Source organism: Puntigrus tetrazona, chromosome 15, assembly GCF_018831695.1.
Source record: "Puntigrus tetrazona isolate hp1 chromosome 15, ASM1883169v1, whole genome shotgun sequence".
NCBI lineage: Eukaryota > Metazoa > Chordata > Actinopteri > Cypriniformes > Cyprinidae > Puntigrus > Puntigrus tetrazona.
Genome location: NC_056713.1, coordinates 3,828,735 through 3,972,913, shown reverse-complemented (window position 1 = coordinate 3,972,913; position 144,179 = coordinate 3,828,735). Strand labels below are relative to the sequence as shown.

Below are 144,179 nucleotides of genomic sequence, written 5' to 3'. Positions count from 1 at the left end.
TTTAATAAGTCAAAATAGGATCAAAGACATCTGGAAGCAAATTTTTAATATCTTAGAGGGAATAGGGTCTGACATACACATTGCTGATTTAGATGATTTAACAAATTTGTGCAATTCTTCCTCTCCTATAATAGAGAATGATTTATTTTTTTCCTCTGGAGATTTAGTTCACTATCCAATGTAATGCTGTAGCTGACTGCTGCATAGCTACAATTTTATCTCTGATAGTATCAATCTTGGAAGTAAAGTAGTTAATGAAATTGTCAGATTGGTTTTCTTTCATCTTTAAGCGTAAGGAATGTTATAGCCCAAGATGGTCTAGGGAAGACCGCAACAGAAAATAAGCGGTTGGAGGTGGGACAGACAGTGTTATCAAACAGATTATGATAAAAATAAATAAAAAAATAAAAAAACCCCAACAACAACCACAAACAGAGAGGAAAGGCTACAATTACACACACAGCTACAATCAAGTAGTAACAAGGAAGGTTGTTTTTAAATTTACATCTAATCAAAATAGCAACAAAGAAAGAAACAACAAAACAAAAAGGGTCTTAACTTCAGAAGTGGTCAAGGCCAAAAAAAAAAAAAAAAAAACTAACTTTTAATCCATCTAAAACTGCAAAGAAAAAAAAAGACAGCAGGTTAAATTAACTTAGAAAAGTGTAATACAAACAAAAATGGCACCCACCTTTCTACTTAACCCAAAACAAGCAAAAGAGAATCACTCAAAAGAACACTGACTTTACAAGGTCTCAAACAGAGAAGTGTTCAGTGTGACAGCACAGGATTTCTACTTCAATAATCTCAACACATTTGAGAGACATGTACACCAAACACACTGGCAACAAGGGTTCACGTCCTCAAGCCGCCACACGTCCTCAAGTCGCCGCCACACGTCCTCAAGTCGCCGCCACACGTCCTCAAGCCGCCGCCACACGTCCTCAAGTCGCCGCCACACGTCCTCAAGTCGCCGCCACACGTCCTCAAGTCGCCGCCACACGTCCTCAAGTCGCCGCCACACGTCCTCAAGCCGCCGCCACACGTCCTCAAGCCGCCGCCACACGTCCTCAAGCCGCCGCCACACGTCCTCAAGCCGCCGCCACACGTCCTCAAGCCGCCGCCACACGTCCTCAAGCCGCCACCACCCACTAGTTTGAGGATAGCTGTAGATTAAGTACTCTCTCTCTTTTCCCATTACCCAATCGCAACAGAGCTCTAATTATCAGCTTCAGGTGGGGACACTGGTTCTGTGAGAGAGAGAGAGAGAGAGAGAGAGAGACACACACACACACACACACAGGGAGGCAGAGAGAAAAAACTGGAAATACAACAGAACCTTACAGCTGTGGACGTAACAAGGAGCAACTGTATCTAAAGTGCTAGAAAAAAAGAGAGTGCATAGTTTCTGTTATATCATGAAGGTTTTGTGCTGTTGTCACGTCTCTGGACTCTTTGTTTTTGTTTTTGTCTCGTGCTCTGTGTGCCCTGCCTTTAGTTCGTGTTAATTGTATTATCGTCTTCAGCTGTGTGTGATTTAATTTAGCAATTTACCCGGTGTACTTAAGTCCTGTGTTTTCAGTTCTGTTTGTCCGATCGTCAATGTCCATACCTGATATTTGTCCTACCTGCCTTTTGTATCTTTATTTTGCCATTTTGGAATTAAATCCGCTTAAGTTTATTTCGTGTGTCCTTTGCTTCGTCTCGCGAAAGCGCGAACGTGACAGCTGTATTGCATGTGCTAAGGAATTGAGAAGTCAGGGAGATTACTTAGAAAGCATTCTTTTGTGGTGGAAGTGGTGGATCTACCATACTTGTAATAAGGTGCAGAGTTTACAGTTTTAGCTATACAGAGTTCACACAAGACTAGATAGTGATTTCAACCAAATTAACATCTATTCCATGTGATAGTATTAGATCTAGAGTATGATTTCGACAATGAGTAGGTCCTGACACGTGTTGTCTAACGCCAATGGAGTTCAGAATGTCAATTAAGACTTTATCTGCAGACAGTACTAACTCAGTTAGAAAATCAGCAAATTCTTTAATGAAATCTATACTGTGCCCTGGTGACCCGTATACAGTAGCTAGTATGAACATGATGGGATTTATCACTAGCACATGATTCTATAGATAATGTTATGTTCAGCACCAAAACTTCAAATAAGTTATACTTAAAGCTTGCCCTCTAAGAAGTACTGAGGATATTGTTATAAATTGTAGCAACACCTCGCCCTTTACCTTTTAGACGTGGCTCATTTTTATAGTAGTAATTTTGGGGGGTGGACTCATTAAGTAATTTAATCATCTGATTTTAGCCAGGTTTCTGTCAGACAGAGCAAATCTAGGTTCTGATCTTTGATCAAATCATTTATATAAAGTGCTTTTGTAGAAAGGGATCTAATATTCAGCAAGCCAAGTTTTATCATTTGTTTTTTGTTTTATAAATAGTTTTTATTTGTTGTTGCGTTGAATTTGTTAGTTTTAATTGTTAGTTTAATTTGTTTAAGTTTTAATTAATTGAGGGAACAGACACAATCTCTATAGTGTGATATCTAGGTGAAAGAGTCTCTATATGCTGAGAATTAACTGCCTCCTGTGACGGGATGTGGCTAGCAGATGGCTCGTGACCTGTATCCAGTCTTGTAATGTCCTGTCCTGCCTTGTCTATGTAGGCTCCAAGCATAGCTGGTATTTTTTGTTTTACTCCTTTTTGCTCGCTCTTGCCCTATGATGGAGATCATAACTCATGTCGGGCCTTCCTGTCCCAATGCTCCTTGGTCTTAGCACTCCAGCCCCGCCGCTATGCCACGGAGGAGTTTCAGGTGGCATTTGTGATCACCCTCCAGTAAAGGGAGGGCTTGTGATTGGGCAACTGCTGTGTGGGATGCTCGTGCCCTTTCTGTGCCACATTCCAGGAGTTCCGAGCAGAAATAATTAAGTTGTTTGACCGATCTGCTCAGGGTGAGGCAGCCTCCCGGCTGATGCGGCTGAGGCAGGACGGTTGCTCAGTTACAGATTATTCCATCCAATTTAGAACACTGGTGGCCACCTGTGACTGGAGTGAGGCTGCTTTGCGAGCTAGGTATCGGGAGGGGCTGGCCGATGAGATTGTTACCCATGAACTGTCTCATAATCTTGACTCCCTAGTGGAACTGGCACCACCGCACCTCCTACAGCCAACCCAGAACCCAATCTGACTTCCATGCCAAGTCAGTTTCATTCTTGGGGCATATTACTTCAGTGGAGGGGATTATAGCTGATCTTGCCAAGGTCAGGGCTTTAGCCGAGTGGCCAAACCCTGACTCTCGGAAGGCACTGCAGCGGTTCTTGGGGTTCGCCAACTGCTATAGGTGATTGATCCTTTAGCCTGGTATTGTTGAGGTAGATGCCTTAGAGGTTGGGGGTAGGCACGGTTCTATCCCAACGGTCCCCTAGAGATGAGAAGGTGTACCCCTGTGCGTTTTTCTCTCACCGTCTGAACCCTGCAGAGTGAAATTATGACATAGGTAACAGGGAGCTGCTGGCAGTCAGCTCTGGAGGAGTGGCGCCAGTGGTTGAAAGGAGCTGCGCAGCCCTTCTTTCTTGGTTTGGACAGATCATAAGAACCTGCAATATCCATTCAGCCAAGAGGTTAAATCCTCGCCAGGCCCACTGGGCACTCTTCTTTGGGCGCTTTAACTTCTTCCTCTCCCATTGTAATAACAATGATTGACTGATTGATTGATGTCCCTGATTCACCGAACCAGTGTTAATAAAACGCTACAAATGGATCTTTGTTCCTCAGTCATCGTTACAATCATTATCTTCATACCTCTTTTTGTTAGCAAGTTGGCTTCTTTCCTCTTATATTAAATCAACCCAATGAGATGCATCACAATTGTTGACAGAGGGATGAAAATAACACAATTATCAGATGATACTACATTCTTTATTCAGAATGACTATCGAATATCTGTTGTGGCATTTAATCTAGAATTTTTAAGAGCATCTGGGCTATACATAAATTTGGCTAAATGTAGAAATGTATTGAAACTATTACAGTATTCCCTTAAAAAAAGGTTCAATATTTCAGAATATTGATAACCAAAGACCAGAAAAGTTTTTTTTTTTATCCTATTACTTGAAGGTTAAATCATTGGCATATAATCAATCAATCATTTTTATTTATAAAGCGCTTTTAACAACACAGTTTGCATCAAAACACTGTATAGTATAAGGTAGAAGAATACAATGACAGGGATGTATAATGACGAGAGTGACCAATTTGTCATTAAATGCAGAGACGGTATCTGTAATCAATTCAACGATAATCACTAGAAGTTAAGTGTCCCCAACAAAGCAAGCCAGAGGCGACAGCGGCAAGGTAACAAAACCCCATCAATACAGAAATGAGAAAAAAACCTTTAAACGCAGCTGTGTCAGATAGTAAATGACTTAGTGTGTGTTTGTGTGTGTGTGCATCAGGATCTGGTGATCTGTCCAGGGGGCGCATCTAGGTGTTCTGGTCTCTGATAAACATAATCTCTGGGTTCTGATCCACCATCTAATCTGTGAAAACAGATTGAGAAAGAGACAGGACTAATATTAGCGCATATGCCATTCTTTTTACAATGTCACAAGTACATTGTATTTTAGGAGTAGTGTTCCCGGTTCCAGCAAATCTAAGTAATGCAGCCTAAAAATCCTTTGTTGGTGTGTTATGTGTAGGCCAAGTTAAAAGGATGTGTCTTTAATCTAGATTTAAACTGGCAGAGTGTGTCTGCTTCCCGAACAGAGTTAGGGAGATTGTTCCTGAGTTTAGGTGCTAAATAGGAAAATGATCTGCCACCCGCAGTTGATTTTGATATTCTAGGTATTATAGGAAAAATAATCAGATCTTGCAATTTTTAATGCTTTTCTGTATGACAGGATACTCTCCCGCCAGGCAATACGAAATACTTCTAATTTAGTTTTTCTCCACCTGCACTCCATTTTCCAGGCTGCTCTCTTTAGGGTGAGTGTGTTGTCATTATACCATGGAGTCAGATTGTTTTCTTTCATCTTTAAGTGCAAAGGAGCAACTGTATCTAAAGTGCTAGAAAAAAGAGAGTGCATAGTTTCTGTTATATCATCAAGTTTTGTGTCGTATTGGATGTGCTAAGGAATTGGGATAAGTCAGGAAGATTACTTAGAAAGCTTTCTTTTGTGGTGGAAGTCTCCACACAAGACTAGATAGTGATCTAAAATGTCATCACTTTGCTGCAGAACTTCAACCACTTTAACATCCATTCCATGTGACAGTGTTGTCTAACCCCAACGGAGTTCAGAATGTCTAAGAAAGCTGATCCTAATGCATCTTTTTCATTATCAATCAAATCAAATCAATCAAATCAAATCACGCTTATTTGTCACATACACAGACATACGTAGTACGACGTGTAGCGAGATGCTTTGGCCATCATCCCATCCACATACAGATACAAGATGGGGGTAGATATGACGGGATGACAGAAATAAAGAAGTACAGCATTACATGAGGAGAGGTGAGGCAAGAAAAAAAGCCAACCCAGACTGTGCTCCTAAGGGACCACAGTGTGGTAACGGGAAAAAAACACCTCAGCAATAGAAGCACATAGTTTAGACAATTTGACAACATGTAGGACAAGGTAAGTCTGGGTTTGTTGGGGTTCTCCACTGGCGAGCAGCCATCCTTCTCTGGCAGCCGTCGATGCAGCGCTTGATCGAGACCCGTCTGCCAGGCAGGCGGAAAGGTGGGGGTGAGGAGTGCGAGAGCGTCTTCACTGCCGTGATCTGCCGGGGGAGTTGTTTTTCCAGCAGTGGCCTTGGCCGAGGCCAGTGCATGGTAGAGGGAGTCGAAACCAGATAAGAATGGAAGTTGTTTAGGCTTGGTGCGAGTAGTCGTAAGAAATTTACCCGAACTACTCTATTGTCCATTCTGGTCCCCAAATTGATCCATTTTCCAATGCAAAGCCTCGAGCTTCCCCATGATGTTATCCAAAGTGCGGAGTCCCGACAGCTCTGCCCACCGCATCAATATTCCCAGGCAGCTTTGTGGGGCTGTGGACAGCTGCCCTCGTTCTCTCATTTTGTCGATATACCAGGGCTATGCCCAATCCGATCAGCAATAGCCCAGTAATCAAAGCTCCGAAAAGAAAGATATCTTCAATATCCTCCACGGAAAGAGGCGTCAAGCACACGAGACGCCACTTCTCTCCATCTAATACCCGGCCGCCATTGTCCCGGCAGGACAATTGGGTTTCCCCAAACCCACGCTTCTCTTCGAGAAGATGGTGTCAATTGCGTTGAGAGACCAGTTGATCAAATCCATGTTTTTAGCTGGAGAGCAGAGCAGAGAGAGTCTCTCAAGTGGAGAAAAGTTGACGCAAGACGAGACTAAGAAGCACATGCAGGCAAGGTCATGGGTAGGGAGAGGGGAGGAAAACACGTCCTCCTCCGAGGACGGGCAAAGAAGAAGTATCAACATGGATATTAAAATCACCAACAATTAAGACTTTATCTGCGGCCAGTACTAACTCAGCAAATTCTTTAATGAAATCTGTGCTGTGCCCTGGTGGCCTATATACAGTAGCCAGAGGATTTATCACTGTGCTTTTGTGGAAAGTGATCTAATATTCAGCGAGCCAAGTTTTATCATTTGCTTATTTGAATTATATGTAGTTTTAATTTGTTGGACAATAATTAAATTATTGCTTTTAATTTGGTTTGGACGTTCTCTGCATATTCTAATTTGGGGAACAGACACCGTCTCTATAGTGTGATATCTAGGTGAAAGAGTCTCTATGTGTTGAGAATTAACTGCCTTCTGTGACGTGAGGCAGCTAGCAGACGGTCGGTTTAGCCAGTCTGTCTGCTTCCTGACCTGGGCACTAGTTGGTCATGTTGGAGCTCTAATACTATATGCCATATTTCTAGATAGAAGAGCGGCACCACCCCAGGAGGGATCTCTTTTCAACAGGTCAGGTCTGCCCCAGAAACTCATCCAATTGTCTATAAAGCCTATGTTGTTTTGCGGGCACCACTTAGACATCCAGCCATTGAGATCTAGCAGTCTGCTTTAAATCTCTTTACCTCGGTAAGCAGGGAGGGGACCAGAGCATATTACATTGTTCGACATCGTGCTTGCAAATTCACACACCTCTTTAATACTATTTTTAGTGATCTCCGACTGGCGAAGTCGAACATCATTAGCACTGACGTGAATAACAATCTTACGGAATTTATGTTTAGCATTAGCCAGCACTTTTAAATTTGACAACATGAATGTCAATAAGAGACTAGCTGAATGTCAGCCCTTTTTTTTATCATGGTCTTTATCATCCACAAGCACAATTTTTCACCTCATAGACACTATATGTGGAACAATAAGAATATTTTATAAACACAGATCACTTTTTCTGAAGCGTCTGAGAATGGCACCATATTGGTGGATCAGCTATTTAATTTAAATGGTTTTATTTTTACTTTTTGGCACATTTTAACATTCCTGTAACACCAGGGGAATACTGCAAAGTTTTTGGGGCTATTTCTCTTGAAGTTTGTATTTTACTTAAAGAGACAGTAATTAACATCCAACAGTTGTCCCTGCCTAATATAAGTTCTTGTATAGCTCCGTAAGAACATTGTTATTTTAGCTGAGGGGTCATGCTTGATGAAACCGTGAGAAGCTAATGCTTAGTTAATGATGACTACTAGATTTTGATGTCAACAGAAATCCCATGCTATTTGCTGTGATTGACCAAAGTTGGGGTCTGTCCATTTAACTGCAGGACACTATAAAGAATCCATGCTTGATAAGTCAGATCATAATTACTGAAAAACACCTGCACAAAATGCAATTTTTATGCACAAATTCAAAAGAATTAATGTAGATTCATCCAAAGTGGACAGTAAAAAAAAAGGAAAAAGAAAACATAATCGTGTAATAAATCATTAATAAAGTCATTATGATGTACCCTTTTCAATTAATGTCTTAATGTGTAGTTTATCCATGAAGTCATGAAAGACTTTGAACTCATGTTAGTTCCTGACAATTCATGAGATAATTCTGCATGAAGTAAGGCATAATTCATTCATTCATTTATAGTAACGAATGTACCCTTACCGTAAAGTGTTACTGCAGGTATCTTATATGGGTCACTTTTAAAATATGTAAATAGATCGTCAAACAAATCAAATGTAAAACATTTGTCTTTACCACAGTGTAAGGTAGACTCCAGAGACTGAGTAGAATCCATTCGCAGGCATTTATTTGAGGAAGAGACAAAAGACATAAACTGTAACACAAGTGTTAGGTCAATACCGGGCAGGCAATCCAATCAGCGAACAGGTTTGGGGTAGTAGTACAGCAGAGTCAAACGTAAGGCAGAAAGTCAGCAACAGGTAAACAGTCCAATCAGGCAAACAATACAGAAAGGCAGAATCCAGGGAATGTGAGTCGAAACAAAACAGGTCATACACAGGAATATCAGAACGGTAGTAGTATAAACGCTTGGTAAGGCAGTCAGACTGGCAATACCAATATCAGAGAAGAACCTGGGGGAGGAGCTGAGCAAGTACTCAGGCGAGGGCTCCCTCTGCTGGTTGTAAGAACTTCTCTTCTTCAGTGTATGCGTCCCCCTGTGTCCGTTCATCAGCAGTACAGAACAAATTCAGGCGCCTGGATGCAACAGTCGGAACAAACCACACGAGTGAAATCAAATCTGGTTTATTCAGAATGCAGCTTAACACAGAGAGAAAAACATCAGCTTATATAGCCCTTATGGGGCGTTGACCTCTATTGCATAGCTGGACATGCCCACTACGGAGAGGAAAAAAGACAACTCCATATATGGGGTGAAGATTCACAAAATTAGCAGACTAGAGACAAAGCAAGTCTATATAAGGAATGAAAGACTACAGAGTTAGTAGAGTAACCTGAAACTACACCTGCAGGGCGAAAAGGGACTAGAACAATTGTCATACCTTGCTCACACACACACAGTAATAGAGAATTAATTCTCTCAGTCCCCTCTTTTAGGCTGAAGAGCCTAATTTCTGGCCATTGGAGTATAACGAGGACCTGTCATACTGTCAATTGTGGCATACACACGATCCATCAAACATCTCATAATGCATGGTCCAAAAACACAACCGATTATTAAAATTGGTACAAGCATAGTAAAGAAAGGAGTCATCCAGCCAAACAGGTGATAAAATACCCCACCCCCAGTCCTGTATCTTTTGTTCATCATCATACAAGTCTTCTGCAACCTTTTTCATTTCCTTCACAGCATGGCCCACAGCACCAGCAGGTTCGTCCTCAGCTGGGACGTACGTACAACACTGGTCACCAACCAGAGCGCAGTGCTAGCAACATGTCCAGGGCTAGTCGATTCTGTGTGGTCATCAGACGCAGAGCACCCAGCTCCCTCCGCGCTCTGTCTAATCCAATTGTGGTGTCATTAACAAATTTAGCCAGACGGTAGTGCAGAACTTCGGTCTGATGCCACAGATCACTGACACCATATGTGGGCACCAAAGAGGTCCAGAACCGGTGCCATTTAGTTGAGAGTTGATGTTCCTCAGGGACGTCATCAGCTACAGATCTCTTCAACTTGTGGTACTGTTTCTTATGCTGTGAGGTATGCTGGAATATCTGAACAGGGTAAGATAACTCTGAAACATTGGCCTTATCCCAAGATGTTCCTTCAGGAAGGGAACCTGTGTTGATGTCATTGAGCCGCTCCACCCATCACAGTTAACGGCAGGCTTCCAGCTATTAAGCAATCTACATACAGTTGTTATATTGTTTTGAGGCATGACAGGCATGGACACTGATTTGCTGACATACATAACATGACTCATTGGTGTGATGTCTAGCTGTCCAATTGGCATATTGCCAGAACAAATTATCAGTAGGTAAAACACAGTTCACACATTGTAATGATACAAAAATCATGAATACTAACAGAAGCTGCATTCTGATCAAATAATAATTAAATAATATAATCAAAGGATATGTGCAGTCAGTTTCTATGTCAGCAACAGCGCTGCGTGTTCAGCTCCTCTGTTGTGCAATAGCAACCAATCTACGTAAGAAGTCGTCAGGTCGTCAGTCCAGTAATGCGCACCGTCCAGCCCCTCCCGTCCCGTGACAGTAGTGATCAATGATCCTACAAGAGTGGCCCCTTGTTCAGGTGTTGATGGCTAATAACAATCTGGTCAGAAAACTATTAGACATTCATACTGCTGATTGATGCATTTTCAGCCTGGTTGCATGGATCCACTGTGGAAAAGAATCAGTTAGTACGGCAGTTCGAGTTACAGCAACAATTTTGGTAGGAGCACTATATTTTGTTTTGTCCAATGGGTCTCCCATTTTTAAGAATTGTTTCACTAATACTGTGTCACCCACTTGAAAAGGGTGTGTCATGTCAATTGGCATAGGTGCTGAACTCAAATGCATTTTGCTCCAATTCTTGTGGAGAGCTTCAATTAGTAACTGCACATATTCACTCATATGGACATCACATCCCCCATCTCCCAAAACACACCCTCCCTTTCTCCAAGGCGCGGGGAAAGGGCGTCCCATCACCATCTCATATGGTGATAGACCTTTGAGGCCCTTATGGGGTGACATTCTCATTTCTGCCAGGACAACGGGTAGCAGTGAGGTCCAGTCTTGGTGACCGACCGTTTGCATTGCTTTTCGTAATTTATCTTTGATAGTACGATTTGCCCTTTCGACTATACCAGATGATTGAGGATGATATGGAATGTGGTGTCTCCACGTGATTTGCAATTCTTTCATTAGGTTCATTAGTACTTTAGACACAAAGGCAGGGCCCTTATCAGAGTCTATGGCGAGTGGTATACCATATCTAGGAATTATTTCTTTGAGTAGATATCGTACCACAGTGGGGGCGTCTTCCTTTGGGCATGGAAACGCCTCCACCCATCTGGAAAATTTGTCCACAAACACGAATAGGTATTTGTATGGGCCCCTCTTAGGTAGATGTGTGAAATCTACTTGCCATTGTTGCAATGGGCCCTCTGGCAGAGGGAGCTGTTGATGCGACGCCAAAGGTTTAGAACAATTATTCATAGCACAAACCATGCATCTGTCTAAAGTGGAATTAACATATGTGGCTAAATGTTGGATGCACAAAAAATTGGTCATTTCATCCAATACCCCTCTTCGGCCGCGGTGTGTGACACCATGAAACTCTCTTACCAAGAACGGGGCACAGGAGGCTGGCACACACACGGCCGGAAGAGTCAACCAAAATACCGTCGTCATTCTTTGACGCTCCCTCAGAGATCCAAAACGCCACATCCGCTTCTGTAGCGGCCGCCTGTATAGCACAAATATCTATGTCAGGTAACATATTACTAGTCATAACAGATGTCGAAACAGCAGAGACAGACAACCATGATGGCATCAATCCAGATGCTGCAGCAGTTTTGGCTGCATGGTCAGCTAAAGTGTTACCTCTAGCCTCAAGGGTATCAAGGACAGAATGGCCCTTAGTTTTGATGATGGACAATAAACTAGGAAGACGACAGGCCTGTATTAAGTCTTTGTATGGTACACAGGACACGAGGCCAACATCATCCTTGTGTAAGGCCCATAGCGAGTCAGGGAGAGCTGTAAGGGAAAGGCAGTCAGGGCCGCTGCTGTGAACACAAGAAACATTATGAGGAACTATAAGGCCTTGGACGGCAACCAAGGGCGCTGAGGGAGAGGAAGTAGTTTCAACCACAAGCTGTGACCCTGCAAAGGATAGAGACAAACACAGTTTGGACATCAAGTCTCTACCAAGCAAATTAAAAGGAGAGTCAGCCATTAACACAAAACGATGCTTAAATTTACAATTTGGATCATCCACACAAAAGACAACAAAGGGAGGAGTCATAGGACTCCTGAAGGGCACCCCATCGATTCCCACAGAGCTAACAGATGATGATGATATAGGCCCATTATACATAGACCCCAAAGAAGACAACGTAGCCCCAGTATCCAACAGAAAGGGGTACGTTTGCCCATTCACATGTAACTCAATGAGTGGCAAGTCACGCCCTGTGGGGGAAGCAAAACAAAGAGATAAAAGTGCGAAATTTACAACTTCAGTGGGGTCATAACTCTGTGGGCTGCCCTATTCTTGAGGACGGTAGACAGGCTGCTGCGTGTAGCCCCTAGGTTGATAAGGAGCCTGAGGCTGTTGCTGCTGACTGCTAGGCTGTGCATACATCTGTGCATACATCTGTGGGGACCCTCTCGGGGGCTGGGGTTGCCTCGCCCTTGCCTGCTCATCGGCCCTGTGCTTGTTACATTCTCTAGCCCAATGCCCAGGCTTGTTACAATAATTACACCTTCCTGGCTTTCTGCCCTTCTTAAATCCTCCTTGTGTACCTGGTGCATAGCCACCAGCTACAGACACACATACAACGTTGCGTTTTCCTACCTCAGGGAACATACCATCACTCTCTAAAGTTCTAATTTTGACCCCCGCATCTTTAACCTTCAGGTTATGTCTGTCACACAGATGGTACTTCAGAACATCCTTGTGGGTTGGAAGGCAGTTGGACATAAAGGTAGATATGAACATCGGGTTGGGTTCATTACTGTCCAGCTCCAGTCCGCCCACAACCTTCCACACGTCAGAAAAACGGGTGAAAAAGCATGCAACAGTCTCATCCTTGCCCTGTTTACAGTTAGTGACTTGTGACAGATCACGGTTGGAAGATTTCAAATCCAAAAGATACCTTTTTAATTGTACACTCAGTTGGCTCATCATTTCTTCCGGATCGTCACGCCATGCAAATTCAATAACTGTCCTTTTCCTGCTGGTCTTTCCTTCCCCGATTCCTTCTGTTAAATCCTCGCGCTTAACTACGTCAAATTTCGGTGCGAGAACAGGTACTGCCTTAATTACAGCGTTCTCATCGTAGGCTGCGCCTAATTTGCTATGCAGAATGAATCTATAATCAGCCCCAACTAATTGGCAGTGGCGCGAGCATCTGATTAACATAAGGCGGCGGTTTCTCGTCACACGGTTTAGACATTGTCAATGGTTTGTCTTTATCATTTTTCTTTGGTTTTGGTACAGTTTTTAAAACTGCTTTTGGAACATACGCATTCGTCTTTTCCCTCCAAACCATTTTATACCACACATCATATCCTCCTCTCATATAATTGTAATCCCAATCAGGGTCGCCCTCACCTCCATATACTAAATTGTAAACTGTTTTCAGATGACTTGGGCCGAAAGTGCCCTCACGCGGATAATCTCGCCACTGGGTACCCGCTGTCCATCCCGCCAAATTATCAAGATATGGAACCGTGCAGTATCCCCAACCACAACGTTCCATCCATGCTTTGGGTGTTTCAGAGGGTTCAGGTTTAGGATATGTTTGTCCCATTCTGACCACTGATGACTCGGACACGAACTATAACTAGTCAATCTAGTCTGAATTTAATCAAACACGATACAATTGACTTACGCGGATACATCTACTCAGGTAGTGAAACTATACTTTCTCTTACCTGGTCAGATGTATCCCGGACGAGCCCCCAGAACTGTAAGAACTTCTCTTCTTCAGTGTATGCGTCCCCCTGTGTCCGTTCATCAGCAGTACAGAACAAATTCAGGCGCCTGGAAGCAACAGTCGGAACAAACCACACGAGTGAAATCAAATCTGGTTTATTCAGAATGCAGCTTAACACAGAGAGAAAAACATCAGCTTATATAGCCCTTATGGGGCGTTGACCTCTATTGCATAGCTGGACATGCCTCAACTGCCCACTACAGAGAGGACAAAAGACAACTCCATATATGGGGTGAAGATTCACAAAATTAGCAGACTAGAGACAAAGCAAGTCTATATAAGGAATGAAAGACTACAGAGTTAATAGAGTAACCTGAAACTACACCTGCAGGGCGAAAAGGGACTAGAACAATTGTCATACCTTGCTCACACACACACAGTAATAGAGAATTAATTCTCTCACTGGTCAGGCGTTACACACAGCTCCACTCCTGATCCATTCAGATCCAGAGCAACCTTTCATCAATGTGGCGAAGGTCATTTTTAGAACTGTTATTAGAGCTTGCATGACATGGATGGCTTTGGGGCTCCAAAAACTCCAAAACCTGACTTTGCCAGTAGGAGATCACTAAAAATAATATTAAAGAGGTGTGTGAATTTGTAAGTATGATGTCAGACAATGTAATATGCTCTGGACCCCTCCCTGCTTACCGGGGTGATGAGATTTACAGCAGACTGCTGGGTCTCAATGGCTGGATGTCTAAGTGGTGCCTGCAGAACAACATAGGTTTTATAGACAATTGGATGAGTTTCTGGGGCAGACTTGACCTGTTGAAAAGAGATGGTCTTCATCCCTCCTGGGGTGGTGCCGCTCTGCTTTCTAGAAATATGGCATATAGTCTTAGAGCTCCAACTTGACTAACTAGTGCCCAAGTCAGGAAGCAGACAGACTGGCTAAACCGACTGTCTGCTAGGTGCCTCACGTCACAGGAGGCAGATAATTCTCAACACATAGAGACTCTTTCACCTAGATATCACACTATAGAGACTGTGTCTGTTCCTCGAATTATAATACGCAGAGAACGATAATTTAATTAATGTTCAACAAATAAAAACTACTTATAATACAAAGAAGCAAATGATAAAACTTGGCTTAGATCCCTTTCCACAAAAACACATTTATATAAATGATTTGATCAAAGATCAAAACCTAGATTTGCTCTGTTTGACAGAAACCTGGCTAAAACCAGATGAATTCATTACTTTAAATGAGCCATGTTTAAAAGGTAAAGGGGGAGGTGTTGCTATAATTTATAATAATATTCTTGGTACTTCTCAGAGGGCAGGCTTTAAGTATAACTCATTTGAAGTTTTGGTGCTGCATATATCTATAGAATCATGTGCTAATGATAAATCCCCTGTCATGTTTGTATTGGCTACTGTATACAGGCCACCAGGGTGCAGCACAGATTTCATTAAAGAATTAGATTTTCTAACTGGGCTAGTAATGGCTGCAGATAAAGTCTTAATTGCTGGCGATTTTAATATCCATGTTGATCATGAAAATGACATGTTACGATTAGCTTTCTTAGACATTCTGAACTCTGTTGCGGTTAGCCAACAAGTGTCTGGACCTACTCATTGTCAAAATTATACTCTAGATCTAATACTCCATCCATCCATCCATTTACTACCGCTTATCTGGGGCAGGGTCACGGGGGCAACAGTCTAAGCAGGGACGCCCAGACTTCCCTCTCCCCAGACACTTCCTTCAGCTCTTCCGGGGGAACACCGAGGCGCTCCCAGGCCAGCCGAGAGACATAGTCCCTCCAGCGTGTCCTAGGTCTTACCCGGGGTCTCCACCCGATAGGACACAGATGCCCGAGCCACCTCAGCTGGCCTCTCTCGATGTGGAGGAGCACCGGGTCTACTCCGAGCTCCTCCTGAGTGACTGAACTCCTCACCCTATCTCTAAGGGAGCGCCCAGCCATGATACAGAGGAAACTCATTTCGGCCGCTTGTATCTGGGATCTCATCCTTTCGGTCATGACCAAAGCTCATGACCATAGGTGAGAGTAGGAATGAAGATCGACCGGTAAATCGTGAGCTTTGCCTTGCGGCTCAGCTCCTTCTTCACCATGACAGAGCAGTGACCGCTTTACTGCAGAAGCTGCACCGATCCATCTGTCGATCTCTCATTCCATCCTCCCCTCACTCGTGAACAAGACACCAAGATACTTAAACTCCTCCACCTGAGACAGGAACTGCTTCACACTCAGCTGCAAACCGCCCCAGCGCACACTGTAGGTCTTGGCTAGATGCAGCCAACAGGACAACATCATCCGCAAAAAGCAGAGACGCTATCCTGTGGTTACCAAACCGGACCCCCTCTGGCCCCCGGCTGCACCTAGAAATCCTGTCCATAAAAATAATGAACAGGACCGGTGACAAAGGGCAGCCCTGTCGGAGTCCAACATGCACTGGGAACAAGTCTGACTTAATGTCGGCAATGCAAACCAAGCTCCTGCTCTAGTCATACAGGGACCTGACAGCCCTTAACAATAGGCCCCTTACCTCGTATTCCCAGAGCACCCCCCACAGGACACCACGAGGAACCCGGTCGAATGCCTTCTCCAAATCCACAAAACACATGTGAACTGGTTGGGCGAACTCCCAGGAACCCTCCAGTATCCTGAAGAGGGTATAGAGCTGGTCCAGTGTTCCACGTCCAGGACGAAACCCGCATTGTTCCTCTTGAAGCTGAGGTTCCACTATCGGACGGATTCTCCTCTCCAGTACCCTGGCATAGACTTTACCAGGGAGGCTGAGGAGTGTGATTCCCCCTATAGTTGGAGCACACCCTCCAGTCCTCCTTCTTAAAAAGAGGAACCACCACCCCGGTCTGCCAGTCCAGAGGCACTGTCCCCCACGTCCACACGATGCTGCAGAGGCATGTCAGCCAAGACAGCCCCACGACATCCAGAGACATGAGGTACTCCGGGCGGATCTCGTCCACCCCCAGTGCCTTGCCACCGAGGCACTTCTCAACAACCTCAGTGACCTCAGCTAGGGTGATGGTCGAGTCCCATCCCGCGTTGGAGAGATTGAGGAGATCCTCAAAGTATTCCTTCCACCGCCCGACAATATCCCTAGTCGAGGTTAGCAGATTCCCACCAGCACTGTATACAGTGTTGGCAGGTGTCGGACGGTTTGCCAGAACCTCTTTGAGGCCATCCGATAGTCCTTTTCCATGGTCTCCCTGAATTCCTCCCAGACCCGAGTTTTTGCCTGCATAACCACCCGGGCAGCAGTCTGCTTGGCCCACCGGTACCTGTCAGCTGCCTCAGGAGTCCCACGAGCCAAACAGGACCAATAGGAATCCTTCTTTAGCTTGACGGCATCCATTATTTCGGGTGTCCACCACCGTGTTCGGGGGTTGCCACCACAACATGCACCGGAGACTTTACGGCCACAGCCACATCGACCAAAGAGGTAGAGAACATAGTCCACTCGGACTCAATGTCTCCAGCCTCCCTCGGGATCCGGTCAAAGTTCTGCCGGAGGCGGGAGTTAAGGATCTCCCTAACAGGGGTCTCTGCCAAACGTTCCCAACAGACCCTCACGGTACGTTTGGGCCTGCCAAGTCTGTCTGGCGGTGGTGATCAGTTGACAGCTCCGACCCTCTCTTCACCCGAGTGTCCAAGACATGTGGCCGGAAATCAGATGATACAACCACAAAGTCAATCATCAACCTCCGCCCTAGGGTGTCCTGATGCCACGTGTACTGGTGGACACCCTTATGCTTGAACATGGTGTTCGTTATGGACACCACTCTGGTTTAGATTGGGGGGGGGGCGTTCCTCCCAATCACGCCCCTCCAGGTGTCACTAGCATCACCAACGTGAGCGTTGAAGTCCCCCAGCAAGACGATAGAGTCCCCAGTTGGAACACTTTCCAGCACCTCTCCCAAAGTCTCCAAGAAGGCCTGGTACTCTACGCTGCCATTCGGCCCGTAGGCACAAATGACAGTCAGAGTCCTCTCCCCAACCCAGAGTTGCAGGGAGGCAACCCTCTCATCCACCGGGGTAAACTCCAACACATGGCGGTTGGGTTGCTGAGGTCCCCGCCTTCGACTGCCGCCCAAACCACAATGCACCGGCCCCTTACAGTCCCCCCTGCAGGTGGTGAGCCCGACCGGGTCCCGTGGGGCAAAACCCGGCCACCAGGCTCTCACATGCTGGCCCCAGCCCAAGGCCTGGCTCCATGGCGGGGCCCCGGCTGCATCGTACCGGGCGACGTTGTGACTCTGTTATTAAAACTTTTGTCCATAAGGGGTGGGGTGGACTGCTCTTTGTCTGGCTTGTCACCTAGGACCTGTTTGCCATGGGAGACCCTACCAGGAGCATATAGCTCCAGACAATCTAGCTCCTAGGGTCATTCAGGCACTCAAACCCCTCCACCACGTTAAGGTGGCGATCCTAGGAGGGGATCTAATACTGTCACATGGAATTGATGTTAATATTGTTGAAATGTGATAATATTTCAGATCACTATCTAGTCTTGTGTGAACTCTATGTAGCTAAACCAGTAAACTCTGCACCTTATTACAAGTATGGTTGAACCATCACTTCCACCACAAAAGAATGCTTTCTAAGTACTCTTCCTGACTTATCTTAATTCCTAAGCACATCCAATGTGACGCAAAAACTTGATGCTATAAAAGAAACTATGCACTCTCTTTTTTCTAGCACTTTAGATACAGTTGATCCTTTACACTTTAGAAAGATGAAAAGAAAACAATCTGACTCCATGGTATAATGAAAACAATCGCAGACTGAGGTGGAGGCGGAGAGCCGAAGAGCCAGGGTGACACTGAGGCGCTGGAGGTCCTAGGCGACACCGCAGGCTTCGGCGACTGATGCGGAGACAGGGGACGAGAAGGACGCGGCGGAATCAGAGCAACAGAGGACTGAGGTGGAGCCGGGGGAAGGTAGGAGCCTGACAGAGCCGGAGGGATGGAGGGACGAGGCGAAGCTGGAGGAGTGGAATCCTGAGGCAACGGATGGTCGACAAACGACCAAGGCGGAGCCGGAGAGACGATGGAGCCTTGTGGAGCTGGTGGACTGACGGAGCACGGTGGAGAGGAGGGAGCTAGGAGCCTAAGGGAAGCCGACGGGTCTACAAGCCGAGGTGGAGTCTGGGACTCGGAGGCTGGACGATGAAGCGAGGGATCCTCCACCCACAGTGGCGATGGAGACTGGCAGACCCGTGGCGAGCTCTAGGTGGAGGGCAGAGGATGAGTGCAGGGGCTGCTGGGATCCATTGACGACGTGTAGCAGGGGTGGGAGGGTGGGATAACTTGAGGCTTTGCACAAGGCACGGGCACTGGAGGCTTAGCACGAGGCGCGGGCACTGGAGGCGGTGCACGAGGCGCGGGCACTGGAGGCGGCGCACGAGGGCAGGCGGCCATTTTGGGAAGCGGCTCTGGGCAGGCGGCCATCCCTCGTGAAACAACTCAATCAATAAACAGTCAGGTAAGTCAGAGAGGAAAGCCATGTCCAGAAATTCTTGAGTATAATCCTCAATTGATCGGGTGCCTTGCTTGAGGGCCAATAAAGATCTAGCGAGGGTCCTACCTGGCCATGGATCAGGTGAAAAGCCGCTGGATCCTTGTTGAGACTATTTCACTCAAACGGCTCTTTACCAGGAAGGATCAACTCAAGGCGAAATAAAACACAAGACAAGTTTCTGGATTTTTAGCTTGCAAGGATTGCGCTGTCGGTTGCAAGCGGGAGCGAAGCAGGTTTCTCCTTAACCTCCCTTTTGCCTCCCTTTGCCTCCAGACGGATCTCAGTCCGCCTGAGGCCGGGGGCCGGGCAGGCCTTTCCCTCCCTTTGCCTCCCTTTGCCTCCTTGCCTCCTTCTCCCTGCTTTTGCCTCCGAAGCTCAGATCGCAAGTCACTTTATTTATAGAGGAAAGGACAGAGCAAGATAAGTAAAAGCAACTGGCAAAACAAAGACTTCAGACATGTTCGTCACATAAGTTATGACTAGTCACATATCTTTTTGTGCGTCAGAATCTTCATTCCCTCAGATTCCCCTGGCGCCCATACCAGTCTAAGATACTATATAGAGGCCATGTCATGTCATGGCCTAGAACAAGACGTGTTGAAAAGCTGCATACCAGATGGAAGCTGAAACTGAAGAGTCAAAGTTGCATAATGTCAATACATAACTCTAACAATCCTGGTGTGAGGTTGCATTCTGTAAAACTGTGTTTTTCCATCTTAAAAACATATCTAAATTACGACCTATGCTTTCAATATTAATTCATGCATTTATGTCCTCTAGGTTAGATTATTGTAATGCTTTATTGGGTGGTTGTTCTGCATGCCTGATAAACAAACTTCAGCTTCAATACTTGAGTGATCTTTTATCACATTTATCACATCCTGAATGTCCGCTGCATTCTCAAAGCTTTGGCCATTTGATAATACCTAGAATACCAAATTCGGCTGCGGGCGGCAGATCCTTTTCCTATCTAGCACCTAAAATCTGGAACAATATCTCTAACTCTGTTCAGGAAGCAGACACACTCTGTCAGTTTAAATCTAGATTAAAGACACATCTTTTTAACCTATCTTACTCATAACACACTAATACACTTTTATCGTTCAAATCCATTAAGGGATTTTTAGGCTGCCATTTGATCAGCTGGAACCGGGAACACTACTCTTGTGACTATGTATTTGTGACATCGTAAAAAAATGCCATCTACGCTAATATTAGTCTTGTTTCTTTCTTATTCTGTTTCACAGTTTGTATCCAGACTAGATGGTGGATAAGCACCCAGAGATTATGTTCATCAGAGACCAGAACACCTAGATGCGCATCGTAGACAGATCACCAGATCCTGATGCACACACACACACAAACTAAGTCATTTACACTATCTGACACAGCTGCATTTAAAATTTAACTTTAAAATTTAACATTAACATTTAAATTTAAAGTGCTGGGCATCTGATCAGAGGAGAACTGGCCCCAGCTGAGCCTGGTTTCTCCCAAGGTTTTTTTTTTCTCCATTCTGTATGGATGGGGTTTTGGTTCCTTGCCGCTGTCGCCTCTGCCTTGCTTAGTTGGGGACACTTAACTTTTAGCGATTATAGTCGAATTGATTACAGAGACTAATAGCAAAATTTATAATAATTTAATAACAAGTTGTTCAATCTATACATCCCTATCATTGTATTCTTCTACTACATACTGTTCAGTGCTTTGATACAACATGTGTTGTTATAAGCGCTATATAAATAAAAATGATTGATTGATTGATTGATTGATTGAAACAGGAGAAGTCCGGAACAGGAGGAGATCTGTAGGATCCAGAGCACTGCCATGATGATGGTCCATGGTGGAGCTGACAGAGGGAGGAGCCATGGTGGAGGAATGGTTATCGACCCCATGGGGCCGATCAACGGCTGCGGAGCAGGCGAGGTAGGAGACTGGGACGGAGAGACGAAGAGCCAGGGTGACACAAAGGATTGGAGGGCCTAAGTGATGCAGATGGCACCGGCAACCGTTGCTGAGACAGGGATTCAGAAGGCTGCAGTGGAGCCAGAGCAACAGAGGAGCGAGATGGAGCCGGGGGATGGAGGAACCTGACAGAGGTGGAAGGATGGAAGGACGAGGCAAAGCCAGAGGAGTGGAATTCGGAGATGAGAGATGGAGTCTGGGACTCAGAGGTTGGGTGCCCGAGGTGAGGGATCCTCCAGCCATGACATTGATGGCAATAGGCAGACCCGTGGCGAATCCCACCACCAGATGGTGTGCTGAGGTTGAGCATTGGAGGGGGCACAAAGAGAGGGTACAACTTAGGCTACAGCGTAGGGCGTGCAGCTATGTGTAAGCTACAGTGTAAGTTTGATTCTTTTCAATAAAGATGTAAACAGAGAGGAGATGTAACTAGTTTTTGATGAAATGGTGAAAGCAAAACCTAGGAATTGTTGCGATATCAGATGTTAGATATCTTGACATGTAGCACCAAATATATAGTGATAGATAGCGTCACACAGGGCACCACAGTGTAATAGCTTTGGGCTTAAATATTAATATTTAGTTTGATCACACTAATTTACAGGGTAATAGCCAAGTAACTGCACCTTGACAATAAATAACAATCATGGAAAATTGTTGAATAAATATAAATAACCAGTTTATTCACTTTGTCTAATTGGCTTGTTCATGTTCAATAAAAAAAACATTATTTTTTACATATTCAGCTAACATAAAAACGACAGCTTGATTTCTTCTTTAAAGGCTCTCCCTCAAATATTTGCAAAGGGCGCTGATTGATTAGCAGAGTGTGTTATAATTGGCTAAACAGCCTCTAGTGTGCTTTTAAATGTGCCGCCCCTCAGCTCAGATGCATGTGCTCCAGTTATATTGTAAACAATTTCTTGTGCGGCCTACTTCCACTCTACACAAGAAATGTCACCAAAGACATAGTAAACATGGAGGCGCTGCTGGTCAACTAAAAGCTGGAATGTTTATTTCTACCTGCTGTTCTTCGTGGAGTTTGTGGGATGTGTCTTTTTGTCACTGCTGGATTCGGCCTGTTGTCCCCAGCTCCCTTAACTTATGTTTGCTTCCACTGATTCGCCAGGACGGAGTATACCCTCAGTTTCAGTGCCCGTTACAAATGGGATCTCAAACAGAGAGCAATCCACTGCATTTCAAGATGACATTACTCAACGTGTGGTCTCTGGTAAATAGGAACTAAAGAGGAGGACTTAAGTCCTGTTTCTGAACTTGATTCTCAAAAATGCTAATTTTTTAACTTCCTTGGGTCGTGGAGGTGGTTTGTTGTTTTATAAAAAAAATTCCACTGCCATTTTATTCCATCTGGTCTGATTCCAACTTATCCCAAGTCTTCAAAGAGAGTATCAAACAGACTTGAAAAACTTGAAAAATAGATTTTGTGCTGTTATTTATCCATCCCCTGAGTTCAATAATGCTTTTTTGAGTGAATCTGTAGATTTCTGGGTAATTAAGTAACTATGTACGAACACATTATATTGCTTGGTGATTTTAAAATTTGCATCTGTTGACTTTGTGATGTTATGGACTATGTTTTAGTTTTTCTCAATAGGTTCAAAGTCCAATGCACATTCATGGCCATACAGATGTGTGATCATAAATCTTGGACTTTCACACTTGCCCTTACTTGTCAATCAAGTATTTGCTATTTTCCAATACATCTTGTGCAAATCTGCAGACGAGCAGAATACAAATGGCATAAGGTGTCTTACAAAATTTTAAGAGAGTCCCTTTCTATTTTTTAGAAAGTCTGCAAAATTTAAATTCTTGTCTGAGACTATTTCTAAAAACCATCATCTTGTTTTTTATTAATATGTGTTTGAGCACTGGCACAGTCCCTGACTGCCTAAAACATACTTCCATAAATCCTCTTTTGGAGAAACCAAATCTTGATGTCTCTGACTTCAGTAATTTTAGATCAATCTCTAATATTTAAAATACTAGAAAATGTTGTATTCAACCAACTACACTTTTTTCTTCACTCTAATTCATTATTAGAGGCCTCAGAAAAATACACAGTACTGAATCAGCTTTGCTGAAAGTTTATAATGACATTATGTTGGCTATGGATACAGATTCTGGTCCAGCTGCATCTCTGGTCCTCTTAGATCTCAGCTCAGTATTTGAAGTGGTTGATCATTCTATCCTTATCTCCTGACTGGAAAATCTTTTCTGCTTTCAAGGTACTGTTTTGAACTGGTTCAAGTCTTTTTTTAACCTATAGGATGTTGTCTGTCCGTATTGGAAAACACACTTCTTCAACTGCATGTCTCTCGTTTTGCAGGGATCAATTCTGGCTCCAACATTGTTCTCTTTATACTTGCTGCCATATGGTTCCATTTTTGCTCATGACATGTCACAACTATACCTCTCTTTCAAACATTGTTGGAAACTTTTTTTAGCTTCTTTTAAGAAGAGATCAGGAGATTCTTGGTAAAGCAGGAGTTCCTTTTTTATTTTGTTGGTGTAATCATCTGCAAGACGTCTGTAAGAAATCTGTTCAAACTATTAGTTATATTGGAACCTATATTTAACCTTTTATACATTTGCAATACCACAACATAATGACTCCAGCTCCATAGGGGTTATATTAGCTTGTCTTCATGAATTGAAAATTTGGCTCACACACAATTTATTACCCTTAAATGAGAATAAAACCAAAGTTTTACTGTTTGGTCCAAGTGATAATTTTGGTAATCTGGACCTCTGTGTTTTAAAGCATAGTGGACACTGAGCCTTTTAATAGCAGGTCCTAAACTTTGGAATAGCCTTCCAGTGTCAATGGTCTCATCACTTTCCTTTTTCAAATCAAAATTTAATCCATTATTTTAGGGCTTTTTGTTTATTTTTGGAGAGTTTTTAATTTGTACTTTTATATGAATTATCTTAATTTGTACAGTGGTGTGCTTTATAAAATGTGCTTTATAAATAAATAATGAATGAATGAAAGTGTACAATGTATGTGTGTAATGAATGAGGGGTTTGAGGCATGCGGATCCATTCGCAGGCTTTTATTTGATCAAAGCAGGCAGACGTCAAAACACAGCAAACAGGAGTATATGAGGCAAACCAACAGCAGAATCCAAAAAAAAAACAGGCAAAGGTCGGGTCAGGCAGCAAACAATCAAAGAGTCAAAGACAGGCCAAAAGTATCTATAACAAGGGAAACACAAGGCTAGGCTAACTAGAAACAAACAAACAAACAAACAAACAATGCAACCAGCAGGTGAGGGGCCTGATAGGAGGTGGAACAGTGGGCCAGGTCAATGTGGGGATACAGGGGCTTGCTGCAGAGAAGAGAGCTTCCAGGGCAGAGCAGAGAGCCTCCACGGCGGATCAGGCGAGTCAGATGAGTCGGACGCCCACCAGGGCGGATCAGGTGAGTCAGATGAGTCGGAAACCCACCAGGGCGGATCAGGCGAGTCGGACACCCACCAGGGCGGATCAGGCGAGTCAGGCGAGTCGGACACCCACCGGGCGGATCAGACGAGTCAGACAAGTCAGACGCCCACCAGGGCGGATCAGACAAGTCAGACGCCCACCAGGGCGAATCAGGCGAGTCAGACGCCCACCAGGGCGAAACAGGCGAGTCAGACACCCACCAGGGCGGATCAGGCGAGTCAGACGAGTCAGACACCCACCAGGGCGGATCAGGCGAGTCAGACGAGTCAGACACCCACCAGGGCGGATCAGGCGAGTCAGATGAGTCAGACACCCACCAGGGCGGATCAGGTGAGTCAGACGCCCACCAGGGCAGATCAGGCGAGTCAGACGCTGTTGTGGATTCCACGGATTAAAGAAAAACTCTGAGCATTAGGTTTTGTCTATAGTCCAAACTGAACCACTCTATAGACAGCACTCCCCCTCACCACTATTCTGGGGCTTTTATATGGTCGTCACACCAACACGTCACAGTAATATATGGTGGGCTCCTGAAATACCCTTGCTAAATGAGGATCACAGGTGTAAGACCACAGATGTAAAATGCCAAAAACAGATTTAAATAGTGGGGTTTTTAGCTTAGGTCTGACTGCAGTTATAATGGTAAACTAAATTGTATAAGATTTCTTTATATTTTGATTAACAAAAACTTCAGATTCAGACGAGTCGGATGCCCACCAGGGCGGATCAGGTGAGTCAGACGCCCACCAGGCGAGTCAGACGTCCACCAAGGCGGATCAGGCGAATCAGACGCCCACCAAGGCGGATCAGGCGAGTCAGACGCCCACCAAGGTGGATCAGGCGAGTCAGACGCCCACCAAGGCGAGTCAGGCGAGTCGGACGCCCACCGCCGGACTTTACAGTCTGAAAAATATGGTAGGCTATAGCAAATTATTTTAGACTCCATCACTTTAAGATCCACTGGTCTACACAGAAGAAAGCCATGTCTAGGATCTACCCAGGTATGAGTTGAATTATTTATTAGTCTGCTTGTTTGATGAGAACAAGAGGAAAAGCCAAAAAACATGTTATGAATCTGTACACTTGCAGCAGTGGAGGACTTGTCTACTATTTTGGGTCAACCTGAATATCTATATTTACAGTATGATTATTTGGAGTTACTCCACCCCTAAATAATTTTTTTTTATTAATCACTTTACCCCCATGTCATTCTAAACCTGTAAAAGCTTTGTTCATCTTTGTGATGCAATTTAAGATATTTTGGATTAGTTCAAAAGGGAAATTTATATAAATGATTATTGATTAATGATTATTAGTAACTGTAGCACAATTAAATGTCCATCAGCTAATCTATTCATCCAGGGAATATTCAGGGTAAGTTCATGTCCATTATAGAAAATAATATTTTTGTGGTATTAATATGTAGTATCAAGGATCAAAAAATAAAGGGAAATTCATTTGCAAGGCAGAATCAGAATCTCATGTAATTTGTGCAAAAGAGTTTTATTAACTAAACACTAACACAAACAAGTCTAACAAACATACAATCACTCATACATGGTAAAAGGTCAAATGGTTGATTGAATCGATGAAGGCATCAAAAAATCCAGAGAATGAAGCTATGAAATAAGACAGTTAACCACCTAAGTAAAACCAAAGTGCCATTTTACCAGGAGTCTAACTCAGTTAGACCAATGTTTCATTTAATACAATACTTGCATTGCCGGAAGCGGTCTCTGATGAAAGTCTTGATGGTTTCAAGATTTTGGACTTGCAATCACGTTCTGGGTTAGAAAAGGAATGAATTTCAAAGATGTCATGACTCTGATGATTGAATTCTTCCCAGGTGAAAGGTGAAAAGAACTGAGAATCTGATGATCTTTGCTTGAATAAAGGTCAAGGGTAGATTAGTCATGGTTGCAGAGGAAGTCACATTCTCATCTTCTAATAGAACTCTTTGAACTCTGTGGAACTCTTTGAACTTCTTGGGGGTCAAAGAGCCACTGATGACTTTCTGGAGGGAAAGTTTACGACGCTGTCTTAAACAATGTAATTTGTATATGAAACTGGTTGATATACAAACTAGTAGATCCTTAGAACACTAATATGCTGCATAGGTGTCAACATATACTATACACTCTGAGTTAAAGGCTCTAAAGACAAATTTATTGAGACCAAACATGGAATACCTAATTCAATATTAATTAGTGATCTATCATAAACATTCAGAAGATTATGAAATACATCATCCAAAGTGATACAACCATAATGTTATGAAGCTAAAATAATAACTTTAATGAACAATTTAGCATAATAACTTCACGGTAGAACTCCATGGGAGCTGTATACATATGTTTCCTCAAGATTGAAAGTCATAATGAATCCTCGTCAAGCAACACATCCTCTAATAGTTAGGTTGGATACATTTGAGTAGGCCTGTTTTGTTATAAATTCGATAGCTGTAATGCTGTAAAGGTAAATTTGATTTTGGGAAAATGTTGTGTTAATGTTGGTACACAACAGTATATGATAGCAGTAAAAGGTATTATACCAACTTATACTAGCATAATGTTTAATAACTTAAAAATATGCATTTTTTTTTTTTTATTTCCTGAAAAATAATGATTTTGGAAGTGAGTGGATTCTGCCCGACAGTGACTATGCAGTTTTGTGTCAGCAGCAAGCAAGGATAAACTCTGCAGGACACAGGCTCTCCAAGATTAAGTTTGATAACCCCCGGATCATACACTTTTGACTACAGAACTGTCTGAGGTGTTCCTGCATGGCGTTGACCAACAGAAGTCTTTGTTACCAGCACCCAACAGTCTTTAATGTGTGAAAATCATTATTACATAAAAGTTATTATTCATTAAGTCATTATTTTAAGAAAGTTTCTCAATATAACAAGATACTAAGTCATAATTATGAGAAAGTTCCTCATTATTAGGACTTACAGAATCCCTGTGGCAGAAAAGGGCTAAGTGATAAATAAGTGACTGACCAAACCAATATTTTTAAATTTTCAAATCCTGATATTAATATATATATATAAAGAGCATATTTATAATCATGAATATTAAATTAACAATCAAAGCAGTCAGTAAAATTAGATTCCCAGCAAGAATCTATCTATCTATCTAGGGTGCGACAAAAGCAAAAGAGGGGTGCTTTTGAAAACTTTTTTCTCTGCAGGGTAAGGTTAATTATAGCCTAACTTAATGCTAGTGTGTAAGTAATAAAATATACATGAAATATCAATTACATAATAATTTTTCAGATAAAGGTCATGATCACATGATCACAATTTAATAAAAAAATGTAAAGTTATTCCCCAGTGATTCAAACCATGAATAAATTAAGTGAGCACAGAACAATGAAAGGTCCACATATTGGCCCAAGGAAGGCGTCCAATGGTGGATGAATGTTTCCTGCGTGTTTGGTCTCTTTAGCGCTGTTTTTCAATTTTAGGTTAAATTCAAATCTGAATAAAATCCATTTTATTAAGACCTCAAATTTAGATTAAAATGCAAATTGTTTTTTTTTGTCTGTTTCTAATTAGTATTCTGATATTTTGTTATTCTAGGTAACAAAGCTAGCAAGGATACAACGTAATCTACTAAAGTCAATAATTACACAGTGAAACAGAATAAGATCAAATCAGTCAGGTAAATATGTATAATGTCAATTACATAGCCAATTTAATCATATCAAATCATATTAATACAAAACATCAAGTTCTCAAAGACTAATCTAAAAGTAAAATATGCATACCTGACCTAAGGAAATACATAGTACGGAATGTAGAGACACACATCACATATCTATCCATCCATCCAAGATTTTATATTTATTAAAGATTTGACGTACACAGAAATGTAGAGACTACATAGAATATTTGTACTTTTAAAATTCATGTCATAGTGCAGAAGAAATAAAATGAACTGCAAAAGTGATTAAAATAGTTAAATGAGAAGCATTTTCTGATCTTCAGAGTGGAGCTGTGATTTCAAGCACATTGTGCACAGAAAATGACCCCTCTTCATGCTTCACACACTCAGACATGCTTATAATTTTTAATTATTATAATTACATTGTTGTGGACATCTGCTTATTTCCTGTTCCATGTTTTTTTGATAGATGTCAATGTACTCTGCTACTCATAGATAAACAGAGTAATTTCATCTACAATTTATGTCAGATTTATTCAATTTGTTGTCAGAATTTCACCCTGTGCTCATGTGTCAGTATATTTTATTACAAGCCTCTGCCATCTCAAACAGCCTATGATATTCACTTGTGCGATGCGCAATGTCATAAGCAGTCTCTCCAGCACTGTTTTTTAGTCCTGCCTGTAGTGTGCGCTGTGACAGCAATAACTCAATTGTCTGCCCAGCTGCAGTATTTCCAGCAGCCAGTTGTAAGGGTGTGAGTCGCCCCGCTGTCAAGGCATTGACATCTGCCCCCCAATTCAAAAGACATGAAGCTACAGTGGCATGACCCCAGCGACAGGCACTATGTAGTGGCATCCAACCATCAGTAGTTCTTGCATGAAGATTTGCTCCAGCATTCAAAAGAGCAGAAACAATGACATAATGTCCACTGTAAGCAGCTCGGTGTAGAGGAGTGTAACCATCACTATCATGACAGTTAGCAAGTGTTGGGTCCAACGCAAGGAGATGTTCTACTGTGGTTAACTGTAAAAGAGAGAGAGAAACAAAAAGGTTATAAAAACAAAGCAAAAAAGAAATAAACATTATATTTAAGTACTAAGTAAATGTTTAAGGCATACTGAACATCAATTGCCTACAAATAATGATTACAGTTTGCTGATTGAAAGTTTTAACTGTATTTGTAAACTTCAAATTAGAGTGAGCTTGGTAACCCCTTGTAAATATTTAGCAACCCCTAGTAGGGGTCATGTATCTTTTTCAGCATTTGTGAGGCTGTCATTAGTGCAGATAGTAGTTCCCTGATAGCAAACATAGTGAACAGCACATTCTGGGGCCCGGTTTATGGCGTGCCCCTCTCTGACAACAATAGTGGACAAAGGTTTGTTATGATTGGATCTTGGTGAACTAACAGCGAACTGTCCAATGCCATTAGATAGAGATGCCAGGACCACAGCTATATACATTTTAGAGAGAAGACCCTTAGTACATGTTGGAACTTCTATTCTTGTTTTGTACTTTAATTGACATTATTGTGTTGTTTTGAAGAATTTCTGTGTGGGTAAAGAGTTTGGCGCCTCGCCCACAAAAAACAGGAAGCTGTTCGCAGCTTCTACCTGGCTGAGCTTGTGCCCATGCAGATTCCATCTAACTGACATTTAATCAGGATCAAACACACAGAAACAAATGTTCCTTATTGTAATCTTTCTATGGGTGTTTCTCTTTTTGTATGTATAAATAAAGATGTGTGAGGGGCTGCGTTTCAGAAGCAAACTGAAGGGAGCTGGAAACAGTTTACTTCCCTTGCAACTGAAGCGATGTCACTTGCAAGTTAAACATTCGGAAAAAATTCTCGTGTCTATTATTGAGTCTTGAATTATTTAGTTGTTTTTAGGGTGGTAAAGAACCTTAAAGGGGCATCCAGACCCAACAGTACAAATTCCAGGAAGGACTGGACTTCTCATCTGTCTTCTGCCCTGACTTTGAAGGTTAAGGTCTGTGACTGCCATAAAAAAATCAGCAGCAGCAGTAGGTCAAACAAAGATAGAGATCACAAAGTTAAATCCAAATCCAATTTATAGATATGTTTTCAAACTTAAACTAATGCAAACTACAACACACATTGTATACTTTTTCAGAGAAATAAGTACTCTCAGTAACAGTGACACGCAGTGCAACATATTCCACAAATTTAGCTCGTAATGGACAAATGAATGCCTACATGACAGTTTAATAATTTTCTATCATGTTTTTTATCATGTATTCTGGCTGTGGATTGGTTAGTAAGAAATGCACTGGACTAGTTTGGACTATGCAAATAAGATCCACAGGAGAAAAAAGGTGGGTCACCCTGTGTCCTCCGCTCTGATGGAATCAGCCAATCACAGCATAGAATTGGAGAAATGGAAGGGATAAAAGGTACCCTCTCCAATAGACACTCCCCATTATGGAAGAGACAAAACAAGCTACACAGGTTCTGACAGGCAAAGACATACCAAGTGCTGAGTCTTCAGCTTTGAGGCAGCAATAGATATGACCACGTTCTTAGCCTCTACCCTGCAAGGAAAGAGATAATCTATGTTCAGACTTCATCTTTGTCCAGCGAGACAACAACACGTCCTGGGACGTCCTGAGTCTCCATCCTAAGGAGACAAACTAGATCAACTAAGTTTTGAGTCTCTAGCCCAAAGAGGCAGAAGACACATAGACTTCTGCAACAAGGTTAATCTCTGGTGGGAGATCTCTTCACTCCAAGGTACGTTTGCTTGTGTGAACTTCTGCACTTTCTCCAGGGCTACATCTGCATGTTCCAGATTTTACGACCACCTTTGGTGCTCCAGATCAGCATGATTCGTTGAAACAGATTCCTGCTCCACAGTATTCTGAACTATGTACACTGTTCTATGTTTGAGCTCATTTAAGATCCATATAGTGCATATTTACATAAAAAAATAATTAAAAGGCAGCAGAGCTTTGTAAACAGCTCAGAGTAATCTGGCAGGGTTGAAAACCAGCAAACAGGGCAGAACAGAAAGCAAGCAAGGGTTGAGTGATCGACAAACAGTATCCAAATAGGGAAAGACAGAGCAAAAATCTGAAGTATGTAAATGTATTCCCTTTATTAAGCCTTCTTATTTGAACAGTACTTTCTTTGACTTCTTGTCATTTCTGATAAGAGAAATTTAGGAGACACATATGGTTTCCCTGGAACAGAGCTTCATGAACAGGCTTGTTGCCTACGCAACACAAATGACTACCCTAATGAAGCTCAAAGGAGGTGTTGTGGGCACCAAGCTGATGCTGTACATGACATACTGAATCAGGTGTGTTTGTTAAAAATTGTGCTTAGTCACTTTTTTCAGGAATGTAGTCCGTCTCTATAGTCTGTTATTCACTTGTATTTATATAGTACTTTACACAGCACAGATGAAGTCTTAAATGATGGTAGATGCCAATTATTGGTTCTTATTTAGCTGCAAAACATCGTCAGCAGTCAAACTTCGGGCCTGGACCGAGACTTGATCAGTCTGACTAGCCTGACTGACTTACCTTGAAGTAAACCTAAAGATAAGAAAGCAACTTTAAATGTTGGCACCAATCAAAAGCAACCACAAGGCAGACACCACCTTTTGAGAATGTTTGATTTTGGTCTCCGCTCAAATCACTGCTCTTTGCATGTGTAGGCCATTGTATCATCACTTGGGAGTTTTTTTTATGGATATTGGTTATGTATTAATAATAACAATCTGTTAACAGAACCAAGACATTAAGATGAGACATGAAGCTCTTATCCAGAGCCTTATACTGTAAAACGTTTTTTTCAATGTAATTTTAAAATTGTATTACAGTAATGTACACCAGTGGTTCCTCACCTATGCTCCTGGAGGGCCTGTTTCCTGCTAAGGTTATATCTTACATTAATCAAATACACCTGATGCAGGTGATCAAGGTCTATTAGAAACTTCAAGGCAAGTTTGTTGGAGCTGGTTGGGGGTAAACTCTGCAGGACACAGGTTCCTCACCCCTGATATACAGGTTAACTTTAAAGTAGGGGTGTCCAAATTCTGTTCTGGAAGGCCACTTTCATGCAGAGTTTAGCTCGAACTGGCCTCAACTCACCCGCCTAAAAGTTTGTAGTCCATCTAGTAAAATATTAATGAGCAGAATCAGATGTGTTTGATTAGGGTTGGAGCCAAACTCTGTAGGAGTGTTGACCTTTACGATCATGATGGCGCCGTGAATGGCAGCCTCAGTGCTTAGCTCTCAAGTGCAAGTATTATATTGGATCACTGTTACACAGTAATAAAGGATGCGTATCACTCCATCCAACGAGCTGCCTTGGGACTTTCTGATTACTGTTTAGTCCATCTCATACCGACCTACAGGCAAAACTCTGAATTTTAACACAGAACCAAAAACTCTGAATTTTAACACAGAACCAGAGAAGATGTGCCAGTGTACCTTCAGCAACTTTACACTTATCACAGATAGGAGAGACGGAAGGATAGAATTTGCTGAGCTTTGTTTTAGAATAGTAAAGTCTGTGTAAAACCTTGTATTGAATAAGTTGATGCCTCGAATTTATAGAACATGAAAAAACAAATAAAAGACTTTTATCCCAGTCAAACTCTGTACAGTCGTGGCCAAAAGTTTTGAGAATTACATAAATATTGGAAATTGGAAAAGTTGCTGCTTAAGTTTTTGTAATAGCAATTTGCATATACTCCAGAAGAGTGATCAGATCAATTGCATAGTCCTTCTTTGGCATGAAAATTAACTTAAACCTGAAAAAAACTTTCCACTGCATTTCATTGCTGTCATTTAAACGACCTGCTGAGATCATTTCAGTAATCGTCTTGTTAACTCAGGTGAGAACGTTGACAAGCACAAGGCTGGAGATCATTATGTCAGGCTGATTGGGTTAGAATGACAGACTTGACATGTTAAAAGGAGGGTGATGCTTGAAATCATTGTTCTTCCATTGTTAATCATGGTGACCTGCAAAGAAACGCGTGCAGCCATCATTGCATTGCATAAAAATAGCTTCACAGGCAAGGATATTGTGGCTACTAAGATTGTACCTAAATCAACAATTTATAGGATCATCAAGAACTTCAAGGAAAGAGGTTCAATTCTTGTTAAGAAGGGTTCAGGGCGTCCAAGAAAGTCCAGCAAGCGCCAGGATTGTCGCCTAAAGAGGATTCAGCTGCAGGATCGGAGTGCCACCAGTGCAGAGCTTGCTCAGGAATGGCAGCAGGCAGGTGTGAGTGCATCTGCATGCACAATGAGGCAAAGACCTTTGGAAGATAACCATCAGTCCTGTGTCATGCCAACAGTAAAGCATCCTGAGACCATTCATGTGTGGGGTTGCTTCTCATCCAAGGGAGTGGGCTCACTCACAATTTTGCCCAAAAACACAGCCATGAATGGTACCAAAACACCGTCCAACAGCAACTTCTTTCAACAATCCAACAACAGTTTGGTGAAGAACAATGCATTTTCCAGCACGATGGAGCACCGTGCCATAAGGCAAAAGTGATAACTAAGTGGCTCGGGGACCAAAACATTGAAATTTTGGGTCCATGGCCTGGAAACTCTCCAGATCTTAATCCCATTGAGAACTTGTGGTCAATCCTCAAGAGGCGGGTGGACAAACAAAAACTCACTAATTATGACAAACTCCAAGAAGTGATTATGAAAGAATGGGTAGCTATCAGTCAGGATTTGGCCCAGAAGTTGATTGAGAGCATGCCCAGTCGAGGTCCTGAAAAAGAAGGGCCAACACTGCAAATACTGACTCTTTGCAAAATGTCATGTAATTGTCCATAAAAGCCTTTGAAACGTATAAAGTGCTTGTAATTATATTTCAGCACATCACAGCAACAACTGAAACAAAGATCTAAAAGCAGTTTAGCAGCAAACTTTGTGAAAACTAATATTTGTGTCATTCTCAAAACTTTTGGCCATGACTGTACTCTGAATTCCAAGGTCTTTTTCCCAAGCTGCTTTCAAACGAAAGGAGAAAAAATTAATTACATCTTTAAAAGCATTAACAAATAAAGAGGTTTAACCCTTTAGCATCTGGGTAATTTGAAAATAAAATCAAAAATTTTGTTTTCTAAAGACAAAACTACAAAAGCTGAAAAATTTAAACGAACTTAATTCCGGACCATCTCCTAACTTAAATTCTATAATAGTAGTTACAAAATATTTCCATTCCACTTAAACAAAAGCCCTTTCAGCATCTAATGCAATAATTGCCAATTTAGAAAGACATTTTTGCTTGGAATAGATTATATTTGAGTGATTTCTTGATTGTTAACAGGTGTGGCAGTAATCAGGCCTGGATGTAGCTAGAGAAACTACAGTTATGTTTTAACCTGGAGGGCAAACGCTTTTTTACACAGGGCCATGTGGGTTTGGATTTTGTTTTCCATTCATACTAAAAACCGTCATTTAAAAACTGCATGTTTTGTTTACTTGTGTTATCTTTGATTAATGTTTAAATTGATTTGATGAACTTAAACATAAAAGTGCTGCAAACATGCAAAAAAAAATCAGGAAGGAGACCAACACAACTGTATGTGTCAGTGAAAAAAAGTAAAGAGTACTTTACTTGGGTTATGTCAAAAAACCGGACAATGTCTACAGTGAAACATTGCAGTGGACGATGACGTTGTGGGAGTGAGGGAATGTTGTTTCTGTGTCTTCTGAGTCTTCTTTGTACATGTGCTTGACCTTTAAATAACGACTACTAGTTGATCAGAAAAATCCTTAGTCAAGGAAAGTCCTACTATATTCAAAACTTGATATTTAAAACATTTTAAAACATGTTATTAAATGTAAAATCTCATAACATTGTTTTTATTAAATGTATTAATACCACTGAGTCTTGTTAAAAACTAATATTCCAAATTTGTGCTCATCTATGCCATGCAAACATTGCTTGTTGACGTCAATATCATTTTACTGGTAACATATTCTTTCTGATTTAATCTTATTATTTTAAATAAATGTATTGTTTTATTAAGATGTTTTAGCACAAAATATGTCACATATTCAATAATGCTAAAATTGCATTACAAAGCTTAGGAAAAAACTTCTAAAAAAAACTTTTTTTTAACGTGCAAGCACTAATGCTCTTGAAAAATGTAAACATAAGAGTCCTTAAGAATGTAAAGTTACCTTTTAAAAACTAATTGCAAACATTTTTGCAAAGTGTAAACTATTAAATATAATTTAAAAATCCTGCAGTACCTTAGTACAAAATAAAATGTGCTAAACAGGTCAATTAGAGACAATAATCATTTTCATTCTCATTAAATCATTCTTTAATTTATATAATTAGTCATTTTGTTATTATTATTAAACACAAAGCATTACTAAAAAGAGATTAAAATACAATTTTTATTTACTAAAACTAGACTAAATCATTAGTAGTTGTCAACTAAAACTAGACAAAAAATGGTCATGGATAATTCTGACTAAAATAACACTAAAATGCTCAGACTTTTAGTTGGATAAAACTTGACTAGACTAAAAAAAAAAAAAAAGTATGAACGTGACTATAAAAACTAAAATGACAGCTTCATAGTACTAAAATTAAAACAGGCTGCCAATAACAACAGTACTGGCAGGCAAGAACAGCCAGGAGCGTATATGAAATGAATGGCGCCAGTATGAGTTTTAAAAAGAGTTCACTGCATCCATTAACAGATCCATAAAATGCCCCAGGGGTGCTTTTAATGTGTATCAATAAGGAACAGATCGATTATCTGACTTGCAGTATCATGATATCTACAAATACCTCATCAACTTTCAATCCTAACATTACTCCAGAGATTCTTTAAAAGCTTACAAAACCTCAAGTGGTACAGATGGACGGGATCAATTTTTTTGATGAAATCAGGAGCCTGTTGGCTAAAACCATATATAGACTGTAAAATGTCACTTAAAATTTTACAACATGGGTAAGTCTGTGTTATTAGCTAACAGCTGCATCACTGCAAGTACAGTATAAAAAACATAATGAAAAAATATTTTCTTGGATGTTGGAAAAATAATCATGTTGCATGCATCAAAACACTGATGGAATAGCGTAATGTTTGAGTAAGGTCTAAATAGTCCTAAGGTTTAAATTTAAATTATTGTTCTACAACAAATATCAAGGCTACGGTAGCTTTAGCGATCTCCTGATTGCCTGCCAAAATGCAGGAGTTTAGATTGCATGACGTCATCTACACAATAAAGTTTACTGAAAATAAGTTCACAAAATGTTATCACAGACTAAAGGGGGACAATTAAATAATAATAATTACATTCAACAGATCATCTAAAATTGCCATATGGCTAAAATTACTAAAATGTTTGCAATTGAGTGAAATGTTTTGAATATAACAGGTTCTTTTGTGGTCAAAATAGGATGGCTCCAACTCCTAGGTCAGCCGTGTCCACTTCCACTGCAAAGTGTTTTGATGGATTCGGGTTTCTGAGGATGGGTGCTGTAGTGAACAAATGCTTAAGATGGTTGAAGGCCTGTTGAGCTTTAGACATCCAGTGTAATACTCGCTGTCCTCCCTTCAGTAAAGAAGTCAGAGGGGCAGAGTGAAGGCTGTAATTTCTGATGAAGCGGTGGTAGAAGTTTGCAAAGCCGAGGAAACGTTGTTCATCCACTTTGGCTAGCTTTATCTAAACTCCCTCCGCAGAGATCACATACCTGAGGAAGGAGACGGTGGACTGGTGGAACTGCGTTGTAGGACTTGACGGACATGAGTTTGGTGTTCTGCCATCTTACGGGAATAAATCAGAATGTTGTGAAATGTAAATTACAGTAAAATGTTGGAGGTAGTCACAGAAGATATCATTCATAAAATTTTTAAATATGGACTGACAATTTGCAAGTCCATGGAGCATCATCTGATATTCATGGTGGCCAGCAGGGGTGATGAAGGTGGTCTTCCACTCGTCTCCCTCCCGAATACAGATCAGGTTATACGTTTCACGGAGTTCCTCTAGGGCCGCCGTTATGAGTGGAAGTGGATAGACAAACTTAACAGTTCAGCACCGGATAATCTATATAGGGCTGGAGACTGCCATTCTTCTTGGAAACAAAGAAGAAACTAGATGTGGCTGGTGATGTGGAAGGTCTGATGAACCCCTGATAGAGAGCTTCACTGATGTACTCCTCCATCATAGAGGGATAGCAGATAGACTTTTCTGTGCGGTGGATTGGGCCGATGAGGTCCCAATCCCAGGGCCAATGAGGTGGTACCTGGGTGGCTCGCTCCTTACTGAACACATCGAAGAAGCATTGATAAACGGCGGGGGTGTTAATGGAGGTGTGTGTGGCTGGGCTCTCAATGGTGGTGGAGTGGATGTGGAGTGAGTGGATCGGAGACTTTGGGCTCAGTGATGGGAGGTTGTAGCTGTGGCTCTTACATTCCACACTCCATTCCAGGATTTCCCCTGTGCTCTAATTGATGAGTGGATGGTGTTTCATGAGGCACAGTCTGCCCAGGATAACATCAACTGTAGCTTGGGGAAGTACTAGGAGGGTAAGTTTTCCTGATGATTGTGATGGGAGATGAGTTTTAATTCTTGGGTTCTCCGGGATATCTTGCCAACATCCAATGGTGAGCCCTGGATGGTGGTGATCTGGTAACAGGTTTTGTTGACGACTATACGGTATTTGATGTAGTGAGAAGAGATGAAGTTGCCTGCCCCTGCAGAGTCCACAAGCACATGTATGGGGAGATTACGGGAATCAACAACTAGACTGGCTTTGATATGTGGTATATGAGACAGTGAAGGAGTAAGCGATACTGTTCTCACCATTGGGCGAGGCGGACGGACTGGGCTAATGCTCATGAGATGAGCAGGCTTTTGCTTACAAATTACGAACCTTTACGATACGCTGGTAGGAGGGCGATCTGATTCCATCCACTGGTTGCTGCTAAGGCTCGGAAACGTAAGGTAGATTCGTGAATGTCAGAGGAACCTTGACGTAAGTTTATAATATCACTGTGGACAGAGAGGGAGGTGAGAGCTACTCCGAATATTTCTTTGAAGTGGTTGATAAACATGTTGAGAGATGACAATGCAGGGCTTTTAGCATTCCAGAGCACCTCCACCCATTGAAGTGCTCGTCTGGTGAGGAGGACAATAATGAAGGCGACCTTGGAGATTTCGTTGGGGAAGTTATGTGCGTTAGCTTCTAGGAACAGGGAACTTTGAAGGACAAAGCCGACTGCTCAGGTCACCGGAGTAACACATGGGGCGTGAGAGGGACTGTACACAAAATTCTTGAATCCATGAAAAAAGCAGCAAATACTTAAGTATCAGGTATGGTTTACATGTTTCACCCACCTTAACATGTCTCATTCCATAAAATAAAATAATTGCAACTTAATCTCTGTAAAAGGGCCTAATCTGTGGGGTGATGGACACGTAAGTTGGTAAAAGGTTAGTGTTGTTGTCCTTTTTTCACTGACGATAGCGCGACTGATTCTGCAGACTGGGTTGTATGACAGCGATTCTTAATTCCAGTCTTCACGTACACCTGCTCTGCACATTTTGTATGGTTCTCTTTTAGCGTCAAACATTTGTTCTATTCGAACATAAGTGTCATGTGAATTGGACATCAGGATATTCCATCATAATTCCAGTTCAAAGTGAACATATACATTCCATTCAAAGGGCAGTGAAGCATGTGAAACGTTAATTGAAAATTTATTCATTTATAGATGTGTGTGAAGACGTTGCTTAGCGCAAATCAGTGAATAAATGTTCTGAAGTGAGATAAACTTTAACTGATTTCCCCTGCTCAGGGAGTAGGAAGCAATGAACAATGTAAAAGGACCATGTCAATTGGAATACAATTCATGCACGGAGCTCACTTCTAACAATCAGATTTTTGGCATCAGCTGTGTTAATTATAAGAGACATGCATAAATGCATAAATTATGCAGAGTGGGGGTGTGCGAGGACTTGAATTAAGAATGGCTGGTCTAAGGGGCCATATTCTCTAAAGCTGAAAAGCCACATACTGGTGAGCTCACTTATTTCGGATGCGGACAAAGCCTTTCACTCACCTGCTTAGACAGCATGATTCTTAAGTGTGTGTGCTGCGTCTTCTTGTTTGAGAGCAGGTGTCAACTTAAGGGCGTAATACTGCCAATGGGAGATCAATCAGGCACTAGCTTTGGATAATTTACATGTTGTGTTATCAAAAGAGTTGTGTTAATGTCGATATTTCATGAATTAAATACCATGGTTATTGTCAATACCAGTATATTGCAACACCCTTGTTGTAAATAAAATACAAATAATTTTAAAAAGCCAGTTTTCAATCTCTTCACATTCTTTCTTACCTGCCTCTAAGTCACAGTCACTGATGGGCCATTAGGGGAGAGGACCTTTGTCCCTCAGGTGAGAATCACTGAATATTAATGGCCATTGTCACCCCCCTGCATACAGCCTTACAATCACAAATCATGACTTTAAAAATGTAAATCAATACATTGTTTTCTGCAACGGAGTAGGTAGACAATTTTCACAGCATTTTAAAGTAAATATTCTAGGCTACAAGGTTACTCATAAGTCTTGTGCAGAACTAGTCAGTATAAATTTTATGGCCTTATTTCAGTTTTTTATTTCAAGTTATTTTTTCAAAAAATGCACAAACCATGCATAATATATATTTTTTCTAAATAATGTAGACATGTACATACATATTTTTCACATATTGTAGCAGTTTGTGCTGAACACAAAAGAATTGCATGTTGACCAATAGCGTTAAAAAGTTAAAGTAATAGTTAAAAGTAAAATTTATTACATTACGAAAAACATTATGACACACCAGTAGTGTTAGTTTGGCTGTGGGTAAAAGCCGTGCTCTTTTTGATAGGCGAACTCATTGACTTGAAAGTGATATTACGTTTGTTATTTTTTCTGCATCCAAATGCTGCACGTCAGAGATCTGGCCCGGTTCAGGGTATTGCAAAACATGACTGTTGCCAACAGGTGGTACTATGATTATAACTGAATGCTGAAATAAGGCCATACAATTTATACTGAATAGTTCTGCTAAAGACTGGAGTATCTGGACATATTTCTTATTGAACGTGTCAAGTTTGGATCAGATAATTTCATTTTCATTTATTTACTTATAAATGAAAGCACAAATAAACAACAAAAGTGAACCACTGTGCTGTGAAAAAGAGGAAGGGGACAAAAAAACAATAACACAAATAATACCCTAAATACAAGTTAAAATGAGATTAATGACAAATTAAAATTTTGTTAATCACTTACCCCCATGTTGTTCCAAACCAGTTAAAGCTTTGTTTATCTTCAAAATACAATTAAAGATATTTTAGATGAAAATTGTAAGGATTGTGACTGTTCCATTGACTGACAAGTAAATTACACTGTCGAGGATCCAGAAAAGTGTGAAAGACATCATCAGTGATATATTTGTCTTTTGGATAAGACATTAAACCAAGTTCCTGACTCTCAGTGGTCATTAAAAATCCCATGCCCAAACCTGGCTGGCAGGTTGCATCGTGCACCGTGACCTGCCGAGCTCCAGAAATGGATGTGAAGATCAACGGTAAGCTGCTTCAAGCCCTCCTGGATTCTGGCAGCGTGGTAAATTTGGTGCAGCCTGGCGCCTGGCCTATGGAAGCTGGGGACCACCATCTACACTCCCCAGATTGATGGACTAGACGAATGCTTTAGTCAGATCCTGAAGCAGGTGCTGAAATGAGTAGTAGTGGAGGACAAGTGTGACTGGGACCTTATGATACTCCCATGTTCTTGGACCTGGGCAAACTGAGAAGGAAGTACAACAAATGCTCAAGTTAGGAGGTGATAGAACCATCGTGATGGTCCCGAAATCTGACGGCACTGTCAGTTTGCAATGACTTCCAATGCCTCAACGAAGTCTCCGATGTGGTGGACCGGCCTGGTATATCTCTACATTGCACCTCACCAAAGGCTACTGTCAGGTACCCCTCTCCTAAAAAGACCAAACGTAAAACTGCTTTTTCCACCCCTATTGGCCACTGGCAGTACCAGAACCTTACCTGGATAACGTGGTAATCCAATCCGAGGTATGGGATCACCAAGAATGTTTGTGGAGTATGCTCTAGGAGCTCCGGAGGGCTGGACTCATTGCCAACCCTTGCAAATGCAACTTAGCTCTCTCCAAGGGAAAGTACCTGGTTTTCCAAGTTGGACGGGATCTCATTCTGCCACAGGAGAAGAAGGTAAAGGCTGTACACTGCACCCTGAGGTCCGGGACCAAAAACCAGGTACAAACCTTTTTGGGTTAGTGCAGTACAATCATACTGGTGGGAAACAAGTACCAGAGCACCCACACTGATCTTTCCCTTTTTCACACATTGATTGTAAATAAATCCACCCTCATTTGAGCAATCCTAGTTAAATTGTGCTTAAATTGTGTTTCCAAAAACAAACAAAGCTTTACAGGTTTGTAATATGATTAATGAAATCAATACATTAAAATTTTCATGACTTAATAACTAAGATTGGACATTGTATGGCTGAGTTACAACTGGTAAAACAACTGAATTTGTCTACGGACACGCCCTATTTTTGTCACTTATTTCAGAAAGTAAACCCACATATTATATACTCTGACACATAGAGTGAAAGATTTATATTGTTTGTTTCAGAAAATTTTAATATTGTGAAAAAGTTAGATACTTTTCTCATTGACATCAGCTAACTTCAGCTTTCTCGCAAAGCAGTGTATTTCCGTCATACTTTTATACCGGGGACTTCTAAGGAAAATGTGGAAAAAGGTTGAAATATGTCATTATTTTAGGCATTTAATATTTTAATAGTACTAGTACTGAATAAAGCAGGGTATAAATTACAGAATGAAATGTCTAAAAGGTTTATTTGATATGATAAATACATCTAATTGCAATAAAGACCACAAACAGTGCACAGAAGTTGCATGAACCAGTGACAGCAGTGCTCTGTTTCCAACCCCTCTCTTAACATCAACCTGTAAATCTTGCTGATCAGTATTCTGTAAGTTTGTTTGAGATGTCAGACGCCTCTCCCTGAATGAGGACAGCAGAAGTCAACCTCTAATCTATTTAATTTATTTTCTAATATTTGTGGAATTGTATGTGCGTCCAAGTAAAAATGACGCTCTACTATACCAACAGAGGTAAGAATACAGTCATTGCTCCTCCACAAGGAGGGTAAGCCAAAAAAGTTTATTGCTAAAGAAGCTGGTTGTTCACAGAGTGCTGTATCCAAGCATATTCAAAGAAAGTTGAGTAGAAAGTGTGGTCGGAAAAAAATGTACCGGCATGAAGGATAACCGTAGCCTTGAGGACTGTCAGGCAAAATCTATGAAAAAATTTGGAGGAGCTTCACAAGGAGAGGACTGAGGCTGGAGTCAGCTAATCAAGAGCCACTATGCAGACAAATATGCTTGCATTCCTCGTGTCCACAACGTCAGTGTCAACGTCCACAAGTGTCTTACCTGGGCTGTCGAGAAAAAGAACTGGACTGTTGCTCAGTGGTCCATAGTCTTCTTTTCAGATGAAAGTAAATTTTGCATTTCATTTGGAAATTAAGTTCCCAGAGTCTGAAGAAAAAGAGTGGAGAGGCACAGAATCCATGTTGCTTAAAGTCCTGTGTGAAGTTTCCATGGTCAGTGTTGATTTGGGCTGCCATGTCATCTGTTTTTTCTCAAGACCCCAGTCAACGCAGCCATGTACCAAATTTTTAGAGCACTTAATGCTTCCTTTTGCTGACAAGCTTTATGGAGATGTTGCCTTCTTTTTCCAGCTGGACTTGGCACCTGCCCACACTGCCAAAGATACCAAAAGCTGGTGACCATGGTGTTACTCTGCTTGATTGGCCAACAAACTCACCTGAACTGAACCCCATTGTATTGTCAAGAGGAAGATGAGAGACACCAGATTCTGCAGATGACCTAAAGGCTGCTATCACAGGCTATCATTACACCTGAGCAGTGCCTCCATGGCATACTGCATCGATGTAATTCATACAAAAGGAGTATTAAGTGCATAGAAATGAACATTTCAGAAGCCTGACATTTCTGTTTATTCCTTTTTCATTGATCTTATCTAATATACAATTTTTTTTAAGCACTGAATTTGGGGTTTAGCTATAACCATCAAAATTTAAAGAAATAAAGGCTTGACATAGTTCACTCTGTGTAATGAAATGATATAATATATGGGTTTCACTTTTTTAAATGAGGGACAAAAAAGTTTGACCATTTTTGAGATATACCTGTAGTTGTTGATGTCATTAAATCTCTATGAGGAGTTTGTTAAACATGTCACTTCCTGTTGCCTGCAGGTGGCACCATGACTATAACAGAATATTGGCACAGGCATGTGTTAAGGACAGGAATTTTTTTTGGTGCAGATCAGACGTGGCATGCCTATTGTAGGCTTTCTTTTTCATAGTGAAGCATCAAAGTTTGTCAGGCTGTCAATATCAATATCTTTGCAATTTAACATCACACAATTTTAAATCTCTAGAAGACGTTTGTTTAAATACAATGCCTAAAAATGGTAAAAAGGGGACAAAACTTATCAAGAGAATTCTTGATAACAGACGATTTGTTGGATATTAGACTTCACACTGTGGGACTTTTTGTAGGTATTGATGTGTTGCATGTGTCTACTAAATTTTGTACAAGTATGTGAAACATAGCTTAAGAGAAATTATATAGCTAGTGCATAGCCACTTCTGGCATGTGTGCAAAGTTTGATAAGTTTTCAAGCATGCTTAGGCTCTCAAAAATGCTAATCATTTTGGAGAAGAATCTGAAGATTTCAAAATGGGTATGGGTATTTGGGTATTTGCACCACTATGTGCTCAGTGCTCAGGCCCTAAAGAAATCCAGAATCAAGAAACAATAAAATTGATAAAGCTGAATTTGAAACAAAAATAAATTAAATAAAATCAACAGATATCATTGGTCCCTAATCAGTGGACTTTCATCGTAAATTTTTAACAATATATACTGTATTTTACACTTTACTAATTAAAGCTCTCTTATCTTTTAACTATTATACAGTTTGTCAATTGATCTAAGACAAGAACTTAGTGCATCCTTCAAAGCCTGAAGCCACAGAGTGCCTCATATAAATTCAAATTTAACTCCTAGATATAAATTAATGAGGAAAAAATAATGTTTTCTTACTCTGTTCCTCTCAGAGGCCCATAATATTAGTTCAGTCGGAGTGTCTTGTAATTTAAACTCCTGTTGTTGATACCATTCTTCAGTGTGGCAGGTTTCATCATCATCTCCTTCCTCCTCATCCACCCAGCCACTCTTTGTTCCTACTGGGATCATGTGGCCATGAGACTCCAGCAAGTCCAGCTGGTTAAAGTCTTCTGGAAAATCCATGGTAAAGTCCACCCTTAGAGCTATAGAGAGTGAGAAACTGTGTATGTGTTTAGCGGTATAGAAATGGAGAAAGTTAAATACAAAAATTGAAGAAGTTATATATATATATATATATATATATATATATATATATATATATATATATATATATATAATATATAAATAATTATGACACCAAGGCACCGTAATACAGTTATGAAATCAGATAGTGCTCAATGATAGAATGAATTGTTTTTCTGGTAATAGATTTGAATTTTTAGTCATCTGTCAGCCTAACTAAGGTTGCACAATGATATGGAATTAGATGGTTCTCAATCATAGAATTAATATATTTTCTTGTAATACATTGGTGATTTTTCTAGTAATAAATATTAGGCTAATAATATTAGGTCAAAAATGCTTTGTGATTTGTCAAACCTGGGTAACAGTGTTAAATGCGCGCACTACAGTTTCTGTAAAACATTTGGTGCTTATTAACATTGTTTACGTAATGTATATATTTAATAGAAAAAAAAACAAACAAAAACAATGTATTACAAGAAAAATGCCGACGGATCACTAAAAACTTAATTCTATCATTGAGCATCATCTAATTTCCTAACTGTATTATGGTGCCTTAGTCTCTTTTTCATTTGGCTGATAGATCACTTTATATCGATATATGACCACTTAAACGATTGAAACATGAATTTTAATGTTTTTACATAGCATAAGATATTTCAATAAAACAAAACTCACCGACAGCCAGCCTTATTCACATTGAGCACAACATATTCACAGATCTATTACGGAAACAGTCTTGACGCTGGGAATTGTAGTTTTTTGTATCGGCCATTCTCCTATGGGTAATTTATCCCTAAACTACATTTCCCAGGATTATAAAAACTTCCCGCGAAGATTAGCTTGACTACTTCCGTAGTGGGAGGGACAAATTGATTCGATGTAAACGTGCTTAGCGAGGGCTTAGGTTCTGTTCGAAGGTAAAGTGATATTTGTTTTGTTTTGAATTAATAATCAGAGCAAGAGAAATATTTTAAGTACAGCCTGAAACACTTTGCACTTTACAGTTTTTACAAATCTCTGTACGCATGATTATGAGCAAAATAGGGCATATACAAAATATATTTCTCAGAGTTTGTAGCTTTCTCTGCGTGAATTTAAAGCAACGTTGTCTCTAGGTCAAGATTAACAGATTTGAATCTCTTTCCTGATCAGTTTCATCGGCGTCTACAGGGTATGACGTCAGCTGGAAATACTATGTGAGTATAATATAACTTTCGCTACAGTTGTGGTTAAAAGTTCTCATACACCTTGCAAATTTCGCTAAATATTAAATTCCATACTTGAACTTTAATATGTTTAAAATATGTTGACTTGTGTTAAACTAGAGAATAGTCTAAAAAAAAAAACATTGTTACAATTGTAACGCTTGATTCTTAAAACTTGTGACCTGAATGACCCACGGCAATGTATTTTTTATTTATATATATTTTTTGTGATAGTTCATGAGTCCCTTGTTTGTCCAGAACTGGTAAACTGCCCAGTGTTGTTCAGACAATTCCTTCAGGTCCCACAAATGCTTTGGTTTTTCATTTTTATTTGAACCCTTCAAAAGCTAAATGTATGGTTTGCAGATTCATCTTTTCACATTGAAGACAACTGAGAAACTTATGCAACTATTACAGAAGATTCAAATGCTAATGCAAATTTAGATAGTTTCCCTCCAGGAGAGAAAATTATGCGTTAAATGATACATTAAACATTTAGAAATTGAATACCAGGGTAGTTTTTTCCTTTTTGGAAACATGTAAGTATTTTCTGTAGAACTGAAGGGCAGTACTAAATGAAAAAAACAAAAACAAATAAAATGTGACCATATCAAGCAAAATGAGTCACAGTGACCCACATTTTGAGATTTTGATGTCATAGCCAAAGTCATGTCTTGAATGGTTTTATTATTTGCAATTATGGTCATCTGCCCTCTTTTTTCCAATTTAAATCAAAATCACTTTTACATTTTTTTCTGCTTTTTGTTGATCTCTTTCAAAATCCTTTGCATTTAAAGAGATAAACTATTTTACAGCTTAATTTGAAAAGGCACTTTTATAAAGATTGTGCTACATTTTTGCTTGAGAGAGGGTGTGTCTGTTTGTTTGTGTGCTTGCATGTGTTGTGACCACAAATTTGAATTGTTTTAGTCAAAGTCTTTTGACTAAAATCCCATTTAGTTTGTCAACTAAATATCACATGATTTTAGTTGACAAATCTACAGTAAATTTAGTCAGCTAATAATTAAATGGATTTAGTTAGTGTAATGCATTTTTTTTTTATATTCCAAACTCATTATTTTTGACATGTAAGGTTTTATGCTATTGTTAAAATCACTTCTCATAAAGAACAGGGTCATGTTTTTCTTTTCCTTGAAATACCAATGGCTATATAGGCTAATTATGCATTCTTTATAACAACTTGGTTACCATATTATTCATTATTTCAAGAAGACATATATTTTAGATTCATCTTTAAGACTGCTAAGTACTAAATGATTCAGTCAAGGGCAGTGAGTAATTTTTACTTTTGTTGCTTGATTAACATCAGTGAAAATGTCAATAAATTTTGTTACAGTTTTTGTCATTTAAAATTAGTTTTTGTTTGTTATAGTCTCGTTTTCTGTAATTGACAAAATTGACAAAATTGACAAATTATTAATCAAACAAATTAACACTGGTCTGCATCCTCGACTGTCACTTCACGTGTACATGCACATGCAGTCACAGAGAGAAAGTGTGTGAGAGAGTAAAGAGTGAGTGAGTTTTTCTGTATATTAGAAGAAGAGTTATTGAAAGAGAGAGCGATTAACTTGACAGAGGGTGTGGGTGACTTATTGATTGAAAAATGTGTTGTTGTTTTTTTATTACCATTATTACCATTATCACTTAGATTTATGGAACAAGTCAATTGGCTTTTCAAAATCCATAGTATTTTAACAGGTGCTAACAGGTTAACAGGTTGCGTTTTGTAACTCTTGCATCATCATCTTGTTTTTTTTCACATCACATGCTCTCTTCAAATGATAAATGAAATCGAATAGGTTACTTCCGCAACCCTGGTTCGCTAAAACACGGGAACACAGTAAAAATGCACAGCCATTGGTTTTTGCTGTGGTAAGAAAAGAACCAACAACTGACCACTTCCACATAAGCCCTTAATGCCCTGAAGGAGCAGAGGAGATTAAAATCTTGATCACCTTCCTCAATAGGCACCGCCAATAAGGATACTTTTTTGAGCAAACTTAATCTTGGTGATCCCTCAGGATGTATAACCTTGTTGTATAAACTTGAACATTTGGTCACTGCTAGAGGATACTAAGCTCATGTTGTTTATTTTTTTTTTTTTTTTTATGCTATAAAAGCGATTTAGTTGTGTGGGCACTTTTCAAGTCGGCCCAGTTTTCATAAGAGTTTACAAACACATTACTGTCGGCACATAGAACTAAACTGGGTTCTTCAAGGCAGAAGGTGTGATGGTGTTTTTCTCTCTATAAAAACGACCAGTTGTATGGGCATTTTAAAATGGGCCCAGTATTCACAATATAGTTCACAAACCTACTGCCATAGGTACAAGGGGTACTACAAGGCATAACAGAAGTCGTTTGAGGCTCTACACAAAATTCACTGTCAGTGAAAGCTGTTAGTGAAGTCCACCTAAATAAATCAATAGCTGCTTATAGAAGATGGGTACAGTTGATTCTTATTTTTAAACCTACCGGCAGATCAAAAAAGATGAGCGCATTTTCAATGTGGTGCGGGAAGTTTGTCAGCATGAGAACGGCTTCTTTAGTCAGGACTCTGCACTGAAGGAGAAGAAATCTGAATCCCTTGCAGTATATATATGTGTGTGTGTGTATGTGTGTGTATGTATATATGTTTGTGTATATATGTGTATGTATATAGGTTTGCATCAGTATAAGGTTTGAGAACATAGTTATGAATGGATTTGGATGGATCTCTATGATCTCTCTTTGTTTCACCCAATGCTGGTGCAGCTTTAGGAATAGGTCTTGTATTTCCCAGGTATCTGTTGTCCTTGCATCTTTATCTGATGTCATTGGACAGTTTTGGTCTTGGTGGACTAACATAAGCAATCAAAATGTAGCAAATCTTTGTCCACTATAGTGGTTAGATAGGGGCCCTGCCATAAACTGGGCCCTAGAATGTGCTGTCCACTACAGTATTATCAGACAGCCGCAGTTTTGGAGAATGCAGCGGATATGGAGGACTATAATCTCATTGTTATAGGAGCTAAACCATTCAGAGCTTTATAAGAAATTAACAAGATTTTAAAATCTATCCGATACTTGATAGGGAAGCCAGTGCAGTGTTGACAGAACCAGGCTAATATTGTCATACTTCCCTGTTCTAGTAAGGACTCTGACTACAGCTGGTCCAGAACACAGCAGCTAGTTTATCAATTGTGCAGAACAACAACCCCATAAAGCATTAAAATAGTCTAACCTCGAAGTCAAAATCCCATGAATTAACATTTCTGCATTTAATGTTGAGAGCATTGGTTTTTTTTTTTTTGTTTTTTTTTGCCTATTTCAAACCACACAATGAAACCATGCCTATTGCAGCGGCATCTGAGAAGAATCATTCTGTATGTATCGTTAGGTCTGCAGAATTCTTCCACAGAAAATATTTGATAAGAGTCAAATGAAAAGCTATTACACACGTCCATCTCTTCACTTCTTGCATTATATGAGGTATCATTGCTTGTGGCTAAATCTAAAAAAATATATTCAATTGCTAAGGAATTAATTGACTGTCAGATATGTTGCAATATATCTAGCAATGCAGTGATTACCCAGTTTTGTGATTTGTGGCTCGTTAGCTTTTAGCTTATAGTGCTTAGCTTATAGTATAGCAAGTTGGCGATTTTTCTCTCTGAGTGCTTACATCCACTTGCATCCATTAACTGGCTGGTCCACCTAGCTTACCTTGCATATTTTAAGGGATAATTTTTTTAAGACTTATTTCTTAGACATTTGTGCACTATATGTAAACATTTATGTGAAATCTTATTCATGACAGTACTACTAACAAACTAACAAAGTTTATATAGTCCCTCTTATTTTCATAAATTAACATATTTGATGTTCTGCAAGGTGTATATAAACTGTTGACTTCAACTGTAACTACAGAAAAATGCAATCAGTCATTTTTATTTATATAGCGCTTTTAACAACACAGGTTTTATCAAAGCACTGAACAGTATAAAGTAGAAGAATACAATGATAGGGATGTATAATGACGAGATTGAACAATTTATTAAATGCAGAGACGACTCCGTAATCAATTCGACGATAATCGCTATAAGTTAAGTGTCCCCAACAAAGCAAGCCAGAGGCGTCAGCGGCAAGGAACCAAAATCCTATCCATACAGAATGGAGAAAAAAAAAACATTGGGAGAAACCAGACTCAGCTGGGGCCAGTTCTCCTCTGGCAGCACTTAACCTCCAGTTCAATTTTAAACGCAGCTGTCTCAGTGTAAATTACTTAGTGTGTGTGTGTGCGCGTTTGCATCAGGATCTGGTCATTTGTCCATGGTGCGCGTCTAGGTGTTTTGGTCTCTTAGCGGGTCTACTCCGAGTGACTGAACTTTTCACCCTATCTCTAAGGGAGCACCCAGCCACCCTACAGAGGAAACTCATTTCGGCCACTTGTATCCGGGATCTCATCCTTTTGATCGAGACCATAGGTGAGAGGAACCCGGTTGATGCCTTCTCCAAATCCACAAAACACCTGTGGACTGGTTGGGCAAACTCCCAGTAACCCTCCAGTATCCTGAAGAGAGTATAGAGCTGGTCCAGTGTTCCACGTCCAGGACCTGCATTGTTCCTCCTGAAGCTGAGGTTCGACTATCGGATGTATTTTCCGCTCCAGTACCCTGACTTTCCCAGGGAGGCTGAGGAGTGTGATTTCCCCCTATAGTTGGAGCACACCTTCTGGTCCCCCTTCTTAAAAAGAGCAACCACCACCCCGGTCTGCCAGTCCAGAGGGACTATTCCCCGCGTCCATGCGACACTGCAGAGGCGTGCCAGCCAAGACAACCCCACAGCATTCAGAGACCTGAGGTACTCCGGGCCACCGAGGAGCTTCTCAACAACTTCAGTGACCTCAGCCAGGGTGACGGTCGAGTACCCCCCCATCACACCCTCCAGGTGTCGCAAGCATCACCAACGTGAGCACTGAAGTCAGCAGGACGAGTACTTTCCAGCACCCCTCCCAAGGACTATACAAATGGCACAAATGACAGTGAGAGTCCTCCCCTCAACCCGTTGCAGGGAGGTGACCCTCTCGTCCAACGGGGTAAACTCCAACACATGGCAGCTAAGCTGGGTGACTATGAGCAAGCTGCTGGCAACACCAGAGTAGTGAAGAGTCCAGCCCCTTTCGAGGAGATTGGTTCCAGAGCCCAAGCTGCGCGTGGAGGTGAGCCCTAGCCCACTATCTCCACTATCTGGAGATTACCTCTAGCTGGTACCTCTCTACCTCCCGCAACAGAGAGGTGACATTCCATGTGCCTAAAACCAGATTCTGTGTCCAGGGGTTGGGTTGCCGAGGTCCCCGCCTTCGACTGCCGTCCAAACCACAAGTTACTGGCCCCTTCCGGTCCCTCCTGCAGGTGGTGGGCCCACACAAGACACGGCCACCAGGCGCTCACATACCGGCCCCAGCCCCAGGCCTAGCTCCATGATCTGCCATGAATTAAGTAGTTGATCAAAAAATTATTTTAACACTTATGTTAGTTCACATGACAGCTCAAAATCACATTCTGGAATGTAAGCTTTGATTATTGCAGAGTTTTTTTAATTGCAGTTTTTTGCCTGCAGTCAGTCATTTAGAAGACCCTTTTAACTGTTATCTGCTGACATTTTTATTAATTATTTTGTTTTTTTCTTTTTATAGGGATGATGAAGACACATTCAAGATCCTCATTGCTACTGACATTCACCTTGGATACTTAGAGAAGGATGCCATAAGAGGAAATGACACGTTCATAACCTTTGACGAGATCATGAAACAAGCTGTGCAAAATGAGGTGGGAACTAAATAATGTGGGCATATTTTTTGTGACTTTTGTAGTACATTTATTGTGAAGGTCAATTAATTACATGTCCAAAAATCTAAGAATTGTGTTCTTTTCAATTTGTAAATTGTAATTGTAATTAAATTTGAATTGATTATGTGGCAAATAGAGCAAAATCGTTTGTAGCCTATGACAATATTCGCATATGCACTTGTCACCAGGTGAATATTAAAATGCACTCTGTGTTTCTCCCTTTCCTCCAAATAGTACATGTGTGCACTAGAGAAAAACGCAGCAGGGTTCATTGCACAGAACATGCACTGTGAGAAGCGTGCACATTGCTTGAGTTTGCTTTAGTCTTTTACTTGCATGCATTCATTTCTGTCGTTTGTAATGCAGTACGTATTAGTCAAGTCAAGTGGCTTTTATTGTCATTTCAACTACATATAGCTGTGCAGTACATAGTGAAATGAGACATTGTTGTATTACAAATTTATAAAAGGTTAAACACAGATTCCAATATAACAGTATATGCTGAATGTGTATTGTGATTAACATTCTAAGGGCAGGAAGCCCAAGCCCCGAGACAGTTATCTTTTGTCTTTCAGTTCTTGAACATCTGGTAGGTCAAGTGTGAATGATAATCCTGAGGTACAACTGTGCCTTTTGTTTTGGTCTCTACAACACCTATGCATTTGAATGACACTTAGATGCTAAATAGATCAAGGATCGGGAAAGTTCCTGTTCTGGGCTAAGTTCCTGATCGCATTTGCATACTTTTGTTTTACTGGTCTCCACCTCTGTGTACTCCTCCCCTTCTGAAACATATATACTTCAACCTAACATGTTTCAGTTAGATTTGTTTCTTGGAGATTTCTTGAAGATTTTCTTGGAGATTGCTTGACGATTTTCTTAAAGATTTCTTGAAGACTTCTTGCAGATGACTACAGCAACGAAATAAAAAGAATCTCCTGGTCTCTTCTTAAAAAGAAGCTAAAAAAACAAGTTTCCAACACAGCGTTTCTCCAGGACCTGGTGCTACATGGAGTCACACATACAACACAATACAAAAGAACTCACATATTGAGCTAAGACAGTGTCTTAGCCACATAAAGTGCGCGGACTAGTGCAAACAGCAAGGGAGTAGAGTGCAAACCCAGTGTGCAAACTAGTGCAAAGACAAAATTAGTGCAAGGCAAAGAAATAATAATTAGTGCAAGAACACAAAATACAACAACAATAAATATGAGGTTCACAACAATAAATATGACGTGCAAGAATGCTTATGGGACAGGAAGGCCATTCAGGTGTGGTTATTGAGGAGTCTGATGGCTTGTGGGAAGAAACTGTTCCGCAGTCTGGTTGTGAGGGCCCGACTGCTCCGGTATCTTTTTCCAGATGGAAGGAGGGTGAATAATGTGTGTGAGGGGTGTGTGGGGTCCTGTACTATATTGTGGGCTTTGCGGATGCAGCGTGTGGTGTAGATGTCCGTGATAGAGGGCAGAGAGACGCCAGTGATCTTTTCAGCTGTCCTCACTATCCTTTGGAGGGTCTTGCGATCCGATACGGTGCAATTCCCAAACCAGGCAGTGATGCAACTGCACAGGACGCTCTCAATGGTCCCCCTATAGAACATAGTCAGGATGGGTGGAGGGAGATGAGCTTTCCTCAGCCTCCTCAAGAAGTAGAGGCGCTGCTGGGCTTTCTTGGTGATGGAGCTGGTGTTGAGTGACCAGGTGAAGTTATCCGCCAGATGAACACCAAGGAATTTGGTGCTCTTGACGGTCTCCACCTTGGACCCGTCGATGGACAGCAGAGAATGGTCACTCTTTGCTCGCTTGAAGTCAACAATCATCTCCTTTGTCTTGTCGACGTTCAGAGATAGATTGTTGGCTCTACACCAAGTTGTGAGCTGCTGCACCTCATCTCTGTATGCTGACTCGTCGTTCTTGCTGATGAGACCCACCACGGTCGTGTCATCAGCAAACTTGATGATGTGATTGGAGCTGTGCATCGCTGCACAGTCGTGAGTCAGCAAGGTGAACAGCAGTGGACTGAGCACACAGCCCTGAGGAGCTCCAGTGTTCAGTGTGGTGGTGCTGGAGATGCTGTTCCCGATCCGGACTGACTGAGGTCTGCCTGTCAGAAAGTACAGGATCCAGTTGCAGAGAGAGGTGTTCAGGCCCAGCAGGCTTAGCTTCTCTATCAGTTGCTGAGGGATGATGGTGTTGAATGCTGAGCTGAAGTCAATGAACAGCATTCGGACGTAGTTTCCCTTTGAGTCCAGATGTGAGAGGGTGAGATGGAGGGTTGTGGTGATAGCATTGTCCATAGAGCGGTTTGGACGATACGCAAACTGTAATGGGTCAAGTAAAGGTGGTAGCTGTGACTTGATGTGCCTCATGACAAGCCTCTTGAAACATTTCATCACAATTGGTGTGAGTGCGACAGTCATTGAGGCACGAATTGATTGAGGCACGATTGAGGACTTGGGCACCGGGACGATTGTTGATGTTTTGTGGCACGTTGGAATGACAGAGCTGCTCATAGAGATATTGAAGATATCAGTGAAGACATCCGCTAGCTGCTCTGCACACTCATTTAGTACTCTGCCTGGAATGTTGTCAGGTTCAACAGACTTCCGTGGGTTAACTCTATAAAGTGTTTTCATCACGTCAGCTGGGGTGAAGCAGAGTACCGGGTCATTGGTATGAGGGGTGGACTTCCTCACCGTTGTTTTATTCTGTGCCTCAAAACGTGTGTAGAAGTCATTCAGCGCATCTGGTAGGGAGGCGTCACCATCACAGACAGTTGGAGTTGTCTTGTAGTTGGTGACCTGCCATATGCGCCCTGCCATATGCGCCCTGCCATATGCGCTGTGAGTCACTGCTGTTTTGGAAGTGGCCGTGGATTCTTTTAGCATAAGCGTGGATTCTTTTAGCAAATTTGCTTCTCTGATAGCTCGGGACAGTTTAGCCCTCGCTGTTTTTAGGGCAGCCCGGTCCTTTGCTCTGAAGGCGAAGTCTTGCTCATTCAGGAGAGCACGCACGTTAGCGTTCATCCACGGCTTCCGGTTAGAACGTGTGCTGATGGTCTTGGAGATGGTCACATCATCAATGCACTTCTCGATGTAGCCAGTCACTGAAGATGTGTACTCCTCCAAGTCAATGGAATTGCCGTTGGTTGCAGCTTCCCTAAATATTTCCCAGTCAGTACACTCAAAACAGTCCTGAAGAGCAGAGATGGATCCTGCTGGCCAGGTTTTAATCTGTTTCAGAACCGGTTTAGAGCGTCTGATGAGTGGTCTGTATGCTGGAATCAACATAACAGAGATGTGGTCTGAGTAGCCGAGGTGGGGGCGGGGCGCACAATACGCGTCGGGAATGTTTGTGTAAACAAGATCCAGAGTCCTTGCACCATTCCGTGTTGATATAAACGCACACGCCACCACCGCGAGTCTTTCCACACAGTGCGGTATTCCTGTCGGCACGAAATGCGGTTAGCCCGGTTAGCTGAATGGCGGTGTCCGGAACTCTGTCGCTGAGCCACGTTTCCGTAAAGACAAAGACGCAGCAATCCCTATACTCACGCCGTGTTGCTCGGTGAAGTTGAATGTAGTCCATCTTATTGTCGAGTGAACAGACGTTGGACAGAAAGATGGAGGGGAGTGCTGGCCGGCTAGGGTTAGCGGTTAGCCTAGCACGGACACCCGCCCGTTTACCGTGCTTCCGTTTCCTTGAACACCACTTGCGGCGTCCTCTTCCCCTGCCTTCGGCATCAGGAGACACAGAGGACTGAGGGCCTGCTCCGCACAGCAAGCTGAGGTCCCGGAGTCCGCGTGCAACATCGTCGCTCAGTTTAGTTGTTGCGGGGTTTCTGAGTAGTTTCAGTGTCTGGTGGTCGAATGCGTGGACACAACTGTCGCTGGTATCCATGCCCTACGAAATTTTGGCTGAAGCATACAAAATAACGTCTTGAACAAACACAATTTTGGTTCCGGAGTGGCCGCTGCGTGCTACTGCCGCGCCACCATCTTGGATCCTGTGGATTAGATGCGCAAAGCTCACAGACTGTCAGACAGTGACGTGTGCTTTGTGCTTGTTTGTCCTGAACTGGCCGTAGGTAAATGGTCTTTTGATATGAAAATTATGTAGTTTTATGATTTCAAACCAGGAAGAAACATAGTGAAAACAGATCATGCTCTAATGTAAATGCAGTTTTGTCTGATCTCATGAGCTGTGTTGGGCATGCTACTTTATAAAAGTAATTAATTATAGTTACTAGTCACTTCTCACAAAGTATCTGAAATATAAATTAATTACCAGGGAAAGTCACTATTTAAATGTCAAATAACTTGAATGTCCCCAAAATAAATGTTAAATGAATGAAAAGGACACTAAATAGAATGAATTATTATTATTGTAAGAATTCCTCTCTTCAGTGTTTAACGTCCCCTGTGTGCCTGTTCATTAATGGTGCAGATGAAAACGAGTAATCGGAAGCAACAGCCAGAGACAAACCACACGAGTGAAATCAATCTGGTTTATTCAGGGTGCAGCACAGAAAACAGTCCTTCCTACAGACATACACCAATTAACTTCATTGTTACCTTATACAGAAGAGGACAGAATGCAGAACATGATGGTAAAAACAAATACACTTCACAGGATATCCTATGTGTTATATGAATAGCTCTAAGGGTGGTGGTCACACATTTCTGCAGAGACTGCAAAGAAGAGAGAAACTATTCTTCAGTCCCCTCTTTCAGGCTTCTAATAAATGGAAACCTGAGTTCCTTACGCGATATAAGTATTACCATATTCATCAGCACGCCCAGAACATGCTTGACCTCTTCTTGATAACGGCGTATAAAGATATGGCCGTCCCCGAGCAGTCATGCTGTCAATCATAGCATAAACACGGTCCATCAAACATCGTAACACACACGGCCCAAAAATGCATACCTCAAGCAATACCAAAATCACAGGTGCAATCATTGTAAAAAATGGTGTCATCCAGCCAAACAGGTTATGCAAAATACCCCAACCCCAGTCCGTCTGTCCCTTTTCATCGGAGTACAGTTGATTAGCAACTTTATTCATCTCTTGAACAGCATGACCCACAGCTCCCTCCGGTTCGTCCTCAGCTGGTATGAACGTGCAGCACTGATCTCCCACGAGGGCACAAACGGCCAGCATATCTAGTGCTAGACTATTCTGAGTGACCGTGAGACGCAGAGCCTTGAACTCCTTCTGACTACCGGCCATTCTAGCAGTGGTCTTGTTGACGAATTTGGCCAAACGGTAGTGCAGAACTTCGGTCTCACGCCACAGATCTCCAACACCGAATGTGGGGACCAGGGAGGTCCAAAACCTGTGCCACTTCGTTGATAGTTGGTGTTCTTCAGGCACGTAATCGGCAACTGCACGCCTCGTACGCCTCAGGGCTGTGGGTCTGCTAGAATGATGAATGATCCTTACCGGGTAACCTAGTTGAACAGGGACACAAAGGCCACTCCAGTTGCCTGGGATGTCCTTGAGCAGAGAGTTAAGGCCACAATACCATCACCAAACGATATCTAGCGACACAGTACAATTTTCTTGTGGATCCCTACAGACTCGACGTGTGAGTCCTCGTGGTCAAGTTGTGGTTGAATTAGAGGTGTCACATTCCTTTTCAGATGGAATCAAACTGTAGTCATTGCAATTACCACCACACCTGTACCTTTTGAGACAGGTGATGTTTATACGGTCTTGACTAAGAGCAGGTAACGAGATCAATGTTGAAGACATTATTTGTTGGCATACATGGCATGATTCGTTTGTGTGCTGGTGAGCAATCCAATTAGCATATTCCCAATAAAGATTATCCGTGGGGTGAAAACCCAAACTATAGGCAGACAAAGAGCAGTGTAACAATAAGCAGCTTCATTTTTAAAAAAAAAAAAATTTAATAATAATAATACATTGTTTTGATTTGGTGTTCAAAGGATGCGTGTCTGTCAATTTCTATTGTATCAACAGCGCTGCGTGTTCAGCTCCTCTGTTATACCATAGCAATTGATCAGAGTGGAATGTCGTCGTCTAACAGTCAGCCCTTCCGTCCGTCTACTGATAAGCTCCCCCCTGTCTTTTAACACAAGTTCTTACCACAGTTGGAGCGTCCTCCTTTGGACAAGGGAAGGCCTCCACCCAGCGAGAGAACTTATCTACAAATACCAACAAATACTTGTATGGACCCCTCTTGAGCAGATGGGTGAAATCCACCTGCCGCTGCTGCAAGGGGCCTTCTGGCAGGGGGAGTGTCTAATGTTCTGTTAAGGGCTTTGAGTTGTTATTCCTTGCGCAAATCATGCATCTATCTAATGTGTTATTTATGTGCCGAGAGATGCTGTACACATAAAAACTTAGACATATCTTCCAACACCCCTCTTCGGCACCATGAAACACCATGAAATTCACGCACGATGAAGGGAACATACACTGCTGGGACACACACGCGGCTGGAACAATCTACCATGATACCATCAGCATTGGCAGAAGCACCCTCAGAATTCCAGAAAGCTTTATCTTCATCGGAGGCTGTTGCCTGTAGCGCGCACACATCAATTGGTGGCAGCAGTGCACTACATAGCGGGGACGGCGAAACGGCAAATATAGCAAGCCAGCTGCAGCCTTCGCGACAGTGTCAGCTAACTGATTGCCCATTGCTTCAGTTGTACCAGAAGTGCAATGGCCCTTAGTCTTGATTATACACAAGGAACATGGCAAGCGGCAGGCTTGTATAAGATCCAAAACCAACGAGCTGTGTGAGATCGGTTTGCCATCAGCCGCTACAAAGCCTCTCGTGGCCCAAATATGGCCCAAATCATGGGCTACCCCAAAAGCATAACAGGCTGTCTGTATAAGTGTTTCGGTAACATAGACAGGATATCCTTCAAAGCGCTTGGGGAGGGTGGCTGCACCTCTACCCCTCTATTCTTGGCTATCCACACCGCGGCCACATTGTTTGCACTAGTATTGGGGGGATCAGTTGTGGATTCTTCATCGGGTCCTTCCTCAGGGACTCTGTTTTCCCCTTGCCCCTGATACACTGGCCATTTTATACCACACGTCATAACTCCCTTCCATATAATCATAATTCCAATTTGGGTCTCCCTGTCTGCCATAAGTCAAATCATACACAGTCTTCAGATAACTTGGGTAAAATGTTCCATCCCTCAGATATTCCCTCCACTGTGTACCCTTTGTCCATCCCACCAAATTGTCTAACAACGGTCTATCCATTCTTTGGGTGTTTCAGAAGGTTCAGGTTTAGGATACGATTGCCCCATCTCTGTCACCACTCATGAACTCGGCACGTATTATGTTCCTTAGTCAACCAGTTTGAATTTAATCAAACACGCTAGAAATTGACTAAACGTAAACACAACTAATCAGGTAGTGAAACTATACTTTCTCTTACCTGACCGGACGAGCCCCCAAGTTTACTGTAAGAATTCCTCTCTTCAGTGTTTAACGTCCCCTGTGTACTTGGAGCGAGTACTTGGAAGCAACAGCCAGAGACAAACCACACGAGTGAAATCAATCTGGTTTATTCAGGGTGCAGCTTGACAAGAGCAGTGTTGCAGAGTCTTCATAGCACAGAAAACAGTCCTTCCCACAGACATACACCAATTAACTTCATTGTTACCTTATACAGAAGAGGACAGAATGCAGAACATGATGGTAATAACCAATAGAGAGAAAAAAAACAAATACACTTCACAGGATATCCTATGTGTTATATGAATAACTCTAAGGGTGGTCGTCACACATTTCTGCAGAGACTGCAAAGAAGAGAGAAACTATTTTATTATTTTATTATTATTATTATTATTATTATTATTATTATAAAATATTGTACACACTTCTAGACTATTTTGATGTTTCTGTGGGGCAGTGTGAGGGACTAAAGCTGAAGAATTCCAAAGGAATTCTTAAGTTAATTTTTTTCTCATTAATGTACACACAGCACCCCACAAACACAGAATTGTTGCCATTTTTGCAGACTTGCTGTGACTCTCATATACACTGCTCACAAAAATTAAAGGAACACTTTAAAGAAACACATTAGATACATCAGATCTCAATATGAAGTTGGATATCTATACAAATAATGACAGGGCAGTGTCTTAGGAACAAAAGGATGCCAAGTCTTTGAATGGAAATAAACGTTTTCAGCCTACAGAGGGCTTAATTGTGTAGACACCATAAAATCTTCATGAAATGAAGATGTGGCAGGCCAGTCCATTTTTTCCAAAACTTAATTTTTGCAAATCAAAATGTTTTTCAGTATCTTTTGTGGCCCCCACGAGCTTGTATGCATGCTTGACAATGTCGCGGCATGCTCCTAATGAGACAACGGATGGTGTCTTGTGGCATTTTCTCCCAGATCTGTGTGAGGGCATCCCTGAGCTGTTGTACAGTCTGAGGAGCAACCGGGCGGCACCTAATGGACCGAAACATAATGTCCCAGACATGAAAACATGTTCTATTGGGTCTAAGTCAGGGGATCATGAAGGCCATTCAATTGTTTCAATTCCTTCATCCTCCAGGTACTGCCTGCATACTCTTGCCACGTGAGGCCGGGCATTGTCGTGCATTAGGAGGAAACCAGGACCTACTGCACCAGCGTAGGGTCTGACAAGGGTTCAAGGATTTCATCTCAATACCTTATGGCAGTCAGAGCACCATTTCTTAGGCAGTAGAGGTCTGTGCGTCCCTCCATGGATATGCCTCCCCAGACCATCACTGACCCACCACCAAACCTGTCATGTTGAACGACGTTGCAGGCAGCATAAAGTTCTCCTTGTCTTCTCCAGACTCTTTCATGTCTATCACAGGTGCTCAGGGTGAACCTTCTCTCGTCTGTGAAAAGTACAGGGCGCCAGTGGTGGACGTGCCAATTCTGGTGTTCCTTCTACCTTCTACGGCCCTGTCCAGCTCTCCGAGAATAACCTTTCAGTCTCCTGAAATCTCCATGTTCTGGAGATTGTGCTGGGAGACACATTAAACCTTCTTGCTGCAGCATGTGTGGATGTGCCATCCTGGAGAAGTTGGACCACCTGTGCAACTTCTGTAGGGTTAAGGAATCGCCTCATACTGCCAGTAGAGATAATTATGCAAGCCAAAACCAGCCAAAAAAGATCAAGAGGGAGAAACTTGAAATGACCTCCACATGTAAAACCAGTCCTGTTTTGAGGGTTTTCTGATTGTTGCCACTGAAGTGCACCTGTTGTTAATTCCATGACCACCAATACAGCTGAACTTTATTTAACGAGGCCCTCAGCTGCTTAACTGACCAGAAAATTATCAGACAGGTTTAATTCAATTCATGCCAGGCCCAATGAAAAAAAGTGTTCCTTTAATTTTTGTGAGCAGTGTATTTAACCCAGGTGCTGTCCATTTTCTTCTGATCATCTTTAAGATGGTTCTACACCTTCATTTGAGTCCAGCTGTGTTTGATTATACTGATTGGACTTGATTAGGAAAGTCACACACCTGAGGCACAGCTCTGACCAAGGTTACAAAAAAAATTCTGCTGCACTTAAGGTTCCTAAGACCACAGTGGCCTCCATAATTCTCAAATGGAAGAGGTTTAGGACAACCAGAACTCTTCCTAGAGCTGGCCGTCCGGCCAAACTGAGCAATCGGGGGAGAAGAGCCTTGGTGAGAGAGGTAAAGAAGAACCCAAAGATCACTGTGGTTGAGCTCCAGAGAGTCGGGAGATGGAAGAAAGTTGTAGAAAGTCAACCATCACTGCAGCCCACCGCCAGTCAGGGATTTATGGCAGAGTGGCGGTATGTGTGGAGAAAACCAGTCACTGCTCATCACCTGTCCAATACAGTCCCAACAGTAAAGCATGGTGGTGGCAGCATCTTGCTGTGGGGGTGTTTTTCAGCTGGAGGGACAGGACAACTGGTTGCAATCAAGGGAAAAAATAATGCAGCCAAGTACAAGGATGTTCTGGACGAAAAACCTTCTCCAGAGTGCTCAGGACCTCAGACTGGGCCGGAAGTTCACCTTCCAACACGACAATGACCCTAAGCACACAGCTAAAATAACGAAGGAGTGGCTTCACAACAACTCTGTCACTGTTCTTGAATGGCCCAGCCAGAGCCCTGACTTTAAACCCAATTGAGCATTTCTGGAGAAACCTGAAAATGGCTGTCCACCAACATTTACCATCCAAGCTGACAGAACTGGAGAGGATCTGCAAGGAGGAATGGCAGAGGATCCCCAAATCTACATGTGAAAAACTTTGTTGCATTTTTCCCAAAAACACGGAACAGGAAAAACGGGAACAGCACCATGCAGGACAGGCGAGCCCTTCAGAGGGTGGTGCGGTCAGCTGAGCGATCTGCACTGAGCTCCCTGTGCTGCAGCACATCTACAACAAGCGGTGCTGTACCAGGGCCAGGAAGATCGTGGAAGACCTCAGCCATCCCAACAATGGACTCTTTTCTCTGTTGCGTTCAGGAAAGCGCTTTCGTTCCCTGAAGGCAAACACAGAGAGAATGAGGAGGAGCTTCTTCCTGCAGGCCATTCGGAGTTTAAACCAGAGAACACCCAGTACCTAATCACCGGGATTCCCATGTTCACCCCTCTTTCCCCAGATACCCACTTACAATTGGACATTTACACTGGACAAAATTGCACTAGTCACTTTACATTGGACATTCACACAGCCACTTTATATTTATTTCATTTTTTACCTTTTATACTTTGCACACTTTTTGGTGTATATGTATGTGTATATATATATATATATATATATATATATATATATATATATATATATATATATATATATATATATGTATATGTGTATGTGTATGTGTATATATATTTTTCTTTTTCATTTATTTTTTCTTTCTTGTTTCTTCTATAGATATATATTTTTTTTTTTATTCTGACGCTGAACGGTTGTAAAAAAACATTTCACTGCATGTCGTACTATGTATGTATGTGTATGTGACAAATAAAATTTGAATTTGATTTGATTTTGAAACACTTGTGGCTGTATTAGATCAAAAGGTTGCTTCTACTAAATACTGCACAAAGGGTCTGAATACTTAGGACCATGTGATAATTCAGTTTCAATAAATCTGCAAAAATATCAACAATTCTGTGTTTTTCTGTCAATATGGGATGCTGTGTTTTTTGAAGAAAAAAAAACTTAAATGTTGATTGAAAAAATTAAATTTAATACTTTGCGTACCCACTGTATTTTGACAGGAAAATACAAAAAAAAGAATATCAATTTTATGTAGCATGTCAAGTCTGCATGTTATGACTCTCTTGCTCTTTGTCTCAACATATAGAGATAGATCAAGCTTTGGCAACCCGTGTGCCATCACACTAGAGTTTATAGTTTGTCAGTAATTTGTTTGATTACTCATTACTGGAAAAAATAACGCCATTAGTAACCCTGTTTATTTATAATGACGTTATTCCCATCACTGTCTATGAATCATACAAGCAAATATAATGTAATAAAGGAGGAAAATACAACTACAAGTGACAAAGAAAAAATGCTTTTAGTGTCTCGGAGGGCTTTATGTATTGAAAGTTTACAGACAATCAAAGTCCAATACATGCGCTTTGTGCATCTTATGTAAATGACATCTATCTACAACCCCTGGCAAAAAGTATGGAATCACCAGTCTTGGACGAGCACTCATTCAGACATTTCATTCTGTAGAACAAACTCAGATCACAAACATGAAACAATCATGAAGTCATTCCAAAGTGCAACTTCTTGGCATTCAGAAACACTAAAAGAAATGAAGAAAAAACATTGTGATAGTCAACAAATGATACTTTTATAGAGCAAGCACAGGGAAAAAATCATTCAATTCTGAGGAAAAAAATATGGAATCATTCAATTCTGAAGAGAAAATAAGGATTCATTCAGTCAATTTCCTTTCCTTAATTGTGCACCTGTCTCAGATTAGATCTGTTTGTTAGTCTGCAGTTAAAACCATTGCAGTTATCACACCTTGGAGGGCTGCTAGACCAAGTGGATTGGCAAGAGTCATGGCTCCAACAAGTGAGATGTCTCTTGAAACCAAAGAGAGGATTGTCAAACTTCTTGAAGAAGGTAACTCTTCACGCATGGTTGCCAAAGATGTGGGCTGTTCACAGTCAGCTGTATCTAAGATATGGACCAAGTACAAACAGCATGGGAAGGTTCTTAAAGCCAAGCGTACTGGTAGACCAAAGAAGACATCCAAGCGTCAAGACAGAAAACTGAAGGCCATATGTCTTGAAAACCAAAAATGCACAACAAAACAAATGAAGAATAAATGGGAGGAAGCTGGAGTCAATGTATGTGACCGAACTGTAAGAAATCGCCTAAAGGAAATGGGATTTTCATACAGAAAAGCTAAAAGAAAACCATCATTGACACCTAAACAGAAAAGAACAAGATTGCAATGGGCTAAGGAGAAGCAATCATGGACTGTGGATGACTGGATGAAGGTTATCTTCAGTGATGAGTCACGAATCTGCATTGGACAAGGTGATGATGCTGGAACTTTTGTTTGGTGCCGTTCCAGTGAGATTTACAAGGAAGACTGCCTAAAGAAAACATCCAAATTTCCACAGTCCTTGATGATATGGGGCTGCATGTCAGGCAAAGGCACTGGGGAGATGGCTGTGGTTACCTCTTCAATAAATGCACAAGTTTACATTGACATTTTGGACAGTTTTCTTATCCCTTCAATAGAAAAGATGTTTGGGGATGATGAAATTATTTTCCAAGATGACAATGCATCGTGCCATAGAGCAAAAACTGTGAAAGCATTCCTTGGAGAAAGACGCATCCAGTCAATGTCATGGCCTGCAAATAGTCCAGATCTCAACCCAATTGAAAACCTGTGGTGGAAATTGAAAAAAATGGTCCACGGCAAGGCTCCGACCTGCAAAGCTGATCTGGCAGCTGCAATCAAAGAGAGTTGGCACCAGATTGATGAAGAATACTGCTTGTCACTCATCAAGTCCATGCCTCAGAGACTGCAAGCTGTTATAAAAGCCAGAGGTGGTGCAACTAAATACTAGTGATATGATTTGATTGTTTTTTGTTTATCTGATTCCATATTTTTTTCCCTAGAATTGAATGATTCCATATTTTTTTCCCTGTGCTTGCTCTATAAAAGTAGCATTTGTTGACTATCACAATGTTTTTTCTTCATTTCTTTTAGTGTTTCTGAATGCCAAGAAGTTGCACTTTGGAATGACTTTGTGATCTGAGTTTGTTCTACAGAATGAAATGTCTGAAACAGTGCTCGTCCAAGACTGGTGATTCCATACTTTTTGCCAGGGGTTCTATCTATCTATCTATCTATCTATCTATCTATCTATCTATCTATCTATCTATCTATCTATCTATCTATCTATCTCTATCTATCTCTATCTATCTCTATCTATCTATCTCTATCTCTATCTCTATCTCTATCTCTATCTCTATCTCTCTCTCTCTCTCTCTCTCTCTCTCTCTCTCTCTCTCTCTCTCTCCTCTCCCTCTCCCTCTCCCTCTCCCTGCAGAACGGAATCCAGAGGCCCTGGTCTTTCCTTTGCGTCTCTTCAAAAATCACTAATATTTATTCATCTTTTGTGTTTCCAATTATAGTACTGACCTTATGCATAATTTTCTGACTCCGATCTTTTGTGATTTTAGTAATATTTATTTAAATGTAACTGCTGATCCCTCTAGTTATGATTTAAATTTGGATCATTAATTATAATTTCCTAGTTTCGACTTATTGTTGGTATTTACTCTCTTTTTGAAGTCCTTTTGTTTCTTTGAATATCTCTTCTCAGATTAGTCTTATTGCATTTACAGGTTTTGATTGACCTCCTTTCACTCTCTCTCTCTTTATTAACTGCTTATTACAGAATTTGTGCTGAAGTTGATTGGGAGAAATTTTTTTTTGCATGTGCGTCATGTGTCTGTTATAGTGGAAGAAAGGCAAGCCCTGCCCTTTTTTAAAGCCACATCATTTCGAGGTTCCTCCGCATTTTGGAGATCTCCTGTTTGCGTTTAGTTGGTTAGCATGGACCAGTAATACTCGCTTGTGTCTTCAAGGGAATGACATGTTTCCACTTCTGGTAAAATCAGCTGCTGATTCATGGCTAGGAAAAAAATCTGGCAGGACTACTTTCTTTTTTTTGCATGTTTTAGTGACCAGTGTCTAAGGCAGTGATTTTTCAACTCCAGTCTTTGAGGCCCACTCTGCGCATTTTCGTATTTTTAAATTTTTATATTTTTTTTTACTTGACACGATTTTGAATTATTGTACAGGGTTTTATAGAACTGGCTGGAAGACCTGCCAAGAGAGGATTTACAATAGTCCAGCTGGACAGAACAAGAGCTTGAACAAGGAATTCAGATCCTGATCTTAATGTTATATAAAGCAAATCTACAGAACGGTACAGTTTTAACAATATTTTCTGAGAAGGTGAGCTGATCATCAATCATAACTTTAAGGAGTTAAAGTTTAAGTTTAAGGAGTGCCTGATCGGATGTTAAAACTGTGATGAAACAAAAGGTTTGCTGAACAAGCAGTTCTGTCTTGGAAAGTTAAAGATAAAGGGCTTCAACAACTGATAGTCTCGATTGAATGTCCACATCTAAAACCAGACTGCATTTCATTATCAACATGGATATTATAATTGCCAGCGATTAAGACTATCTGCAGCCAGTACACATTTTTTTTTAATTAAATCTATGTGGTGGGCTGGCCTCTAAGAAGTACTGAGAATATTATTATTGTAGCATCGCGTGGCTCATTTTTAAAATGGTATCTTGGTGGGCAGACTCATTTAAAGTAATGTGACCGAAACCTGGCTAAAACCAGAAAAACAAAGTCTGAGTCCTGTTACCAGGAAGACAGCAACAGAAACGACCATGTTGAGTCTCGTGATGGAAGACACAATAATGACTACCAAGTCCTGAGTCTCTAGCCTGCAAGAAAAGAGATAATCTACATTCAGACTTCAGAGTCTTCATCCAGTGAGACGGTAATAGATACAACCCATCCTAAGTCTCCATCCTAGAGAGACAAAGCAGATTGACTGAGTTCTGAGTCTCTAGCCCAGAGGTATAAGACAGTACAGACATCAGCAGCAAGGTTAAGCTCCAGAGAGCAAACCTTCTTTTCAAGGTTCTTTTGCTTACGTGTTCCAGGCAAGGACCTTCTGCACTTACTCCAGGGGCTCATGTGCATGTTTCAGATTTAAAGACCCTTTGGTACTCTAGGAAATCAGCATCCTCCCGCTCTTCATGTTTGAGGCTGTCAAAATCGATTCTTGCTTCTTTCCCCGCTGCATTGTTATCCGATCAGTGGATAAAGTCCCTGCCATCAAACTGCTTACTCAACCTCAGAGAACATCACTTATCCAAACCTCTTCCAGAGACCTTAGCAGTTTATTGTCAGTATATGATTTTCTAATTTACACTAAATATAATACAGCTGATTGCAGTTGATAACGGATAATCTTTCAGGTATTTGATAGATGCATAATAAGGTTCTTCACCCTATTTCTTTCAGAGTAGCAACAGTTTATCTTTCCAGATAATGTAGCTCTGACATAGCATCATCCAACATAATCACTTGCGCTTGATGCATTTTATGAACTTTTTTCCCATTTCATTTAAGTATTCATTTTAGTAGTTGTTGATTGCTTTTGTTAATAAAATATATTTTGTTACATTTTGTCTTCCTTGTGTTGATGAAACAGAAAAAGGTTCTAGATACCCCACCAGTCTTTCTTATTTGATGTACTTATAACCACACCATACGTAACCAAAATATCCAAAGGTCCAAATATATCGTCATTGGTGACGCAAGTACCCATCAGGTTGGTGAAAGCAAAGTTCGTTCAATAGACTAAACTGAAACAGGACATTGTTGGCCTTTATGCCCTTTGACACAAATGTTATGTCTTCCACGGTAATGATGCTTTTTTTTTAAAATTTGGTCGAGTTAGTCCACCATACTACAGTGCAAGAAGAGAGGTTGTAAATCTACTCATTTCACTTACTAATTAAAGTCCATTTAAAGCACATATCTTCTAATGTTTGATATTTTTAGTAATAAACACATTCCTTCATTATACCTAATCTAGTTACTTAATCCCATTGTTTCTCACTTGCACTAGTCCTTCTTTAAAAGCGATGTCTTTTCAAGTGAATCGTTCTCTGTGTCCCTCTCACTGGGAAAACTGTCCTTTATCATCATACCTTTTGTCTTTCTCCTACTACTTTACACTTACTTTCTTGCCCTCTATTTCCAAAAACAAATTTTCAGGGTAATAACTTATTTTAACCATTTGATGTGACATTAGCTTTCTTTGGCTCTTTTACGGGCATTCTCATATGTGAGATGTCTACAATCATCAAAGACGCTTGATGTTTATACACAATCCTGACACTTGCTTCAGATCTCTTGACTTCCTTCACTCCTTTTCCTGAAATGCCAATGCAACTTTCCACCAGTGGTTGGCATTTCATGTTGAACTTTCAGCTCTTTCACAGCCATGTTAGTAGTCACAAGCATGTGCAATGGTCTCAGCCACCTTTTCACATTCCAGCTCTTTCTCATCTCGTACCACCAAGAAATTACTAAATTAGAGTCATGTCTTTCAGTTCCATGGTTTTCACTTGCACACAGACATTTTACGACAATGTCACTTTCACACCATTCTGTTGATGGCAGCTGTCGTTTAACCCTTTCTATTTCCAAGTTTATTGGTTTACCAAAGAGAATTTTGAATGGGATTAAATTCAGTCTTGATTTTCATTCTATTGTGCATGAGAACAATTGGGGTAGCTTTAACCCATGTGAGTCTGGTTTACACTTTTGTAATTTTGCAATTAGTTTTTATTGCTTTATTGACCAAATGTGTCCCATTGCCTGAACTGGGTCCTGCAAAATGATGGTGGCTCAAGCAATCAATCAATAAATCAGTCACTTTTATTTATATAGAAATTAAGTGTTCCCAACTAAGCAAGCCAGAGATGACCGCGACAAGGAACCAAAACCCTGTCCATACAGAATGGAGGGAAAAAAAAAAAATTGGGAGAAACCAGGCTTAGTTGGGGCCACTACTCCTGTGGCCGGACGCCCAACACTTACCTGCAATTAAAATCGGACTGGAAGTTATGTCAGGTTATGTAAAAAAAAAAAAAAAATGTGTGCATACGTCTGGATCCGGTGATCTGTCCACAGGGCTCATCTAGGTGTTCTGGGCTCTGATGAACATAATCTCTGGGTGCTAATCCACCATCTGATCTGGATACAAACTGAAAAACATAGACAGAGAGGAGCGTGTAGTCGTGTCAGTGTTGTTTTAAAAGATGATAAATCTTCTAATATTTGAGGATTAATGTAGTCAGCTGTCCTAACCTGCCTTATTCACATAACATCAACCACATATATTTAGGTTGACATTACCATGGTAAAAGTCTGTTTACTGTATAAACACTGTGGACTTTTACTAAGGTAACTTCAGCCTCTCTCTATAAATATAATGTGTTTTTTATGTTAAAAAGTTTGAAAAGGCTGAGCGATGGTATACTGTTTTCGAACATTCTTACACCTGTGCGTATGCTGAAGGTAGGGAGTAGATTAATGTGTATACATGATGCAAGATCTCGAGACCCTTCAATGAGAAATGAAATGGGAAGAAAATATTCAGCGTCAAAGAAGGTGCATCAGAACACACTGCCTTGTAACCAGGTCAGACCAATGGTAGCTTAAAGTTGTTTAGGAGCTAAAACGAACTCCTCAAAATATTTAATTTATAAATAGTTAAATAAAAATTTTAAGAATTCCACTGGAGTCTGAATCCTGAATCACACACAACCTTGCTAGTTAGATACCTATCTGGACAGATGTGTACGTCTGTATATTCATACATGCTGTGTTTTTTTGTTTTTGTTTTTGTTTTGTTTTTTCTTTTTTCAACTATAAAATTGTTTTTTATAGTGCTTCTCTTCTTTTCTTTCAGGTTGACTTTGTTTTGCTGGGTGGGGATCTGTTCCATGACAATAAACCATCCCGCAAAACTATGCACTGCTGCATGGAGGTGATGAGAAAGTACTGCATGGGTGATCGGCCAATCATCTTTGAAATCCTTAGTGATCAGGCTGTCAATTTCTGTCACAGCAAGTAAGGTTTAAATTGTTCATGATGTGTAGAAACCTTGTCGATGCATGTATGTCTTGACACCTTAATATTGATTTTTTTTTCTGCTTCACTTCATAACGGAATAGTTCAAAGCAAACAAAAAAGTTTTGGTAACACTTTTTTTTTTTTAAATAAAATTTGCATTTGTAATAGACTACAGTGGGTATGGAAAGTTTTCAGACGTAATTTTTTTTCCTCAATGTATACACAGCACCCCGTATTGACAGAAAAATACAGAATTGACATTTTTGCAGATTTATTAAAAAAGAAAAACTGAAATGTCACATGGTCCTAAGTATTCAGCTGTGAATCTCATATATTTAACTCAGATGCTGTCCATTTCTTCTGATCATCCTTGAGATGGTTCTACACCGTCATTTGAGTCCAGCTGTGTTTGATTTATACTGATTGGACTTGATTAGGAAAGCCACACACCTGTCTATATAAGACCTTACAGCTCACAGTGCATGTCAGAGCAAATGAGAATAATGAGGTCAAAGGAACTGCTTGAAGAACTCACAGATAGAATTGTGGCAAGGCACAGATCTGGCCAAGGTTACAAAAAAGATTTCTCCTGAACTTAAGTTTCCTCAGAGCACAGTGGCTTTCATAATCCTTCATAATCCCAAAATTTACCATCCAACCTGACAGAAATGGAGAGGTTCTGCAAGGAGGAATGGCAGAGGATTCCCAAATCCACGTGTGAAAAACTTGTGAAAAATTCTCAAATCTGGACCTCAAGATCCATTTTCCTGCAGAGTTTAGCTTTAACCCAAATCAAACACACCTGGGCATGCTAATCAGTGTCTTCATGATCATTAGAAAATCACCAGTTTTATCAGGGTTGGAGCTAAACTCTGCAATGCAATGGACTTCCAGGGTAAGATTTGAGGAACCCTGATCCAGAAAGATTGAAGTGGAATGGTTAAAGATCCCTCTCTCTGTGTTCTCCAATCTTGTGTTATAGGAGGAGTTTTAAAGTATTAACATCAGAGGTGCCGATAATTATGGGACACATGATTTCCTTTATTTAATTTTTTTTTCCTAAATGTAATTTTTCCCCCACAAAAGTAATGTACTTAAATTAAAGGTTCGATTTTTCTCTTTTTTGAATTTGGGTTCTTCTTCTTCTCCTTCTTCTTCTTCCTCCGCTTATCCGGGGCCGGGTCGCGGGGGCAACAGTCTAAGCAGGGACGCCCAGACTCCCCAGACACTTCCTCCAGCTCATCCGGGGGAACACCGAGGCGCTCCCAGGCCAGCCGAGAGACATAGTCCCTCCAGCGTGTCCTAGGTCTTCCCCGGGGGCCTCCTCACGGTGGGACATGCCCGGAACACCTCCCTTGGGAGGCGTCTGAGAGGCATCCGGAACAGATGCCCGAGCCACCTCAGCTGGCCTCTCTCGATGTGGAGGAGCAGCGGGTCTACTCCGAGCTCCTCCCGAGTGACTGAACTCCTCACCCTATCTCTAAGGGAGCGCCCAGCCACCCTACAGAGGAAACTCATTTCGGCCGCTTGTATCCAGGATCTCGTCCTTTCGGTTATGACCCAAAGCTCATGACCATAGGTGAGAGTAGGAACGAAGATCGACCGGTAAATCGAGAGCTTCGCCTTGCGGCTCAGCTCCTTCTTCACCATGACAGACCAATACAGCGGCCGCATTACTGCAGAAGCTGCACTGATCCGTCTGTCAATCTCTCGTTCCATCCTTCCCTCACTCGTGAACAAGACCCCAAGACACTTAAACTCCTCCACCTGAGGCAGGAACTCCCCACCAACCTGAAGGGGGCAAGCCACCCTTGTCCGACTGAGAACCATGGCCAGGTGCTGATTCTCATCCCAGCCGCTTCACACTCAGCTGCTAACCGCCCCAGCGCACACTGTAGGTCTTGGCCAGATGCAGCCAACAGAACAACATCATCAGCAAAAAGCAGAGAAGCTATTCTGTGGTCACCAAACCAGACCCCCTCCGGCCCCCGGCTGCGCCTAGAAATCCTGTCCATAAAAATAATGAACAGGACCGGTGACAAAGGGCAGCCCTGTCGGAGTCCAACATGCACTGGGAACAAGTCTGACTTAATGCCGGCAATGCGAACCAAGCTCCTGCTCTGATCATACAGGGATCGGACAGCCCTTAGCAAAGGGCCCCTTACCCCATATTCCCAGAGCACCCCCCACAGGACACCACGAGGAACCCGGTCGAATGCCTTCTCCAAATCCACAAAACACATGTAGACTGGTTGGGCAAACCCTCCAGCATCCTGAAGAGGGTATAGAGCTGGTCCAGTGTTCCACATCCAGGGGGAAACCCGCATTGTTCCTCTTAAAGCTGAGGTTCAACTATCGGACGGATTCTCCTCTCCAGTACCCTGGCATAGACTTTCCCTGAGAAGTGTGATCCCCCTATAGTTGGAGCACACCCTCCGGTCCCCCTTCTTAAAAAGAGGAACCACCACCCCGGTCTGCCAGTCCAGAGGCACTGTCCCCCGCGTCCATGCGATGCTGCAGAGGCATGTCAGCCAAGACAGCCCTACAACATCCAGAGACCTGAGGTACTCCGGGCGGATCTCGTCCACACCTGGTGCCTTGCCACCGAGGAGCTTCTCAACAACCTCAGTGACCTCAGCCAGGGTGATGGTCGAGTCCCCCCCCAGGTCCCCGGCCTCTGCTCCCTCAGTGGAAGACGAGTTGGCGGGATTGAGGAGGTCCTCAAAGTATTCCTTCCACCGCCCGACAATATCCCCAGTCGAGGTTAGCAGGTTCCCGCCAGCACTGTATATCAATCAATCATTTTTATTTATATAGCGCTTTTAACAACACAGGTTGCATCAAAGCACTGTACAGTATAATGACAGGGATGTATAATGACAGGTATGTATAATGACGAGAGTGACCAATTTCTTATTAAATGCAGAAGCCGGTCTCTGTAGTCAATTCAACGATAATCACTAGAAGTTAAGTGTCCCCAACCAAGCAAGCCAGAGGCGACAGCGGCAAGGAAACAAAACCCCATCCATACAGAATGGAGAAAAAAAAACCTTGGGAGAAACCAGACTCAGTTGGGGTCAGTTCTCCTCTGACTGGACGCCCAGCACTTAACGCATCTAGGTGTTCTGGTCTCTGATGAACATAATCTCTGGGTGCTGATCGACCATCTAGTCTGGATACAAACTGTGAAAACAGATTGAGAAAGAGACAGGACTAATATTAGCGTAGATGCCATTCTTTATACGATGTCACAAGTACATCGTATTGTAGGAGTAGTGTTCCCGGTTCCAGCAAATCTAAGTAATGCAGCCTAAAAATCCTTTAACGGATTTGAATAATAAAAGGTGTGTTGCTGTGTTATGTGTAGGCTAAGTTAAAAAGATGTGTCTTTAATCTAGATTTAAACTGGCAGAGTGTGTCTGCTTCCCGAACAGAGTTGGGGAGATTGTTCCAGAGTTTAGGTGCTAGATAGGAAAATGATCTGCCGCCCGCAGTTGATTTTGATATTCTAGGTATTATCAAATGGCCAGAATTTTGAGAACGCAGCGGACGTGCAGGACTATAATGTGATAAGAGCTCGCTCAAGTATTGAGGAGCTAAACCATTCAGGGCTTTATAGGTTATTAATAAGATTTTAAAATCTATTCAATGTTTGATAGGGAACCAGTGCAGTGTTGACAGAACCGGGCTAATATGATCATACTTCCTAGTTCTAGTAAGGACTCTGGCTGCTGCGTTTTGGACTAGCTTAAGTTTGTTTATTAAGCGTGCAGAACAACCACCCAATAAAGCATTACAATAATCTAACCTCGATGTCATAAACGCATGAATTAATATTTCTGCATTAGAGGTTGAAAGCATAGGTCGTAATTTAGATATATTTTTAAGATGGAAAAATGCAGTTTTACAGATGCTAGAAACATGATTTTCGAAGGAAAGATTGCGGTCAAACAGCACACCTAGGTTCCTAACTGATGATGAAGAATTAACAGAGCAGCCATCAAGTGATAGGCTGTGTTCTAGATTATTATATGTGGGGTTTTTAGGTCCAATTATTAGCACCTCTGTTTTTTCAGAATTTAACATTAAGAAGTTACTCATCATCCACTTTTTTATATCAACTATGCATTCTGTTAGATTCTCAATTTGGTGTGTATGACCAGGCTGCGCTGAAATATAGAGCTGAGTATCATCAGCATAGCAGTGAAAGCTAACACCATGACTCCTGATAATATCTCCCAGAGGTAACATGTACAGGTTGAAAAGTAACGGTCCTAGCACTGAGCCTTGAGGAACTCCATATTTCACTTGTGATTGATATGATACCTCCTCATTTAATGCCACAAACTGATAGCGGTCAGATAGGTATGATTTAAACTATGCTAAGGCGCTTCCTCTAATGCCAACATAGTTTTCTAGTCTATCCAAGAGAATGTTGTGATCGATAGTATCGAATGCTGCGCTAAGATCTAATAGCACTAATAATGAGATAAAACCACGATCCGATGACAAAAGCAGGTCATTAGTAACTCTAATGAGAGCAGTCTCAGTACTATGGTACGGTCTAAATCCTGATTGGAAATCCTCACAGACACCATTTTTTTCTAAAAAGGAATACAGTTGTGAGGATACTACCTTTTCTAGTATCTTTGACAGAAAAGGGAGATTAGAGATTGGTCTGTAATTTACTAAGTCTTTGGGATCAAGATGTGGTTTCTTAATGAGAGGTTTAACTACAGCCAGTTTGAAGGTTTTGGGAACATGTCCTAATGACAATGAAGAATTAATAATGTTCAAAATAGGATCTATGACTTCTGGAAGCAGATCTTTTAATAGTTTAGATGGAACAGGGTCTAACATACATGTTGCTGGTTTAGATGATTTAACAAGTTTGTACAAGTCTTCTTCTCCTATAATAGAGTGTGGGGCCTTGAGGAACAGACACGAACCATAAAAGGGGGAATCGCTCTAGAACCAGGTCGTAAAATCGCCCATCCTCCGCACCCCGGACCATAAAGGCAATCAAGATGGTCCACAGAGCGATGCAGAGCGCCGCAAAGTCTACCAAACACTCTCAAGGGACTGTCGCGGCAGTGAGCTCGGCCAATCCGAGAGTACCCACGTCAAGATTGGGATGATTGAAAACGCAACATCTGGTCGACAGCGCGATAACCCGTTCTGTGCACTGACCTGGGACCAGTTCTACCAAGCCACCAAGTCAAAAGGTGATAAGACTCCCGCGGTGAATCAACGTGGCCAGGACAGCCTCACACTTTCAACCCCCCCAAGGAGGTTTGCTCTGTCCCAACATACATTCCTTAAAAGCGCGCGTTTTTCCTTTTCGCTACAATAAAGGAACTGCCAGGACACACATAAAACCACTAAACGAACAATCTAAATGCCTTCCTTTCAAACGAATAAAGGTTCATCTGTAAATAACTGCTTAATAAATGTTTTGGGATGTATGTAGGAACCGCTATATACTCTTTGAATAATCCTCTAACAGAGAGCGTTCCATAAGCGCTAGATAATGCATGTTTGATATCAAATTGAAGCTTACGATGTTTCCAATATCGTGATGAATGAATATATGTGTTTGTGCAATGCACAACAGTGTATTCCACTTATAAGCTTTTGATAGGGAACAGAAGTGCAGAATGTCAATTCTAACTGGGATAAAGTATGCACGAAACCGGAGTCGAAAGCAGGCGTGGACACGCCCCTTCGACCTCGGGATTGGACAACTGCCCAGGGCACGGCCCAAAACTTGCACCTCAAAACGCAGGAACAGAGCTCCCTCATCGAGTTGAGTTGAGAAGAGTCGGAGTCGAGTCGAGAAGAACTTCTTCGGAACCACAGGGAGTCGCAGGGAATTCGGGTCGCTGCAGGAATCGCCAAGGAAACGGAGAAACTTCGGAACTGGGAGAAGTTAGAAGACTCTGAACAAGAACGACCCGATACCCTCGACTCCGGTCCGCTCCGTCACATCACTCCACGGACGCTCACTGCCCTTTCCATAACCAACCCGGTTCATCCAAAGCGAACCACCAAGCTAGAGAGACTTCATTCAAACGGCCCGGGAAAGCCCGACCACGTCATCCCACGGACGAGCCTGCCCAATCAGCAAGCCGGGATTTCCCCAGACAAGCCGAGTGGTAAAACTACCTTTTCATCTCTTGACTGAATCGGCGCAGACACATATAAGCAAGCTAAAACCTAACTTTGCTTTGTTGGTGCTCTTAGTGCGATCTCAGAACTAGCTAACAGACTTTGGACAGACAATTATCCATTTCCCTTCCAACCCGTAAATGTGTGTTATGTAACTGGAAAGTCAAACTCATGCCCAGATCCGTTGTTACCTGCTCGAGGTAAAGCGAAGATCAGATAAACGAGTAAACAAGTCCAATTGATTTATTTTGCTGATCACAGAGTAAATTCATATTGGTAACATACATTTAAATTGCCCTAAACGCTGGACGTATTAGGTGATTTAAAGGTATACTCGAATTGCATACCAACGTGAATCTTTTCAGATTCAATTCCCCAAACTTGAATTGAGAGCTGATTCAAGTGATAATTCATAATTATAATTATCATAATTAAAATTAGGTGTGAAAACCCTACAAGAGAAAGAGTGTAATTTTTCCTCAGGAGACCTAAAGCTCACTATCTGATGTGAAACTGTAGTTGACGGCTGCATAGTTACAATTTTATCTCTGATGGTATCAATCTTAGAAGTAAAGAAATTCATGAACTCATTGCAGCTATACTCATGGGGAATATTAGCACCTGTTGATGCTTTATTTTTTGTTAATTTAGTTACTGTACTGAATAAATACCGGGGTTTGTGTTTGTTTTCTTCTAAAAGGGATGAAAAATAATCAGATCTTGCAATTTTTAATGCTTTTCTGTATGACAGCATACTCTCCCGCCAGGCAATACGAAATACTTCTAATTTGGTTTTTCTCCACCTGCGCTCCATTTTCCGGGCTGCTCTCTTTAGGGCTCTTATATGGTGTTGGCAGGGCACTGCTTCCCTTTTCTGAGGCGTCTGACGGTTTGCCAGAACCTCTTTGAGGCCGTCCGATAGTCATTTTCCATGGCCTCCCCGAACTCCTCCCAGACCAGAGTTTTTGCCTGCACAACCACCCGGCCAGCGGTCTGCTTGGCCCACCGGTACCTGTCAGCTGCCTCTGGAGTCCCATGAGCCAACCAGGCCCGATAGGACTCCTTCTTCAGCTTGACGGCATCCCTTACTTCCGATGTCCACCATCGGGTTCGGGGATTGCCACCACGACATGCACCGGAGACTTTACGGCCACAGCTCCGGACGGCTGCGTCGACCAAAGAGGTAGAGAACATGGTCCACTCGGACTCAATGTCTCCAGCCTCCCTCGGGATCCGTCAAAGCTCTGCCGAGGCGGGAGTTGAAGATCTCCCTGACAGGGGTCTCTGCCAAACGTTCCCAACAGACCCTCACGGTGCGTTCGGGCCTGCCAAGTCTGTCCGGCCTCCTCCCCCGCCAACGGATCCAACTCACCACCAGGTGGTGATCAGTTGACAGCTCCGCCCCTCTCTTCACCCGAGTGTCCAAGACATGAGGCTGGAGATCGGATGATACAACCACAAAGTCGATCATCGACCTCCGTCCTAGGGTGTCCTGATGCCACGTGTACTGGTGGACACCCTTATGCTTGAACATGGTGTTTGTTATGGACAGACCGTGACTAGCACAGAATTCCAACAACAGAACCCCACTCAGGTTTAGATCGGGGGGGCCGTTCCTACCAATCACACCCCTCCAGGTGTCACTAGCATTACCAACGTGAGCGTTAAAGTCCCCCAGCAGGACGACAGAGTCCCCGGTTGGACCACTTTCCAGCACCCCTCCCAAGGACTCCAAGAAGGCCGGGTACTCTACACTGCCATTCGGCCCGTAGGCACAAATGACAGTGAGAGTCCTCCCCCCAACCCGAAGTCGCAGGGAGGCGACCCTCTTGTCCACCGGGTTAAACTCCAACACAGGGCGGCTAAGCTGGGGAGCTATGAGCAAGCCCACACCAGCCAGCCGCCTCTCACCGCGGGCAACACCAGAGTAGTGGAGAGTCCAGCCCCTTTCGAGAAGATGGGTTCCAGAGCCCAAGCAGTACGTGGAGGTGAGCCCGACTATATCTAGCCGGTATCTCTCGACCTCCCGCAACAACTCAGGCTCCTTCCCCCCCAGAGAGGTGTCCCTAGAACTAGATTCTGAGTCCAGGGGTTGGGTTGTCGAGGTCCCCGCCTTTGACTGCTACCCAAACCACAAGGCACCGGTCCCTTACGGTCCCTCCTGCAGGTGGTGGGCCCACGGGAAGATGGCCCCACGTCGCTGTTTCGGGCTGAGCCCGGCCGGGTCCCGTGGGGCAAGACCCGGCCACCAGGCACTCGCATGCCGGCCCCAGCCACAGGCCTGGCTCTATGGCGGTGCCCCGGCTGCGCCATACCGAGCGACGTCGCGACTCTAGTATGGTTTTTCTCCATAAGGGTGAGGTGGACCGCTCTTTGTCTGGCTTGTCACCTTGGACCTGTTTGCCTTGGGAGACCCTACCAGGAGCATATAGCCCCGGACAACCTAGCTCCTAGGGTCATTCAGGCACTCAAACCCCTCCACCGCGTTAAGGTGACGATCCTCGGAGGGAGTTCTTCGAATTTGGGTTCTATGTTGTTTCAAAAAAAAAAAACATTTTAAGAAGTGCACGACCACATCTTAAACAGGTGTGCCAAAAAGTGTGGAGGGCCCTGTAAGTGTGTTAAAAATTGCCTTCTCAGTGTTCAGGAGAATTGTTTTCATTCGTATTAAAGGGCTGGTGTTATTTGATTATCTCTCTGGTCCATCCAGTAGACCCTCTGCTCCATGGTTACAAATGTAGAGATCCTCCTGGGTCCTCCTGTACTTAGATTTCGTACTCCAACCATTCAGAGAGATCCAGAAGTGTTAGAATTGTAACATGGTGTAGATTTGCAAACTGGTGGAAACTTGACCTGGCAACACAGGATCCATATTGCAAATTTAAAGGCACCCTTTTTTCCAAGTTGCTATAGCATACTAATGTCTAAACTTTAATCTGATGTACAAAGTCTGGTATGGTGGAGTTAGGGCCTTTTGTACACTCAATCTGGTGTGACGGGAGGAGCCAACGACAGACACAGTGGGCGTGGCGTCAAGCCTCGGAGAGGCTTTTTATTAACAAAACAGGTACAAAATAAAGTGTCCAGGGGAGAAAGTTTCCAAATAAATTGGGGAACTGGTGTCCTCGTCGTGCTGCAGGGGAAGTGCATGTCAGGTAGTGCTCCAGGGGGAAGGGTCCAGGTAAGGGGCGGAGTTGAAACACCAGGCACCAGGCAGAAACATAATGGGTAGAGGCTGCCTGCTCCTGGTCATATGGAGCATAATTATCATGCCCTTGGTATTGCCTGGAAATGGTAGTAGAGTGTTGTCATTGTGCAATCTGAAGTCTGTGAGGAAAGTTTAACAATGTCTTGGTCTGTTTGGACAGCGTGACAGTGGTGTTCTACATAAATCATCTGGGTGGACTGTCATCAAGACGCTTGTTCAGGCTGGCTGCACGTCTCTTAGAATGGGCTCAGCTCAGTCTGCACTCTCAGATCATTGCATGTACTGAGCAAACTGAACCATGGAGCGGAGCATTGGGGATTCAGGTGTAGTTGCACAACTTAGTTGTTGCTTCAGTCGAAGTAACCTGAATCATGTGGCAAAGTGAGTGCTTATATAGCCAGAGGCCATGCCCATTTTGGCAGGCTTTCTAAAGCTGCTGCATCTGCTGCTTTAAGTTGTGTAAGCTCTTTAGCATACGGTTGATTCATATGCTGTAATGCATCCCTTTCCCTTTGCATCACTCTTCTGAACTTTAAGCCTATCACCTTAAGGCTCATCTGCTTAAGATTAAATGCCGTTGCACCCTCCTCTTGGTATTTATTGTCTGACAGGTTAGAGGGTATCTGGTGTGTGGGGCGACATGGGTTCTGGATGCAGTGTTGTCAGGACGAAGCCGGTAAGATCATAATCTTCATATCAGGCAGGAAGGGCACCTGGTTGGCTCATCATCTGTATTTGTTCACAACTCAGCCTTTAATAGCAGAGTCTCATTTTGGTAAATTGCTGGTTAGGTTTAAAACCCATCACACTTGGTCAAAGATGCTTGAAATATGGGAGTAACCCATTTATTTGTCACCACAACAACTCGACGATTAGTAAGTTTTTTTTTTTTTTTTTTTATATATATATATATATATATATATATTATATTTAGCAAATATTTTTATAAGTAAATATGAATATACATGATGAATGTTCACTAAAATATATGATAAACAATTGAACAGATTAAATGAAGAAAATAAACTCACTATACATCAAATTTAACAGTAGACTGCTTTATCGGCCACATATTGTATACTGTTTGGACATGTTCTGCACACATGCACATTAAAAAATTTATCTCAAAAACAAGCTCTTATTGAATAAATTACACTTAAAATACAGATGAAATGTACATAGAGAACATCTATGAAATAAAGATAATATATTTGCAGTGCAAGATTGTGCTAAAGACATTATTATATCTTTGCATTGGCCATAACGAATAAAAGCACATCAGAAAGTGAAACGTAATAGACAGCTAGATCAAGCATAGCACACACAATAGCTATAAAGATCAAGATATACTAACTTACTTTAAATAGACGCACTGCACCTGTAATATAGGGCTGGACAATAATTCAATATCATTATGTATCGCGATTATAATTATTTTAAATAATAATAATGATTTTTTTATCACATTTACAATATTTCTATATAGATTACTAGTGTTTTCCATACACTGATTTTCGTTGAATAAATATGAGCACTGCACATTTCAAAATGTGGCCCTGGTGTTTATATGAATGCATCTCTTAAGGGAATGAAACTCTTCTGAAGACAGTTGGAAGACATTTAAATTATCTAATCAAGTAGCATTCATGAGCAGAGTTGATTTGATTACTACCATTACTGGAGAACTCTCTAGTATAAACACAGTATAAACTCCTCTCTAGTATCTCTAGTATAAACTCCATTATTCTTAAAGGGATCATATGATGCAATTTCAAAATTTCATTTCGGTTTTTGAATGTTACAAGCTGGATAGATATGATCCCTTAACCAGTGACCTCAAAGGAATACTTCTTTAAAAGGAAGGGTATTACCTACTAAAGATGAATGTTTATCTATGTTGATGTGTGCAAGTTTAGCTTTCACAATTTCAAAAGCACAATTTCACTCAACACAATTTTTTTTTTTTTTTATATGGAACAACCGTAATAGTCTATAAAGTATTTTTTTCATAATTGGTATAATAAAAGTATGTGTATGTATATTGTAGTATGTGAATGTAGTTTTCTGCTGTCATTTGAGTTTTTTTTACAGAAGTTTAGAAGTTTCTCTGTTTCACCCAAAGAAATTGCAAGTGCTTTCGATGCAGTTCCTTCAAGATTAATTTAATGTTTAGACTGTCTTGATAGACCTCTATATACTGTACCCAACTTGTTAAACATTTCAAACAGTAGGTAAAGCTTATCTCATTCCACCTTTTAAGTAACAAACTGATTTAGGCTCTTTGTCAGAAAAAAGTCCAAACCATATGTTATTGCCAACTGGAGTAATTTTACAATTATTGCAAACTAAAAAAAACACATAAATACCTCAGTGTTTTTCTTCAAAGCACTTAAAATGCCTAATGTTGGTTTGATTGTTTGTGCTACATGAGAAGTTAAATAATTTTGCCTACTTGATGTAACAGGCTAGATTTAACTTAGGTGTGGTTCAGGTCACGATTTAAATGGTTCTGGTGTGGTACAGAATGGTATGGTTGTTCTGCTGCAAGTTTACCAAACAGGACCTGTGCAGGACTCTGCTTTAAACTGCTTTGCGCCTCTCCCTCAGATATTTTCAGGTGTTTCCCCAAAGCACCACACACAATTCATATATTTTATTTCCATCAAGGGGTGAGAATATATAATGATTACGAAAATAATTTTAATAATATTTTCAGTTAGTTTTTGTTTAGTTTTAGTTTCTCAAATATTTGGTACTTTGTATTTTTTGTTTACAAAACTGTTTTTTCATCAGTTGTTTTCGTCTTTGTTTTAGTTGTTGTTTATGAAAATAACCTTGCTGTTATGGATTTCACTTCACTAAATCCTTGTTCATATTTTCGCCTGACTCGGCAGTGCGAGCTTCCGATGACTGCTGACCTCCCCAAATGTTGTGCTCGTCGTTGTACTAACACAGAATGTGGGCAGATCTTTTAATAAGCAATGTCAAGATGCGAGACATATTGTCCATTACAAATTGTGAACTGTGCTGGCAAAATTAGTCAGAATGGTCACAATTTTGAGCTACAGGTAAAATAAGAGAAAAAAGTAAGTTTTGGTAGAATTTTAGCTTTTAACAAATATTTGTTCATTAAGGCCTCTTCAAGTGATCCCTATGCTCCAGATAGCAAAGCGAAGCATTCCAGCTTTGTGAATATTGATACTGAATTCTCAATAAAATTAGACCAAACTAGTGAAATATGTGAAACATTATATTTGATTTTAATGACATTAATATGAATATAAATTAATATAATTATACTGTTGACATAAAACACTTTTTTTTTTTTAGATAATGAATTATGAATTTATTATAATGCCTTTAAGAATACCCTTATTTTTCTTACAAATATGGGCTTTATAGTAAGTGCTACTAAATTAAGTATTTACTATCCTTTGTGTCACCTGAAGTAACCAAACAATGTGGCATTGATTTATTTGTAGATCTGACTACGTATGCTAATGTAAATGTGGGTTAGGTATGCTTTAGGGAGGGGGAAAGATATGTCAACATTTGTCGTCAGTATAAATTGTCAATATAAATTGAATTGTAATGTGTAAAGCAAATCTGTCACATAAAATTTGTTAATGTTAGTTAATATAAACATTTGTGTTATTTAGTTTTATTTGTAAATGTAAGGTGCTATTACAGATTTACTTATAATTTTCTTAAATTTATATTTTAGTCAATTATTGCACTTCTAGTTTTGGTGCACAGAGTATGTTAACACAAAAGCTAACATTTCAGTGGTATTTGAACATAAAATTCAATGGTGTACACTTAAATTTGAAGCTATATATTAGGCAAACTGTTTCAAGTTTCATTAAATGTCACGAACAGCACCACCTATGTAAACTGACCCATATTAAGTATTTACATTTTCATTAAATGTTTGATCGATAAAAGTTTCAGTATAAAATACTACTAGTATGCATTTTTCTCAAATGTATGGAGATAAATAAAAATAAAATAAATGCAAGTATTATAACAGAAAAAATATCCTCACTTCTTATTTTGTCAGATTTCCGTGGGTAAACTACTTGGACAGTAATCTCAACATCTCCATCCCTGTCTTCAGTGTGCATGGTAACCATGATGACCCAACAGGGGTAAGCGAATAACTTTTTTGCTCTGTAGAATTTATTTTTTTTTTCATTTAATTTTTTTCAGGTAGTGATTTATCCAATTGTATTTAAAAATGAACACATATAGTACATGTATTGTAGCATGTTATTGTTGGGGATACGGATATAACATTTTTGTAGGTTAATGGGCACAGATACTTATTTTTAAAGAAATATTTCACCCAAAAATGAAAATTACCCTTTATTTTACTCACCCCAAAGCCATCCTAGGTGTATATGACTTTCTTCTTTCAGGTGAACACAGTTTTTGTAACTTTTTTGAAACTTATTTTGAAGCTCCGTTATGTTGAGATATGACATGGACTTAAATGTCAATTAATAACGCTGTAAAGTGAAACGTCAGCAGATCGCTGGGGCCCATAATGTACTTACACTTTTTATACATCATATTATGTATAGGTATTTTACATTTATTCTAACAGCGTTGTTCATTAGCACCATGTAATTAATTGGTTTTGATATTTTATTTGAGCCTATTTTTACTGCCTTATTAGTCATACGTTAGGCTTGTTTGGGTTGCTAAAAAAAAACAGTAGATTACTTGATTACCAAAATAATCAGTTACAGTCCTAGATTAGTTCAAATATTTCAAAATACAACTGCATTGTTTAACTTTTTATGGTTAAAAGGCAAATATTTTGTCATTAAATATGTCTTAAAAATGGTATTAGAACTTGTTCTAGTGAACTAAATATCTGTATTTTGTCTCATCCCATGCTGCCACACCCCTGGTGTTAATTATTGTTTGTGATATAAATCATAATTTTCCAAATATTTATTATTCAGGTCAACCATATATTCATGAAAAAAATCATTTTGAAAAAGGACAGCAATAATATTGCCATTGTATCTTTTCAAATGTTACCATAGTCATTGCATTCTTTGCAATTCTTTGTGCAGAACCCCTTTGCCCAGCCCGCCCCACTCCCTAATCCCTGAGAAAGAGATCTTATATATATGCACATACATAAAGGTGCATCAAAATAAATTAGAATGTCATGGAAAAGTTATTTCAGTAATTCAGCTCAAATTGTGAAACTTGTGTATTAAATAAATTCAATGCACACAGGCTAAAGTAGTTTAAGTCTTTGGTTCTTTTAATTGGGATGTTTTAGGCTCACATTTATTTAAAAAACCCACCAATACACAATCTCAAAAAATGTAAATATTTCATAAGACTAATAAAAAAGTTAATTATTGGCCTTCTGGAATGTTAATTTACTGTGCATGTACTCAATACATGGCAGGGGCTTCTTTTGCTTTAATTACTGCCTCAATTCAGTGTGGCATGGAGGTGATCAGTTTGTGGCACTGTTAAGGTGGTATATAAGCCCTGGTTTCTTTGACAGTGGCCTTCAGCTCATCTGCATTTTTTGGTCTCATTTTTCTCATTTTCCTCTTGGCAATAAATATTCTCTGTGGTGCTTAGGTCTGGTGAGTTTGCTGGCCAGTCAAGCACACCAACAAAATGGTCATTTAACCAACTTTTGGTGCTTTTGTCAGTGTGGGCAGGTGCCATCTTCAAAAAGCTAGTCAGCAGAAGGAAGCATAAGGTGCTCCAAAATTTCTTGGTAAACAGGTTGGTTTTCAAAAAACACAATGCACCAACACTAGCAGATGACACTGCACCCCAAATCATCAGACTGTGGAAACTTAACACTGGACTTCAAGCAACTTGGGCTATGAGGTTCTCCAACACTCTGTGAACAGTCAGCTTTTTTGGCAATGTATGTTGGCTTACCTTCCTTGTGAAGAGTATTAGTGATTGTCTTCTGGACAACTGTCAGATCAGCTGGCTTCCCCCTGATTGTGTATCCCAGTGAACCAAACTAAGAGACCATTTTGAAGGCTCAAGAAACCTTTGCAAGTGTTTTGTCATATCACCATATTCTAATTTTTTGAGAACATGAATTGATAGGTTTTTATTAAACATAAGCCTAAATCATTACAGTACTTTGATCTGTGTGCACTGAATTTATTTAATGAGTTTCACAGTTTGAACTGAATTACTAAAATTAACTTTTTCATATATTTACAGTATAATCTAAATCTAGACAATGAATGTCAAAGACACATTGAGCACATGGGTCTAAATACAGGTGTAGCGTCTGGTTAGGATCTAGATGCTCGTTTGGAACGTTGTCTTAAAGGACCCTTTCCGCCTTTTAACATTTGCTGATAAATTACAGACCTGGACCTCATATATACATCTTTTTGGGTGTTAAATTGCCCATGGTTCCCCCATTATCACAGAGAGGCTAAACAGATTTGCTCTCTAGTCCCTATATCAAAGGCCCAAAAACTTTCCAACGAGGAGTAACAAATCCCCGTGCCATTTACCTATGTATTCACTAGAGACGTGGTCTGGCCACACAATTGTAATACGCATCACGCACACACATAAGGACGTTTTCCTTATTTTAAGCAATGATTTGTCTATGTTTGCGTTGTACGTATGGCCCTTTACCTTATTATCCTAATTACAGCTCCTTATTTGCTTTAGTTAGACCCTAAATGCCTATATTCGTATCTATGAGCGTATATCTATTTTGATATCTTTTGGAGGGTTCTTTCTTGGTATCAAAATGATCCTCTTGTTATCCCTCAAATGATGATTTACCGTATAGAATCATGAAGTGCATTATACCATTTTTACTGTGTTTTGGAATAAAGTTGCTTCAACTCTCCAGACCAGCAATAAAGATGCCATTGCGCCATAAAAGCAAACAAAGAAACTTTCTCCCACTCAAAATCCATGCCTCTTATTGGCAATTCCAATCAAACAGTGAGTGTGTCAGGGAACTATCAAAAGTCCCTAAAACTAATTATTCAATGCTCAAAATCTTCTTTTCTTTGAAGATTATTTTGCAGCAACCAAAACTAATGCAAGTAACTTTTATAACTAGTTGGATGCGTGTTTAAGTTTGAGCCCCTTTTAGGGTGAATTTTAATTCTTGCATGATTCTCACTAGGTTGTAGTTAATTGATGTGAAATACTGCCATTCTTCTCCTCCTCTCTCTCTCTTTCTTCCTTACTTTCCTGAATCTTATGTATATGTGTTTTGTTAATGTGTTGTATGTTATCTATAGCTTTTTGATTAAATCCCTTATATTCACAATTAATTGTCTATGAGTGCTGCTCACAATTTGAAGTCACTGAATGTTGACCCTTGCTACATGCTAAATCACTGCTCGTACTGCAGAGTAGGAAAGCTATTTTTGAGCTAATTTGTTATACAGGTACTGATAAAGAACAGTAACACCCTTGTGCCATTGCTGACAACAGATACTGTTTAACTCTTTAAACAAGTAAACCATACCTTATTTTTCATACCTTTAGCATTTGCTACTTCTTTCCATGGTTTCAAGTACAAAAAAAACAAACAAATTCCCATCATCAGATTGTGCACATTTATTAATAAACGATTGAAATCATTATAATGAGCCTTCAATTGCCTAAATAGCATATAAAGCTCTCAAGAACACACACAAAGTTTGATGTTGAAGATCTCTGCAACCCCACACCATTGCTGTTTATGGAGCGTGTGTCGCTATGGCAGAGCACACAGATCGTCTCGGGTTACTTGACTGTAACCCTGTTCCCTGAAAAAGCGGGAACGAGATGCTGCGCTGAATGCGCTAATGAGAACGTCTTTTGTTCGACCGGTTGTTGAAGCACGTGTGTCAAACCCGCCAAAGTTTGGCTTATATAACCTCGGTCAGGTGACGTCACCTGATCACGAACACCTGGAGGTTATAAATAGATGTGACGCGGAAACATCCTCAGGTCAAATTTTTGTCTGAAAGGACGTCCAGTCACGCCCACAGTGCGGCATTGAGGCGCAGCATCTCGCTCCCGCTTTTCAGGGAACAGGGTTACAGTCAAGTAACCCCGAGGCGTTCCCTATCAAAAGCTACTCGATGCTGCGCTGAATGCGCTAATGGGAACGAGAATACCAACGCCGCCGCACTAGGAGTGTCTGGACCCCAGCGTTGTGTAGTGTGTGCGCGCGCAACACTGAAGAGGTCTCAGACATTACTCTGGGATGTCGACTCAAGGACATGCGAGCCCGGAGTAGCATGGACATCCAAACTATAAAATCTAACAAATGTGTGCGGAGAGGACCAACCTGCCGCATCACAGACTTGCTGCAAGGGCGCGCCTCTTGCTAAAGCCATCGACGATGCAACCCCTCTGGTTGAATGAGCTCTAACTCCTAGAGGCGAAGTTTGACCACGCGCCTCATAGGCTAGGGCAATAGCATCTCTCACCCAGTGTGACATAGTCTGTCTAGTGGCAGCCGCCCCCCGGTTGCGGCCACCATAGCATCTAAAAGCTGCTCTGACTTACGCCACTGGCTAGTGCGGTGGACGTAGATCTGGAGAGCACGTACTGGACACAGTAAGTGAAGTTTCTCCTGCTCCGGTGTCATGAATGGCGGCGAGCAGAAGGCTTCAAGGATGACCGGATTTATAGTCGAGAATGGAACTTTCGGAAGATAACTAGGGTGAGGATGCAAAATAGCTTTTACCAGCCCAGGGCAAAATCTAGGCAGGATGGCGAGACTGACAGAGCCTGCAAATCCCCAATTCTCTTCAGAGAAGTAATAGCTGTTAGAAAAACCATCTTTAGGGTCAGAAACCTGACAGGCGCTGACTCTAGTGGTTCGAAAGGGGTGTCCACCAAGCCTTCAAGCACTATAGCTAGATCCCATGAAGGAACTGTCGCCCTACTGGGTGGCCTCAACCTCTTAGCTCCTCGAATGAAGCGAACAACTAGAGGGTGTTTCCCTACGGAAGCCCCTTCAATCAGAGCATGGCAAGCCGAAATGGCGGCCACGTAAGTTCTGAGAGTATTAGGATGTGTGCCTGAGGACATTTTCTCTTGCAGAAACTCTAGCACTGAAACAATCTGGCAGTAAACTGGGTCTGCATGGTGTGTTTTACACCAACTTTCGAAGATGTGCCATTTCATGGCATATGTTCTTCTAGTGGAGGGATGCCTAGCGCTAAGAATAGTCTCTATTACATTGGCTGAAAGGCCAGCATCACTTAGTTGGTCCCTCTCAGGGGCCAGACGTGAAGATTCCAGAGCTCGGGACGGGGATGAAATATTGTCCCCTGTGCCTGAGAGAGAAGGTCCCTCCTCACCGGAATCGCCCACGGCAAGCCTTTGAGGAGAGATATTAGATCTGAGAACCATATTCTGGTTGGCCAACGGGGCGCTATGAGTAAGAGGCGAGACCCCTGTTGACGGACCTTGGCTAGGACTCCGGGGAGCAGAGCAATCGGAGGAAATGCGTAAAGACGCATTCTGGGCCACACATGGGCCATCGCGTCCAGACCCAGGGGAGCTGGATGAGTCCGAGAGAAGTAGAGGGGACATTGTGCTGTCTCCTGTGAAGCAAAGAGGTCCACCTCTGCTTCGTAAAACCTTTCCCAGATTTGACTGACTACTTCGGGTGGAGTTTCCATTCCCCATGTGTCACAGCTTGTCTGGACAGCAAGTCTGCTCCCCTGTTCATGTGACCGGGAATATAAATCGCCCTGAGGACAGGAACTTGTCCTGCGCCCAAAGCAGAACCTGCTGCGCTAGCTCGTTCAAGCGGCGCGACCGCAGTCCGCCCTGGCGATTTATGTAAGAGACTACTGCCGTGTTGTCCACCCGCACTAGGACATGGTAGCCTCTTAACTGCTGGAGGAAGTATTTAGGGCCAGAAATACAGCCTTCATTTGAGGCAATTGATGTGCCATTCGAGAAGATGACCTCTCCAGATCCCTTGGGCTGGACGGCCATCTAAGACCGCTCCCCAACCCGTGAGGGATGCGTCTGTCGTTAGCATCTTGCGACGACAACACGGACCTAGAGTGGGACCCAAGGTCAGAAACCGGGTCTGAACCACATAGATAGGTCACGAAGCCCTCGACGCGTAACCCTTATTTGCCTCTGGGGATTGGCCCTTGGATGAAATCCCTGGCTCTGAGCCACAACTGAAACAGTCTCATGTGCAGGAGGCCCAAAGGTATCACTGTGGAAGCAGCTGCCATGAGACCTAGAACTCTCTGAAAGTGATGAAGAGTGACTTTCTGGCCTAGCTTGATGCTCTTTAGGGTGTTTAGAATGGATTCGAGGCGTGCAGGAGACAGCTGTGCCTGCATCGTGGTCGAATCCCATACGACCCCAAATATGTTGTCCTCTGAACAGGGGAGAGAACGCTTTTCTTGGCGTTGAGTCTCAACCCCAGCGATCCGAGATGAGCTAGGACGACATCCCGATGTCGGCGCAAGCTCTTGAGACTGAGCCAGAATCAGCCAGTCGTCTATGTAATTTAGAATGCGGATGCCCTGGAGTCGTAAAGGAGCCAGAGCTGCATCCATGCATTTTGTGTATGTGCGGGGTGACAATGCTAGGCCGAAAGGAAGAACCCGATACTGGTAAGCTTCGCCCCGAAAGCGAACCTCAGGAACTTCCTGTGTTGTGGCAATATTTCTATGTGAAAATATGCGTCCTTTAGATCGATTGTCACAAACCAATCGCCCGGTTGGATTTGAGAAACAATCATTTTTATTGTTAACATCTTGAACTTGTATGTTCTGAGGTGATGGTTCAATCCTCGAAGATCTAAAATCGGACGCAGCCCCCCATCTTTCTTGGGAACGAGAAAATACCGGCTGTAATAGCCTGACTGTCTGTCTGGTAGAGGAACACGTTCTATGGCCCCTTGTTCCAGCAGAGTTTGCAACTCCTGTATCAACAAATGCGCTCGTTCCGGTTTCACGGAAGTGAAAATCACGCCGTTGAAACGCGGAGGACGATATGCGAACTGAATCCTGTAGCCTCTTTCTATGGTCTTTTGGACCCATGGGGAGATATTTGGCAGAAGCTTCCACGCTGCCAGCTTCTCTGAAAGGGGCACTAATTTTGACACTTCGTTTTGTTGGGGGGTTGTTAGATGTTCGGCGTTCTGAAACGTGGCAGGAGGCGACCGAACATCCAACGTTTCGTTGGAAACCGTTGCTCCCCGAAACACCAGTGGCGGCGGAGATTGAACAATGGCTTCCTGAGGGTGCCGGGAAGGAGCATTTATTCTCTGTTGGAATTTTTCGCCCCTCCCGGGAGGCACCCCACGGTGCTGAGTGCACCAGCATCAGGACTTCTTCTTTGCGGAGATTATGCTCCGCAGGTCCGGTCTCCTTGAGGCGGACTCAGAAGCGGCGAGCCGCACCCCAGTCTCTACGAGGGGTGCTCGGCTCGCCACACTGTCCCTCTGTGCCTCACGCCTCAAAGGAACCGGACCTGGTCGGGACCGGTGGCCGACGGTCCCGACTCTTGAGCACGGCGGGAAGAAACCTCACGAACGCTTCTCTCATAGCGCCGCCTCCTGAAACCTAGTGGCGACGGCATTAACTGAGTCGCCAAATAGGCCGGAAGGCGAGACAGGGGCATCAAGGAGGATGGCGCGGTCTTTGTCCTTGATGCCCGTGAGGTTGAGCCACAGATGTCTCTCTGTGGACACCATAGCAGCCATAGAACGGCCGATGGCACGGGCCGTCTGCTTGGTCGCACGGAGAGACAGATCTGTGGCTCGGCGCAGTTCTAAAAACGCCTCTTCATCTATGGACCCGCCTGTGCTCAAGTCCTTCAGCAGATCAGCCTGGTACGCCTGCAGGACCGCCATGGTGTGCAGGAAGCACCAGCCTGACCCGCTGCCTGAAAAGCTTTCCCCACCAGCGAAGATGTCATACGGCACGGCTTGGTGGGGAGGGTCGTTTTTTTTAGGGACGATGAAGTTCCAGGGGAGAGATAGCCCTCAAGCGTCTCTTCCACCTGGGGCATCATCGAGTAGCCCCGTGCCTTCGCATCCACGATAGTCGAATAAATCGACGTCGATGGCACGAAGACACGGACGAATAAGGCTTACTCCACGAGCGCACCAACTCCTCGTGGAGATCGTCAAAGAAGGGGAGAGACCGTCGCTGAGGCCCTTCCCCCCGGCCACCCGACAGAAATCTGTCGTCTAGTTTCGAGCGCTTGGGGTTCTCTCGCTCCTGGGGCCAGTCTAGATGTAATCTTTCGACTGCATGAGTTACCACCTCGAGTAGCTCCTCGTACGCTTTATTGTCGCGGGAGGAGCGCTCTGTGGTGGCACTTTCTGCTTCCCCAGAAGCAAGAGATGAAGTCTCCTCGGTCCGTTCAGAAGAAGCGCTGGGGCGCGATAGAGAAACGGACGCAAGGGCTTCGCGATCCGGCGAGAGCGCGAGAGAAAGGGGCTGGTCCGTCTCACGCGGCTCAGCCGGATCGGCACGCGATCCACTCGATCTTCCTTTAAAAAAGGCGAGGCGAGCGCGAAGCACCTTGATGGAAAACAGATCACAGTGCTCGCACTCGCCCTCGAGCCCGAGGATCGCGTGCTCTTCCCCCAAGCACTCGAAACAAAAGTTATGACGATCGTCCTCGGAGAGCTGCCTCTGGCACGGAGGCAAGCATCTCCCTTCCTGATGCGTCATAGTTTTTTTCTTTTCTTTTATATATATTTTATATATACTTTTTTTTTATTTAGTTATTTATTTATTTATTTTTTCTCCTTCTTCCTCACACACACTCACACACAATGCGGTCCTTGAAGACAAAAGACCTGAGGATGTTTCCGCGTCACATCTATTTATAACCTCCAGGTGTTCGTGATCAGGTGACGTCACCTGACCGAGGTTATATAAGCCAAACTTTGGCGTGTTTGACACACGTGCTTCAACAACCGGTCGAACAAAAGACGTTCTCATTAGCGCATTCAGCGCAGCATCGAGAGTAGCTTTTGATAGGGAACCAGATCTGTGGCCCAGCCACTATGGCCATGGCTATATAGCCCCCCAAAATCCCCCGGAGGTGTGGCCACTAGAGGGCATGCTGGAGGCACGGTCATTGGAGGGTGCGTACTTGACTTGGTATCGGCACTTATGGCCGGGACTGCAGAACGGACTCTGCAGGAATCTGTGAAATGGCTCTCCTGGCCTCGGTTGCAGAACAGGATCCGCTTGAGTCAGGAATGGGAAAGGCTCTCCTGGCTGTAATTGCAGAGCGGGATCTGCAGGAACTTCAGAAAAAACTGCACTGATGATATCATTCAACCCCAGCCGAAAACAGACACACTGTCAGGCTTTTTCTGTGATATCCCCCTGCAGACCAATATGACTTGTCATAGGAGAAATATTGATGAAAAGGATTTTCTTTGTGACAATCCATCTAAAAACAATCAACACTCAATAATAAGCTAAGCCATGGACTAAAGACAAAGAAATGTTTTGTTTACTCTTAGTGTCTAAAGGTCACGTTTTAATTACAATAATGTCAGGATACATAATAACTAACAACCCGTGCTTAATGTGTATCTTTTCAGTATAAATTCCATCACATGCGTGATTTCACAGAGCAGCACTTGCTAAAGATACCTTTCTACACAAGTAGACTTTAAGTTGGTATGATTATCAATGAATCAATCACCTTTATTTATATAGCACTTTTTTATCATTACATTGTATTAAAGCACTGAACAGTATGAAATTGGAAAGTAGAGTGTCAATAATGTATAATGAACAAGATTAAACAATTTTCAGCTAAAGGCATTTTATTATTGACTGCAGAGACGTCATTGTCTAGATCTCAATTTAAAAAGGATCTTTGTAATCACACTGATAATAATCGCTAGAAATTAAGTGTCTCTCGCTGCTACAAAAATGTTGTCTTTGGGTGGCAAATGTTGGCTAATTTAGTGATGTAGCTTCTCCATGGCTAGCCTGATGTTAGCATATGGTGGTACATAAATAGCTGTTATAACTATCGATTTAAACTCTCTGGACAAGTTGAAGAGATCTGAGAGAAGCACCAATCAACAAACAGACCACACTTCAGCGCAAAGACCTGCCTCATGAAGGGGGCCCAAGCCTGAGTGATGGTATCCACCAAAGCCTGGGGAATGCCAAAGAGGTCTACTGCAAAATTGTGTCTAGTCTCTGAGAAAGAAGGTCCCTCCTCAGGGGAATCTTCCAGGGAGTGGCTGTTGAGAGGAAAATGAGGTCCACAAACCCAGTTAATGTGGGTCTGAATGGCACAATCAATAGAACCTGCTCCTCATCTTCCCTGATCAAGGCGTACTTGAGAACATCCTGGGACCAGCTGTGTGCCAGAGTGTCTGTACCAAGGGGGTGCTTTGGAACAACTGGCAGTGGGAGAATTCCTGGGAGAAAAACAGTTCCACCTGAGCCTCACCATATCGACTCCAAGCAAGCTGTGCCAGTTCAGTTGAGGTCCTGTCCTGGATCCCGATGCTGCCTGCCCGTTGCAAACAGTTCAATCAGAGAGGCATATGTGTTGACAACCATGCGCCTCGACACCTGTCCTCAGGAAATTCCTGCCAGTAGGAAAACCGGGTCTGACCATGGGCTGAAAAGATGCTGCTCAGTGTTCTCATTAGCTGAAGAAGACGAAAGCCCCTCCTCAGATGCGATATAAACAATGACCTGAGCTAGATTTATAATGCAAATCTCTTAGCTTTAACCAAGGGAATGGGCCTTAATTGTCTTTCCCTATCAAACCATTTGTTTCCTATAGCATCATTAGATACCTGTTGCCACATGCAAACTTGATGACGTTGAAAATCTTTCCACACTAGATCAGTCATCAGGGGTACTCACATTGTAGTTTTCCTGCTGACAGTGATCTCTAAATACTCTAAACAAAGTGAAACACATTCAAATGTATTCAGTCATTGCCATTATGGACCAGAGGTTGGTATAGTACCTAAAACCTGTACACGTAAAAGTTTAACTCAATATTTACTTAATATACAGGCCATATACAGTATTTTCTCTCTGAGTATGTATGCAATAGTAGTTTGCAGTTCTGGATTTGAGGCTTGGAGGGTGAGTAGATCATAAACAGAAAACTGGTGAAATGGAGATACGGGAGGAGATGGGGGTTTGAGCGCCAGTGGTGTGTCGGTGGCGGGTTATGACTGCCACTAATGGGTTGGGTGGGTGATCATCATCTCATTGGTCTTGTCAGAGATAGATTGTTGGCTCTACACCAAGTTGAAAACTGCTGCACCTCATCTCTGTATGGGGTGGAATAGGAATATGAAACATAATGCAATTAGGAAATAACATTGAAGTTTCTGATTAGCAAAGCTAGAAAACGCAATATTTATTGATCAGTAAGATCGAGAAGAGCTGTTGTAACTGAATTGATGACACGGTATCATTGAAATAATGAGGACAAGAACCATTGCTTCTTGTTAATAAAACCAACAGCTATGGTAGTTTAAACTTTTTTAAACATTGTTTTCAGTGAGAGAAGAGGTGAGATATGATAAATAAATGTAAGGGGAAAAGAGTTAGAACGCCAACTAGTGTGACTTTAAAGTTCTGATTTAACTAGTTTACACTCCAACACTTCAAAACATACCATAAACACACTGCATTCAAGTTCTATTGCTAAGCACTAGCGTGCGCATTTCACACTGAATAAACAGTCAGATTCTTCATGCGAAGATAAACTTCACTTGTAAAAAATGAGGCAACTTTATATACTGCAATAAAACAATGTCAAAATGCAATTTACACACTTGATCAAGGTTTCTCAAATCTCCCATACAAATGCGTTCAGGCACTCTCAGAACGCCACGCTCTATTTTCACTACTTTTAGTCACCAATGGCAACAAGCATTAGTTAGCTTTATCACCGGGAGAAACTTATAAGCATGACATGAGTGACACTAACAGGTCACCTATAAACAAACAGGCCTTTATAGGAAGAACGAGGAACTTGCTTGTTTTCTCATAATGCGCTCTTACATGGTTTGTTTATTACTGCAGTTATTCTTCACAGAGCCGCATGCGCTTTCATGCATTTGCATGTCCTAATAAAAGTACAGATAACAACAACAATCTGTTTCTGTGTCTGATCTATTCTTCCGGATAAAATAGAAAAACACACAAATTACTTAGTGGTTATGAATTCAAAATCAAATCTGCATGCTTTCTTTCTCCACCATAATATGTAAGATTTTAATCTGATTAATAATATGATTAATAATAATATTCTTTAATTGATATTTGGGGAATCGAATATTGATAATTCAAATTGGTTTCATGAAATGTATAGAATTCTTACCAATTCTGTTTATTTTGTGATCAGCAAAATAACCACAAATTGGTTTCCACATACTTGTTTATTTGATTTAATTCTTAATTCTGAACTGGGTAGCACAGATCTGTGCAGAGTTTGACTTTAAAATACAAACACTCGACAACGACTCTTAATAATGAAGTTTATTGAACTGTACTTCTACTAACATAACATGACAAGAATACACACACACACATTAAAATGTTTTGGAAAGGAATCTAAAGTCTATTTGCTAGTTCTAAGATCGCAACCCATGAGAGTTCTTTAAAGCAGGGGTTTTAGCTTATCATTATCTTTCCACTTTGCACCATTCAGTTAAGAGAGGGAAACTTTGTCTGCATTACTGAACTGGCTGGCTTCTCTGACAGAATCCTGGTTTCTCTGATTGGTCGTGGTGCTTGTCTTGGAGCTCAGCTTTGGAAGTTTCCAGGGTTGAAGCTGCAGAGGATTCAGTTCTCGCTGAAGGAACGCTGGAACAGTTCAGTGATTCGCATTGAGGCAGCTCGCGCTGGGTCCTTGGCAGCTTCCAGTAGTTCCGTACAGCAAGTTTGTGGAGTTGTTCCAGTGCAAATGATGGAATTCATACTTCTCTGATGGAGGAAAACTCTAAGATGGACGGAAGACTAATACTTTCGTTTCCATTTTTCTCCTCTTTCCTCAAAAACCTCTTTGTTTTCCACAGTTTTGAAAAGTTGATTTGGACTTGCCCCAAGGGGTGCTTATCCAATCAATTAGGGACTACAGGGCGTTCACACCCAGTTCGGCTCTTCTTCTGTGCATAAATTACTGTACGTTAACACAGAGTTTCCATACCATTTGGAGATAGCATCTCTGCAATGTTCTATACTTTATGGAACGTTTCCTACATCCCATATCACAACAAAATCACAAACATTAATTCACACCATGACATGGCAAGTGTCATAAGCTTTCATTCAACACCAAAACATTACATATCTAGTGCTATATAAACATTTTTTTTCCCTCTGTCTTTGTTCATGTTTTATCAAGTTTAATCAGAAATAGAACATTTTGGTCATTCAGGTGCAAAATAGATTCAGGTTCTCATTCTTTCACCTGTAATAATTGAAATTGGATTTAATAAACAGAACAAAAATGCACACACATATATATATTTAGGCTATATACATACCTATGTGCATATATTCTAGTGTGAGTGAGACGAGACACTTAGAGACTATCTAAAAATCTAAATATATATGGAAAAATAGTAAATAGGTATGTATGCTTTATTAGCCCTGTTGAGTGGCAGCTCCCCAACAAAAACATGTGGTACATGTTATTTTCATAGTTTCTATTTTTGATTTTATATGTGTTTCAGGCTGATGGCCTATGTGCTATAGACCTGTTGAGTTGCGCTGGCCTGATTAATCATTTTGGCCGAAGTCGTTCAGTAGAGAAACTTGAGATCAGTCCAGTTCTTCTGCAGAAAGGAAACACCAGGATTGCACTTTACGGAATTGGTGAGTTTATGACGTAAAGTACTAATACATGAGTTATATGGTAGTACTTGTTAAAAGTTTGGAAACAAATTTGTTAAATAATTTTCAGTTGTTATGACCCTTTTTTGTGGCTATTAAAGGTCTCTGAGGTAAGATGGTAAAAATTAGTCCAGTTGTTAACAGTTGCTAAAAAAAGAAAATGAATCTATTTAACAACATTGTTCCTAAAAAAAAAAAACACATCGGTTAACCCCCTAAATTAGAGCCCTAGATTTAAGGGCCTAAATTTTATGGCTCAATCTCGAACTAGCAAATTACCACAGGGCATTTTGGGTTAAGTAAGTGGCGCTGAGCATACTGATTGAGCAAAACGGAAACATCAGAAAGACGCCCTCCTGTCTGAAGCAATCTAAAGTATCCACATTTGCTGCCCATTGTCAGTGGTAAAGCACCCAAGCAACATTACTCAAGTTGCCCCATTTATAATTCGCCTAATTCACACTCATTTGCTGTTAATTATTAAAACATTAGGTTTTATTAATTTTGTGGTACATTATGAAAAATCAAGTGTTCTTTACTTTCAGGTTCAATTCCAGATGAGAGACTCTACCGGATGTTCATCAATAACCAGGTGACCATGCTTCGGCCCAAGGAGAATGAAGATGGCTGGTTCAACTTATTTGTCATCCATCAAAACAGGTTAAGGAATGCTACTATGTATAAGATTCAAATTTTTTTTTGTTAAACTGTGTGGAGTGATGTTTTTCTTTTTTTCCTTTTTTAACTTTCCTCATTGTTCCTTGATGAAACTGTTGATTTTGTTTAGTTTCCATCTTTGTATGCTTGCATAAAATGTGCAATGTGTAACCTAGAACATGTATAACCTAGAATTCCTCTTGATAAATGTAATCAAATTATTTTTTCAGATACAAGCCAATATTTTTTTTTGGATGGTTGCTTTGTATTCTATCAATCAATCAATCATTTTTATTTATATAGCGCTTTTAACAACACAGGTTGTATCAAAGCACTGTACAGTATAATGTAGAAGAGTACAATGACAGGGATGTATATTGACGAGAGTGACCAATTTCTTATTAAATGCAGAGACGGTCTCTGTAATCAATTCAACGTTAAATCACTAGAAGTTAAGTGTCCCCAACCAAGCAAGCCAGAGGCGACAGCGCCAAGGAAACAAAACCCCATGCATACAGAATGGAGAAAAAAAAACCTTGGGAGAAACCAGACTCAGTTGGGGTCAGTTCTCCTCTGACCAGACGCCCAGCACTTAACTTCCAGTTCAATTTTAAACGCAGCTGTGTCAGATAGTGTAAATGACTTAGTGTGTGTGTGTGCATCAGGATCTGGTGATCTGTCCACGGGCGCATCTAGGTTTTCTGGTCTCTGATGAACAGAATCTCTGTGTGCTGATCCACCATCTAGTCTGGATACAAACTGTGAAAACAGATTGAGAAAGAGACAGGACTAATATTAGCGTAGATGCCATTCTTTTTACGATGTCACAAGTACATCGTATTTTAGGAGTAGTGTTCCCAGTTCCAGCAAATCTAAGTAATGCAGCCTAAAAATCCTTTAACGGATTTGAATAATAAAAAGTGTGTTGGTGTGTTATGTGTAGGCTAAGTTAAAAAGATGTGTCTAATCTAGATTTGGCAGAGTGTGTCTGCTTCCTGAACAGAGTTAGGGAGATTGTTCCAGAGTTTAGGTGCTAGATAGGAAAAGGATCTGCCGGCCGCAGTTGATTTTGATATTCTAGGTATTATCAAATGGCCAGAGTTTTGAGAACGCAGCGGACGTGCAGGACTATAATGTGATAAGAGCTCGCTCAAGTATTGAGGAGCTAAACCATTCAGGGCTTTATAGGTAATTAATAAGATTTTAAAATCTATTCAATGTTTGATAGGGAGCCAGTGCAGTGTTGACAGAACCGGGCTAATATGATCATACTTCCTAGTTCTAGTAAGGACTCTGGCTGCTGCGTTTTCGACTAGCTGAAGTTTGTTCATCAAGCATGCAGAACAACCACCCAATAAAGCATTACAATAATTTAACCTAGAGGTCATAAACGCATGAATTAACATTTCTTCATTAGACATTGAAAGCATAGGTCGTAATTTGGATATATTTTTAAGACAGAAAAACACAGTTTTACAGATGCTGGAAACATGGTTTTCGAAGGAAAGATTGCTGTCAAGCAGTACACCTAGGTTGATGGTTAACTGATGATGAAGAATTAACAGAGCAGTGTGTTAGATTAAAAGTGTTAGACTATATTCTAGATTATTACATATGGGGTTTTTAGGTCCAATTATTAGCACCTCAGTTTTTTCAGCATTTAGCATTAAGAAGTTACTCATCATCCACTTTTTTATATTGACTATGCATTCTGTTAGATTCTCAATTTGGTGTGTATCACCGGGCTGCGAGAAAATAAACGGCTTGGGAATCAACAGCATAGCAGTGAAAGCTGATTTCTCCCAGAGGTAACATGTATAGGTTGAAAAGAAACTGCCCTAGCACTGAGCCTTATAGTACTCCATATTGCACATTGCGATATGAAACCTTCCTCATTTACTGCTACAAACTGATAGCTGTCAGATAGATATGATTTAAACCATGCTAAGGCGCTTCCACTAATGCCAACATTTTTCTAGTCTCTTCAAGAGTTGTTGTGATCAATAGTATTGAACGCTGAGCTAAGATCTAATAGCACTAATAACTAAATACAACCACGATCAGATGATAGAAGCAGGTCATTAGTAACGCTAATGAGAGCAGTCTCAGTACTATGGTACAGTCTAAATCCTGATTGGACATTTCTCTTTTCTAGTATCTTTGACAGAAAAAGGAGATTAGGGGACAAGATGTGGTTTCCTAATAAGAGGCTTAACTACAGCCAGTTTGAAGGTTTTGGGAACATATCCTAATGACAATAATAAATTAATACTGGTCAAAATGGGATCTATGATTTCTGGAAGCAAATCTTTTATTAGTTTAGATGGAATAGGGTCTAACATACATGTTGCTGGTTTAGTCTTAGCATATTAGTCTTATTGCATTTACAGGTTTTTGATTCAGCTCCTTACAGTCCTTCCCTGAAATGGAAGGACTGTAAGGAGCATGAGGAGATGAACTCAGTCCGATGTCTACAGCCGAAGTCTTGTCAGAGAGGGCTGCGCTGGTTGAGGGCGTGTGAGGGCAGAGTGGTCACCTGAAAGAACAACATTAAAGCAAGCACTGTAGGAATCACATCAGTGATATGTACAGTGTCTTTAAGTATCAGCGTTCTGTGCCGCTGCAGTCTCTGGTCAGGTGTGTCCATCTGCACCGGCTGTGGTGGTATTCAGTCTGCAGGATTACTTGCGGTACCAGGTCCGTTGCGTTGATCAAACGTGAGTTGAAAGCATCCTTCTGCGTTCATTTGACCCGCTGCAAAACTTTCAGTCACCTTCCCCTAGAAGGTGTGTCTCGCAGAATTTTTTAGGTCTCCATAAATGAAGGAATCATTTCGCTGATGATTCTCCAATGAACACAAGGCATCTAAACACCTCCTGAGTAATCAAGCAATATCCGAACACTGACATAGGTGATGTTGTGGGATGAAAAGGGGTTAAACAAAAGCAACCATCTGTCAAGTGCGAATGGTAAACCGGGTCTCCATTTCTCCAACTTATTTAATGGACAGGTCTCATGTGGTTTTACACCACTAAATATTACAATTTGGATTTAGGTTCTTGGTCTGAGTGAATAAAAGGGAAGTAACAAACTCAATATAACCAGTATATTTACCGGTGGTATGCAAAATTAAAATAAAACGCATAATTAAATATAGAAATACACAATTTCACAATTCTCATCATCAAATTGCATATATCAGTTGTTTCATTTTAAAGCATTAATGCAAACCTTAGAATTTAACTAGGTCAAAATGAACAGAAACAGATTTCAAATCTGTAATTCAGTTTCTTCAATCTTTCTCTGTGCATTTGACATGCAGGCCAGTTACACTTGATAATAATGTAAATTTGACATATTATATTATTCAAATATTCACATAAAGCAAGTTCATAAGACCACAAGATTGCACAAACATTTTGAAATGAAATAAAAAATATATATTTAATTTACCCTATATGTTTGAAATTATGTATAATGTGATAAGATTTGAATGATTGGAAAAATTTAGACCTGGAGCCTTTTCAAATTTTGGCCTTTGCAAAGCCAATAAGCACTAGTAAAAGGAAGCCACTGAATTTGTTGCAATGTTCAGCCCTCGGTTAAGTACTAGAATCAAATTTGGATGATATTCTTTCAACTTTAATAATCATCTACTCTGCTGCTTTCTTTTCCCTGTGAATTTGTGTGGTTTTGTCTAATTCTTAGCCCCACCGGATTTCTGCAGTCTCTGGTCTAACGATGAGTATTCAGACTCATTCTACAAATGTGTCTATATGGGGTGCGTGTACACTTCCCCTTCACATTTCTAAAAGGCAAAAAGAATTGACTTACCACAGCAGCTGAAGAATAGGGAAGAAGCTCAAACCTCTTCTTGGAGCTCGTGCTGAAAAGACCTTCACCAACAGACAATAGGAGATCACTTTGGGGGTCCCCCTTTTCCTGAAGAACAGAATCCAGAGGCCCTGGTCGAAGGTTAATGCGCATTCGGTCTTTTCCTTGCGTCTCATTAAAAATCACTAATATTTATTAATCTTTTGCTTTTCCAATTGCAGTACTGACCTTATACATAATTTTATCTGACTCCAATCTTTCGTGATTTTAGTTATATTTATTTAAATGTAACTGCTGATCCTTCTAGTTGTGATTTAAATTTGGATCATTAACTATAATACTTCCTAGTTTCGACTTATCGCTTGTTAGGAGATGTTTGGCCAGAACAGACTCACGACACATCTGGGCTAGTCCAGATCTTAGTCAGAGGCTACCCCTGTAGATCGTTTACCTTACTGCAGCCATTTCCTCAATAGACTCAAAAAGAGTAATTTTTTTATGCTTTCCCTAAGTAATAGCATGCTAAGCCAGTTTGGTGGCCAGAAGTCAAGATCTCAAAAACGTGCCCCCGGCTCCATCCATCGATCATTGATCTGACTCAACCTAGCACGCCATCAATGCGGAAAACCTCAGAAGTCACTAACCTACTAGAAAAGTTATTTCAGACAATTATAAGTTAACCAAGATTAACGTTTATTTTGCCAGGCAAGAATAGTTGTACAATAATGGTATAATTCATAAACATTTGCACAACTGATCAGCAGTACAAAACAAACATAAAAGGTCATTATACCTGGTCTTTAGAAGTACATATATGGTGTATGGGGACACGCGCCACACTCCGGGCTAATCTGGCTACAGAATCGCGCCTTGTTGTGTTTTGTCACTTTCCTTATATACTCAGACCAGACAAAGAGATCCCAAATGTAGTTGTAAAAACCTTTTGGTGTTTAGGTTCCCATGCTCCAGGGTCACACCTGGCTGGAACACTTTCAGAGACCCAAAAGGAAGACACACCCCCTTTCCCACAGAACACAGTACTACCAAGTTCTTAATCTTTTCCATAATATAAGTGATTACTGTGAAATTGAGACCAATTTACCAATCACACTGAGACCTTTCAAATGAGACCAAACATGAAAGTGAAGAACAATAGATTCACAAGACACATGATTTTATAATGCCTTATTCCTAATGAACTTTAAGCCAAGTCTTTTGGGCAGAAGGAGGGTAAGCAGGAAGAGCAGAGGTGATGGTGTTGTTTACTCTCTTTCTGAAGTCCTTTTGTTCCTTTGGTTATCCCTTCTCAGATTAGTCTTATTGCATTAAGGGTTTTTGATTCAGCTCCATACAAGTTCACACAAGAGTAGATAGTGATCTGAAATATCATCACTTTGCTGCAGAATTTCAACCATATTAACATCCATTCCATGTGCCAGTATTAGATCTAGATTATGATTTCGACAACGAGTAGGTCCTGACACGAATTGTTTAACCTCAACAGAGTTCAGAATGTCTAAGAATGCTAATCCTAATGCATCTTATTCCTTATCGACATGGATATTAAAATCACAGACAATTAAGAATTTGTCTGCGGCCAGTACTAACTCAGTTAGAAAATCAGCAAATTCTTTAAAGAAATCTGTGCTGTGGCCTGTATACAGTAGCCAGTAAGATCAAGACAGGGGATTTATCACTAGCACATGTTTCTCTAGATAATGTTATATGCAGTACCAAAACCTCAAATGAGTTATACTTAAAGCCTACCCTCTGAGAAGTACTAAGAATATTATTATAAATTGTAGCAACACCTCCCCCATTACCTTTTAAACGTGGCTCATTTTTAGAGCAGTAATTTTGGGGGGTAGACTCATTTAAAGTAATCAAAGCAGTATCTACAGCCCTCAAATTCTTTCTGTCCTCAATTAGAGTTTGGATGTGTGTCTCTAATTCTATAACCTTCACTGTCAGGCTAGCTATTTCCCTGTATTTAACATGTGAGAATACCTGGTCACTGACAGAAAACTATACATGTGGCAAGCGGTGCAAGTAATGATGCAAGGAGAAGCCATTTAATGACTGTGAGTGGTGGAAGATTTACTTACCACTCTTGTTTGATGAGCTTGTAAAAACAGAGCGAATGAGCGCTAGGGAGAAATGAATCTGAGTGGAAAAGAAGACAATAATAGGTGTGTAAATGTGGGTGGGAACGAAAGTGATAAGCTGATCGGCTAACAAGTGCTAATGCACCACACGGTTTTAGATTAAAGCGAGCGAATGAACAACAGTCAAATTTGTTAGATTAGTTTAATGGTATAAGTGGTATAGATAATTAACAGGGGGTGATCAATTGAAGAGCAAAGCTACTCTCAGCTACAAACAGACAAACCTCTCACAGACAGAAACAATCGATTTAAGTAAAAGAACCTTGCACTGACAGATCTAATGTTGTGTTCAAGTCATGTTGGATACTTCATATTTATGAGTTGAAAGCACATGAGAGCCACCACAAAGTTGTTGTTATGAGTGAGAAACTCATAACAACTAATTTTCTTTTAAGACGTGTCAGTGTCATATCTGATGCAATGTACGCAGTCAAAGTACAATGCAGCGTCTGTAAAGTTGTTGAAATTAATAGTTACATATTTTTGGAATGTACAATAAAACTAGATATGTTTAACATAAAAATATTATATTATTGTATAATTATAAAAGAATATATAATTATTCAGTTAGCATCACCTTCAAAAAAACAGAAAAAAGCATAATGAACATTCTTCATTCAATATTTTGTAGAAATAAAAAGTTGTAAAAAATTTTGACCACCATGAAAAGTTAAATTGCCGTTTTTTTTTTTGAAAGTGACTTGAATGCAGCTGATGTCAAAATAATGACTTCTCAACTTGTAAGAACAAGTTTCCAAAGAGGACTCTGCATTAAAACATGTCATTGCCTTTGTTTTGTTATAAGATGAACACCAGTAATGCTTATGGTCTAATCCTGGCTTAGGCTAAGTGCTGTCTATGAAACTGTGCCTATATCTTTTAAGAAAACTTGATACAGAAAAACAGGTCTTTTTGAGAATGCAAAGACAAATACTGTTCACAGATGCTAGTCAATTTCAGGTCATTTATTTGTACACAGTACACATTTTTTTCAGAACAGCTGGACATGTTAACATTTATAACTGAGTGACAATTAAGTTGAGATTTGCTATACAGTATATGTTATGAAACTGGTACAATGTTTTTTTTTTTGCACATAAAAATTATATATAATATTATAAATAATATTTCTGTTCAGATAAAAAAAAAAAAGTATTTTAATTAATTGTGTCTGTTTTTTTCTAGGAGTAAGCATGGAGCAACAAACTACATCCCTGAACAGTTTTTGGATGATTTCCTAGATTTGGTGGTGTGGGGTCATGAGCATGAGTGTAAAATTGCTCCAGTCCGTAATGAACAGCATCTCTTCTATGTCACTCAGCCCGGCAGCTCCGTCATCACCTCACTGTCACCAGGAGAAGCTGTCAAAAAGTTAGTGTGCACTCATATGTCATATTTATTGTCATGGGAAGGTGAATATACTGAGCAATATGGATTAAAAGAGAATTCATATCTTAGATTGTTGGCTTCAGCTGTTCTGAAGTGCATCACCAAACTGCTGCAGCAAACAAAACCATGTATTTGAATATTAAGCAGTGAACACTTTGGCTAATGATGCAGGAGAAATATTATTGAGGCAGCAAAAGCCCATGGAGAATGCAAGCTACACCCCCAGACAGTAAATATGTATGGAGTATATTCAGGCAGGCAGAAGGCTGACCTATTTTTATCAGCCGAGAATACTCACTAATCTGTATTGGAGATCTGCACCAGATGTTGTGCAGCATAAGGGATGGCGAAGTCAAACATCATTAGCGCCGACGTGAATAACAATCTTACGGAATTTACGTTTAGCTTTAGCCAGCACTTTTAAAGATGTCAGACACTCTGGCTCCTGGTAAACATTGGACTTTGGTGGCTGGTGTCTCTATTTTCACGTTCTATTGTACGGAATACGATTACTAGTGTACTTTCATCAGGTTTCTCAATGAGTGCATCAATGATTGGGGAGAAGCTGTTTGATGTTCTAATCGGAACGGAAGAGCGGTGTTTGACCCTTCTCTGTCAGCCTAGCTATTTCCCTGCATTTATTACATGTGAATCCCTGGTCGCTGACAGAGAAAAAATGTAAACTATACATGTGGCAAGGAGTGCAGGTGACGATGCAAGGAGAAGCCATTTCTCACTGTAAGTGATGGAAGATTTACTTACCGCTTAGCTTGTAAAAAAAGGGAAAAATAAAACAGAGTGAATAAGACGACAATAATAGGCCCGTAAACGCGGGTGGGAACGAAAGTGATAAGCTGATCTGCTAACGCACCACACGGTTTTAAATTTAAGCGAACGAACAGCAGTCAAATTTGTTAGATTAGTTTGATAGATAACATCAGCGGTATGTAGATAATTAAATTACATTTGATCACTAAAGAACAGAGGGTGATAAATTGAAGAGTGAAGCTACACAGAGCTACAAACAAACAAACCTCTCAGCAGACAGAAGCAATCGAGCAGGTCTCAATTTATATGAAAGATTTGCATTGCATTATTTGTCTACCAGATAATAACTGAATGACACAATGAATGCATTGTCTTAAAATCCTATAAAAGCTAAGGATATTCAATGAAAACATAAAAATGCATATATAGTTTCTTCCTTTAGAGGAAGTCGCGATACTTGCCGTTGGTTATTGGTCAGACATATATCAATAAAATGTCTTTATTCTTAGCCCAGCCCCGCACCAAGCTCTGCTCTCTCACGCCTGCAGTGCACAAGTGAGTTTTGCAACAAAAATATTGCAAAAGGAGTAACAAAAGTGCCAACATTTGAAGTTGTACTGCCAGATCTGTCTGTCATTTTGAGAATGAATTTTACAAATTTATAACTATTATAACTATTAATCTGCAACTTCAGCTTCAAAACATGGGTTATGTGTTTATTGTCTGTGTGTGCAAATCGAGAGATTCAGATTTTCACATCAGAGCTGTGAGTGTAAATTTCAACATACAAATACAAATATTAATGTCAAGTTCTCACATTCAAATTGCCCGTATCTGTGTAAGTTCGCTTTGAAGAGTGTGAACACAATGACCAATCAGAGCTGGTTCCAAAGTTGAAAATCACAATCCTAAAAGCACCTTTATTTAGAAACCTTACCCTTTAAATGACATGAAAAAATGTAACCTGACCAAAAAGAGGAATTTATTTAATGAAAGGGAAATTGATCTTATATACTCCAAATATACCATTTTACCTTGCAATTGCAAACAGTGTATATGCATATTATGTTCAGTAAAAATGACAAAACATTTAAAACATAAACACTAATATAGTCTGTTTATTTCCTTCTATCTTATAGCTTATACCTCTTCAAAGCACAAGGTATTCAAAAATATTAAGCCATATGTTTTTTCCAGTCAGCCCTGAAACACAGATCCCCTAAAACGGACCTATAAAAGTGTCGCTGTGGATAGAATAAAACATTGCGTGAACTATGTGTGATGGGTTTTACCATACTTTCAGGTGGTTTTATAACTGTTACTGTTTGTAAGAATTTGTTAGCATACACGAAAACTTTTGAGAACTTGATGCAATTTAAAAGTGGTGAACTTGCCAACAACATTCTACCTGAAAGTGGTTAACGGATATGTGTTTTACAGTATTTGATAAATGTTTTATGTATTGTCGCTGCTTAACAAGTTTGAAAAGTTCTTGTTTACTAGCTTATATTCATCATATTGTAAATAAAAAAGGAGGTAAATCTCCACATAGTATTATTTCAGTTGATTCAGCATCAACAAATGGTACGTAGGCTACTTCACTGGTACTTTGCCTTCTTTTATAATAAGAGCCTCTAAATTGTGAACAGACTATTATCTTTTATATTAAAACTTAATAAAAATTGTGTGTAAGATGCTAACCAAAAATCACAGTGATCACAGTGAACACCTAGATGCGCAGCGTGGACACACACACACACACACACACACACACACACACACACACACATACAAACACAAACAAACAAACAAACAATCTGGGCGTCTGGCCCTCTGTTATGCTATTGTAGAATAATGCTAATTTTGTTTTTGTATTTTTCTGTGTAATCCACAGGCACATTGGGTTATTGAGAGTGAAAGGTAAAAAAATGAATCTTCAGAAAATTCCTCTACAAACTGTCAGGCAGTTCTTCATTCAGGATGTGACACTCTCAGAGCACCCAGACCTTTTCAGCCCAGAGCAACCCAACGTCATGCTTAAAGTTATGGATTTCTGTCAGGATAAGGTACATGCAATGCAATTAAACATGCTAAATGTTATTAAAAAACCGTAGTAGCTAGACAAATGAAGTTACTCAGGACAAATAAATTAAAATTAGCATGTGTTTTACTCACCTTCAAGCCATCCTGAGTTTATATGGCTTTCTTTTTTCAGGTGAATCCAGTTAGTTTTTTATTAAAAATTGACCTGGCACTTTTCTGATAGAAAAGTTATTTTTTCTTACAAAAACCCATGGATTCACCACAGGAGTCCTTCATTCAACCACCTGGAGCCATGTGAGGCATGGTTTATTATATTTGTGCTTTATTTAACAGGTTTTGGATTGTAAAAAAGGAAACACTCACAGACTCCAAGGATAGAGCTTAGAAGTGCCAGAACGATTTTTAATGTTACTCTGATTGGATTTGGCTGAAAAAAACAGGCAATTTTTCATTTTTGGTTGAGCTAGCCTTTTAACATCAGATGGATAGTTTACAGGTTAGACATGTGGCTGGTTGCTAGTGGTTTTCCACTGGTAAGTTAGATTTTTTTACCAGGTTACTAATCCATCCTATTGGTCTGTGGAATAAAGATAATCTAAACCTCACTTTATTTGAACACTCTGGAGCAGATTTGCAGTCTTTGGACCAACAACTTTTTAGATTGAACAAGAAACAAATAGCAACACCTGTTCTGTTTCATCTACAGAACTCAAGAAGAGGGAAATTAATGTGCCAAAGCAAGTGCCAATCAGAATGAGATAAGAGAAAGTTCACCCAAAAATGAGAATTTGATATTCATCTGCTTACCCCCATGGAATTCAAGATGTAGGTCATTTTTTAACGTTTAAAATTTTTTACCACAGCAGTCAGTGATTTAATTTAGTTTAAAATCTTTGCTTGTGGTCTACTGAAGAAACAAAGTCACCTCATCTTGGATGCCCTAGGGGTAAGCAGATAAACTTGAAATTTGAATTTTTGAGTGAGCTATCCCTTTAAATTCAGCATGAAATGGAAATTGTGAATTTGTGTTCTTACGATGTTAATCTGAGTAAAAAGGCTTCTAAAGGCGTGACCAGTGTCCATTAGGGGTTGATTGGCTCATTGTGGCTTGCTAATTGTCTCATGTGACAGGTTGCTGAATAGTATATGTGTGAAGGTTCAGGGAAGAGTTCAGTCAGAAATTACTGGTCATTCCTGTTTTATTCATTTTATTCTTTTAGGTTGAAGAGATGATTGAAGAGGCAGAGAGACAGAGACTTGGAAATTCTGCAACTCCTGAGAAACCTCTCATCCGGCTAAGAGTGTGTACACCTCTCTTTGCCTGGATTTATTATTTGTTGAGTTCTGAGTTGAAGAAATACTAGGTGATATACAAGTAATTAATCTTTTACCTAGCATCATGTTTCTCTCTCTCCAGGTAGATTATAGTGGAGGTTTTGAAGTTTTTAACACTATGCGCTTTAGTCAGAAGTTTGTAGATCAAGTGGCAAATCCCAAAGACATCCTGCATTTTATCAGACACAGAGAAGCCAAAGACAACATTAAAGGCAAGTTACACACATCTGCATAAGCAATAATTCTGTAATATTATCAGTACTTTTAAGATGCACATTGAGCTTTTTCAGCTATAGCTCTAGTATGTTCACAGTATAAAACAAGTATCCTGTTTTTATAAAATTGTTGGTACATATCATTATGCATAGACATTTATACTTTCTATCAGAAGATATCTTCTTGATATTTAAAATAAAATGAATAGATGGTCTCTATTGGAACTACACTGTGATATGCATAGTAATTACAGTGGCAAGAAAAAGTATTTACTTATCTGTTTGTTTATTTGTTTGTTTTATTGTGTTGTGTTGAGTTTGAGTCCTTGTTTGTTCTGAGCAGTTAAACTGACGACTCATCTTCATATAAATCCTGTGGATCCTATAGACCTGTACTGCACTGTTTGGTTTTCTATCATATTTTGCATAATTGGGTAAACTGTATTTTTGAACTAAAAGAATATACAGTGTATATATACTACCGTTCAAAAGTGTGGGGTCACTTAGAAATGTTCTAATTTTTGAAAGAAAAGCAATGTTTTTTTCAATGAAGATAACTTGAAACTAATCAGAAATACACTCTATACATTGCTAATGTGATAAATGACTATTCTAGCTGCAAATGTCTGGTTTTGGTGCAGTATCTACATAGGTGTATAGAGGCCCATTTCCAGCAACTATCATTCCAGTGTTGTAATGGTACAATGCGTTTGAGATTTGTTCAGGGTAAAAGGGATTTTGAATAAGGAATGCTATGACTCCATTTTGCAATGCCATGCCATACCCTGTGGACAGCACTTGATTGGAGCCAGTTTCATCCTACAACTGGACAATGACCCAAAGTGCACATCCAAATTATACAAGAACTATTTAGAGAAGAAGCAGGCAGCTGGTATTCTATCTGTAATGGAGTGGTCAGCGCAGTCACCATATCTAACCCCATTGAGCTGTTGTGGGAGCAGCTTGACCATATGGTACACAAAAAGTGCCCATCCAGCCAATCCAACTTGTGGGAGGGGCTTCTAGAAGCATGTGGTGAAATTTCTTCAGATTACCTCAACAAATTAACAGCTAGGTCATATGCTAGGTAAATGCCAAAGGTCTACAATGCTGTAATTGCTGCGAATGGAGGATTCTTTGATGAAAGCAAAGTTTAAAGGAAAAAAATATTATTTCAAATACAAATCATTATTTCTAACCTTGTCAATGTCTTGACTATACTTTCTATTTATTTTACAACTCATGGTGGTAAATAATAGTGTGACTTTTCATGGAAAACACAAAATTGTCTGGGTGACCCCAAACTTTTGAATTGTAGTGTGTGTAGTGTATTTAAGTTTATGCTATGTGTTTTGCAGAAGAAGGTATGGACTTTGAAGCAATACTCTCTCGTCCCACCTCTGAGGTCTTGCAACTGAGAGTGGAAGATCTTGTAAAGGAATACTTTCAGAAAGCTGAAAAGGTTTGTAGTTTGTGTATAAGGGTTACAGATCAGTCATCAGTAAACTTTCCACTCAGTCCTTTACAAACCTTCAACAGAATTATGCAGAAATAGGTCTCTTCAGAAAGGGTCATTACTTTTGTTGAAGCTTGTTTAAAAAAAACAACAAAAAAAACCTAATAGCTGTTTTTATTATTAGTAAGATGTAAGATGCACATCCCACAAAAGAATAAAATAATTACAAAATGGAGGAAAAAAGGTATCATTTAGTGTTTAGAAACTTGACATCACAGTACATAAAAGCACGTTTTCAGAAGCGTTTGGTTCTGTAAGCATTTTTTCTGGTGGGATTTGTTTTAAAGAGTTGTCTTCTTTTAAAGAATGGAACCAGTCTAATCAGAGGGGAAAACACAGACCTTACCAATTTGATGAGAAGCAAAATAGTATTTGGGAAAATGACAAGGGTAACAGCTTGTGTTCCTAATAGAGGGAAAGTACAAAAAAAGAAAAGATAACATAAAATTATTGCTTTGAAGATATTGATTGTTTATAGAAATATGCATAAATATATATTTAAATAGTTAAAGTGTATTATTGAGACATTATTCAGTCTTTCATGGAAGTTGGTGGATCAACTTTCTTGTTAGCTTTTCAAATTACTGATTGTAGAAGAGTTCTGCTGATAAACATGATTTATGTATATATTTATATTCATATTCAAAACTGGGAGGCTTGTGACTGTCTCATTGACTGGCAAGTAAATAATGCATTCAAAGCCCAGAAAAGTATTTGACATTGTCAGAATAGTCCATCTGCCATCAGTGGTTCAACTGTAATGTTATGAAGAAACAAGAATACTTTTTGTACAAAAAAACAAAGTGTCATCGTAGCTACTATTTGGAGATTATCCACTAGATACAAACTGTGTATGCTATTCTGTGTTAGCCACACCAAAGGCATAAGCTGTTTTCATTCAGATTGAAGTGTAAATAAATGTAGAAGACACATTTGTGTAGCACAGCATACACAGTTTGCTTCCACTGGTTACTCTATGGTGATGCTTTTCGCACAAAAAGGTTTTACAGGTTTGGAATGACATAGGGGTAAGTTATTATTACACTATTACATTTTATTTTATGGGCGTTTACATATTTCTTAAAATAGTTTGAATTTAAATTTAACTACCCACTGTTTATATTTTGGCACGTAATGGTGTGTGTTTCTGTATGAGTTTGTGTGTAGAATGTGCAGTTGTCTCTGTTGACGGAGCAAGGCATGGGAAAGGCAGTGCAGGAGTTTGTGGATAAGGAGGAGAAAGATGCTATTGAAGAACTCATAAAATACCAGTTGGAGAAAACCCAACGCTACCTCAGAGAACGACGGGTGGAAGCCACAGAGGAGAAGATTGACGAGGAGGTAAAAGGAGGAGCATTTAAGTAAGATGAAAAATCTTAATTAAACAAGGCATTCAAATTTATTGCCTTATTATAATTTTTTAACAATATTCTTTGGTCTTACAATGAGCTTAAATGTAATTTCCTGTAAGAATCTTACTGTTACAAGAAACAACATTTTTGTTACTATTTTCAGGGTGTAAATTTTATTAAAGTATTAAAAAGGTAGTAGTAACCTAGCTAAAAGAAAAAAAAAGATATTCTTGTTTCATCATATTCAATTGTCTTTTCGATGCAAATTCCTTAAAACACAGTTGCTGCAGTTAAAACACATCTAGTGCATACAACAACAATTAAACATAGCCCAGTTGAGCACTAAAACTACAGCCATTCATAAATTGTCTTATATAGCGTGATGCTAATGTTAGCTCTAATGCAGCTGCAGAACAGGTGCAGTTAGAACATAAGGTCACAAGAAAATGTTTTCTGGTATTTATTTCAAAATTCTTCTGATAATAGTTTGGTAAATGTTTACTGGGATTGAAGCGATGTGGCTTGGTAAATGTTTTATTACCAGTATAAACACTCATAATTGCTAAATAAAAATATTGAATACATTTAAAATGTTGATTTTGCAACAGTGGACTGCTTTGGAAGCTACTGTTGTTTGTACATCTCAATCAATATATCATGACTCAGACAACATTACAGGCTCTCACCTTTACTTGCATGTGTCTTTAGATTCGACAGTTTCGAGAATCAAAGAGAAACACAGCAGAAGAGGATGAGGAAGTGCATGAGGTCTCTGTTTATTTATTTTGCATAAAGTATTCCTAAACTTTTTTCTTGTTCATAATTGGCATTCCAATGTAAATTAACCTAGCAACATTTGTTCTGTTGTAGGCTATAATTCGTGCAAAAGCTCAAAGGGACCGCAGTGAGTCTGTTAGAGATGAACTCAACCTATCAGCTGAATCAGCTGACATTGCTGTGGAGTCAGATGAAGAGTCCACTTCTGCTCCTACAATCCGTGGGAGGGGGCGTGGTTCCCGAGGTACAAGCAGAAGAGGAAGAGGAAGAGGTAATTACATTTTCACAAATATATTATGCTTCTTTGGTAGATACTGAGAGGTGTTGGAATCATACAACATGAACTGAGGTGGATGTATAAATTACCCAAATTATGTAGACTCATGTTTTTAACTAAAAGCTTTTGGTGGTATTGTTATCCAGTTCCAGTTATCATTTGTGTAAGGATAAGTGTGGCAATACTGAGTGGAAAAAGGTTGTTATATTTAAAGGAACTTCTACCTTATATTTAAAGGACTACGCCACCCTGTAAAAAAAAACGGGAAATAAAAATTAGGAAGCACAGATTCGTAGGCCAGAATAACTCGAGGAGAGACGTGGGAACAATGTACAGAACTTTATTTTAGATATCCACAATAAATAGTTAAAAGTCTCAAGATCAATCAGTATCAATTCAATATCACATGGTCACAAAAAGGGAGCTCTGTTTCCTACAAATAAAGACATTTAGAATACTCAAAGAAACAAAAGAAAAAAAAAAGATACAGCACAGGCTTTCCAATGGCAAGGGCAGGCTAGGCGAAGTGAGGATCCTAATGGCGCACTCGTGCATCCCACACACACACTCTGTGAAAGGTGAATCCAAGCAGCACTGCACTCCACGCGATTATACCACCACCAATACTCGAAGCTAACTAGCCTCCCAGCCTCAGGGACCGACAGTGCCTAGAGCAAGCCAAAACAAGAGAAAAGTAATATTACATTCGGTAATACAGTAAAGATATTTCCATCAAATTAAACCTACAAAAATATTCAAAGCAAAGAAAAGGGACCCAAATACTGGGTTGAACAGTTCAAATGCTCACTGGAGCGATAGGGTCAGCAATCAGGTTATCAAAAGTCAAAGTTGCATCAGGACACTTTTCACAGCACCGGTAAAAGTCACCGGTGCAACCAACCCCGTCTTGATCAGTTTTTAAATGATGACGATAAACAGATGCAAACAAAATTAATAACATAACAGTGGGCATACCATAAAAAGAAAACGAAAAGAAAGTCCCAAAGAAAAAGGAGAAAAACAGCAGCGCCGTCCTTTTAAACGCCGTGTAAACACTTCCGCATTCTCGTAACTAGACGTGCGGCATCGGAAAGATGTCAACGCACTGAAAATAAAGAAAGTGATCATTTAAAATATAAATTTCCCATATAAAGAATAAGAACAAAAATCACACTTACCAAAAAGCGGATTATTATAAGCACAAGTTTTACCGCTGCTCACAACTCACAAAAGATTATGCAGGAAAGACAGACACGAAAGGATCCACAACTAAATAAAATAGACACCAGTTAACGTCACCGCTCCATGAACTACGCATAAAAGAACACGCACATGCCTGACATATGGTGGACAGCCTGTAACCAGAACAAAGTATCAACCAGGGAAGAAAAGATCTACTTTTAATCCTCATACCCACTCCTCCATTAACTGCTACATACCACAGAGACCACGCACCCTCTGCACATGCGCACTCCATCAAAAGCAGTCCCAGCGGTGACGCACACCAGGTGACATGACTCCAGCCTTAAATACTGTAAAGGCACAATCTCATTGGCTATTGTGGGTGACAATCACACGCCAATGAACAAATAAGGTTAGATTGTCACCCACCTTGCCACATAAGTATGTCAACATTTAATAGATCAAAGAATGATCCAGTCACCTTGTGGTCTTTTACTGATCATAGTTCTTTGTTCTTGAGTCCGTTTCACACTGAACATGATCTAAAAAAGCAAGGCAAATGTCTAACGAATGTGCTTTTACACCAAGCTAATAACAATTGTTCGCCTTCTGACAGTTCACACCTTCATGCTTTAGACTTCTTGTGGAGAAAAAAAATTATGGTACGGCATTTGGTTTAAAGGTCCCATGGCATGAAAATTTCACGTTCTGTTCCCATAGCCTGCATATGGACTTCCAGTGGCTAAAAATAGCAATAGGTATGAACAGAGGCCTGGGTATCCAAATTCAAATTCAAATTTTATTTGTCACATACACATACATACATGGTACGACATGCAGTGAAATGTTCTTTACAACCGTCCAGCATCAAAATAGAAAACAAAATTTAAATGTGTATATATAAATATAAAATATAAAAAATATGTATAAAAAAGTAGTGTGCAAAGTAGAATATAAAAAAATTAAATAAATAAAATAAAATAAAAATAAGGTATAGAATATAAATATAAAGTATAAGATATAAAGTGTAAAGTGTTTGCCTGTAAAGTAAAGTAAAGTAAAGTAATCCTGCTTTGCCTTTGAGAAAATGAAAGCTCAGATGGTGCAATCTGGAATCCTCCCTTTATGCCTTCACACAGGGAAAGGTTAGCTCCCCTTTCTCTGCTTTGCTTGCCCAGAGAATTTAACAGACAAAACCAGATCGGCCAAAAAGTAAATTTACAAGATTGTATGACAGGTTATTACTATGAGGTGAATCAGATCCCACGTGTATAGTAAGGACAAACTTACTGTGTCTATCTAGTCATGACAAGGATGTATGTATTTCAGTTTCATCAGGCAACAAATTTTACAGCTATGTTATTATTCCAGCTAACAATACAACTAGTCACTATCTAATTACAACAATGCATATACAATAACACATGCTTATATATATAAATCGTCAGATTGTTGTTTAACAAACATGTACACAGACATTACTACATAAACAACATATTTGTGAGATGCAATAAAACTTTAGATGCGCCCATAAAAACAAAAGACAATACTTTATTGAACCTTTTCGAGTTGTTTGCGCGCAACCATTTTACGTCATCAGAATAATGGCTCCCCCACAGTCCAAAATATGTAGAAAGCAATTTTATGTAACGTAACACAAACCAATTTTTTTTTTTTTCTTTTTTACATTTCATTAAGATATGCAAGTCTAATAATACCCAGGGTTCCCTTTAAAGTTCTGAAGTTCTGATGTACAAGAATATTATAAATTTGCCTAATTGGATTGAGCTATATGTATATCTCTACAGGTGCTGGTCTTATACTTACAATATCATATTATATTCATTCATATTCACAGACTGATATATTTCAAATGTTTTTTTCTTTTAATTTTGATGATTATAACTGACAACTAAAAATTTTAATATTGTGAAAAGGTTCAGTCTAGTTCACAATCATGGGTAAGACTTGTCCAAAAGACGACCATTGAAACCTTGCACAAGGAGGGCAAAACACAAAAGGTCATTGCAAAAAAGACTGGCTGTTCACAGAGCTCTGTGTCCAAGCAATATTAATAGAGAGGCGAAGGGAAGGAAAAGATGTGGTAGAAAAAAAGCGTACAAGCAATAGGAATAACCGCACCCTGGAGATTGTGAAACAAAACCCCTTCAAAAATGTTGGGGAGATTCACAAAGAGTGGAGCACTTTCCAGCACCCCTCCCAAGGACTCCAAGAAGGCCGGGTACTCTACACTGCCATTCGGCCCGTAGGCACAAATGTCAGTGATAGTCCTCCCCCCAACCCAAAGTCGCAGGGTTCGTCCAGGGTTCGTCCAGACCCTCTCGTCCACCGGGTTAAACTCCAACACATGGCGGCTAAGCTGGGGAGCTATGAGCAAACCCACACCAGCCTGCCGCCTCTCACTGCGGGCAACACCAGAGTAGTGAAGAGTCCAGCCCCTTTCGAGAAGATGGGTTCCAGAGCCCAAGCAGTGCATGGAGGTGAGCCCGACTATCTCTAGCCGTTATCTCTCGACCTCCCGCAACAACTCAGGCTCCTTCCCCCCCAGAGAGGTGACGTTCCATGTCCCTAAAACTAGATTCTGAGTCCAGGGGTTGGGTTGTCGAGGTCCCCGCCTTCGACTGCCACCCAAACCACAAGGCACCGGCCCCTTACGGTCCCTCCTGCAGGTGGTGGGCCCATGGGAGGATGGCCCCACGCCGCTGTTTCGGGCTGAGCTGGGCCAGGCCTGGCTCCATGGCGGGGCCCCGGCTGCGCCATGCCGACGACGTCGCGACTCCATTCATGCTTTTTTCCATAAGGGTATCATGGACCGCTCTTTGTCTGGCTTGTCACCTAGGACCTGTTTGCCATGGGAGACCCTACCAGGAGCATATAGCCCCGGACAACCTAGCTCCTAGGGTCATTCAGGCACTCAAACCCCTCCACCACGTTAAAGTGGCGATCCTCGGAGGGGAATATAATATAATATAAAAATAAAATATAAATATAAATAGTTTCACTTTTTGCATGGAATTAGTGAAATCAACCTTTTTGATTCTCTGAGGAATGTTTCCAGTACCTTGTTGAATCTATGCCACAAAGAATTAAGGCAGTTCTGAGGGCAAAAGGGGGTCGAACCCGTACATACATATGTCACAATAGCAAGATTTTTGTCTGATGTTTTATAACATAACAGACTACAATACAACTCGATGCATGAGTTAAACTTCTTCAAAAGACCCCTAAGTTTGTGCCAGGCTGCAGTCTTAACTGTTCATTTATCAGTTACTGTCTTCACCAAACCAGTTCTTTCCCATTAGCAAACAACAAATGAAGCCTCAATTAATTGCATTAGCACTTGCTTTTAAACTTCAAATTTGTTACTTGATTCTTGATAGCAACATAAATACATACAAAATATGCCCCAAATTGTTGTTCATGTAATTTAATGGAAAACTTTTTACAGTTTCAACAGGAGTTAGGCAGCACCAATAGATAGGCTGGTGCATGTCTAATGTGCTTGGTATTCAAATGTGTGGCACTTCTTATCTAGTGTTAATTTTTGAGCCTCCTGGTTAGAGGGCATAATTTAAAAATCGCAACCCACAAAATGTTACAAGTTATGGCTGATTTTTTTTTCCTTCATATTTGGCAAGTTGATGTGTGTTCAGTTAAAATCTTGTCTGCATTGTCTATTTTAATGTGTCTAGGTACTGCCTCAAAGTTAGGGCGGAGTGGACATGGACAGAAAGGATCTTTCTCAAGTGCTCTGACAAGCAAGTCAATAATGGATGGTGAGATATAATCACACCACATTATTGTGACCATATTATGACCTATTCTTCTGCTATGGTTCTCAAATTCGTCCCATTCTTGAAATGAGAATGCAGATTTTACTTTTCTTGTATTCATTGGGCATTTAAACCTAATGGTTTTCATATGAACTCAAAATAGGCTTACAATTATATTTCTCATTCCTGTGTTAGCTTAGTTTTAATGGTGCAAAATACATCTCTCACCCGACTGTCATTCCTGAAAGCTGTTAGCAAGTGCTTCAAGCTCTGCACTGGTGATGACATGATTTCTTAGGAGGAGACAGTACTGATTTGGATCACATGCAATTGTGTACCTCCAGTGACAACGCCTGCCAGACCACCTTCTCACACCTGGAAGGGAAGTTTATTAGTTTATTGCAAGGAAACATCATTTATTTGACTGTCTGAAACAGCAAGAGCAAGCTGTGAAAAGACTCATCCAAAACTCAGATCAAAAGTTTCCCTGCACAATGCAAAGCTTGGAGCCCTAGCTGCAAAAATGGAAACTAACCATCAGGAAATCTTGGACACCATAACTACACAGAAACAAGATATAGAAGAAAGCGCCGATCAACTGGCTATGAAGGTGATAGTGACATGGTCTATCGGTCCGTTGTATTTGGCTAATGGCAAAGCAGAGATCTGCAGTTACCTATCATACCTATCAATATATACAACAAAACTGCCACTTTACCTGTTGATTGTCAGCAAATCACTACCACTCACTCAAACTAAATGTTGGGAGTCAACATCATGGGCCCATTGCTGTGAAGTTCAAATCAACATAAAATCCTGCTGCTTAGAGCATTGCTTCCATCTTCAGAAAAGAGATCCTGACTCGATGGGGCATACCGGATTTCCTCCTTTCAGACAGGGGTGTTCAGTTTATCTCAGCATGTTCAGAGAATTATGTGGATGATAACCATAAGAAGTAGGACCAGTTCTTACCAGAGTTTCGTTTCGCCCTGAATTCAGCCATCCAAGAGACTATATCTAGAACAATTTACAACAGAACTCTAGCTAGACAAGAAGCTCCAAGGTCCAATGGACAGAACCAAGATGAGACAACTGAGGAATTACAACAAAAAGAGGAGATATTTACCATTCAAAAGCAAGAATCGTTAATGGTTACATATATTTCCACAGTCTAGTGCACAACATAATTTTAGTCCAAAACTAGCACTGAAGTGGATGGGACTTTACCATATTCTGAAGCAACTAGTCCTCTAAATTATTAGATAGAATTGGAAGAAACTGGAGAGTGGAGTTTCAATAAAAAACAATAACTCATAGACATATTTAATGAAACATGAGGGCTGTTAAGGCTGTCTGGCACCCAAAAAAGTTGGTTCATTTATGTTAGGGTGGCCACCACCGTTACGTACACAACACAATAATCTAGAAACAATGTGAATGAACACTACAACAGTTTAAGCTGCAGACTTTGCAAAACACAATATTTATGTTATTTCCCAAACCTTTGGCCATGACTGTATGTAGTTAATCAGTAGTCGTCTTTCATAGTGTCATGTCAGTGATTAGCATTTTGAATAGAAAGAGAGTGAGTGGTCAGATTCTTTGTTTAAAATGCAATTTTCTAACAGAAGAATTAATTTTATTCACAGCATTCCAGGGTTCAACTCAGCGGACGTCTCGTGGAAACACACCAAAGACATATTCTGAAGAGGTACATGCATATAGCCTTAAATATTTGTCTTAGACAGGGCATACACAATATGTTTTTTCAGCACTCATTCATCCTTGTAGAAGAGCTTTACTATTAATGAATGTCCCTGTGGGAACCAGGCATTTCTCACTGTACTCCTCCTTTAGCAACACCAGAATGTTTTGAATGCTTTTGGATGTGAAATATATGTAGGGACCCCAAGAAATATATCCTGTGTTTAATACTATGTAAGAAATAATACCAAGTATTAATGTATTTTATTTTTTTATTTTTTTGGAAAAAATAGCAAATAACCAAAATAGTTGTCTTCAGGTTGTGTCCAATAGAAAAGTGTGTTCAATGTAGGTAACGCAAGCCAATGACTGTTGAGCTTAATGTTACGAAGTGGCGTGAGTCACGAAATGAAAAAAAAAAGGTATCGTATGGTGTGAGAGATCTGTCAAGGCCCAAAGCATTTCATGACGATTTTTGTTTTGCTTTGTGTTATTATTCGAAGAGTATCTAATTTTATTTGAGGTTTTTGTTCCCGCGAGTCATCACTTAAATATGCCATGTGTGAAGCTGGCCTAGCGGCCATAGAGACAGTTTAAACTCTGAAACTCTGTTTGTGAAGTAACCAAACTTCTTGGTGCATGAGGAACTGAGGAGAGTTGAGTGCTTCATCGCTGGAAGTCGATTGAATCGAAAATTGAATCGAGTTTATATAAATTAAACAAAAGGAAAAAGGAAAAACCGGCCTAATTCACCATCTAATTGTCGGGGATCCAGGATTCTTCTGGGACAAATATTAAATTAACCCCTTGGGGTAAAAGAAGGGATACATATATGAGGTGGTCTCTTGTGACCAGAGTATGGATACTTCAGATAAAAGAAGCTGGTTTATCAGTGTTCAGGAGCAATGCTCCTGGATTAGGAGCATTGCTCCTTTTTGGATTATTACCAGCGATCAATCTCATCATACACTTTGCTGTTTTAATCATGTGAATCTTAAGATTTCCCTTGTGGAATAGTCAAACTTTGTGAGACTATTGAGTGGACTTCTTCACAGGACAGCGCTGTTCCTCAACATGCTACCAAATTCTAAACAATTAATCGGTGAGGCCTACTGAACATTCATAAGGTGCTCAGAGGGGTAAAAGGACAGTTTTGTTTGTGTAGCCTGTCTTTGGTAGGCCGAGCATTACATATTGGTGACACGTACGGGGAACCCTTTTGTTTTGTTTTGTTTGTTTGGATATGTGTAAATCTACAACCAGATGTGGACTTTACAGCAGGTCGTGGAGACTAGCTGGATGACCAGCACCTAATTTCCAGTTAAAATTTAAACGCAGTTATGTGAGATTGTGTAATGGACTTATTGTGTGTGTGTGTGTGTGCACGTGTGTCTGCTTCCTGTGATCTATCCACATCTAGATGATCAGGTCTCCGATAAAGTCCATGGTGCTCACCCACTATCTGATCTGTATATTAGCATAGATACCGTTCTTTTTATGATGTAACAAGTGCATTGTGTGTAATGGTGAGTGTTCCCAGTTCCGGCAAATTAAATCCAAATCTAATCTATTTACCCCCAAGCCATCCAAGGTGAATATTTTTCTTCCTATTGTCCTGACTCTTCCAAGCTTGTGGATAGTACCATTTATTTTGAAGCTCTGTAAATTAGATATTTCCGCAAGTACTGTATCGAAAAACTAACCTATACGCCTTCAGGGGGTTATCACGTCCTCACAGAAATTACTTCATGACTCTGACCCTGTAGAGTAAATGCTACTCCACCTGAAAGCATGTGAAAAATACCACATTTAATAACATGTTTTTACTCCAAACTCACTTTATAATGTCAGTCAACTTTTTTTAAATAAATAATTCTGTGAGAGGATGCATGCAACATATTTCTTGGTATTCTAAGCAGTGATAAAGGCTACATTGATTAGCATTCATTAAAAATCCAGGGAAAAATATCAGCCTTGTAAAATAAGTTTTTTCATGGCAGCTGTTTAGTGATTAGTAATAGTAAAATATGTATAATTGGATTTATTTAACAAAGATACTTGTCACAGCATGTTTTAAGCATTTTGGGTTGTTTCTTACAATATTCTTAGCACTGTATTACATAGTCCAGTGGTTCCCAACCTTTTTTAACTCACAGCCCACACAACCAAACACATATGTTTCCGAGGCCCACTGCAAAAAAATTTAAATGAACCTGTTATTTGTCTCGGGTTAGTAACTGAGTACTCAGAAGCATGACTTTTAACTGTCTTTATTGAATAAACGGGTAAACGCATAGTAACAGTTTATTATTATTTTTTGTTATTTAATTAATTATGATATTTAATTATTACTACACATTTTTACGTACATTAGCAATATTATTATTTCTATTGATAATAACTGGCAGCCCCCCCGCAATACCGTTGCGGGCCACTGGGGGGCCGCGGCCCACAGGTTGAAAACCACTGACATAGTCTCAAGGTATTACATAGTCTTAAAAAATATACAGACTTATGTGTGCACAAGAGACGGCATAATGCCCCAGTGAAAGGCAATTTTGAAACACTTTTCAAACCCTCAAACATGGCAAATTATTTGTTATCAGCCTATTTTGTGTCATGGTTTCTGTGACACAGAGGATTTTAAATTTGACATTATGCCTTGTTATTATAGGTACTACAATAAGAAAGGACAAATTTTGAAGCAAGTAGATCTGTTAATTAATGTGCATCTGTGCTCTTGCTTTATTCGTATTTGTCAAATGTACATGTCAAAAGTTTCTTGTGAGCAAGTAAAAGTCTGTATTTGTTATATATTGATAATACATTTGTTATTTGTCACGTCATCCACCGAACCCACCACCTGGTTACAATCCCAATCACCCAAATACTAATCACCAGCACCTGTAGCCACTCACCTGCCTCCCTTCAAAACACGCTCACGCGCTCATTTTAAATATTTACAGATGACTGTACTATATACCAAATATAAAGCTGAAAATAATACTCTCTGAACAATTAATGTTAAATATGAAAAACTGAAAATCTACTGAGATGTAGTAAATTTGACTCTGGGAAAAATATGGAATTTTAAAATGGAAAATGGTAGGAACCCTGTAGATCAGGGGTGCACACACTTTTTCAACCCGAGAGCTACTTATGACATGACCGAGTCAAAATGATCTACCACCCACTAAAAATGTAAAACACATTATTTATAAATATATTGAGAATTATTTTTATATAGTATATGCTGGTGTACCTTGCATTACTGCATCAACCTATATTGCACAATACAACTCATGGTACTTGGACTTAATGATCTTCATGTGGGAAAAGGCTGACTCACATAAATAAGTGGAGCCAAATAATGCAGTCAAGAAGGTAGCACATTTCCTGATGTTGCGGTACTTGTCCTCTGTGAGTAAGTTACAGAATTGTCCATGAGCTCTGGCCTTCAGCTGAATGTCGGCTTGAAGTGTCAGAATCTCATCCTCCACTCCAGAAGAGTTCAGGTGAAACAGTGTTGCAACTTTTGATGCCAGTGAGACAACCTCAGCATCTTCCTGGAAAGGGTAGCACATGAATGTAACTACTGGCTCGAGTACAGCAAAGTCTTGAAAGCGTCTGTCGAACTCTAACATACAACTATCAATTTGCTTTGTGTAGCGTGCACTGTCAAGCTGCGCACATGACTGCTCTTGTGTCTCCAGCTCTGCCGCGAGGTTCTGGAAGTTTGCCAAATCATGGCAGTGGAGCTTTGAGGAGAGATGTTGCATTTTGCGTTTGAAAGCATTAACTGAGCTGATCATATTGATCACAGTTTTGTCCTTTCCTTGCAGGTCTAGACTAAGGTCATTCAGCATGTTGGTCAGATCGGTTAAAAATGCCAAGTCCAGCAGCCACTGATGGTCATTTAGTTGGCTATAATCTGCATGTTTATCGGCTGCTTCAACAAATGCTTCTTTTACCATCTCTCCATCCTGGAAGGATTTCTTGTTTTTAACGAGGAAGTGACTCACCCGGAACGATGCTTCAGTGGCCGCCCTTGCCTTTGAAGTTAGCTGTGTGAAAAATGACTGCTGTTCGTACAGCTGGGATTTTAGTTCCTTCACCTTTCTCCTTCTCAGCTCGCTTTTCGGAGGGAACTCGGTGTCATAGTTTTTATGAACAGTCCGAAAGTGGCGCTCCACATTTCCTTTCTTTGGTAAGCAATTGTAGACTGACAGATGAGGCAAACACACTTCGAAAATGACATTGTGAAAAAGAAGTCCTCCTCCCACTCCGTATGGTAGTGGTAGGTCTTCGGCTTTTTACTTGGTCCAGCTTTTCCACTCATTTTTATCCCCTTTCTTACTCGCTAGCTTGTTAGAGTTTTGCAGCACTTAGCGCAGTTGTATGTGCATGCGCAGTGACGCGTGTGTCAGAGAAAGATCAGGTCAGATGTCATTGTGAGGACTGATGATAGGCTGGCGCAAACTTTTTTTTTCAATGCCATGCAATCTACCCACAATGCCTTTGCGATCTAATGGGCACCCCTGCTGTAGATATACTTTATTATTAAAAATAATAAGAATTTAGATAAACCATATATTATCAGGTTTTAGTCACATTGAATCAATAAAAGCAATTAAATCTTCTGTTTATTCAGCTATAATAGGCATTTTCTGGATTTCTTCTAGAGCAAGTATTTTGAGTTTGTGCCCTAGAGCGCCTTTGGATTCAATACTCATCACAGAACCATGTTTGTCAAAAATGTTTGTCTGCGATGGTTTGTGTTCTGAGCATGTATCGATTATTTGGTGGTTAAACATCTGAGAAGTCTGGAACTAGGAGAGCGGACTGAACTTCAAATATCTCTTTTCTGGTTAAGCTTTGCTAGAGAGTGACATTTAAGTACTGTTTTTGTGCGCTTCAAGTTTCAACAAAGACAAGGTATATGGTTGTACAGTAGTGGAAAATTAACAGGGGTTAAAAAACTGTAGTTAAAATATTTAATATTCACAAATGAAAATTTAGTAGTTATGAAATTATGTGAGTTTAATGAGCCTGTGCTTACATTTACTCTAAGCTACAAAGTATTACACTATATTTTAGATTCAAAACAGGTGTGCAGTATTATTTATATAATGAATCATGTGTTATTCTAAAGAAATGTTAGTTTACTTTGCATCTAAGCATTAAAAGTGGTAGCCTATTTTAGTATGCTACATAAATGGATTTATATGCAAAATAGCAGAATTCTTACAAAATATTTTTTACTATTACATTTTTTAATTTATATTTTAAAATCCTTTAACATAGCATGCTTTTTTGTGCATCTTTTGTACCTGTCCTTTATTTTTACAGATTACTTGGGGTAACACTCTGAAATTGTGTTTTATGAATTATTTCTTTTATTTTAGTAACAGCGTTGCTCTGGTTTCACACTGATTCTATCGAACTCTGGTGTGTTTGCGTTTAGGCAGCAGCTATTTTCACTAAGTGTAAATAGTAATTAAATGCTATATACACTAATTGCCAATTTTCACTAAGTGAAAATAGCATATTTTCTTAGCATAGTTTCTTTTTACACTAGGTGAAAATGGCAGCATTTTTGTTATATGCTGTTTACACTAAGTGAAAAAAGAATATTTGTAAGTGCAAATAGCAATGGATTTTATTTACAATAATTGTAAACAGCAGAATTATTTAAGTGCAAATAGCATTTTCTGCTACACTACTTATTGCAAGTGGCAATAAGTATTAAAGTACATTATAAAACAACGTAAGATGTAAATGTAAATTTTAATTAAAACTGGTAAATAGATGCCATGGTTGACACCCTTATTGGGACAATAAAGCTCTCCCTAAACCTACCCAACATTTTGTTTCATTTCGTTTCGTTTCGTTTCTGCTCATAGAAGCCAAGAACTAAGCAAATTGTATATTTGAGTGCTAGCATGGCTTTCTGTGTCCAAAAATAGAAACACACTCATTATGCATTTCAAATAACATTTTCATAAAATAAAAACATTTTTCATCAAGTCAGCAAGTCTATCTCTTAAATTTGTAAAAAGCACCTTTCTCTCACTAAGAAAGCAGTTCTTGAGCATTAGTGAGGTAAGTTTCTACTCATTTGCTCAAAAGCACTAAAACAGCATTTCAGCATAGAAGCTGCTTAGTTCTTCAGCATAGAAGCCAAGAACTAAGCAAATTGTGTATTTGAGCTCTAACATGACTTTCTGTGTCCAAAAATAGAAACACACTGAAAATGCTCATTCAAATTAACATTTCATTTCATAAGATATCATTTTTAAAAAAAGGTGTGCATTACAGAATGATCTGGTGGGATTTCTGAAGTGTATAAATTAAATTCTTTGTAATTTATAGTAACTGCTCCGGATTGTAATCTTAGCTGAGTTATCAATTGAGACACTTCAGCTTCACAAATCTGGCAAGCAACCAACTTCCCCGTCTTTTCACTCTGCTCATAAACCTTATGCTGGGCCCATAGAATCAATTTTTCAAACATCATATTCTGCCTGTAAGAACTGACATTCTTTAAAATGTTCCAAGGAAGGATCTGAGGCATATTGGCTATCAATGCTCTTTGGATATTACTTTAAGATGTGTTTTCATCTCCTGATTTTTATGGGATGAGTAAGAGATTGTCAGACAACATAAATAACATTTCAGGCATTTCAAAAGAGCGGAGTATGCCATGTCTGGTGTAGTATTGACCTCCATAAAACTTATATATTCAAAGAGATTAAATTAATACAAAATCCTTGAGATGACTGTGTATTTAATAGGGATGCCACGATAATCATCTGCCGATATGTAATGTGCATTTTGTCAGTAAAGCCAGTAAATGAGCGGTAAATGTCATCAGTTGCGTGATTTCACATTGAGCTGCATTTACTACACAAAGCCAAATTCACTGACAAGCTGCACAATTTTTTTTTATTCAAATATTTGGTATCCATGGGATGCTTTGTGTAAGGAACACAAAGAAATTTACCATTAAGAAGTTTTACATCATTGTTATCAAGTTTTATGGCAGTGATATCAGAAGCTCTCATTGGTTTCTTCATATATTGTGTTTCTGGTGAAGCGTGAGAAATGCTTGATTGGGGTAATATTTTCTGTATCATTATTATTGCATCAGAGAGGACTGTAACTGCTTTTTTTTTTACATTTTTGCATTACACATCTGTCTATTACATTCTATTACGTTAGACTGCATTTTATACACTCCTTATTGGTTAATTGGCTAAAATAAAAACATTTAATACAGTGCATTTTTTAATTGCACAATAACATGACTTGTGGTTTTAAGGCCATTTTTCTATTCTATATATATTTCTATTTATAAAATTACAGAGATTGAATGTAAAAGTACACTTAAATATAAAACCCATAAAACTTCACTTTAAAATGACAAAAAAGAACATTGAAAGAACAAAGAAATTGATAGAATGGGCACAAACCTTTAATGTAGTGAACTACATACAGTTTTTAATTGCAGTTTAAGTTTGTGGTTTTACATTAATTTTTACATATTTTAGGAACATTTCTAAAAATTTATTTGCTCATTATATAAATGAGAATCACTGTAATTTGTTATTAATAAAATAATACTTAAAATAACAGCCAAATAGTTCATTTATAGACATTGTTTGTAATTTTACAGAAATCTGAACATAATTTAAAATAACTTTAAAAATAGTACAGTTTAAAAATATAATCCTTTATAAAAATAATAAATAAAATGCTGTAGATTCAGCATTACTTAAAATAACAGTTGAAATTTGAAATAACAGAAATAAAAGAAACAGCATCTCTTCAACATGCCTCACCCAGTGGAAGCAAGTTGTAATCCCAATGAGCCATTTGTTCTTAGTCTTTTCTGTTACAAAGAAAATCTCCTGGGGTAGACTTTAGACAGAGATGAGCTTTATAACCTTGCAAATCTTTTTTATGTTAATGTTACACAATGTTATGTTTTTGTATAACAACAGTGTTACAAAAAAACTATTGGAAAATTGGTCTGAGAGTGCAGAGAGCAGTGGTCCTTGAAAATGGGTCTTTTACAGTAGTTTAGGTATCAGAGCATTGACAAACTTAGTCAATATCCTCTATAAATAAAAATGATTGATTGATTGATTGATTGATTTAGCGCTTTTAACAACACAGGTTATATCAAAGCACTGAACAGTAGACAGCAGAAGAATACAATTATAGGGATGTATAATGACGAGAGTGAACAATTTGTTATTAAATGCAATTGCTGTAATCAATTCGACGATAGCTGCTAGAAGTTAAGTGTCCCCAACAAAGCAAGCCAGAAGTTAAGTGTCCCCAACCAAGCAAGCCAGAGGCGACAGCGGCAAGGAACCAAAACCCCATCCATACAGAATGGAGAAAAAAAAAACCTTAGGAGAAACCAGACTCAGTTGGGGCCAGTTCTCCTCTGACCGGACGCCCAGCACTTCCAGTTGAATTTTAAACGCAGCTGTGTCAGATAGTGTAAATGACTTTGTGTGTGTGAGTGTGTCTGTGTGTGTGTGTGCATCAGGATCTGGTGATCAGTCCACGGTGCGCATCTAGGTGTTCTGGTCTCTGATGAACATAATCTCTTGGTGCTGATCCACCATCTAGTCTGGATACAAACTGTGAAACAGATTAAGAAAGAAACAAGACTAATATTAGCGCAGATGCCATTCTTTTTACGATGTCACAAGTACATAGTGTTTTAGGAGTAGTGTTCCCGGTTCCATCGGATCTAATTAATGCAGCCTAAAAATCCTTTTACAGATTTGTATAATAAAAGTGTGTTGGTGATACAAACTGATAGCAGTCAGATAGATATGATTTGAACCATGCTAAGAGCTTCCTCTATTGCCAACATAGTTTTCTAGTCTATCCAAGAGAATGTTGTGATCGATAGTATTGAATGCTGCGCTAAGATCGAATAGCACTAATAATGAGATAAAACCACAGTCCGATGATAGAATCAGGTCATTAGTAACTCTAATGAGAGCAGTCTCAGTACTATGGTACGGTCTAAATCCTGATTGGAAATCCTCGCAGATACCATTTTTTTCTAAAAAAGGAATATAGTTGTGAGGATACTACCTTTTCTAATATCTTTGACAGAAAAGGGAGATTAGAGATTGGTCTGGAATTAACTATGTCTTTGGGATCAAGATGTGGTTTCTTAATAAAAGGCTTAACTGCAGCCAGTTTGAATGTTTAGGGAACATATTCTAATGACAATGATGAATTAATAATGGTCTAAATAGGATCTATGACTTTTGGAAGCAAATCTTTTAATAGATTATGTGGAGTTATATGGAATAGGGTCTAACATACATGTTGCTGGTTTAGATGATTTACCAAGTTTGTATAATTCTTCCTCTCCTATAATAGAGAATGAGTGTAATTTTTCATCAGGGGATCTATAGCTCACTAACTGATGTGAAACTGTAGTTGATGGCTACATAGTTACAATTTTATCTCTGATGGTATCAATCTTAGAAGTAAAGAAATTAATGAAGTCATTACTGCTATACTCTTGGGGAACGTTTTTTTTTCTTTTTCGTTAAATTAGTCACTGTATTGAATAAATACTGGGGGTTGTGTTTGTTTTCTTCTAAAAGAGATAAAAAATAACCAGATCTGGCAGTTTTTAATGCTTTTCTGTATGACAGGATACTCTCCCGCCAGGCAATATGAAATACTTCTAATTTAGTCTTTCTATTCCTTTGCTTCATTTTCCGGGCTCTCTTTAGGGTGCGTGTGTTTTCATTATACCATTCATTTAGCTATACAGAGTTCACACAAGACTAGATAGTGTTCTAAAATATATAATCACTTTGCTTCAGAACTTGCTTCAGAAAATATAAAATATAAAGTTGCTGTTGTGAATTGTCCAAGTGACTAGTGCAAAATTCTCCAGTGTAGAGTAAAGTGACCCATGTAAATAAAGTGACTAGTGTCTGGGGAAAGAGGGGTGAACATGAGAGTCCCGGTAATTAGGTGCTGAGTGTTTCCTGGTTCAGACTCCAAATGGCCTGCGGGAAGAAGCTCCTCCTCATTCTCTCTGTGTTTGCCTTCAGGGAACAAAAGCACTTTCCTGAACGCAACAGAGAGAAGAGTCCATTGTTGGGATGGCTGAGGTCTTTCACGATCTTCCTGGCCCTGGTACAGCACCGCTTGTTGTAGATGTGCTGCAGCACAGGGAACTCAGTGCGGATGGTGCGCTCAGCTGACCGCACCACCCTCTGAAGGGCTCGCCTGTCCTGCATGGTGCTGTTCCCAAACCAGGAGGTGATGTTTCCTGTCAGGACACTCTCAATGGTGCAGGTGTAAAAGTTCCTGAGCACCTGAGATAAGAGTCTGAAGTCCCTTAAGCGCCTCAGATGGTAAGATGATATAGACACTGCTAAGCCTTCTTCACCAGGGTGTTGATGTGACAGGACCAAGACAGGTCCTGCATGATGTGAACACCCAGGTACCGAAATCTGTCCACTCTCTCCACCTGCTTTGTGCTGAAGTCCACTATTAACTCCTTTGTTTTGCTGACGTCCAGGAGCAGATTGTTCTCCTGGCAACATCTCTCCAGGTTGTTGATCTCCTGAAGGTAGGCCATCTCATTGTTCTTGGAGATCAAGCCCACCACAACACTGTTGTCAGCAAATTTAATGATGGTGGTGGAGTTTGTAGTGGCCACACAGTCATGTGTGTACAGCAGGGGGCTCAGAACACAACCCTGAGGGGCTGCAGTGCAGAGGGTGAGGGAGGATGAGGTGTGTTTCCCATCTGTACGGCTTGTGGTCTGTCAGTCAGGAAGTTGGTGATCCAGGGATGGGAAGTCCCAGCACCTCCAACTTAGAGGTGAGTGTGGAGGGAACTATGGTGTTGAACGCTGATAGTCCACGAACAGCATTTTCCCTTTTCTACAATCCAGGTGGCTCGTGGTTGTTTGGAGGAGGTGTGTGATGGCATCCTCCATAGACCGGTTCTGGCGGTAAGCAAACTGTAGTGGGTCCAGTGGGTCCGGTAATGATGCAGTGATGAAGTCTCTGACCAGTCTCTCGAAGCACTTCATCACTACCGACGTCAGAGCTACAGGGCGGTAGTCATTCAGGCAAGAGGGCTGAGGTTTCTTCGGCACAGGAAAACACGAGTGGTCTGTTCCAGGGAGAGATTGAATATCTCTGTGAACACCGGTGCTATCTGGTCAGCACAGGCTCTCAGAACCCAACCTGTGATGCCGTCAGGTCCTGCTGCCTTCCTGGTGCTCACTCTCCTGAATGCCCTCCTTACGTCGTGCTCCAAAATGGTGAACGTGATTTCCCTCTCAGGCTCTCTCAGCATGCATACTGTTCATCATACCGCTAGCATGATTAGCTGCAGCCTAGAAACGAGCATAAAAGGTGTTTAGCTCGTCTGCAAGAGAAGCATCCGCGCTCTCCACTCTGGAGGTTGGAGTTTTATAGTCCGTGATGTTCCTCCGTCCCTGCCACAAGCTCCTAGAGTCACTATGCTGAAACTGTGACTCTAGTTTCTTCCCTTAGTGCCTCTTTGCCTCCTTCACCGCTCTGTGCACGCTGTACGATGCAGCATTGTATTCAGTCATATCCCCGGTGACTATCCCTGTGTTATAGGGTGCGTCCTTTGGTCTTCAACAGGATCTGGCTTGGCCAACATGGGTCCGGGTTAAAAAACGCGAAAGGTGGGTGCATTGTACACCAATAGATATAAGAGTGGCTCGGTATGTAATGATAGCCATCTTATATAAAGAAAACAGCCTAGACTAATTAAAATACAGAAAATTTACAAAAAAACTAAGTTTTGCCGGAGCGGTCGTGACGGCAGCCAACCTCAACGGCACCATTTAAGACGGCGCCTCTAAGACTATATGCCATATTTTTAGATATCCACCCCAGGAGGGATGAAGACCATCTCTTATATAGTCTATTAAAAGATTTGCTTCCAACAGGTCAGGTTTGCCCCAGAAACTCATCCAATTGTCTATGTTGTTCTGCGGGCACTACTTAGACATCCAGCCATTGAGACCCAGCAGTCTGCTATAAATATCATCACCCCAATAAGCAGACAGGGGACCAGAGCATATTACATTGTCCGACATCATACTTGCAAATTCACACACCTCTTTAATATTATTTTTAGTAATCTCTGACTGGTGAAGTCGAACATCATTAGCGCCGACATGAATAACAGTCTTGCGGAATTTATGTTTAGCATTAGCCAGTACTTTTAAATTTTACAAGATGTCAGACGCTCTGGCTCCCGGTAACCATTGGACTATGCTGGCTGGTGTCTCTATTTTCATGTTCCATACAATAGAATCACCAATTACAAGAGCGCTTTCATCAGGTTTCTCAGTGGGTGTGTCACTGAGTGGGAAGAACCTGTTTGATGTTCTAATCGGAATGGAAGAGCGGTGTTTTGTCCTGCGACTATTGTGCCTCACGGTCACCCAGTTGCCCTGCTGCATGGGCTGTAAAGCCGAAACCGAACAATGTTGATGATTCACTGTACTAGTCGCATCCAAAGCAGTATCTACAGCCCTCGCATTCTTACTGTCCTCAATTAACATTTGGATGCTTGTCTATAATTCTAAAACCTTCTCTGGATAAACTAGATAAAAGATAAATTATACATGTCTCAAGCAGTGCAATGACAATAAAAGGAGAAGCCATTTACTCACCGTAAGTGATGGGAGATTCACTTACCACTCTTGTTTGACGTGCTTGTAAAAACGGGGCGAACGAGCTTGAGGAACAAATGAAAAAGAGCAGAAAAGAAGCCAATAGTAGGCGCGTAAACGCAGGTAGGAATGAAAGTGATAAGCTGATCTGTAAACGAGTACTAACGCACCGCTGAGTTTTTCGATTAAAGCGAGTGAACGAACAGCAGTTGAATTAGTTTGATAGATAGTATCAGCGGTATGTAGATAATTAAATTATATTTGATTGCTAGAGAACAGAAGGTAATAAATTGAAGAATGGAGCTACAAACAAACCTCTCAGCAGATAGAAGCAATCAAGCAATACCTGGTGTCCTATCTCTCTGGGACACCACTGCATTTTATTTTAGCACTCAACTGCACAATAAAGAGCTTTATTCATCTGTTGAAAGTCAGTCAGTCATCTCCACTAAGCGATCCTCATGATCTCTGACTCTTAACAGTTTCCACTCTCTCAGAAAATTCCACAACAATGTGTGTAGAGACTAAAAGTTTTCATCAACTTAACTTTTATGGATGCAGAAATTTTGTTTCACACCCCTATGGAAATTTACCATTGTTGTTGGCATAAGCATTAGTTTTTTCACCGCTAGCTGATGACTAAAGTCCAGTGCTTTCTGAGGCTAAGAATTTTAGCTTTTGGTTATTGTTGAGACTATTTCACTCAAACTGCTCTTTACCAGGAAGGATCAACCCAAGGCGAAATAAAACACAAGACAAGTTTTTGGATTTTTAGCTTGCAAGGATTGCGCTGTCGGTTGCAAGCGGGGGAAAAGCAGGTTTCTCTTTTACCTCCCTTTTGCCTCCCTTTGCCTCCAGACGGATCTCAGTCCGCCTGGGGCCGGGGGCAGGGCAGGCCTTTGCCTCCTCCTGCCTCCTTTTTGCCTCCCTGCCTGCTTTTGCCTCCGAAGCTCAGATCGCAAGTCACTTTATTTATAGAGGAAAGGACAGAGCAAGATAAGTAAAAGCAACAGGCAAAACAAAGACTTCAGACATGTTCGTCACATAAGTTATCACTAGTCACATATCTTTTTGTGCGTCAGAACCTTCATTCCTTCAGATTCCCCTGGCGCCCATACCAGTCTAAGATACTATATAGAGGCCATGTCATGTCATGACCTAGAACAAGACGTGTTATACCAGATGGAAGCTGAAACTGAAGGGTCAAAGTTGCATAATGTCAATACACAACTCTAACAGTTATCATCCACCATGATCTCATTCCAAAAAAAAAGGTTTTTCATAAAGTTATTTGCAATTATATTTGGAGTGTGTTTTAGAGATCCTTTACAAGTGGAGAGAGGAACTAGGAATTCAAAGTATTTAAGATTTCTGATCTTGTAAGTAATTTGATTTTATTTTGATCCAATTTTGTATTCTGTTTTTCTCTTCTTTCTCAGATTACCATAGATGACAGTGATTCAGATGAGAATGTTGCATTTTCAAAATGTTCCAGGCCAAAACAAAAGTAAGTTGAACATCATAAAGGTGGAAAACACAAACTTCAATTGTTTTGCATATTTTTGTGCTTAAGACAAAGAAATGTATTTAGTTTACTGTTTTTTTTTTGTTTGTTTTTTTTAAAGTAGCTAAACCTGCCTTCTCTGTTTTACCAATAGGTTGACTTCGCTAAGTGCCAGTAAGAGGGGCTCCCAAAGCCAATCTCTTAAAGGAGTATGCTTTGATGATGAAGACGAGGTAGGAATAATATCCACTGCTTATTGTTTTGGAATGTTTCTTAAATTGATATTTACCTTTACTTCAACCTACAGGGAGAGTTTGATCCATTCAAAGGGTCAAGGCTGCAGCACAGATAAGGAAAGAAACCCAATTGCATGTCTAGTAGTAAATCAGTTTCTTTTCTCAGTCCTTCCAGGGTTTTTGCAGAGATTTCAGTAAAGTTGTGTGTTCAAGGTTAATTTGCCTACAGTTGTTTAAAAACTATATTAGATGTTGAACATTGTTGCCTTTTATAATTGTTTTTTTGCTGTCTCAAATATGTATTTGAGGACATGTATGTAAACGTGTTTATTAAGGCAAAAATGTGCTGTTGTTTGATCTAAGCCAATAAAAACCATAAACTCTGATTTCTTCTTAGATACATTCACAGGAAAATGTTGTCATGTGCAAGGCAGAATATTGTATCTGATGATTCAGGCAGGGAGAATCTTAGGTTTTATTAGTGTGTTGTTTTACCAAGTTTACTCAACAAAATGAATTTTACGGCAAAATACTTCTACATCCACAGACCTACACAATGCAGTTTAATCTGGTTACTGATGTTTTTCACATCTCCAAATGCCAGAGGATCCAGCCTTTGTAAGGTCTAATGGTGGATGAAGGTTTCCTGCATGTTCTGTCTCTTCAGTGCTAGGATAAACTTGAATCTGACTCCGTTTTATTAATTAATCTGACTCCATTTTTATTATCACCTTGAATTTTAGGTTCAAATCCAAATTGGTTAGTTGTCTATTTCTAATTAGTATTTTGATATTTGGTTACTCTAGATAACTCATTTTATTCACTCGTTCATTCGGGTGCGCATGTCCCCCCGACCCATTTTCTACATTCCTTTAAATACCAAACCAAGATGAAACACCCCAAGATGGCATTTTCATGTAGCAAGATGAGTAGAGGGAAAGATGGGTGGAGGGGTTTTAGTAAGAAACAGATGGGAAAGTAGTTTCCTACACCTTGAAGGTGTCTGTATGTTTGCATTGTTTGTTTCACAGGAAATGGAAGTATCTGAAGTCCTTTTATCCTTACACCTTCAATCAACAAAGGACATAATACCACTAGGGCTTACTGTATGAATAAAGAGTTCATGTCATTTCTACAGGTTCTGATAGGTCAACAGTATAGATAAGTGGCATGGGCTGGTTTAAGTCAGTTTTAGTAATGTAAAGAGGATGTCTTTGATATGACACGATCTGTTATTTAATTTGAAAAACATTATATATATATATATATATATATATATATATATATATATATATATATATATATATATATATATATATATATAATGTATGCAAGTTTTGTATGCAAGTTTACCTTACAGTAAATGCAAATACGAAATATGTACATACGCATTCATATTACCGAAGCTCAGTGGCCCCATTTGTATTTACAAGTTAAACTTATAGTAGCTCATCATTGAAAAAACACAGAAAGCTGTCATTTTAAACAATGGTGATTGGAGCTTATAGCTCATACAAGTAAAAAAATCCAGTATCTCAAAATATTAAAATAATCTATGAAAAAATTTATTTGTAAAACTGAAATGTTCAGTTTGTGTAATGAGTACTTTTAAATTTGTTTAAAAATACCTTATTTTTTTAAATCAGTAGTTTCATGGCATAAACATAATTTTATAACTGTTTAACAAGATGCAAAATATGTACTAATAAGTACAGGGAGTGCAGAATTATTAGGCAAATGAGTATTTTGACCACATCATCCTCTTTATGCATGTTGTTTTACTCCAAGCTGTATAGGCTCGAAAGCCTACTACCAATTAAGCATATTAGGTGATGTGCATCTCAGTAATGAGAAGGGGTGTGGTTTAATGACATCAACACCCTATATTAGGTGTGCATAATTATTAGGCAACTTCCTTTCCTTTGGCAAAATGGGTCAAAAGAAGGACTTGACAGGCTCCGAAAAGTCAAAAATAGTGAGATATTTTGCAGAGGGATGCAGCACTCTTAAAATTGCCAAGCTTCTGAAGCGTGCTCATCGAACAATCAAGCATTCATTCAAAATAGTCAACAGGGTGTGGAAAAACCAAGGCACAAAATAACTGCCCGTGAACTGAGAAAAGTCAAGCGTGCAGCTGCCAAGATGCCACTTGCCACCAGTTTTGCCATATTTCAGAGCTGCAACATCACTGGAGTGCCCAAAAGAACAAGGTGTGCAATACTCCGAGACATGGCCAAGGTAAGAAAGGCTAAAAAACGACCACCACTGAACAAGACACACAAGCTGAAACGTCAAGACTGGGCCAAGAAATATCTCAAGACTGATTTTTCTAAGGTTTTATGGACTGATGAAATGAGTGAGTCTTGATGGGCCAGATGGGGAGGCCCGTGGCTGGATCGGTAAAGGGCAGAGAGCTCCAGTCCAACTTAGACGCCAGCAAGGTGGAGGTGGAGTACTGGTTTGGGCTGGTATCATCAAAGATGATCTTGTGGGGCCTTTTCGGGTTGAGGATGGAGTCAAGCTCAACTCCCAGTCCTACTGCCAGTTTCTGGAAGACACCTTCAAGCAGTGGTACAGGAAGAAGTCTGCATCCTGCATCCTCCACTTGATTTTCATGCAGGACAATGCTCCATCACATGCATCCAAGTACTCCACAGCATGGCTGGCAAGAAAGGGTCTAAAAGAAGGAAAAACTAATGACTTGGCCTCCTTGTTCACCTGATCTGAACCCCATAGAGAACCTGTGGTCCATCATGAAATGTGAGATTTACAAGGAGGGAAAACAGTACACCTCTGAACAGTGTCTGGGAGGCTGTGGTTGCTGGTGCACGCAATGTTGATGGTGAACAGATCAAAACACTGACAGAATCCATGGATGGCAGGCTTTTGAGTGTCCTTGCAAAGAAAGGTGGCTATATTGGTCACTGATTTGTTTTGGGTTTTTTTTGAATGTCAGAAATGTATATATGTGAATTTTGAGATGTTATATTGGTTTCACTGGTGAAAATAAATAATTGAAATGGGTATGTATTTGTTTTTTTGTTAAGTTGCCTAATACTTATGCACAGTAATAGCCACCTGCACACACAGATATCTTCCTAAAATAGCTAAAAACTACTTCCAAAAATATTCAGCTTTGATATTGAGTTTTTTGGGTTCATTGAAAACATGGTTGTTGTTCAATAATAAAATTAATCCTCAAAAATACTACTTGCCTAATAATTCTGCACTCCCTGTACAGATCACTGCAGTTTTTAAATAAATGTCCATGTGAAATGTGAGTGGCACTAAAACACTGGTTGAATAAGTTTGTATTATGTTGAAATAGGTTGTATTGCTGCAGAATTAAAATATTTGTGGATTGTGATTAAAAGTTAATGCTCTATTGTTTTGACAATAGCCTATGCTCTTCTTGGTGAACTCAACCCTAATCCTTTCCGATATTGTTAAAAAATCCATTTCTTAATGCAACCGTGCCATTTCAACTCCCTTATAAAAATATTTTAACTGCTTTGTCGCACTTTAGTCACATGAGATCAGAGCAGGAGCTTCTCGCCTCATGTACATCTCCGTACTCCAAGAGTTACCCCAAAAAAATCTAACATCTATTAAAAACCCATAGACATGAAGCTGTTGCTAATAATATAAAAATAATATATAACATGACATATTTTTTCATGTAATTGTGCAAAAATTGCACTTTATTAATAATTCTAAATCTGCGTGAAAAGGAACAAAAAAGCCATTAGAGTTTTATTGCCTCTAATGTTCATTACTTTTGGAAACTGCAGTTCCTCTTCAGGAACTCGAGCTGCGTCACAAACGCTTTGGGAACGCCTTCAGCGTGCGCCGTTCTGAACCACGTGTAAAGTCTGTCCAATGGAGGGGAGCGGCGGTCATGGGCGAGATAGCGTCGCCGACCAGGAAGTATAAAGTGACGCTCTGCGATGCCGGCACCAGCTTTCTGCGTTCAGTAAGCGCTACGTGTTATTGTTTGTCTATTTGCTGTCTGTTTGTCTAGCTTAAAAGAAATATTATGGCTGATGATCAGAGTGTAAAGAGGAAATCTAAGGCGAAACACGCTGGTGTTCCGTCGCGTTTCAAGCGGTGTGCTGATCCCTGCCCTCGTTATATCACGGGTGGGGACACACACAGCTTGTGCGTGGCGTGCCTGGGAGCGAGCACGCGGCGTCAGCCCTCGAGGGGACTGATTGTCCGCATTGTTTGCAGCTACCGCTGCGAACACTCCGCTCCCGGAGGTCTCTCTTTCACGAGGGAGACTTCACCAGCGTCCCCAGGGGTGCGGGACCCGCTTCCGCCGAGGCGGAGCGACGAACGCACGTCTGGGGATCGCAACTCGATCTGGCGGAGGAGATGGAGACGGGCTCGTCCCTTTCTCCATCGGAGTCCGCCAGATCGGGCGCTCAATCCCGTGGGTCCGAAGCCCGTACTCCGGCTTCTTCGGCCACGGGGGAGACGTCCACTCGCGCTCACTCTTCCTCCGAGGAGGTTGATGTTGACGTGGTGGACGATGCGCCATTGCACACGCCACAATATGAGGAGCTCTTAGAGGTTTCTGAGAGCGAAGCAGCCACCTCTGAGACGGAGCCTTCCATTCTTCCCAGACCTCCACAGTGAGCTGTCGAGGTCCTGGGGAAGGCCGTACTCCGCTCGTGTTTTCTCCCCCAACGCTGCTAGTCATTACGGTAATGTGGCGGGAGTCGCGGAGTGCGGCTATAAGGCGATGCCCCGGGTAGAGCAGTCTCTGGCTACCTATCTGTCCCCCGGTGCGGCATCGTCTTTGAAGGCTCCGACCTTACCATCAAGGCCGCTGAGAACAACGTCGGCTTTGATGGCTAAAAATGCTGTGGCAGCAGGATTGGCTGGGGCTTGCATGCACACTATGGCGGTGTTGCAGGCATACCAAGCCGACCTGCTGAAAGAGATTGATGAGGGAGAGGGGGTCAGGTCCGATGACATCGCAGAACTGCGTCGGACGGCTGACCTCTGCCTCCGCGTCACTAAGGAGACCGCCCGTGCTGTAGGGCGGTCTATGTCATCCCTTGTGGCCGCGGAGAGGCATCTCTGGCTGACCCTGTCCGACATGAAAGAGCGGGACAGGGTCTGCCTATTGACGCCCCTGCAGCCTTCTGGCCTATTCGGCGACTCCGTTAATGAGGTCGTCGATAGGTACCAGGAGGCCCGTAAACGGGCGGCGGCGTTCAAGAGTTTCCTCCCACGTCGATCTCAGGGGGCATCGGGACGAGAGATGCCCCCACCGCGTGCCAGCTCCTCATATAGGCATGTGCAAAAACAGAGCGTCGCCTCTCGTTCCCCCCCTAAAAAACAGCAGGGGGCGAAGCGGCGCTCTGGGCCGGGGGCTTCCGGTCCTAAAGACCTGAGGGCCTTTTTGGACAGGAAGTCCACGGCCAAGAAGCCCTGATATGAGTGGCTCAGGGCTTCTGAGGGCTGCCCCTCCTGGGGAGGATCAGTTTATGCCGGGTCAGACGGCACCCGTTCCTCCTCAGGGCCCTCAGGGAGTAACTCCGCTATCTCTGCCCTCGTGCCAGAGTGCGGAGGCTTCCAGCACGTTTCCCCAGCCGGATTCACCCGAGGGTGCGTCACGGCCGGGGAACGCGCTTCCCCTGCGGGGGTCCCGTTTACAGCTAGCCCGTTGTCTGCCTGCCGGTCAACCGTTTCAGGCCACCGGGTTACCTGTATCTCACACACCAGAGGTCAGCCTCGAGAGGCTGATTCCTTAGTAGATTATTTAGCAGCGTGGAAACTTCTGCCAAATGTATCTCAATGGGTCATACTAACGATAGAGAAAGGCTATCGAATTCAGTTCGGTTTTCCACCACCGACATTCAGGGGAGTCACACCGACAGTAGTCGGCCCCCAGCAGGCTCTGGTGATGGAACAGGAAGTAAGATCCCTGCTCAGGAAGGAGGCCATCGAGGTGGTCCCTCCTCATGCTGTGGAATCTGGGTTTTACAGCCGCTACTTCATTGTTCCAAAGAAGGACGGGGTTGCGTCCTATCCTAGATCTGAGGGTCTTGAACCGCTCAGTCAGCAGACTGAAGTTCAAAATGCTTACCATCAAGCATGTGGTGACTCAAATCAGATCCGAGGACTGGTTTGTCAACATAGATCTGAAAGACGCATACTTCCATATATCCATCCTTCCTCAACACAGGAAGTTTCTGAGGTTCGCTTTAGGGGCGTAGCATACCAATATCGAGTACTTCCGTTCGCCTAGCACTCTCACCCCGCACATTTACGAAGTGTATGGATGCAGCTCTGGCTCCACTGAGACTCCAGGGCATCCGCATACTCAATTATATCGACGATTGGTTGATATTAGCTCAATCAGAGCAGATGGCAGTTCAACATCGAGATGTTGTTCTGTCTCACATGGGGGAGCTGGGTTTGAGACTGAACGCCAAGAAGAGTGTATTGCGTCCCGCTCAGAGGACCACATACCTAGGCGTGGTGTGGGATTCGACCACAATGTGGGCACGCTTGTCTCCTGCCCGTGTGCAGTCAATCCTCATGTCAGTCGAGAGAGTCAGGGAAGGCCAGTCATTCACTGTCAAGCAGTATCAGAGACTGTTGGGCCTGATGGCAGCTGCGCCCAACGTGATACCCTTTGGCCTGCTGTACATGAGACCCCTACAGTGGTGGCTCAGGACCAAGGGGTTCTCCCGAGGGGAAACCCACTCCGCAAAATCAAAGTGTCACGCCGTGCAGTTCGGGCCTTAGACTTGTGGAGGAAGCCTTGGTTCCTGAATCAGGGCCCAAGGTTAGGAGCTCTATGTCGCCGGACCTCCCTTGCGACAGATGCATCCCTAACCGGTTGGGCGCAGTATTGAACAGGCGCCCGGCCCACGGTCTGTGGAGCGATCACCACCAGGGGTGGCATATCAATCTGCTAGATATGTTAGCGGTATTTCGTGCTTTGAAGCACTTTCTCCCAGACCTGAGAGGTCACCATGTGTTGGTGCACACCGACAACACAGCGGTGGTCTCTTACATCAACCACCAGGGAGGTCTGCGTTCGCGCCCCTTGAACAAGCTGGCGCACCAGATCCTTGTGTGGTCCCAGGACAAAATCTGCTCGCTGAGAGCGATCTACATCCCTGGGCATCTCAATACGGAGCCGACACCCTGTCGAGACAGGGGTTGAGGCCGGGAATGGATGCTTCACCCGACGTGGTGAAGCAGATCTGGTCGAGATTTTACCAGGCAGAGGTGGACCTCTTTGCTTCTCGAGGAATGCACAATGTCCCCTCTGGTTCTCTCTAGTTCATCCAGCTCCCTGGGACTGGATGCCATGTCACAGGCGTGGCCAAGGCGTCGCCTGTGCACGCATTTCCCCCGATTGCCCTGCTCCCCGGGGTTCTGGCGAGAGTGCGCCAGGACGGAGTCAGACTACTGTTGGTAGCCCGTTCTGGCCGGGCCGAGTATGGTTTTGCGGACCTCATCGGCCTAGTAGACGGTCATCCGTGGGAGATCCCCTGAGGCCGGATCTACTCTCTCAGGCGGGGGGAACAATAGTTCACCCTCGCCCGGAGTTGTTGAAGCTGTGGGTGTGGCCCCTGAGGGGGCTCAACTCATAGCCTCTGGTCTTTCAGCTGAGGTTGTTGAGACCATCCTCCAATCCAGAGCTCCTCTCACGAGGAGCGTGTATACCAGGAGGTGGGAAATGTTCACTTCCTGGTGTGGAGATCACCACTTAAACCCAGTTAACTGCCCAGTAGGTTCAGTGCTGGAGTTCCTTCAGGCGAGATTCTCCACCGGGTTATCCCACTCCACCCTAAAGGTCTCACGTGGCAGCTATATCTGCATATCATGACCCTATTGGTGGCCACTCAGTGGGTAAACACCCATTAGTTACACGATTCCTCCACGGTGTGCTGAGGCTGAGACCTCCAGTGCGGACCAGAATTCCCCCCTGGGATTTGGTTGTGGTGTTAGAGGCTCTGTGTAAGGCACCCTTCGAGCCCCTCGAAGAGGTTCCCTTACCGGTCTTATCTTTTAAGACAGCATTTCTCCTCGCCATCACCTCTCTGCGGAGGGTGGGAGATCTGCAGGCCCTCTCAGTGGCCCCTACTCACCTGGACTTTGCCCCAGGCATGTCCAAGGCTTTTTTATACCCACGAGTGGGTTATACACCTAAAGTGCCCTCTGTTACACCACAGCCGATCGTACTGCAGGCCTTCTGTCCTCCCCCCTTCCAGGATCTAGACCAGCGGAAGTTCAACTGCATGTGTCCAGTGCGAGCACTGGACACTTATGTGCGCAGGACTGCGTCTCTGCGGAGGTCGGACCAATTACTTATTTGTTTTGGTCCGACGAATAGGGGTGGCGCTGCCGCTAAGCGGACTGTTAGCAGGTGGATAGTTGAGGCTATCCACCTGGCCTATGAAGCCTCTGCACTCCCATGCCCTCTCGGGGTCAGAGCGCACTCTACAAGGGGTATGGCGGCCTCTAAGGCTTATCTTAGCGGCGTCCCCCTCGGGGACATCTGCAACGCTGCGGGGTGGTCCACGCCCTCCACTTTTGCCCGGTTTTACAACTTGGACATGAGGGCTGCTCCTGGCTCCTCTGTCCTTTCCTGATGGGTGGTCTGAGGACCCCTTTTCAGGCAGGGCCTTGGAATTATGGCGGCGTGGGCATCTCGTTCCCAAAGCGTTTGTGACGCAGCTCGAGTTCCTGAAGAGGAGCGTCTCAGGTTCTGAATGTAACCATGGTTCCTCTAGGGAACGAGGCGCTGCGCCCCGATGCCATACTTCCCGCACCCCTGCCGGCGCTTACTTCACTACGAGGCTGGTGCCGGCATCGCAGAGCGTCACTTTATACTTCCTGGTCGGCGACGTCATCTCGTCCATGACGTCGCTCCCCTCCATTGGACAGACTTTACACGTGGTTCAGAACGGCGCACGCTGAAGGCGTTCCCAAAGCGTTTGTGACGCAGCGTCTCGTTCCCTAGAGGAACCATGGTTACATTCGTAACCTGAGACGTTATATGTACTTACTGGTACGTATTTCAAGTCTTGCTAAAAAGTACCCATAGGTGCATTTATGCCTTGAGACCAGGTAGGCAGTGTAGCATGGAATCAGTCCACAGCTTTGATTCTGTGCCTCTCCAGTTTTCCTCTAGACTCCAGACCTTGAATTCCAAACTAAATGCAAAAAAAGAAAAGGTATTTGAACTACTGTGCAGCAGTAAAGTTCTTTTTCTCATTAGTTTCACAATTGGCTTGGTAGCCCTTTTCCTGATGATATGGTGACTCTTGCTTGTATACACACCCTGGGCAAAAGCAATATCTATTGGTTAAAACACATTTTTGTGATGTGTCCAAAGCTTAAAAGCGCAAGACAAATTATGTAACATTGTATTTACCTTTGTATAGTTAAATAGTAACAGTTCTGTACGTGGTAATATCAGCCGGTATCAGTATGCCCCCAACATTTCCTTAATATATACCCACCCCTAGACCAGCT

At 41.1% G+C, this 144,179-nt stretch overlaps 2 protein-coding genes and 1 long non-coding RNA gene across 8 annotated transcripts; 1 reads left to right on the top strand and 2 right to left on the bottom strand.

Annotated features, from left to right (window-relative positions):
- Window positions 1-28,378: 28,378 nt before the first annotated feature.
- Window positions 28,379-45,451, bottom strand: ankrd49 (ankyrin repeat domain 49). 2 transcript variants are annotated; one of them, XM_043259336.1, is made up of 3 exons: window positions 45,390-45,451; window positions 44,445-44,671; window positions 28,379-29,245 (listed from the first exon to the last, which is right to left on the bottom strand). In XM_043259336.1, exons 2-3 carry the CDS (start codon window positions 44,649-44,651, stop codon window positions 28,793-28,795), a joined length of 660 nt encoding a protein of 219 aa, XP_043115271.1. In that variant the 5' UTR covers window positions 44,652-44,671; window positions 45,390-45,451; the 3' UTR covers window positions 28,379-28,792. The 2 variants fall into 2 exon arrangements, with proteins under 2 accessions (XP_043115271.1, XP_043115270.1); XM_043259335.1 differs by having other exon boundaries at window positions 44,445-44,688; window positions 45,390-45,450.
- A 102-nt stretch (window positions 45,452-45,553) lies between these two features.
- Window positions 45,554-135,058, top strand: mre11a (MRE11 homolog A, double strand break repair nuclease). Of its 4 annotated transcripts, XM_043258405.1 has the most exons (22): window positions 45,591-45,631; window positions 45,867-45,910; window positions 50,329-51,142; window positions 51,258-51,418; window positions 51,620-51,752; window positions 69,797-69,957; window positions 83,397-83,484; window positions 97,044-97,185; window positions 97,749-97,863; window positions 105,045-105,230; window positions 107,911-108,082; window positions 109,280-109,360; window positions 109,477-109,606; window positions 110,968-111,071; window positions 112,293-112,466; window positions 113,186-113,245; window positions 113,348-113,525; window positions 118,427-118,510; window positions 120,157-120,218; window positions 134,372-134,439; window positions 134,591-134,669; window positions 134,744-135,058. In XM_043258405.1, the coding sequence occupies exons 4-22, from the start codon at window positions 51,414-51,416 to the stop codon at window positions 134,786-134,788; spliced, it is 2,067 nt and encodes a 688-aa protein (XP_043114340.1). In that variant the 5' UTR covers window positions 45,591-45,631; window positions 45,867-45,910; window positions 50,329-51,142; window positions 51,258-51,413; the 3' UTR covers window positions 134,789-135,058. The 4 variants fall into 4 exon arrangements, with proteins under 4 accessions (XP_043114339.1, XP_043114340.1, XP_043114342.1 ...); XM_043258404.1 differs by lacking the exons at window positions 50,329-51,142; window positions 51,258-51,418 and having other exon boundaries at window positions 45,554-45,631; XM_043258403.1 differs by lacking the exons at window positions 45,591-45,631; window positions 50,329-51,142; window positions 51,258-51,418 and having other exon boundaries at window positions 45,848-45,910.
- Window positions 113,856-115,231, bottom strand: LOC122358553. Of its 2 annotated transcripts, XR_006252628.1 has the most exons (3): window positions 114,710-115,122; window positions 114,507-114,636; window positions 113,856-114,199 (listed from the first exon to the last, which is right to left on the bottom strand). It is a non-coding gene; the product is annotated as an uncharacterized LOC122358553 (long non-coding RNA). The 2 variants fall into 2 exon arrangements; XR_006252627.1 differs by having other exon boundaries at window positions 114,507-115,231.
- Window positions 135,059-144,179: the final 9,121 nt, after the last annotated feature.

Excerpts from the sequence above, each read along its gene's own strand:
- ankrd49 (XM_043259336.1), bottom strand. The coding sequence starts at position 44,651 with ATGGATTTTCCAGAAGACTTTAACCAGCTGGACTTGCTGGAGTCTCAT. Across the intron at positions 29,246-44,444 it reads GGGCCTCTGAGAGGAACAGA|TTAACCACAGTAGAACATCT; the intron begins GTAAGAAAACAT and ends TCTCTTTTACAG.
- mre11a (XM_043258404.1), top strand. The coding sequence starts at position 45,888 with ATGACGTCAGCTGGAAATACTAT. Across the intron at positions 97,864-105,044 it reads TTTGTCATCCATCAAAACAG|GAGTAAGCATGGAGCAACAA; the intron begins GTTAAGGAATGC and ends GTTTTTTTCTAG. Across the intron at positions 120,219-134,371 it reads CAAAGACATATTCTGAAGAG|ATTACCATAGATGACAGTGA; the intron begins GTACATGCATAT and ends CTTCTTTCTCAG.